This window comes from Eubalaena glacialis, chromosome 4 (assembly GCF_028564815.1).
Source record: "Eubalaena glacialis isolate mEubGla1 chromosome 4, mEubGla1.1.hap2.+ XY, whole genome shotgun sequence".
Taxonomy (NCBI): Eukaryota; Metazoa; Chordata; class Mammalia; order Artiodactyla; family Balaenidae; genus Eubalaena; species Eubalaena glacialis.
In genome coordinates this window covers 48,632,697-48,776,875 of record NC_083719.1, presented here as the reverse complement: position 1 = coordinate 48,776,875, position 144,179 = coordinate 48,632,697, and the positions used below count along the sequence as shown (strand labels likewise).

The window sequence follows — 144,179 nt, the reverse complement described above, 5'->3', positions numbered from 1 at the left end:
AGAGGATATTTTGGACTTTTCATGCCACTGGAAAAACAGGCAATAAAGGGGTTTTCAATGTCGACTGGGGTGATTGATTCTGATTAACAAGACAAAATAGGGTAGTTTATATCATTTTGTGCAAGCAGTATTTCTGGAACCCAGGAGATCCTTTTGGGTACTTCTGTGTATTGCCATGTCCAGTGGTAAAATTCAATGGCAACCACATATAAGAAGGATAACTAAGAAGAGGTATGACAGTCTAGAAATGAAGGTTAGGGTCACCCTGTCAGGTAAAGAACTCTAACCTGCTGACATGCTGGTTCTGAACGCAAAAAGAACATGGCATGGTTGTGGAGGAAGGATGTCATTAACACCATCCACATGCGCACGACCACTTGCAGAAACAATGACAACAGCATCCATTCATTTCTCTTCCTTTCTGCGTATATACACTGACTAGTCTTCCCTTTCCTTTTCTTCTGTTTCCCTTCCATTTTTTTTAGGGTGTGTGCGTAACATAGGGTGGTGATTAGCTTTGTATTTTAGCCTCTGGGGCACAGAATATCAAGATGGGATTGTGACTGAATTGGAGAAGGTGAATATCGCTGAGCTTAGAACTGAGCTTAGAACTCAATCTGGAAACTGAGAAGACTTTACCTTGACCCCCTTTTGAGGAGAGAGTAAGCACATTTTTCAGTTGTACAAGGAATAATTGTATGATATTAAGCAAAAGCATTTTGTTCTTGCGATTACAGTTGTTTAGACTATTAGTATGGAAGAAAGTTTATAGGCTGTTGGACAGCCAGATGGTAGACACAGTAGACATGTTTTATGTTGTGGGTCCCCATTTACATTTTGAGCATCCTTTCAGTGTTTGTGAAATCTTGCATGTTCCCCAGGTAGACGTCAGACACTTGCTTTCTCCGTGTCCTTTACAGATAGAGATGAGTTTCCAAGAATGGGACCTAGTTTCCACTAATCAGGTATGGCACATGAGATTTCAGTTTGAAAGAGAATGTCATGAAGAAGACAGTGCCATGAAGAGTGCATTCTGGTGAGGGAGACAGAGACCAATCCACTTTTGGAGGCAGCAGGGCCAGAGGTCCTGGTCATAGCATCCCAGGCCGTGTTGGCAGGGGGAGCCATAGTGCCCTCCCCTGGAGAAGTCTGGCAGTGCAGGCTGGCCACTGTTCCTGTAAACCCTCTTAGCTTGATTCTGCGTCCTCCTAGAGATTCCTAGAGACACCACAAATTCTTTACTAAGCTTCCTTTCCTACTTCTACTAGCTACAGTTGTTTGCAACTAAAGACCTACACTGATATCCAGAGAAGCTTTTTCTGCCTGTCACTGTCAATCCTAAAGAGCACAAAGAAGGGAATATTCCTTTAATGCAGATGTCGGCATATCCCAGTTGTCCTTGGCTCAAAACTCTGAATACCCATCAGGTAAAGGGAAGTGGTTCAACTTAAACATTCCTTCACACAAAGGGACATTAGCGCAGCTTCAGTTTGCCTAGAAAACTTAAGAGTGGCCCATAAAGGGAAAGCCCATCTGTTTGGGGACATGAAATCTGTTTGTAGTCCACAGGATATCACACACCCAAAGCAGGAACTCTAACTGCAAAGCCTAGTTCTATAGACAAATTGTATTTACCCTTATGGCAGCCTAGTGAGATGCATCACTGTGTCCAGGGGGTCATGCATTGGATTAGTCGGTTGCTGTTATAGATTAACAGGTTTGCAACGTAGTTTTACTAAATCTACATTCCCTCCTGATGTTGAAGAAAATTCTGAAACAGATTATTCCAAAAGCACACCAAATGGATTTTCATTTCAAAATTCAAGGCAAGCCATTTCAAGGGCCATCAAGATTTCTAGGCAAGAAGAATATTTAATAAGCCAGAATTCTAAGCATGCTTAAGTTGGTACCTATTGAGCATTCATAAGAATTATGATTTATTATAAACAGTGTTAAAAATAAGGACTGGATAGGTATTAGTGAAGTTGTCCAGTCCATCAACACTCGTGTCACCCTGGGTTACAGAACTAAAAACGATGAGAATTATCAAAAGGATGGTTTGCTCCTTGACTATTCACACGTACAAACTATCTTTCCTTTAGAGCCCATTTTAATACGAGTGCCCAACATCCCCCGGCTTTGCTGATACCATATGGTGTTGATGTAGGTTTATTTAGGTTCTGTGTTATCTGGGGAACTGAAAATTGACTGTGGAGTTAGACAAGCTCTTATCTCCCGTTGGCTTCTTTGCATGCTTATACTGCACTTTAAATAAATCACTCAACCTCTGAGCCTCCATTTTCCCATTTAGAGAATGGGATCAGTGATGTCTGCTTTGCAGGCTCTTGGGAAGCTGGGGGAATGGCAAGGCTCTGTTGTTTCCTGGGAGGGTAGGAGCTATTGGATGCAAATGCACTAGTGGTATTCATGAGAAGGTAGCAACAGCCTGCAAAAGAAAGATATTGGCTTTCCTTAGACTCAATATTCAGAAAGCTCAAAAGCAGGTGCCTCCTTTTTTCACATTTCCCTCTGGAGAATTTCCTGTTATTTCCCTGGTATTAATTGATGGTGGGCACCCACATTCTGAATTCTCAAAAGGAGGAAGTGCTTCCTACTCTTGACATTGCTTACTTTCCATTTTGTATGTGTTTATTTCTGCAAGGGAGTAAAAAAGAGGGAACCTACCTTTTTTGTTAATTATGTGGGTAACTATGTGCATTCATGGAATGATCAGGCTAAGCTCTACTGGCTTGCTTTCTCCACAGAGCTTTCCTTGTAGAAAACGTTTTGGTTCAAGAAATGAGGGGCTCATTCCCAAATGAGGTTCTTCATCCTGACCAAGTTGCCTAGGAGTCATGATGCCATCCGTATTAGATAAGGTGAAAGCTAAATTTCTGTAACAAAGAGACCCAACCATACAGTGACCTACTGAGAATATTCTTTCACAGGTAACAGTCTTGATGGGAGCAGGTCAAGATGGCAGGTGGCTCTTCTCCAGTCAGAGACCCTAAGTGCAATTCTACTTAACTCATATAGTGAGACATAACTTAGATTCCATGTGGGATGTGGGGCATTTTCACATGTTGCTGTGTTTGGCTAGGGCCTCCCACTTAAGAGCACCTGCATCATGACACAGTCTTGTAACATCCAGTGCTCATAGAAATAGCACTAAACCACTTCTTGTTCCATTTTCTAACTCGTATTAACTGCAACCATGAGATAATGTTGCAAAAATGCTCAACAGTGATGGGTCTACACCAGCAGGAAGGTTTTAATACTTCTCCTTGAGACTTCTGTCTGTTTTGGTGGGAGCAGAAACCATTCGCATGTTATTCCAGTGATGTTTGGCTATCCTTATAGAATGAGAACCTCAGGCCCACCTCTGCCCACCGTTGTCTCCTGTCCTCTGGCCAAACTCTCTGGGGACCTGAAGATGAACACATGATCCTTGTCATGAAAAGCTCTGGCTCTGGTGGGGGACCCAGACAAGCGAAGGGTGAACAAAGCACACAGTGATAAGTACCGGGGCAGGCAGAGAGATGTCAGCACATAGAGGTGGGCATTTTCTTAGTCAGGAAAGAACGGTTTCCCAAGGGGAAGGGGGGGGGGTTTCGTCTAACTACAGGTTAAACAGGTTAAGACCAGAGGAAGGGAAAAAGGGGACCAGGCAGAGAGTGACATTCACAAAGCAGTGAAAGAAAGAACAGCAAATGCTAACTCAGAATGACTGAAATGAACAAGACCTGGAGGACAGCTGGTGAGAACTGAAGCTAGAGAAATGAATAAGGGCCAGTTCCTAAGGAGCACTGGTTTGCCACCTAAAGAGTCTGGACCCGATCCTGACAGCAATGGGAAACCATCAAAGAATTTTTAAAGGGTTATTATGAACCTATTTGTGTTTTTAAAAGATGACTTACCACTCAGAGGAAGGGGTGTTCCTAAATGTGTGGTCTCAGATGCTCTAGCATCAGATTCACCTGGGGTGCCAATTAAAACTGCAGAATCTGTGCCCCACCTTACATGTACTGAATCAGAATCCCAGGGGAGTAAACCCACAAGCCTACACTCATTCCGAAGACATTCTCCAAGTGATTCTTAGGCCTACTAGATACTTAAATGTCAGTTGTGGCATTCTGTAGGGCCAAGGGCCAGATAAAGGGGCTTCCAGTCCTAGAGACACGAAAGGAGTCTAATATGGTGGCAGATTTGGATGAGGAGGGTGCGGAAACTCTAAGCCCCAGTGTGGGGGATTAGGGATCTCTGACTTTTTGAGAGAACTTTGGTCCTGAGAAACAAACTGCTGTGATTCCTTCCCCACAGAAACAAACACAGAGAAGTCTGGTAGAAGAAGATAAGAAATAGCTATCCCTCCTTTGGGTGGACAACAGATACTCAAGGAGCCTGTTTGCAGGATGTAGATGTGTTGGGGACAGACTCTGTAAAAATAGATTATACTCCAGGCCAAGAAAGTTTGCAACTTGGAAACACTGATTGGTGGGTTCCAGCAATAGTGCTGTACTTCTAGAATTTTTTATTTGTTTGTCTTTTAACTAAGTAAACTCAGTATTCTTCCTATGGCTTAGAAAGTTGACACTGACAGGGACAGAGACATTTTGATTGGTGCATCTGCAGTCTGCCTGCACCAAAGAAAGGTCAAAATGCTCCTCTGTGCTGGCCAGGCTTGGAATCAGTAAGCAGCGCCTGCAGGATTGGAAGGCATCACGCGTTAAGACTAGTGAAGCCTGGAAGAGACATGAGCGTTATTCTCTCCTGCTGCAGAAATCACCATCACCTGCATTTTTGCTGGGGTGACTGATTTTGCTTTTATGTGTTTTCCCCTTGGGTGGGTTGTTTGAGCATCCATGCTGTCATTTTCCTTGGCTGGGAACCCAAAGCCAGTGGGGGACAGACCCAAGAATAGAACCTAACCTTCTCACCCTCAGCCTACTGCTCCAAAACCTCCAAAACTGCCCAGCTGCCTCGTACCACGAGTGACCTTTTTCTAAAAAAGAGGCCGGAGACAACAGGAAGGCTTTCCATAATATAGTTCTGCCATGTATATAATATTCACCACATTCAGAATCTCGTTTGAACTGAGAAATTCTATTGGGTCCTATATTAGGGCAACATTAGCTGTGGAAACAAACAGACCCCAAAAGTGCAGGCGTTTGACACAAAGCAAGTTTCTCTCTCTCTCATGTAACAGTTCAGTGAAGGTGTTCTGGGGTGGCAGTGGATGGGGGTGGGGGAAGGCCTCTGTTTCATGCAGTCATTTAACGTTTCAGGTTGACAGAGCCCTGGCTGCCTTCAACCTTTGGCTTCCAAGGTCACTCTGGGCATTGCCCAGCCAGCAGAAAGGGAAACATGGAGGATGGAATATGGAAGTTTTGAAGTCCAGGCCTGGAAGTCATACACATCCCTTCTGCTACACTCCACTGGAATGAAATCAGTTCCATGGCCACACCCAACTAAAGGGAGGTTGGAAAACACAAGAGAAACAAGTTATGATGAGCAAATAAGAAGTGCCTAGTAATCTGTGGGTCAAGATGGGAGAGCTTCCAGGAATAGTGGTGGAAAAAGCCAGGGAACTCTAGCAAGGCCCCTCTTCATTCATTACCTGCCATTTCTAATTCATTCATTCACTATCCATTCCACAAGCATCTCTTAAGCTCTTACTGTGTATGGGATACTGTACTAAATGCTTTGAAGGGATTTTAGGCATACAGGACTTTGTTCTCTCAAGGAGTTCACAGAATAATGGAAAAGACAGACAAAAACAATGAGGTAAGAGCTATAATAGAGAAGTATACAAAGAATTATACAAACATGCGGGGGAAAGTTCACCTAGGTGGGCCTTCAGGGATGATTAGAGAGCTTTTCAGAACAAAAAGACAGGAAAGGGCAATTTCAGATAGGGAACAGGATTGGCAAAGGCATAGAGTTATGAAAGAGCAAGGAATATTCAGAGAATGGGATTTGGTATACAGAATAGGTAAAGTTTAGGATGAGGAGAGAGAGATGTAGGGAAGGCAAAGATGGAGCAAGGTTGGCACTGCATCACAAAATGCCTTGGAAGCCTGAAAAATATTTTCAGTTTTTACCCCTAAGCCAATGATTCTCCTTTTCTCTAATTATACACTGTTTCCCCCTCACTCTTCTCAGACACCTCGTTCAAATTTTTGTTTCATGTATATGTAGTATCTTGTCTCTGAGCATTCTGAATTCCACTATAGGTATGACTTGACTCAGGACTCAAATTACGTCATCAGGACTCAGTTTCTCTCCATCTCTAGGCTATGCCCCCTGTAGTATTTGCAGAAATACTAAGTCTGTATGTCAGGCTTTGCATGGTAGCAAGATGGCAATAGCAGACCCACCTCCTGTATTCTTTCAGGTTCACATTCAACAGGAAGTTCTGGCAAGTCTTCTCTTGGTGTGTCATTGGCATAGAGGGGCTCGTATGCCCATTCCTGAACTATTTTCTTTGGTTTGTAGTTTTTTACTTTTTTGTGTGTGTGTGTTTTTGGTTTTACTGTTCTTGTTGGGGAGGTGAGCATTGTAACCTCTTGGCCCTCCATCTTGCTGATGCCTTGAATCAATATTTTAGCCCAGGGAATGTAATCCTCTGTTTAGCCCAGGTCTTGAACTCATGCTTCCCTACTGGGCTTGGAGTTGTGAGAAGATGGTTACCAAAAAGGAAACCTAGGTTCAGTTACCAAATGATGGGTGAATGGACACTCAGGCAAGGAAAAAATCCTTACCCAGAATTGCAATGGACAGACTCTGCAGACAAACTGGCTGACTGCCAGCCTCCAAAATATGCCTTGGGGTTTTCTAACATGTCTACCTTTTCATAAACCACTTTCTTTTTATCCTTCCAGTTCTCTCAGCTGGTCCAAATACTCTCTGTCTTTAAAAATTAAGGGAAAAATCTCCAATTCCCTTCCTTTACTGAGCCCAAAGTATTCTCTACTTCCTACAAAAAATATGGCACTTCTTACTTACACAACTCTTTAGAAAGCAAATGCTCTCCACTTCCTACTGCTTGCTAACTTCTAATGACTACAGTTTTTGTCCAGCTTGATTCTAAACTCCTTTAGCGAAATAACTTTATACATTTTTATCTTCCCTGATACTTAATTTATATTTCACTTGGTTTACATATTTATATCCCACCTTGTTCTAAAATGAATTTAAGGTAGCTTACAAAAATGCAACGTACAACAGGTGGAATAAAACTTAAAATAAGTTGGTGAGCTCCTTTGGGGAATCCAGTTACTATATAAATTTGACTTCTCTGAGGCAGCCATGATGTGAGGAAGCCCAAAACTAATCATATGGAAAGTGAGCTGCCAACCATCCCCTAGCTGTTCTACCCATCCTAGTTAGGCACCAGACACATAAGTGAAGAAGCCATTTCAGATACTGCAGCCCAGGCAGAAGCCACATGGAGCAGGAATCTAGCCAATGGCTAGAACTTAGGACCCAGATATATGACCACAGCCAAGCTGTCCCAGACATATCCAGCCATTTGAGCCACTCCTGGTGAGGCCCCAAACACTGTGGAGCAGACACAAGTCCCCCAATATGCCCTGATCGAATACTTGACCCACAAAATCTCATTCAAGGCACTATGCTAGGCTTGGAGGGGGATGCAAATACGATAAACCTTTCTTGTAACCCTCATGGAGTACAGAAATCAGAAATCTGAAGGAATAGAAAGAGTAAGATTTACATCTAATGGTTCCAGTTCTAGATAAGATGGAGTAATCACACTCCACTCTGTCTCTCTCAGTTATAAAAGCAGGGCAAAATGCACTGAGGACTCTGGAAAGTAAATATTAGCAAGCATGTTGGGAAAGAATGCTAGAATTTGAAGCACCATTTTCCCCTCTTATATTTCATGAATTTATGCATGTATAATGCAGAACCTGTATGCTGAAAACTATAAAATTCTGATGCAAGAAAGCAAAGAAACCTAAATAATTAGAAAGATATACCATTTTCATGGTTTCGAAGACTCACAATAGCGAAGGTGTCAATTGTCCCCAAATGGATCCACAGATTTTATGCAATTCCAACGAAAGTCCCAACAGTAGTTTTGTAGATAAAGACAAGCAAATTCTAAAATTTTTATAAAAGGTCAGTGGAGCTAGAGGGACTTCCCTGGTGGCGCAGTGGTTAAGAATCTACCTGCCAATGCAGGGGACATGGGTTCGATCTCTGGTCCAGGAAGATCCCACATGCCACAGAGCAACTAAGCCCATGTGCCACAACTACTGAGCCCACATGTCACAACTACTGAAGGCTGCGTGCCTAGAGCCTGTGCTCTGCAACAAGAGAAGCCACCGCAATGAGAAGACTGTGCACTGCAACAAAGAGTAGCTCCCCTCACCGCAGCTAGAGAAAGCCTGCACGCAGAAACGAAGACCCAACACAGCCAAAAATAAAATTAATTAATTAAAAAAAAAAAAGTCAGTGGAGTTAGAAAAACCAAAATCATTTTGAAAAAGAAGAATTAAGAGAGATTTAATGAATTAAAATCAATCATAATGGTTGATTTTTAAAACCTCCCATATAAAGTTACAGTAATTGAGACAGTATGAAATTCATTAACAAATAGACACATAAGTCAATGAAACAGAATAGAGAATCCAGTAGTAAATCCACATAAATATGATCAGTTGACGTTTGACAAGTACAAAGACAATTCAGTGGAGGATAATCATTTCAACAAATGGTATTGGAATTATTAGGCAACCACATTAAAAAAATTAAAACAACCTCTAACTAAACACTATATCCTCATACCTTAATTCAAGAATTAACTCAAAATGGATCATAGATCTAAATGTAAAATATTTTTAAAATATGAATTTTAGAAGAAAATATTAGAAGAAATATACCATGACCTGCAGTTAAGCAAAATGTTTTCAACATCTCACCAAAAGCATAATCCATAACACTAAACATTAATAAATTGAGATTCATCAAAATTAAAAACTTCTCTGCAAAAGACACTGTTAAGAAAATGAAAAGACAAGCTGCAGACTGGATGAAAATATTTGCAAATGACATACCTGACACAGAACTTGTATCCAGAATACATAAATAAGTCCCCAAATTCAGCAATAAGAAAACAAACAGGGGACTTCCCTTGTGGCGCAGTGGTTAAGAATCCGCCTGCCAATGCAGGGGACACTAGTTTGAGCCCTAGTCCCAGAAGATCCCACATGCCACAGAGCAACTAAGTCCGTGCGCCACAACAACTGAGTCTGCACTCTAGAGCCCACGAGCCATAACTACTGAGCCCGTGTGCCACAACTACTGAAGCTCATATGCCTACAGCCCATGCTCTGCAACAAGAGAAGCCACCACAATGAGAAGCTTTGAGTACCCCCGGTGAGTGGGGGTACTCTGCAAAGAAGAGTACCCCCGCTCACTGCAACTAGAGAAAGTACGCATGCAGCAACAAAGACCCAATGCAGCCAAAAATAAATAAATTAATTAAAAAACAAACAAACACCACAATTAAAAAGTGGGCAAAGACTTGAGCAGATACTTCACTTTTGAGGGAAATGCAAATTAAAGTCATGCAATATCACTACATGTCTATGAAAATGGCTAAATAAAAATACAATACCAAGCGCTGATGAGGATAAGAAACAAATGGATCTCTCATATATTCCTGGCAGGAATCTAAAATCGTACAGCCACTCTGGAAAAGTTTGGCGGGTTATTATAAAACTAAGCATACATTTATCAGATGGGCCAGCAATCCCATTCCAAATGTACTTCAACAGTTGAGTGAATAAACAAACAAGATACATATTTACATAGGAATATTACTCAGTAATAAAAAGGAACAAACATAAATGAATCTCAAAAACATGTCAAGTGAGAAGAATCAATCTCTAAGGGTTATATACTGTATGATTCCATTTATATGATATTCTCAAGAAGACAAAACCGTAGTGATGAAGAACAGATCAGTTGTTGCCATCAGTTCAGGTGGGGAAGGGTTGTGACTACAAAAAGAAAGCACAGGGAATTTGTTGGGATGATAGAACTGCTGTGTATCCTGATTGTGATGGTGGTGGTTACAAAAAGCTCCATATACATTAAAATTCATGGAACTATACACCAAAAAAATAGACGAATTTATGTTAATTTTTAAAATAATATTTCTAAAGAGTGGGATGGAAAAAATTATACCTAGACAATTGTCTATAAAAGAAAAATGGAAAAAACCCAGAGTACATGAAGGAAGAGGACATCTGAGAATTTTACTAGAGAAACAAACCTTGCCTTTGAGTTTTGACATTTCCAGATTGTGACTGTGATGGGGCCCAGCCCCCTGGTTCAAGCAGTTCTGTTTGCTGAGGTCCTCCTCCAGCCATGAACCATTATATGCTGGCAGCAGCTGTAGGAATGAAGGGCATTTGTATGCTGACAGCTGGATGTAGTTAACTATTCCAACTTGCCATCCATGTGAGTGAGCCACCTTGGGAGTGGCTCCTCAAGCCCCAGTCGAGTTCTCAGATGATTGCAAACTTCAGCAGATATCTCAGTACAACCTCATGAGAAACCCCAAGCCAAAACCACCCAGCTAATCTTCTCCCCAATTTCTGGCCCATAGAAACCATGAGACATATAAGTAATTATTGCTCTTTTAAACCACTGAGTTTTAGGATGATCTTCTATATGGCATTAGGTAACAATAAAATATGTGAGCCAACCTGCAGAAAAAAACCCACAAGACCTGTTCAGAAGATAGTTCTCTCCAGAGGCCAAGAAGGTAGGGGTTCTAGCAGGCTGGGCATAAGGTAGAAAAGACCTGAACAAAGGAAATGGAAGAAAGAATTGAGAGGAAGGGACAGAGAGAGAATTCCCCAGTCACCCAGGGTTCTAGGCCTGAACATTCAGTTATTCCTGCTAACGTTAACAATTCTGCTAATGCTATTAGCAGAAATATCTTAGGGAAAACAGAGTGAGCTGTTTCCTTCATACCTCAGTTTTCATGATTTGTGACAAATATTGGCTAGTCATTCACCACACCCATTTTCCTTTCTTCCCAGACACAATGCTAGACCACATTTCTCAGCTTCCTGTACTATCTGGGGTGGCTATGTGATGGCATATGGAACATAAACAGCAGTGATGCACAGCACTGCCAGGCCTAGACCATGAAACCTCCTGCATGATCCTTCATTCTTTCTCTTACCATAGGCTGACTCCATGCAGAGGATGGGAGGCCCTAGAGGATGGAAGATCAATTAGGTGAAAGGATTGTGGGTCCTCAAGTTACCTCATAGAAGGCCACCTGCCAAATATCTGCATTCAACAATTATGTGAGCAAGAAATAAATTTCCATTGTGTGAAAAAATAAATAAGTCATCAGGATAATGTAAAGTGAGTGTAGGGAAAAATAGGATGGAGTAAAGAATGAGCCCAGTACACACACACACACACGTGCACACATGTCTCAAGGTCCTGGGTGGATGCTTGTTAGAAATGCATCACAACCTTATGATCTAGGCTGTCTAGTAGCCAAATCAAAAAGAGAAACAGGATCAGTGACATGATTCACAGAGACCACGAGAATTAAAAAAAAAAAAAAAGTGAAGGAAAAAGAATCACTCAGAAGTGTGACTACTTCCAATAATGAAATTAAATAGAATTTGTCCCAGTGAGTCCTCATAAAAAGACACTGCATGATGTAATAAACAATGTCCTCAATAACATCCAAGCAGCCAGTAGAACCACAAGTTTTATAACTCTGTTTCTTATAATGTCCTTCAATGAAGGATAATAGAAGGGATAAAATGCCATGGTCAAATCCAGTAAAATCTATTCCATGGGGAAAGCACAAAATTTAGTGGTTGAGTTAGTTCTCTGCTAGGTCTGGTTGTACCTAATAGTGAATGTGAGAGCATCTAGAGGTATTAATAAATGTGGAGCTCTTAGACAGTCCCTCCTCAGCCAGTAGTAGATATTTAATAAATATATTTTTTACTAACTGATTCTCTGGCAGTTATGTATATAGCTTTGAGGGTGGAAAAGGGAAAGTAGGAGAAGGAGGCCCAAATATCCTGGTGCTACTGCCCTATGAGCCCCGCATTACCTACCAAATCTTATCTGGCTGCTTGTGGTGGCCAGGATGTTTCACCGTCTCATGTATTTTGCTGTATTTTCTCCCAGTGTATTTTTCTGGAGTGGTATAATTAAGAACACTGACTAGAGAATAAGAAAGGAAGAATAATAAAGTATAAGAACAACTGTAAAAAGTCATTATGATATGCTTTCAAAGCTAATAATTACCACTCTTGCTTAAAGTGTAAATCACTATTAGTATTCAATTTGAACTACAACTGGGTGCTTGTTATTTAACACAGAATGCTTTTGAGAAAGACCTAACATCTGCCCACAATTGGATTCCTTTCCAAGCATTCCTGGGAGGAGGAGGAAAGGGATGTCAGGAGGGTAATTTAATGCTTATAGTTAAAACCTTGAAAAGGACCCATTGTAAGGGAAGCTGAAGGGGATGAATTAATAAACACGGAAAATAACTTCTGGTTGGCCTTGTAAAGCAAACCCGGAGAGTTGTCTTTAAAGTGAGACGCTTCAAGGTTGGCCTTTTGTAAAATAAAAAGGTCATATACCACACTGGGAAATCAAGACTCTTGAAGAACAGGCATAATTTGAGAGTAGTTGGCTTGAGGAAGTGAGGATGGAAGGAATATGGAAACAGAGGAGAGCTCTGGGCCCAGAGACCTAGGAGACTGATTTAGTAACTGTGGTCAGTGCATATTTCTGGTCATTTTAGTGAACATTAAAGGAAACTAGAGGAAAACTGATCTTTGGTGGGTGGTGGAGGTTTCTACAACAGGGGAAAATGGTACTGTGACAGTAGTTTAGTAAGTCTTTGGATAAGGGGTGTGGCAGAGGGAAGATATTTGGAATTAAATGCATTTAAAATATGAGTTGCACACCATGTGTAGTGATAGTCATTTAGATTCCCCTAGAGTGAGGCAAACTAGCTGTGAATCTGACAACAAGATGGATAAATTATTATCCTGACAACTCAAAATCTGGCAAGAGCTGGAGAACTATTCCAGCGGTAATGACAGAAACAGGTCAGGCTCGGAATGAGCCAGAGCTAAGTAACAAATATTTCTAGTATTTTATGCAAAACACTGTTCAACCATTTTTCTTGCAGTTCAGTGAAGCTTAGAAACAATAAAAACAGTATTTACATGACTTTGGAGGAATTCAGGAAAGCCGTGAGGATGCCTGAAATCTGGAGAATCAATGGGTGAAGATGGATTTATGTTAGTATTATTTTAAGTGCTGCTGTAACCTCAGACCTCAGGTTCTGCCTTCAGAGTGACATAAACCTAATAACCTTTCCCAGCCTTGGAAACATTTCTTCTCCTCCAATCTCCAAGGTGATTTCTTCTGCTTCAATCTCCTAAGCTACTCTGATCCACTCCTAAGACAATACTATAGATACAGCAGACACACTTGGTTGCCTACTCAACAGTCATTTCACCCTTTTTCCTTGTAAACAAAACCACAAATTTCTTAAGCAAGTCATCCTCTTCTACCCGACCATGTGTTCACTGGACAAGTCATGGCACTCCCTTTCCTCTTTTCAGGCCTTGCTTGGGAATAAACATGTGACATCATTCTACACACCAAGATGTGAGGAGGAATCTATTGGTGGGGGGTGGATTTTAGGAAAGGTTTCCTAGCTTTGCAAAGGAGATTCATGGGGGAAAATAGTCATTCTTCTGCTCAATGTTGTCATGGGTGTGTTTGCTTGGAACTGGGATAGCAATCAAGCAACCGTAAAGGGTACTAGTCAAGGAAAAGTCAACTGAGTAATGACAGCAGCATAGAAAGATGAAAAGAATTAACATCCTTGACGTCATTAGGACCACCAAATAAGCCAAACTGGAGCTCCCCATCTTAGGACTTATAAACATTCTCATTGTTTAAGAAATTTTGACTTGAGTATTCTAGTTTTATATTACTTGCAGCTGAAAGTATGATAACTGGTAAAATGAATATGTGTGTATTTATACTCCTTATTAGATATCATAGTAAACATCTTTGCTATTATTACCCACAATGCCTGCTATATACCAGATGTCAATGAATGCTGGTTCCCTAAAGAGGTAAATGCGTGGATAGATAGATAGATATGCCACATCCTAAAACTAGGTGCATTCCCCAGCTTGCTGAATTGCATAACTATCCATCCAGGTGCATAAGCCAAAAACCTATTCTAGGTACCTCCCTATTCCCCTCTCTCTATAGCAGCCAATCCATTGCCAAGGTCTGTTCATTTTGCCTTCTAGATTCTTCTCAAACTACTATTTCAAACTACTATCATGTCTTAATTGGCCTAGTGCAGTAGACTCCTAATAACTAGCTTCCTGAAATTTCTCAAATCTGTTCTCCACACTGCAGCCAAAGGGAATCTTTTCAAAATGCTAAATCCCCCACCTCTCCCACCTCCATCTTTAATTAAAGGATAAAGAACAAAATTCTAAAATTCATAAGATGCCCACAAGGCCTGTGTGGCCTTGTGCCATCTACTCTTTTTTTTCAGAGCATGAATTTTTCTTTTCTTTTCTTTTTTTTTTGAGTTATTTATTTATTTTTGGCTGCGTTGGGTCTTCATTGTTGCGCGCACGGGCTTTTCTCTAGTTGCAGCAAGCAGGGGCTACTCTTCACTGCGGTGTGTGGGCTTCTCATTGTGGTGGCTTCTTTTGTTGTGGAGCACGGGCTCTAGGAGCATGGGCTTCAGTAGTTGTGGCACATGGGCTCAGTAGTTGTGGCGCATGGGCTTAGTTGCTCCGCGGCATGTGGGATCTTCCTGGATCAGGGCTCGAATCTGTGTCCCCTGCATTGGCAGGTGGATTCTTAACCATGGTGCCACCAGGGAAGTCCCTGTGCCATCTATTCTTTTAGGCTACCTCTTGCCCTTGACACTCTAGCCAGACAGGCCTTCCATTGATTCCTTGGCATGCCTTGCTTTGCACAGGCTGTTCTATCTTGTCTGGCAGGCTCTCTCCACTGGCACCCCTAACAATCACAAGCCCTGTGTGTTCCATCCACCATTTTTCAGTCAGCCTTGTTTTTCCCAGGGAAGCCTTCTCTCTAGTTCCTGAATAGGTGTCTCTCATTATTGTACACTGCGCCAACAACATATAACTCTCAGTCATAGCCAAGATGACCATCTGAACTGGGACACTTCTGAGAGTGAATGGGGGCACTATTAATAATTACACTGGGACAATAGGTATGAATAGAGATTCTTCTGGGCTAGCAGAACATCTGGTCACCCTGTTCTTTGTACTTACTCTTCGCTTATTAGTATTTTTATTTAAAGTCTGCCTCCCCCAGGTCTCTACATGGGGAGTAACCATGTCCTTCTTTTTTGCTCATTATCACATTCTCCACACCTAGCACAGTGCCAGATTCAATAACAGACATTCAATAAATATTTGTTAGAGGAACGTTGGAAAGAATGAATATGATAACTCAGTTTTCATTGTCCTTTTCTACTATTTTTTATTATTCTCCCTAGACCAGTGTTGAGATAATGTTATGTTATATTCTTGCTTCTTATTTTTAAATATCTGATCATTTTGCACAGCACTGATTTATTGCTGACCTATTCATTTAGTCAACAAGTATCTACTGAACATCTAATATGTGCTGAGCATGAACTACACATTAGGGATACAACAGCAAACAAGACACAGTTTCTGCCTTCAAGGACTTCACAGTCCCACGAGGGTGATACTTGAAATCCACTAGGACTCTAGGTCAGTTTTTACCAAATTAATGTCTAGCCAATCTGGGCCTTGTTATGAAAGAGGTAGTTTGAATTTTTTCATTTCCTTCTCAGTTACATCACTTTTTCCACTTTAGTTCCAAGGCCAGTGCCCTCATAATTTCCATTACTTACTAAAACTTAGCTCCAGGACATATTAAGCTACCTAGGGATAACTTCAGATTCTGGCAATATGTTAAAAATCATATTCATACATATCAACTGGCAAGAAATAAGTGGAAATCTCAAGGTACCTGAAATTAGGAGCTATAAGCTTAGGATATGATTCTGAAGTTTCCCCATGGGTGGTTATCAAATTCAGTAATAGCTAGTAGTTTGGGTTTTAACACACAATCAGGCCAGGATATGAGGCTGTGGGTCCTGTGAGACACTGAATGAAAACTAACCCTTTTCATGAAGCTGGGATGCTCAAAGGTATGTAGCCTCCATAATGAGGGGCCTAGGAAAAAAGATCCATTCACCTTAACAGGGAGTTGATGAAGTTTGCTGTTCTGGGTTAAGGAAAAGGAAAAAAATTATTCCCAGAAAAATAAAAATCCTAGGCCTCTGCCTTATGCTGTATTGAAGTTAGAATGTACACTTCTGTCATGATTTGGAAACTGTCAGGATTAGAAATTTACATAAAAATTAGTCCTGGGACAGCGATATCCCTGGAGTACTTGGCAGAAGTGAACAGGAAATCTCTGGAGTGACACTTCCACAGCTTAGGCCACACAGGATTTTCATAGGAAAGTTTCAATGAAGATGAGTTTATAATTCAAGATGTAGATATAAAAACAGAAGGATAGGTACCCAGTAACCTACGATAACAGAAGTATTATCTGAAAAAGATAATGTCTTGAATAGAATCTCCTGGAAACAGATTCTGAGGTGGAGATTTGCACGCAGGAGGTTTTTCTGGAGAACACTCTGAGGAACACCTTTGAAAGACTGAAGAATGGATTGTGCAGAAGGAGATACAACGATACAGTTGCAACAGAAGCCTCAGCTATCCCAAAGGATCTCTGGAGTTGGGATGGCCCTTAAGAATATCCCAAATTGAAACAATAAGACTGGGCCTTTATATCTCAATGGCAACCAATCATTGGCTGCAAGCTGCCCCTGAAAGTGGTTATGAACTTGGGAAAGATAGCTCCCTTTGGCCAAAGGCAAATCCCAGAGAAACCCAGAAGTGAGCCATCAGCAACCAATGCACCCAGCAACAAAGAAATAAAGGTCTCGGTCTTGAAGTCAGGGATAGGAGGGGGGGACTCTGAGCAGCACAAATCAGCATCCACTACAGTCCACCCTTGGGATGTTCAGATCCATTTACATTTTGTATTAAGTTTGTCCCATCTGGGGAAAGCATCTTCAGGTTTCTGATTGGTGTCATTTCCTGAGGAACCTTCTTTTTTTTTTTTCCCCCCCTCTTTGGCCATGCTATGCAGCATGTGGGATCTTAGTTCCCCAACCAGGGATTGCACCTGCACCCGCTGCATTGGAAGCCCAGAGTCTTAACCACTGGACCGTCAGGGAAGTCCCTTCTAAGGAATCTTATATAGGGAAAGCTAGTGGAAACACTTAGCAATCCTGGCTGCTGCAACTAGTTTTAAGAGCACAGTTTTCATCATCTCCTTTCTTCACTACCCATTCTAGATTCTCCTCACCCTTGGCTACTACCTCTCATAATCTTAGCAATTTAACCGGTAGAAACTCTGAGGGTCTAAGCTTCTGATCACCATGGCCTTCTGAGGTCATGTCTATACATTGTGTACTTATCCATTGACCATCCACATTGGGCAGCAGAACATCAAGAGATGCCCCAATTGTTCACTGAGTGTGAAACATATTCTTCCCTTTTTTCTTATGTAACAGCTGCTGTACCTCCTCCTGCTGATCAATGTAAATTAACCCTGTATGGAGGGTGTGTACTTCCTTTGCCTACTGTCCTCTTGACATGAGAAACCTAAGTGACTCAATGACAGCCATAGTATAAAATAAAATAGGACTCTTACTATATCCCCTGGTGAAAGCAGTCACCCTCTGGGAATCAGGACTTCTGCCACAGAGCCTAAAGTTTTAAGGACAGGAAAAACAAATCCAAAAGTGGGTAATTGTGAATTATAGTAACATAAAGAGACAGAAAGTAGGAAAGAGTAGTTAAGAAACATGGTAGGTAGAATGTGAAGGTTCAATACATATATAATATGAATAAATATAATATGAACCCTTCATATAAGAATATAGGTTGGGAAACAAGCAAAGTAAAAGTATGGCTGGTTGAAAGCAGAAAATAACATGGTGAAAAATAAAAACGAATGTGTATAATTACAATAAATATAAATGGATTAAACTCAACAATTAAAAGGCAGAGATGCTCAGATTGGATTTTAAAATCAGTTGCATTAAAGAGACACCTAAACATACTAGCACAGAAAGACAGAAAGTTAAGCGATGAGAAAAGATTTATTAGACAAATTCTTATCAAGAGTAAGCCACTGTGGCTATATTGTATCAAAAAATTAGTCTTTAAGGCAAAACACATTTTTTATGGATAAAGAGTGTCATTATTTTAAAAATTACCAGGAAGATGTATGGTTCTGAATCTTTATGCACTTAAAAGCATAGACTCAAACTATATAAAGAAATTCAGGGTTTGGTGGTAGCCTACCTAAAATGCTACACCTCCTGGGAGTTTTGCATTTTCACAAGGCTTAGTATCTCAAGAAAAAAGAGGTCAAATTTAAGAAAGTGTTACTGGATTAATTTAATCTTAACTATTAAGAAGCAAGGTTAATTTATAAATACACTCTGGAAAGTTTTTAAACAGATCCTTTTTATCTTAAGTTTATTTGCCAAGTACAGCTGTGTTTATGAAGTTGAATTTTTACTTATTGATTCTAGGAAGTAAATTGAGTAAATGAATTGTGGAATTGAGCTAAACTTTCATAAAGAAATATAAAACCTGAGCCAATTGTCAAAGATTCATTCATCAAGGTAGACTTTCCAGGTGAGTTTCTTATGAAACAGACAGTTTTTGACAAGTCTGGACTGGCTGACAGCTCTGAAACAGAGACAAATTCTGGAAATAGATAGGAATTATTACTATTTTTTTAAGAGTTAAGGTATCTTCTATTTTATTTTATTTATTTTTTAAATTGAAGTATAGTTGATTTACAAATGTGTTAGTTTCAGGTGTACAGGAAAGTGATTCAGAGATATATATATAATATATATTATTAAAATAACATATTATATATTATATATAATATATATTAATATAATAATATATATTAATATAATAATATATATTATATATATAAATACATATATAAGTGTATATATATGTGTGTGTATACATATATTCTTTTTCAGATTCTTTTCCATTATAGTTTATTGTAAGATTAAATATAGTTCCCTGTGCTATACATAGGTCCTTGTTGGTTATCTCCTTTATATATAGTAGTGTGTATCTGTTAATCTCAAACTCCTAATTTATCTCTCCCTCCCCTGCTTCCCCCTTTGGTAACCATAAGTTTGTTTTCTATGTCTGTGAATCTACTTCCATTTTGTAAATAAGTTCATTTGTATCATTTTTTTAGATTCCACATATAAGTGATGTCATATGATGTCTTTGTCTGTCTGACTTACTTCACTTAGTATGATAATCTCTAGGTCAATCCATCTGTCCTTTCTCAGATGAAAGTAAAAAGGAATAAATTAGTCAGGGGTTAAATCAGGCATGATTTTGTAACTGGTAATACTGAGATAGGATGAGGAGGTGGAGAGAGGAGGGAAGGAAGTAGGAGGGGAGAGAGAGAACACAAGCATGAAGGCTTTTGCATGGGGAGTAGATCTTGGGAAGGGAGATGATAGATATGTCCTTGATGGCCTCACTAAAGCGGAGATCTGGCTGCTAAATTTGACCTTGCTCCCAAGTAATTGATGAAATGTAACATTAATATCAGAATAATGGTAATGAGCTATAGATGCAGAATCTCTGCCTGTGGAGATTGTAGACAAAATAGACTTTAAGGCAAAAAGCATTATTCAGGCTAAAAAGACTCATTACATAACTTTCTGTTAGGAAAGGTGGGGTTATTTGATTGTGGTGAGCTCAGTTCTTCCACGTCTGAAGAGAAGAAAAATTCAGTGGTAAAAAAAAGTGTCTGAAGCTAAATTTGGTGGTAATGTCTGAGCCTCAAGTCTCCTTGCTCTTGTCATCCTAAAGAGTCGAATCTCACTAGTAACTCAAAATCAGGTTCAATGTCAAGTTCATTATTAGGCTCTGTCTTAGTTATACTTTTGGTGCTCTTTCTCTGACACTTGAAAATGCCAAATATTGTCCTAGTTGTAGTGTTAGAATAAATTAACTTCTTCATTTCTGCTTTCTTTGTAGTCTTTCTTGAGAATGTTCCTTTGAAGAAATTGTGTTTTTATCTGCAGTGATCTGACTAGACATTTTGCAGTTAAGGCATCTCATTTCTGATCCATAGTTTGTTTTGTTCAATGGGATTTCAGTCATGCATCTTTGAAAAGCTCTGTCTCTGGAATTTTGGTTTACCCTTGTGAATGTTCTCACTGACTTTGGAAGCAATTCCTTATTGTTGTTGGGCTTTTTTTCTGTTTGGCAGCAGCCTTTCTACTGGTGTTTACCTTTTATTGATTTATGGTTAATAGGTGACCAGCCCCTTTTTTTCTGTCACTTACAGGCTGACCTCCGTAGCTGAGGTTTTTCTAAAACTGGCACACAAGGTATAAGCACAGATAACCTTGTAAATTCAGAGGCTGCTTCCCTTGAGTTAAAAATCTACAACTTCAGGGTGCTGGAACTTGACACTAATGAAAATTTAAACATACAGCTTAGTGCTCGATGCCTCACACTAAAAGCCTGCCACAAATCTGGGATTTTGAAGCTGGATTTGTGACATCTCTCTTTTTAGACCAGTGGCCTTCAAATTCTGGTGCGCATCAGAATGATGCAGCTGGTAATAAGAAATACAGACTTCCAGGCCCTACCCCATGACATTGATTCACCATTGATTCAGTAGATCCAGGGGCAGGACCCTGGGATCTCCATTTTAACAAGCTCTGTGGGTGATTCTAACGCAGATCATACTTTAACCTCCATAAAATAGCTGAGAAAGAGAAAAGTACCGCCCCCCTCTGACTTCCAGCTGGACCTTGGTTGTGCTAGAGACTGTCCTGGCACTGACACTAGGCCCTGGTGTTCTCCTGGTCAACAAAAACAATTTCAGAGAACTTAAACATCAGACAAGGCCACTGTGTGACCATGATAGATCAAGACAAAAGCAAGACCACTCTGCAATCATATCTGAACACAGACGAAAACAAGAACAATGTATGAACCACAAAATACCAAAGATTCCCCCCAAGAACAATGTCCAAACCACAAAATACCAAAGATCCCCCCCTCTCCCAGCTAATACGAGTGATTGATGCTACTTTTCCAGTTACAGCTTATCTTCAGTTTATTCTGGCCTCCTTATCAATATTTCTTGGTGATTGTGGTATCTCCGCTACCAAGTTAGTATTAGTATTCTTATTGTTTATTTATTGAGATACACAATTATAGAATTACCCCTTCTTCCTCACAGTCCTTTCTAACATTCTCTTGCTGAAACACACCCCCACCACAGTTCCCCACACTGTGATTTTTCCTTTGCTACAACAAGTACTAAACCCAACTTGTTCAACTACAAGTGTGTTCCTGGTGGGCTTTGGCTGGAGGATATTGACAAGGCTCACCAGCTGGACTGATGCTTTCCATTCTTTCTCTGTGGCCAAGGTGTGCTGGCCACTCATGGCTACTAAGCCACTGAGGCATTTATACTCCTGGGCATGTGTGCTCCCTGCTGAGGAGATGTATGGGTAAATACTGTGTCAGTGATGATCCACACAGGACAGTGCATGCGATGAGGGTAACTGAGGAGAGTTCAGTGAATTTGCAGAGGCACTGCCAATAAAGGATAATGAAGCACCAGGGATAGCACCAGCTAGGAGCTGGTACTGTCCCTAAAGCCTGAAGGAGCAAGAGCAAGGAGAGGTTACCAGAGACTGAGAGAGCCACAGAGGAGGCCCAGCAGGAGTGGTTGCCTTTGGAAGAGGAAGGCAGCCACTGCTGACCAACTGGAAAACAGGGCAGGAACTGGGGAGACAGATCCCCTGACTTCACTCCTCTCCCTCACTTTGGTCTGCCCAGTGTCTCTGTAGAAGACAAATAAAGCCAGAGGCAAGAAAGCTCAAGATGCAGTCCATGTGGTCAGCCTCTAGAGATCAGAGCAGGGCAGAACTGGAGGGGCAAAGGCAAAAGAAGCAGCACATTTATAAAAGTCTATTCTGTTTATTTACAAACCTATTCTTATCACTCCTGCTATAGATATGTGATGTTATCAAATGTTATATAAACGAACAACACCTAACTACAGAAGCAAAGATTCTATTATTGATCCTATGAAACTAAGTTGAATGCTTTTTAACTGAAGAATAGTTGATTTACAATATTATATTAGTTTCAGGTATACAACATAGTGATTCAATATTTTTATAGATTATACTCCATTTAAAGTTGTTACAAAATAATGGCTACATTTCCCTGTGCTGTACAATATATTCTTGTTGCATATCTATTTTATACACAGTAGTTTGTCTCTCTTAATTCCAGACCCCTATCTTGCCCCTCTCCCTTCCCTCTCCCCACTGCTAACTAGTTTGTTGTCTATATCTATGAGTCTGTTTCTGTTTTGTTATCAATATTCATTTGTTTTATTTTTTAGATTCCACATATAAGTGATAACATATAGTATTTTTCTTTCTCTGTGACTTATTTCACTAAGCATAATATCCTCTAGGCCCATCCATGTTGTTGCAAATGGCAGAATTTCATCCTTTTTAATGGATGAGTAATATTGTATGTATATACCACATCTTTATTCATTCATCTGTTGATGGACACTTAAGTTGCTTCCATATTGTCCATTGTAAGTAAAGCTGCTATGAACACTGGGGTGCTGTGTGTTTTCGAATTAGTGCTTTTGTTTTCTTTGGATATATATGTAGCAGTAGAATAGCTGGATCATATGATAGTTCTATTTTTAGTTTTCTGAGGAACCTCTATAGTGTTTTCTATAGTGGCTGCACCAATTTTAATCCCACAGTGTACTAGGGTTCCCTTTTCTTCGCATCCTTGCCAACATTTGTTATTTGTTGACTTTTTGATGATAACCATTTGACAGGTGTGAGGTGCTATCTTGTTGTGGTTTTGATTTGCATTTCTTTGATGATTAGTGATGTCAAGCACTTTTTCATGTGCCTGTTGACCATCTGTATATCTTATTTGGAAAATGTCTATTCAGGTCTTCCGCCCACTTTTTAATCGGATTGTTTGCTTTTTTGATATTGAGTTATATGAGCTGTTGATATAGTTTGGATATTAACCTGTTATTGGTCATATCATTTGCAATTATTTTCTCCCATTCAGTAGGCTGTCTTTTCATTTTGTCAACGGTTTCCTTTGCTCTGCAAAAGCTTTTAAGTTTAATTAGGTCCTATTTATTTATCTTTGCTTTTGTTTCTTCTGCCTTAGGAGACAGATCCAAAAAAAATATTGTTACAATTTATGTCAGAGTGTTCTGCCTAATGTTGTCTTCTTGAAGTTTTATGATTTTACATCTTACATTTAGGTCTTTAATACATTTTGAGTTCATTTTTGTATATGGTGTGAGGGAATGTTCTAATCTCATTCTTTTACATGTAGCTGTCCAGTTTTCCCAGCACCACTTAATGAAGAGACTGTCTTTTCTCCATTGTATATTCTTGTCTCCTTTATCGTAGATTAATTGACCATAAGTGCGTGAGTTTATATCTGGGCCCTCTATTCTGTTGCACTGATCTATGTGTCTGTTTTTGTGCCAGTACCATACTGTTTTGATTACTGCAGCTAAGCTGAATGCTTTGAAAAGACTGAATAACAATAATAGCAAGAAGACACAAATGTCTGTGCTTACTATGTACCAAGTACTATTCTAAGTGCTTCATGTGTATTAGTCCCCAATTGCTGTTATAACAAATTGTCATAAATTTAGTGGCTTAAAAGAACATAAATGTATTCCCTTATTGTTCTGGATGTCAACATTCCAAGATGAGTCTTATGGGACTAAAATCAAGGTATCTGCAGGGCTACATTCTTTCTGGAGGCTCTAGGAGAGAATCCATTGCTTGTCTCTTCCAGCTTCTAGAGGCTGCCCACATTCCTTGGCTGCATCCCCCTCCCAGAAATCACATCACTCCAACCTCTGCTTCCATCATCACATCTCCTCCTTTGACTCTGACTCTCCTGCTTCCCTCTTCCACTTATGAGGATCCCTCTTTCCCTCATAAGGATCTACCTGAAAAATTCCTTATAATCTCCCATCTCAAAATATTAACTTAATCATATCTGCCAAGTCTCTTTTGCCTGGTAAGTTAACATACTCACAAGTTCCAGGAAGTAGGATATGTATTTCCTACAAACAAAGACATTCTCCTATATAACCACAATATAACCATCAAAATCAGAAAACTCACATTGGTACATTACTACCATCTAATCCTCAGACCCCATTCAAGTTTTGGCAGTTGTCTGGATGACATCCTTTATAGTAAAAGAATCCACTTCTGAATCATAGATTGCAAGTAACTGTCATGTGTCTTCAGTTTCCTTCAGTCTGGAATAGGTCCTTGATCTCTTCTTGACTTTCACGACCTTTTTGAAGATTACAGGTCAGTTATTTTGTAGAATGTTCCCCCATATGAATTTATCCAATATTTCCTCATTTTTTATTCAGGAATATAATACAAGTGATGAAGTGATACTGTGTTCCTTTCAATGCATTTTATCAGATATTGTACATTTTTATTTAAACCACTACTGATGATATTCACTTGGATTACCTGATTAAGGTGGAATCTAAAAGACCTTCCACTGTAAAGCTACTCTTTTTTTCCTTCATTGTTTATAAGTATTTTGTGAGGATGATGTGACTATGTAACTTTGAAACTATGTAAATACCCTGTTCACTTGTGGTTACCAAAGGGGAGGGGACGGGGGAGGGATGAATTGGGAGTTTGGGATTAGCAGATGCAAACTATTATATATAGAATGGATAAACAACAAGGTCCTACTGTATAGCACAGGGAACTATATTCAATATCCTGTGATAAACCATAATGGAAAAGAATATGAAAGAGAATATATATGTAAAAACCTTGTTCCTCATCCAACTTTCAATTCATTCATTCTTTCTTTACATTCATAAGGACTCATAATATCCTATTTTATTCATGGATTATAATCTATTAATATAATTACTTTAAATTGCCATCAATTTTTCCATTAGCATCACCCTCAAACTAGCTTGATAGAGCCCCATAATTCATTGAGTGCTTCCTTGTTTTAGGCACAAGATATCTGGGGCTTAGCTTGTACTTTCCTGCCCCAACACTGTAATCAGCCATTTTTCCAAGGAGTCCTGAATCCTTTCAGTGGAGAATCGTATTAGATCTGGGAACTAGGTATATTCATCACTATTGGTTCTTACAGTTGACAGAGCTAAGGAGTATATATTACATTTATAGTTATTTCTGTATCTGTTTATATTGAAAACCATGAGCCACACTGAAGTCTCCAATTCCAAACCAACATCGCAAGGTTCACTGCAGTTTTCTCCCTTTCCATGTTGAGTTGCAGGAGGGGTGGAGGTTATTATTTTGCCTTCCATATACAGTAACTCATTTAATTCTTACAACAACCTCATGATTTAGGGAAAAAATTGCCAACCAGATGCCTCTTCATACCAAACATTATAGTGTGTATTTCATATGGTTCAGGAAAAAAAGTTCTTTGCACTCACAACTTCACTGTAAGTTTGTGATTGTTTCAAAAAAAATTTTTTTAAGTTTACACTAAAAAAACCCCTCTGTGGATCAATAGACTATGAGATACAATAGTGTGCATAGTATTCCTGGTAATCTGAGTGAGATAAAGGCATTAATACATTTTCCAAATTGGGGGAGAGGAGAAGAAAAAGAGAAAAAGAAAGATGGGATTTTAATCTCAGAAGGTGCCTTATCTTTAACAACCTGGTTTGGTGGCTCAGAGTTGCAATCTTCAGCGTGTCACTTCATTCATCCTTTCCATATGGCCATCTGACAGCCATCCAAGCCTGAGGTCCACTCAAGAGCTGGAGGATCCTGACTAGCTAATCAGCCATCTTGGCTGGGACACAGCCCATCAATGTGGCAGAATGTATTAGCCTAAAACTAACCATTGGGTGAATTTCTTAATGCTTATTCAGCTTCCTCAATGAGAGAAAAACAGAATAAAATGCCACAACTCACTGAGATCTCTGGTCCAAGTTCCTTACTTTATAGACAGAGAAACCTAAACACAAAGTAGTTACGGATTCAGGCAAGGTTTCACAGCTACTGAGTGTCAGGACTCAGTTACACGCAGGCTGCCACATACATGGTCCATGGCATGCATCATTGACTTTGTTGCAAATAGCAATAGGCTTTATCAAGTGGCAGTAGAACACTTTATCCCAGGTGGTTAGGGCTAGGAGTTTTTGGTTAATTACTAAAGTCAATCAAAATGGGAAAAGTCACAAAAAGTGATATGTAAATACCTTAAACATTTTGTCTGATGGAGAGTTTTCCTGTGTGACTCAATCTCCTGATTAGAGTTCCACAGTGTCTTTCTTGCGTAAATCTGTCATGATTCATCATCTCTGATTTCCATTTTGTGTTTCTTTAAAGCGGAGTTAGAACTTAAAGATATTTTTCAAATAATTTGAGTGCAGAAACATTTTAATTTTTAGATTTTAATATTTTTTTCCTCTCACTCCTTTAGAGTTGTCTCATCCACATATAATTCAATAGCAATTTTATTAGATGTGTGAGTTGGGCAAATTACTTAACCTCTTTGTGCCTCAGTTGCCTTACTTGCAAAGTAAGACTATCCAGGCTCATACTGTCTTTTCTCTTCTGTAGCCCTGGAATCAACTATTTTTCCAAGGAGTCCTGGCTCCGTTTAGTGAAGAACGGTATTAGAAACAAGATCTTGGCACTAGGTGTACTCCTCACTATTGGATAGTTGCTTTCCCTGGTCCTCACAGTGGACACAGCCAAGGAACATATGTTACATATATATTTATTTCTGTATCTATTTATGTATATTGAAAACCATCAGTCACACCGATATCTCCTATTCCAAACCAACACCACAAAATTTTTTTCTAGTTTTTTTCCTTTCCATATTTATAACTCCCTTCTCCAACCATGAATAATCTGGCTCTCATTATCCTTAATGTATTTACTTATTTGATCAATAGCCCTGTATGTAACCAATATACTATTTCTACTAACATTCTCTCCTGTGTGGGGTCCGTCACTCCATGCTCAGTCACCTCTCTGGATAGATAACCTGTAACTCTAAGTGGACCCTGATACCCCCATGCCGGGCTACCTCACACAGGGATGCCCACTTTATTGTGCTTAGACTCTGACTCACTGTGCTACATTGTCCCACCCTCCATGGATGCCCTCCTCATTCCATCTGGGCTCTAACTCCCCACACTGGGCCAATTCCCTGTATGGCCACACTTATTAACTTGCTCAAGGTCTTATACCCTATGTTAAGCTACCTTTCTACTCTATACCAGCTGCAGTCCCCTCAGGCTCTGACACCCACTCTGGGCCACTATGGCTTCCCCTTTTTTTGAGTAGATGCCAACCTTGCTCTGCACCACCTAAAAACTTTAGAACTTAATTGTTCAGGAAGAAAAGGGGAAGAGGCAGAGCGTTATTTTTAACATCTCTGACACAATGAAGACTGTCAACAGGGTAAAGAAAGATGGGACTGTTTGTATTCAACAAGGCAGTTTGGTGCTTCACATCTTGACCTATAAAAAATTATTTCTAGATTTATTTATTCCCAAAAGTGTGTTATTATTTTTAAAAAAAAACACACTGATTACTTCTTCACTGGGAACAACAGCAGCATTCACAACATTCAAATATTCAATTGTTATTACCAAGATCTCTTATTGATAATACTGTCTTTTATTTCTTTTAAACTTCATCCCCTACTTAGCACAGAGGCCTTACCTGCCCCATCTCATGGTATTTAGCTCTTTATGTATTTCTGACAGATTCTTGAAGGCCCAGCACGCACTGGTATGATATAATCAGTGTGGGCTTAAAAGTCAGATAGACTGCATTCAAATCACTCTAATTTATCTATCCTTTAATTTTTTATAAGAATTGAAGGTTATATATATGCGTGTGTATGTGGGTGTGTGTATATATACACACACACACACACACACATCTGCCACATAGTAAAGCATTTTTTAAATGTCCATTCTTATCATATCTACCTCCTTGGCAAAGCCTCATGTTTGTGTCTATCTCTTTGTTCATTCTTTCTCCTTTGACACCTGAGACTATGAGAAGAACTTCAGGCATGTAAAAACTGATCAATAACAACAGTTTTGCAAACCAGAAAACTGATCAAATTTCCCATTGTAAACATATCACCTGTTTTTCTCAGAAGTTTCTGATCCACTGAGCATTCCTGGGACTTCCCTGAAAGAATTTAGATCTTGACAGTTTCAGGACTGTCCTAAGGTCTTTAACATTATCCCAATGGTATAATATTATCACTACAGCCAATACAATATCATAGGAAAGAGAAGGTGGAAGCATCATTTCTGTAAATCTACCTCTTTCTGTGCTCAGTTTCCCAAGAATACATCCTGCCACCTACTCGTGAGAAAGTCCTTCTGAGTCCTAGCTTGCTTACCTCACTCTCTTTCAACTACTCATTGTTGAGCTGTGAGGATTCCCTGTTCCCTCCATGTTTCAAGGACCATTTTAAGAGAAGCAGAACTGGAAAATCTGTAAAAAATCTATTAGTCCAGTCTGGCCCAGTTGGTTGGAAAAAAATCTATATTTGTTGCCATATAAAAATATTCTGTGCTACCCTGCATTATGTCCTTGTCTCTGAACCACACTTCTGTTGAAACTACTTTTTCCTCAGTTATTTTATTGTAATTTTATAGTGTAAAATCCTTCTTCTGATTACACTGAAGCCTTGTGAAGAGTGAAGTATAGTGTCTCTCTCCTGTGATGAGATGGAAATTGTTATCCTTGCCCCCATGACACCAGAGTAAAATGGGAAACTGCACTTGTGTAACCATCAGAGTACAGACCATATAAGAGAGGTACAGAGTTGTTTCCTTTTTAAAGGGTTTAATTAAAATCATTACTTAAAAATAAGCACTGCGACAACATCATGATTGCGCTATTTTCAAACTGTGGAACACCTATGAGAATTCAGGGTTCCATCAGAAAAGTGCCCCTTCTTGGTTCATATATGTACATTTGTGGGCTTCAAAAATTTAAAGAAATCTTTTAATCGTCTGGCAATGGCTGTGCTGATTATTTTATAGTTGTCTAAAAAATGAGAGGCATATCAAAATAATTTAATATTTTGTAATATTTTAGAGGGCCATTATAAGACATTCTCTTTTACTCAGTAAGGATTAAATAACCAAGTCTATGTTTTTTATTGCTGATTTCTATGATTAAAGCAAGAACATATAAGCTAAGCTGATTGCAATATAAAGAATTATTCTCTTGGGTCCTACTTGTATTCATTCTCTTTCTACATTTTAAAAACCCATTCATCAATTACTCTGCAGTAGTACCAGGACTTAGCATGCGCATATTATCTTCTCATATTCCTTTGCAGTCTTCCAAAATCACGCGTGTGCATGTGGGTAAGTATATACCCACCCACACTCACAAACACATACACACACATGCAAGCACTTATAATGGAATCCAAACATATTTACCCATAATTACACTCTAGGCACTTCATCGAACACAGATATTTTTGCATTCATTTGTGGAACCTGAAAAGAATCCATGCTAATGTTTGGAGTCTTAAAGCAAATTGTAATCTTATAAACAGGGAGGTGAACCTCAGAGGCAGTAGTCTTTTGATATGCAGCATAAGTGAAATGCTGCATAATATAAAATGATGGCGCTATTAATCCTACGGCACTGGTGGTACCCAGCCCCCCCCCCCCTGCTACTGATACCAACACCATTGTCTCTGGCTTTAAACTTCATCAGTATGCAAACGGAGTGTCACTATGATGGGTGGTAACTTGGTTGGATGCACTTTCTACATTTCTGGCAAATGAGTATAATTATTTTCAGAGCTGCGGGCAACTCATGCATGTTTTATCCTCCATCTGGACCGGCACGGTACACAATAGTGATAAAAGATGATTTTCCCCCTTGGATGTTCACAGGCCATCATCGACACAGTCCTGATGAAATGGCCATGTATCCCCTAGCAGTTCTATATCTGCCACAGCTTGACAACAAAATTATTTCCCCATAGTACTAAAACACTTCAAATATTCAGGCCCTCTGTGCATATATTTGTGTTTTGAAGCATTCAGCGTTAACATAATGTGGTAATTTATAAACTGACAAATTAACTATGCAGAAATCACAGAGAAGCCTTATGAGGTCTGCAAAGCAGCAGAAAAGAAAGCAGAAGCTTTTTGCACTCTGTAATAATAATAATCCTATCAACTGTCGCAGATTGCCCGGCCTCCCATTGTTAGAGCCGTGCACTCTAAAGCTTGCATACTGTAGGTGATTCAGCCCAAGACGCCTGGCCCCAAACCATGCCGACCAGGAGGCTTGGCTCAGGCTTAACGTGCCATCCCTTTCTGGGTCTGAGGCTAATGGGGAAAAGGGCACCAATAAAAAAACGCAAGTTGCCCATATTGATCACTGGGAGCCAGAAATGGATGTGTGGGATGGAACTTGGAGAGGATAAGATTCGCCTTCAAGACAGGAAGTGAATTTAGAACTGGCAAAATCAATAACAGCAAAACTGAGATTATGCATGTGAAAGGACAATCAGCCTTCTTTGTTTCATGGTTATAAAATCATTTTAATGATTAAAATCCATCATCTTGCTAGCCCGCTTTAGCAAACTCTGGCAATCCTTACAGGCACACTATTGATCCTTAGACAGACGAGCTGAACGGAGGCAGCATTCATCAAAGGACGCAAAAGAGCGCATTTTCACTTTTATTGTATTAGCTTAATTCTCTTTCAGATGAATTAGAGACTAATTTTGCTAGAGCAAGGGGAGAGTCTGGGTATCTTCTGCTGCCCCCATCTGTTTAATGTGTAGATTCTTAGAAGGCAGGATTAATTTTTTTAGAGGCAAGAAAGTATTTACAAATTCTTTGTAAAAATACAGAACATTCCTTCATGGTATGCCACACCAGTCTCTCCTCCCTCCTTCCCCACTGTACCCTAATCTCCACTCCACCTCCCCCAGTCACTCCTCCCACACACACAGGCACACTTGCTCTCTTACAGATTCACACATGCATGCTAAACACACACACACACACACACACATCATCCTTTAAATGGTATGTACCATGCTATGAGGCCTACCAAACATCAGACACACTTTATCAGCAGTTGTGCCAGGGTCTCCATGGCAACAGTATAATAGATTTGCCCTTATTCAATCCCAGAGGCCACATTGAAGCGCAATGCAAAATTTGCTAGGGCCTGAATTCCTTTCAAGCCATGGCTCATGTGTCAGGAAACAAGTCAATGCACAGACAGCACTGCACATAAAGATGGAAAGGAACCTTTTCTCTCCACTGCTGTTTGCTCACAGTGACATTCAGAAGCCCAGGCTCTTCTAGATCTCATTTCTGTCTCATTTTCCAGTTATTAATTCACTTCTTTGGGTGGAGAGGCGAGTGGGGGAGGGGGACGCCATGCTTTGCAATAATGAGCCGCCAATGAAAGTGCAAAGCAAGCTGCATAAAAACGAAGCATGCATCTCAGCCTCCAAGGTTATATAGGATTCAATATGGCTGAAGCCCACCACAGCTGCAGACTAAATTCCGGGGCTTGAAGCACCCCAGTGCTGGGCACGAAGAGCAACCCAGCCAGCTTCCTCAACGCATGCTGGAGTGGTATTCTGTGATACTCAAGCAACCTTCCCAGGGGTAGGAGAGGCAGAAAAATGGACACGTGCCCTTGTCCTAAAGCCAATCTCAGAAGACAGGAGGAATTCCCGGGAGCTCACACCTGAAGTACACTGTGGCTAAAACAAGCACAGCTTAAAAGTTAAACAATCATTTGTTTCAGGTTTATTTTAATCGTTAGCTTTGGGACTTACAAGATGATTACTTTGTGGGTTAATTATTTTCTGCGCTGCGGCTTTCCAAACCTAATTGCTCAACTTCGTTATTGTACATAGTGATCCATAGCTGTTTCCTAAAATTACCTGTCCAAGTATTTTCCCCTTTGATTATCACTGAGAATTTGCTATTTTTCTCCCGGAGTTGGAACTCTGCATAAATGACTTGGTTGGGAGATGCTTGTGTGATTTTGAAGATTGAACTAGAGATATTGCAGGCAAGTGATAGAACTCAATTGGCAATACTATTGGGATGTGAACGAAGCCTCTTAAGGGGCTTTGCCTGGGTGAAGCCTGATTAATTTCAGGGCAGTGATTCTCATACTTTAACATGCATAAAAAGCAGCGGGAGTATTGTTAAAACACAATTTCTTAAACCCCATCCCCAGAGACTCTGACTCAGTAGATTAGGGCCAGGGCCCAAGACTTTACAGTTCGAACATGCTCACAGGTGATGCCTATGCTGCGGGTCCAAGAACCACTGCTTTAGGCCAATTTCCATGAACAAAAGTTCCTCAACCTCTGACTTAAAGTTTATTTTGACTGTTTACCATAGCTTCAATTTCAGTGTTATTCTTGAAGGGCATTACTTTTCATCCTAATATAATTACCCCCTTCTCCAGTGGATCAGATCCACGATTTCACCCAGCACCTGGGACACAGAGTGGATGGAAGCCATGGAGAAAAGTGTCAGAAGATCAGGATATATCCCCAGAACTAGTGCTATGCCTGCCATATATTAGGACTTTATCAATATTTTTTTGAATGAAAACCTGAGTGAGTAAATACGATAGAATTTCAAAGCTTCTATACTTCAGGAAAGCAGTCTTAAATCAAGAATATAGGTGTTCTGTGTTTTATTTATATTGAAATATATTCAAATGTCATACATTTGGTTTATAAAAGTGGCATATAAATTTTTGTGGGGGGAGAGAGATTAAATAGCACTTTAAATTCTTCTAGGAAGTTGGAACCATAGGATGAATTACTGTAGAAAGCAAAATCCTTTTATGATTAAAAACATTACTCTCTAATTTAACTATTTTTACAAGTTTGCGATTTCTTCAAGTGAAAAACACTGCATTTTCATTTTAACAATCACCAGCTTTGCTTTTTACTGAACAAAATAAAAGTGTGCATTTCTGCCTTATGTTTTAAACTTGAAATCATCATCTACTTCTTTTCATTTTCTGCTCCTTCTGGTTTGACCCTAAAATCTGAGTCATTTTTACAAATAATCAGTTTTAACAAAAAGTTGAGCCAATATCACATAATACTGACTTAACATGATTCTGCTCACTTTGACCCAAGTTTGATTACCTGTGCTAGGTGAGCTACGCACTAGAAAGTGGCCACTGCAGGTGGTGGGATAGGGGAGGAAGAGGGGAAGTAAACTGTGAATTACAGTGACCTGCTTTGTGAATTACTTAATATACAATGAATTCACGATAAGGTAACAGCCGTGTTTTTCATCATCGCACTCTGGAGTATGTCTTCGGTTCTAAGGCTTTTCTTTCTACAACAAGGCCAAAGGCACCAAAGTGAGCAGCCCCTTAGGCAGGGACCCCACTGGGCCTTCTCCGCCCTTCCAGCAGGGAAGGCACAGCAGAGATAGGAGAAGAACTGACTTCTCTTTCCCACCTTGCCTTTACCACGTGCTACTGTAAACTGCTTTGCCCTCCCAGGAAGGGCAGCCTGTCACGCTGCTTGAGTAGATGTCCCCTCCCACACTCAACACCCTGTCACAGGCTACCCAAAGGGGAGAATGAATTTGGAGTGCTATCAACAACTTTCAATTCACTAAATATTTATTGAGCACCTGCTGTGTGCCTGGGTCTGCACTGCACTCTTGACAGCAGCACCAGTGTGAATGAGACACTCACTTTTATTACGAGGTGGTTACAACCAGGGAAGCCTGTTTTTCATCACTTTATAATAACTTTCTCCTCCATAATGCTTTGCAAACTGGAGTTTGCCCCAGTGTGTCTGGAACCACAGATTAGACTGGTTGTTACTTCCTAACGTTTCCATTTTTCTTGATTTTATGACACAGATTTTTCTAATTCATGCTTTAAGCTTTGGAAATATGGATGGATGCCTCTCACGCTCAAAGTATGCATTAGATGGGTGGGTGTCCTTTTTTTCTGAGATAGACTGAGCTACATCTTAGAACTGAGGAAATAGAGGAATTTAAAATGTTATTTTTAACTTTAAATATTTCCACTACTGCACAATATATCGATTTAAGCTACTTTTAAAAAGAATAAACAAATACAAGACTTCAAAGAAGTCTCTCCTTTGTGGAGGAGTTTCAGGCTCTACCTCCAGAGTCTCTGAACTTGGCCTTTCTGCCATTAGGGGATTCCAGGGGAAACTGAGAAACCCTGGTTTAGATGATACAGCATTTGTAAATGCCAGAGTGAAAATAGGAAAACGTCTGAAGGATGAACATGATGCTGAGCTTTCCAATCAGGCTCTGGACCTGAAAACAATGAGACACACACGCTTTTCAATGAACTCGTGCATTTTCACTTTATAAACAACTCCCCCCCCCCACGGCCCCGCCCAAGGAAAGCTGGTCTATCCTTTCCTGCCACATTGTTGTGTTTTTCCTCCTTGCCCTTGCCTCAGTTCTTTGTGACCAGCACAAACTTTGGACCCTGCCTCTTCTCACTGTCCTGCCCGGCCACATGTCCAGCCCTGTTCTCAGTGGTAATGACAGCAGTCCATGTCTTTCTTGCCAGGTGGAGCCGACGTTCTGTGGACCATTGTTTTATGGGGCCACACTGCTGTCCCCACTGCTGCCCCTACAGGACACTCATCAACAGCTGAGTGGGAGGCTTCCCATCCTAGCCCATTTAAAAGGAAGGCCTCCAGTGCTTTGTGACCACCTAGAGGGGTGGGATAGGGAGGGTGGGAGGGAGGGAGAAAAAAGAAAAAAATAAAAAATAAAAAAAAAATAAAAGGAAGGCCTGGAAAGACTTCTTGGAGCATCAGTTCAGAGGTCCTACAACCAGCCAGACAATACGCGGTTATTCAAAATCTCCAATTCATTTTCCTCTGCTCCTCCCACACCGTTACCCTTGAGAGAAAACTAATTTGCAGAAAAATAGCCCCTGCCAGCTAACTTCTCCTCCTAAATGTATGATGACCCTGAACTCTTGTTTCTGAGGGTACTTACTCTCATAGTAAATGCACAAGAGTTCTGAAAAGCAGTCTTTAAAAATCTCCCCCTTGATACAGGGATATATGTATATGTATAGCTGATTCACTTTGTTACACAGCAGGAACTAAAGCAATTACACTCCAATAAAGATGTTAAAAAAAAAAAAACTCCCCTTTGGCGCCACCCCTCCCCCACCCAGTCCTAGAGATGCTTTCTTTTCCTTTTATTCTTTGTTTCTCTTTTTAACATGTGTGCTGAAATTGGCACTTTCTGTTTTCAGTCCATTCCCTTCTTAGTCTCAATGCAGGCAGCAATGGAGAGACGTGCCCAATTTTTGCAGTCCCTGCACTTGGCGAACCCATGGGTGACGGATTTAATGTAACAGGCTCTACCTTACGTATCACTGTTTAAGTGAAGCGGCTGTGCCGGCTGGTGACGCATGGTGTCATCCAACGCGCCCCATGCAAGCCGGGGAACACAGCTGCCTCCTCTGTTGTCTGAGTAAATAACAGGGCTAATGGCATTTGGGGCAAATGAGAATCCTATAGACCACATGGGCTTGTGGTTCTCTTTTTTACTCTTCTTTGTCGAGAAGCCTTCTCTCTCTCTCCTCTCTGGAGCTTCACCAGTGTGGCCTGCCTTGATTATCTGGGGGAGGAGGGAAGGTCCTGGAGTTCAGGATTTTGTAACGAAGATTGAACGCCAGGGAGAATGGATGCCAAGGTCAGGTTAAGAATAAAGAAAATTGATTTGGAGGTCAGGGTCACCACGTGAAAAGCCCTGAATGCTGCCAAAATATTTTCATTATCGCTGTTTTTGTTATGGAAAAGACCAGGCCCTGTGTAAGGATGCTAAGAGGTGGAAGCCCAGGCTGGAGAAAGGGAGTCTGAGAGAAAAAAGGGGGGCATTAGAACTCTAGGATTTACTGGCTTTGCATACTTGAGTTCTTTGCCTGGAGTTTGCCTCCCTTGTATAAGCATGTGGCTGGACAAACATTGATAATTAGGCTTTTTCCCACAGAACCGGACAATTCTGAACTCTGTCTCTCTCTCCTGGTGCAGAGAGAAGCTGGATACAAATTCCTCCAGTTCTATTTGCAGGAGTAAGCTATTTCATGCACCACTGTGATTCTACTTTTCGCCCATGTCTACAACATATCTGCAACACAGGGCTGTATATTTTAGCAAAATCCTGTTATTATTGGAGCTCTGACCCGATTTTGTTTCTATATTCTGAAGTAGAAAAGACTTCAGTGGCATGAAATTAGCAACACATTCTGCTAGTGTGTTAATTGTGTGAGAGTTTTTGGCAGGAGAATCTCCTAGCACAACACGGAATTTATTTTTTATTTAAATTTGGTAGTGATTTCATATTTGTTTAAAGAAGAGGCACCATGGCTTAAACCACTTGGGACTTACTGTATGTTCAGGAAAAGAAAAAAAAATCTGCCTAATGCAGTGGTGCAGAAGGAATTATGTAATTGTTTTTTACTTAGCAGGGAAGTTGCTATCATTGATTTCTAATTTGTTATGAGAAATTGGCATGCCCAGGCAGTGGTTTGGGACGTCCTTGGGCCCCAGTGCAGTATCCAAATGCAGTTGTATCTGGTCAGTAGCAGATTAGCTGCTTTGATAAAAACAAACACACATGAAAAACAAAGTCAGAAATCTCCCAGGCCAGAGTGGCTGTTTTTCTCCAATAGATACCCTTTCTGAATCCCCCCAAGACCCATGGGGACATTGTAGGAAATGGCTGTCCCCATAAACATGTGGTTGGGGGGAGCAATGCCCAGAAAGAGGAAGGAGAAACAGACAAGCCAAGACGACAGACCCCCGCCCTGATCTCAGGGGCAGGAGGCAGCTCTGAAAAAGGAAAAAGATAAAATAACATTTACTGAACACTTATCAATACAATCTACCAGCTACTGTACTGGCTGGCATATGCCATCTCCTTTCCCTGGCCATACACTAGAGTGGTGATTCTCTGCTCACCCTGAAATCAGAAGCACTCTGCTCCCTTTCCCCCTTTCCTCCCGGCCTCTTGCCCATCTCCTTTCCCTGCACTTCTCTCCTTGCCCACTGCCCACCACCAAGTTCTCTGAGAGGCTCTGAGCTGCCCTGGCTGGTTGTCAGCTCCTCCCTGTCCTTCACTGTGTGGCTCAGGCCAGGGCAGTCCAAAGCAGGACAAACAAGGGCTCTTTTCCCTGGTACCACTGCTTCTGTGACATGTATTTCTCCATAATAATAAGCAATGAATTTGACTCAGGGTGTATAGCAGAAAGACACAGAACAGAGAACTCCAATCCCAGCTCTCCCTCTTGGTGCCCTTAGGAAGGTGATTTACTCGCTAGGCCTGGGTTTCTGCATCCATGAGAGATGGCCACACTTTGGGCCAGGATTACACAAAGTGATGGATGTAGAGCACTGAGCCCCTAGGTTCTGGCTAGCAGCTATGTCTTTAATTGGTAAAAATGAAAATAAAATCACTGTGACCCCAAATCACACTCAGAGTCCATGGCAGAGTTCTGATTTCCAGACCAGGGTTTAGTTCCATCATACCATCCCGTCATTTTCTTGACATTTAGGTCAATGACAAATCTTGTTTCAAATAAACACATCTTGTGATAAATAGCTTCAAATCACACAGCTTGAATTTCAGTACAATAATTTTTTTCCCAAATTTCACTGTAAAGAAAACTTAAACTACTATAAATTTAAAACCAGATCACTTGCCACCAATAGAAATACTATAAACACCAAGCATTGTGATGGAATTCCAGCTCACTATGGTTGCCTACCAGGGCTCTGAAACTGAGGCCTATTTGCTCTCTGTTACGGAAAGGAAGCAGGAACTGGGGGAGGGGGGGGCATGGATTAGGTAGTGTTAGAGAGGTGTTAAAGGAAAACTGACTCCAAACTGTGGCTTTCTCTAGACTTATTCAGAATATGGAAAGGCAGTTAAAAAAAAAGAAATAACTTCCTCACAAAAATTATCTCGTGTTCCTGCTGCCTTCAACCCATGGGAGAAATACATTACAGAGGTTGTGAAGGAAGTCAGAAATGGAGGCTCCGCCCCATCCACTGTCCTCGCCTCTCCAGTTTGAGCAAGGAGCCACCCCATTTTCCTCTTGGATGAACCATCTCTACTTCTCCTTCTTCTCCATGGTTATTGATCCTTTTATCCCCTTTGCTCCCTGATTCCAGGCCCTGCCTCTACATTACTGGTTCTCGAGTCATAGCGTTCCCTGTTGGATGGTGAGGGGAGGCTTTGGATCTCAGAGATCGAGGAGGAGAGTTGATAGCGGTGGTGGTGATGGGTAAAGCCCACTGTTCTTAACCAGGTCTGCTATTCCTGCTCAATTATCCAGGCTTTTTTAGTCCTTTACTTCTTCCTAGTTTGCATTGTGCGGTGGGAATGCAGCTAAGCCTAAATGTTAATCCTGACCCCCTGACAAAGCCCTTTGTCCCTTCCTCCCTTCACCCTCCTTCCTGTCTCCCTGCTCCTCCATAACAAGCAGGGTGTTCCAGTCTTACCCTTGATAGCCTTTACTCTGTCCTGCCTTCCTAAGGCATTCACAAATTGCAGTACTATTTTGGCATTCAATACGTAGGCTAGAGAGGTTATTTAATTGCCCAACATTTTTATCCTGTTCACCACGCTACCTTGGTGAATTCTGGAAATTTAATCATCCAAAGCCAAACAGAATGTGGCTATGGATACCAGCCTCCTCGTTACCTGAATCTTCTCAATTAGTTCCTCCCAGTCCATGGCCCTTGTGTTTGTTTATGCTGCAAAGCCCTGATTATCTAAAATTCCTTTATCCAGAAACTCTGTTATCTGAAGTGAGGTTGAGTTACTGGGTATGTTTTATTTACTTTGAAAACTGTCTAGCTCACCTGAAGCCCTGCTTGCCCGATTTAATTCAACGCTTGCCTAGATTCTTCAGATCATCAGGGCCTTGGGGATCCCTACTCCATTTTCTTATTGTTTAACTTCTGCAGCAGAACTCCAGTTTGTCTTACTTTCTATGGTGGAAACACATGCCATGTTATGTGAATCCTACAGTTTTTCCACTATCTTTATTCCTGCCTACTTTTAAAAACCCACGTTAAAAAAATAAAGAATCGGACTTTTTAAGCTCCTTTGGTATTCTGAAGCAACACTGCCAAAGGGAAATGATGCTGCCTTGCATTTAGGGACCTGTTTCTTGGCTTGGTTCTATAGTCGACTGTGTAACTTAAAACAAACGCCCTAAGACCTCACATATTTTCATTTCTCAATCAGCCTATTGCGGATAATGGTGTCCAGGCTTCCTTGTTATCTGATGTTCTGTAGATAATAGAGAGTATAGCTGTAGAAAAATTTAGAGGGGGAATATCTTTTTTATAATTAATCTAGAGAGAGAGTTATTCAGAATTAATTAATAATTAATCTAGAGAGAGAGTCCTTAATAATTATTTTTGTAAGAGCTCACATTTGGCAAAGACTAAGATTAAGAAAGCATCGGACTGAGGTTTTCTGTGGACCATACAGAAATGCTGATTCCCATAAAATGAGCACCCTCACTGTCCGTGAACACTTTCCATGATAGAAAGAAAGATCACTACTTCTTTTAGAAGTTTTCATTATTGAACATTTAGTTAGATATTTCTTTCTTGAATAAGGCAAAAAATATCCCATTGGGGAATATTACTCAGTCATAAAAAAGAACAAAATAATGCCATTTGCAGCAACATGGATGGACCTAGAGCTTGTCATACTGAGTGAAGTAAGACAGACAGAGAAAGGCAAATATCATATGATAACACTTATACATGGAATCTAAAAAAAATGATACAAATGAACATATTTACAAAACAGAAATAGAGTCACTGATGTAGAAAACAATCTTATGGTTACCAGGGGGGAAAGGGAGGGGGAGGGATAAATTAGGAGATTGGGATTGATATATGCACACTACTATATATAAAATAGATAACTAATAAGGACCTACTGTATAATACAGGGAACTCTACTCAGTACTCTGTAATGACCTACATGGGAACAGAATCTAAAAAGAGAGTGGATATATGTATATGTATAACTAACTGATTCACTTTGCTATACAGCAGAAATTAACACAACATTGTAAATCAACTATACTCCAATAGAAATTTTAAAAAAATAACCCACTGAGAAATTTTCACCTGCTTGTCCTTCTGCAATTCAATATACCAACCATTTACCAAGCACCTACTATATGCAAAATCCTGTGTCAATCATCTAGGATTACAGAGATAAATTCAGCTTGGTTACTACACTCAAGATCTTTGCAAATGCTCTACAAATAAGGGTGAAATGCAGTGTTGGATATTTTAAAGACAGAGATACTCTGCTACAGGCTAAGATGGAGTTACAGAGACCAGACTTACCCTCCTGCTTGGAACAACCAAAATAATGAACAATATCCGTGCAACAACAACTTTTAAGACACTGGATATCAGGCAACAAAAGAAAGTGATTCCCAAGAGATGGGAAACAATTATCCCTATAAAATAAGCTCTACAAAAGCTTACTGCCTGGAGAGAGTTTTCAGGCCCCTGTGCAGGGAAAGGGAATCCAGGCATAGGAGTCCAGTGGACTCCCTGAGAGAAGTAGACTTGCTAGAGACCAAGACAACCAGAGTTTGCAAGACAGACTATTCAAGAGGAGAGAGGTGCACAGAGTAAGAACACAAGACATCTACAGAGCATCCTCCTTGAATATTCCACAGGGTACTGATCAAGGAATGCATGTGAGGAAGCTGCCCACTGAGGAAGGTACCATCCCCCCAAAATTAAAGGGAACAGGACCATGAATAGTGCCTGTTTCCACCAGCCAGACTGAAAAGCCTTATAATTCATGGGGGCACTGGGTAGAATACTCAGAAGGCTCTTTTCTCAGTAATGAAAAATAATTCACCCTAGACTAACACAGTTCTGGTTCCACCTAACAAATCTTAAAAACAAGACCCAAAAGGAGCAAACTGTTTACAAGTAATTTAACTGCATCCCAGAACAAAACTTAAGAATATTTATAGCAATACAAAAATAGCCAGTACCTAACAAAGGAAAATTCACAATGTACGGCAGCCAGTAAAAAATGACCAGTTATACAAGGAGGCAGGAAAATAATGACCAATGATGAGGAGAAATAACAACCAATCAAAACCAATCCAGAACTGACACAGATGTTAGAATTAACAGACCAGGACATTCAAACAAGTATTAAAACTGTATTACAAGGGGTCAACTAGTGAAGTACAAACATGGAAGATATTTAAAAGACCCAAATTGAACTCTAGTGATGAAAACTACAATTTCTGAGATAAAAATTACACTGAACGGATTTAACCACAAATTAGATACGGCAGAGAAAAAAACCTTTAGGGAATTTCAAGAAATAGCAGTAGACACTATGGCCAGTTAAACACACAGAGGAAAAAAAATTTAAAAATTGGAGACTCACTGATCTTTGGAACAACTTAAAGCAGTCCAATATTCATGTAATTGAGGTCTACAAAGAAAGTAAATAGGATAGGAAAAAACAAAAAACTGAAGCCCAAGTATGGGAAACATAAAGAAAACTAAAATAAGGAACATCGTAAACAACTTGTTCAAACTAATGATAAAGAGAAAAGCTAAAAAGCAGTCAGAGGAAAAAGACACATTGTGTACAGAGGAAGGCCAACAAAAAAAGGATGACAGCAGTTTCTCATCAAAAACAATGCAACTGAGATGAGAGTGAGCAATATCTTTAAAGATGAAAACCTGTCAACCTAGAATTCTATACCTAGTGAAAATACCTTTCAGAAATGAAGACAAAATAAAGACTTTTTAGACACACAAAAGAGAAAGAATTTGTCACTGGCAGATTCATGTTACATAAATGCTAAAGGAAGTTCTTCAGGCAGAAGGAAAAATGATACCAAATGGAAATCTAGATCTCCACAAAGGAATGAAGAACGCTGGAAATGGTTCTAACATAGGTAAGTATATAAGATTTTTTAAACTTGGTTAAATCTCTCTAAAAGATAATTGACAATTTAAACAACAAAAATAAAGTAAAGTAAGGTTATAATATATATAAAGGAAATGTATGACAAAAATAGCACCAAGCCTTGAGGGGAGAAATGGATGTGTTCCATTATTAGGTTCCTAAACTCTGTGTGAAGTATGGTGTAACAGAACAGTGAGTTTTAGCAAAGACAATAAAAGAGGTCAAAGGGAATCATAAAAAGTACTCAGCCTAGGGACTTCCCTGGTGGTGCAGTGGTTAAGAATCCGCCTGCCAATGTAGGGGACATGGGTTCACTCCCTGGTCTGGGTAGATCCCTCATGCCGCGGAGCAACTAAGCCCGTGTGCCACAAGTACTGAGCCTGTACTCTAGAGCCCGCGAGCCACAGCTACTGAGCCCACGCGCCACAACTACCAAAGCCCATGCGCTCTAGGGCCCACGTGCTGCAACTACTGAGCCCGCGTGCCACAACTACTAAAGCCCGTGTGCCTAGAGCCCGTGCTCCACAGCAAGAGAAGCCACCGCAATGAGAAGCCCATGTGCAACAACGAAAACCTAATGCAGCCAAAAATAAATAATTAATTAATTTAAAAAAAATTCAGCCTAAAAGAGGGCAAAAATAGAGGAAATAGGGAACAAGTAACTGATGGGGAAAAAATAGATTTTATCATCCACTCTGGACACAAAGAAAAAACTACATTGCCCTTTCCAAAGTAAACAGCCTCCCCTTATGTGGAAACGCTGCCAAGGCCTCATCTGAGGCAGGTACTTCACGAGATGTTTGTCCTCCTCAGGATCTGACCTTGCCCTCCTGTCATTATCAATAACTGGAGTCAGGTCTCAGCACAGCCTGATTCAGGAAGTACAATGCCTGCTTCTTGTATACCAAAAGACTTGCAAGACCTGGCAAATAGGTGCTTGCAGAAACCAGCAAAACACACATGGAAGTGCATCTTGAGAGGGTTGGACAAGGGAGACCTGCATATAAAGATGGATGGGAAGAATTTATTGATATGGGAGCATTCTTCCTTGACTTAGGATTTAACATCCTGGCAAAAACACCAGGATCTAGTCATAACACGTTGCTGGCCTGACTCTTTGAAGCTTGGATACAATAGATCCAGTAATAGATCACAGTAAATAAGGTATAGTTGTTAGAATGACCTTGGCAGACTATCCAGGAAGGGTCAAGGGGGGATAGAAATGTTAAAATGGATTTATTAGCGAGATCAGAGAATTCTCCACTTGTCTATATTCCCCAGGAGGTCCTAGAAGACATTCCATTGACTAAAGCAATAAGAAACACACTGATGAAGAAAACACTGGCATCTTTTGAGAAACTCCAATGCTAACTGTTTCCTATAAACTGGGGTTGATAGGAGGAGATGCTGCCATGGGTCTAGGCTCCTTAGCATCGATCAGGATGATAGGTTTCTGGAGTGTCAGAGGCCAGGTGGCAATATAAGTAAAAGTAGAAGGATCTGTGATTACTACATGGGCAACAAGACTGGAAGATGCTTTGGCCCTCAGGCATTTATGGCAGTGGCTAAAAGGCCAGAGTGTTCCCAGTGATGAGACAAATGAACAGCCAACTAGAGTGGTGTTTAACCTGTACAAGTGGATTTTAAAAATTGAGAGCACAAACACACCTCAAAGTAGATCAGATAGGTCCATAGACCCATCTTGTAGTTATCTTGTAGTCATCTCCCCATTCCCCAAGTGCATAATTTGGATTGATATTCAAAGTAGCTGGCAGAATCCTCACCTTGGTCCCTGACCTATGCAGTAAGAGCCATTAGGATAGGAAGGGACAAGTGGGCACTATCCGTCTATCTGAAAACTATCCAGCCCCAGCTCCACCAGCCGAGAGAGTAAACCCAAGTCAACATTGCATCCTAAAGAGAACTGGTGTCACCATCAAAGACAAAGTATATGGGGATGATGTTCTCTATCATATCCCTGTATAATTCATCTATATGGCCCTTGAAAAAGTTAACTGACAGATCATGGCGGATGATAGTGGACTACCACAAAACTAACAGAGTGGTAACCCCAATCATCTCAGTTGCTGAGTTAGATATGATATCTCTACTAAAACAGATCAACACAGCCTCTGGCACTCCATATGTTGCTACTGATCTGGTGACTATGTACTTTTCAACCCCTTGTCAATAAACAGGATCAAAAGCAGGTATCATTTAAGTGGGAAGGACATCAGTGCACATTCATAGTCTTGCTTAAAGCTACATGAAGTCTCTTGTGCAATGTCACAAAATAGACTGCAGGGATCTTAATTGCCTTTGCTATTCCATAGGCATGCTGGAACACTGTATTGATGACATTACGCAAATTTAACCTGGTAAACAGAAACAGCAAGTTGTGTGTCAGAAATGAAACTCCATGAAGATTCCACAACCTGCCCCATCAGTGATATTTTTAGGAGTCCAACGATCTGGGGATGCTACAACTCTTTGAGGTAAAGCACAAGATGTTAGATCTTGTATCTTCTTCCAGTTTTCTATTGCTGCATAAAAAACCACCCCAAAACTTAGAGATATAAAACCACCACCATGTTATTGTGCTCACAGATTCGTGGGTCAGGAATTTGAGCAGGACACACCAAGAAAGTCTTGTCTCTACTTCTTGATTTCTGCCAGCTTTTCTAAATTGGGGCTCCATGATAGAATTAAGCCCCAATGCCCAAAGGCATCCATTTGTATGTAATGAACTAATTTCTCTCCTGTGTATCTAGAATGGTGCCACACTTGGGAGAACTGAGAAAATAGTCACTCAAACCGTTTTCTCTCTTCTGTGGCTCAGATGAGGAAACTCAGTTGGAAGAGCAGCCTGAAGCCTTAGGGGGGAAACTCAAATGGCAGGAAGTGACTCAAACTGGACTGGAATCTTATAGAGTCACCTTCGCCTATTTCTGGTGCGTGGGCTGGGTGACTTGAAGGCTAGGCTCATTGAGGACTGTCAACTGGAACACCAACAGATGGCCTCATTATTTAGCTTGGACTTCTTCATAATGTGGCAGCTTCAGGGTAATTTAAGAGTAAGTGTCTCAATACAAGGGAGAAGTTACATGGCCTGTTATGACTCAGCCTCAGAAGTCAAGGAGATAAGAAAGTGTGGAGAAAGCCATGTAGAGAGACCAACTGTACTGGGCACATAACACCCAGATCTCTGTGTCACACACAGGCGCATCAGAGCACCTCCCCTGCAAGGGCAGCACTAAACCACTGGGTGGACAGGACATCCTGAGGATGCCAGCCAGGCTCTCTCCCTAGCTACTCCAGGACTTGCATGACAGAGGAGACATGGGGCAGGGACAGAGGGTCAGCATGGCCCCAACAGCATGAGTGCCATCTCACCAAGACCAGTCTAGCAACTGCTGTATTGAATGTCTTCCTGTCACAGAGAGACTGACATGGGAACCTCTATCTGCACAGGCATCCCTGAAGGAGACCAGCCAGTCACTTGCTGGCAGGTTTCTTTCCACTAGACATCCTTCTATCCTCTAAGCAGTGACTTAGTACCAGAAAGAGATATGGGTTTGCCTTCCTTGACGCAGTGCCTCTGCCAGTACCACCATGGACTTAACCATCCCTACATATGTGCACACTTGGATGTCTGAGGAGTTAACACCCCAGGGACAATCCTTGACTGACTGATGCCGGGGGCCAGGAAATGATTTTTCTCTTTCATTCCTTGAGAGGATGGTCCTCAAAGGTCCAAGCAGGATGGAGCCCCATCTGACCACACTAGGGAACAGCTTGATAAAGCACCTTATACTGGCTTTCCTTCCATCTTGTTTGACATCTCTCAATCTCCTGTTCCTGGTGCCTGTGCTTCCCAAATAAAACACATCCCTCACCCTCCTTCCTCAAGTTCTGCTTTCTAAGAGAATCCAGGCTAAGACAGTCTCTGAGACCTATTCACAAAACATGCTTTTCCTGTGAAGTGAGAGGTCCCTGTATTGTAATTCAAGCAGTCTCTACTCACATGCGCACCAGGGTGTTTTTTGGTTTGTTTGTTTGTTAGCTTACTTGCTTGCTTATTTTTAGGTTAAAAAAAAGGAGTTTGGAGAACACACAAAAAAATCAGGTTCCTGCTTAGCTATTGTAGATTCTGTTCACAAATGCGATGTCCATCACACTGGTCTTCAGGTAGGCTGTGCAGGGGGTGCCCTGCACAGGGGCGTGGCTGAGGAGTGGGTGGGGCTTCATTCACAGAAGCAGAGTCCTGGCACAAGTTGCCTCTGCTCAGAGGAAAGGGTGCCTGTTCCTAATTCCAAAAAGGGTCTGTCGACTCACTAAGCCATGTGTCTGAGAAGCCCTTCCACACAAGGAGGGCACATTTTCTAATCACCAGAAAATCATCCCATGGACCAGCAAAAAGCAGCATCCACCCTACTCCCACCTCTGCTACTCAGCTCTTGATGACCCCACATTTGGTTCAAAGCTAAGCACATTTTCTTAATTAATTAAAAAACTCAGAACACAGTTCAGCACATATTTTAAAGTTCTCAGGTCCAGAACTCTTGAGAAAAAATATTTTTGTAGTTGGAATGAAATTTAGAAATTATCTAAGGCTAGGCCAACCCCTCCATTTCACAGATGAGGAAAGTGAGTCCAGAACTACTTCTACATCGCCTCCTCCTCTCACCAGGCTGGATGCCAGGCTCCAGCCAGGGTGCTGCCAGGCAGCATCAGTGACCTAGTTCAGTCTCAAGTAAAGAACTGCTGTCATTGACTAAGTAACCCCTTTCCTGAAAGCAATGTTATGAAGATAAGTGAGAAAATGAAGCACCAATCAACACTGTGCAAACTTAAATATACACTTTTCTCTTATGCATGATGTTTTTTGGAGGAACTGCAGTTTTTTATGAATACTAGGTAATCTCCTTTGACTTCGGGTCTAGGCAGCTGTAAAATTGAGGACATGTTATTTTATTCATATTATTTCAATGTACCTTGAACAACAGGCTAAAAAAAAAAGAAGAAGAAGAGAAGAAAAAGAGGTTTGCTGAATGGCCATTTGATTGTTGTGTCTTTAACAAGCCATGGACATTACATTGGGGCCTTTTAACTCACTGGTGGCACAGCTTTCAGCATGTTCTGTTGTAGGTTGTAACTGATCATATTTCACTGTAAAATGAAAGATAAGACTGACAAAAACATTCCGGTTATAAAGCCACTAAGAGGAAGCTAAGAGAGATGCAGGTAAGCTACTTTCCAAGACATGAAATAGAGAGCAGGAGAGATTGTGCTGTGGTCCAGGCTTAAAAAATTCATGAATTCCAGTGTGAGCTCTGTCAGTTACCTAAACATTTTGTGCTGGCTTTTCATTACCTCGGCCAGGTGACTGCCCCTGACCTGTCTCAGGTTAATAGATAAACTAATGATGGCAATGTGCCTGACATCCTCCATGTTCTCCTTTGGCCCAGAGCAGGCAGCTGAGCTGGAGCACACATTTGCCACGGCTCTCCATGTTGCAGGTATTGGAAACTGAGGACTCACCTGGCTGACCTGAGCCCCCAAATTCCCACAATTCTGCTCTCCATTCTGTGTGATCTCAAGGAATATGAGACTGAGAAGCAGCTATTCACCTGCCCCGATCTGCCAGCTGCCTGCTGCTGGGGGGTTACACACTTGTAGGAAGTGACCCTGGAGGAAGTGAGATTTGAAGGATGGACAGGATTTCTGCAGATCCTCACCTGCACAATGGGGAGAATCTTCCATAATGTGAGGGACTTGTTCTGCATCTTAGTCAAGAAGAGAATGGACCAACTGCAAATCCAAGAAGGTGATCCCACCCCCTTTGCTTCAAAGTAGGAGGGAGGGAAAGATTGGGCCCTTTGGTATAATACTGACCCCTACTTCCTGGTTAGAGTCCTAACTCTGTGACTTGAGGCAGCTACCTTAACATCTCTGTGCCTCAGTTTCCTTATGTGGCAATTGGGGAAAATAACCGCTAACAGTTATTGGCTGCTTACTAAGCACCAAACCCAGTTCAGAACACTTTACTCATATTTATTCATTTACTCCTCATAATGACCCCATGAGGTACACACTGTTATTGTCCCAATTTTACAGGTGGGAAAACCGAGTCACACAGCTGGGAAGTGGGAGAGGCAGCATTCAAACCCCAGTGGGCTGGCCCCACTATCCATGCTCTTAGCCACTCAGTAGAGTGGTAAACAGTGTTACGTCCTTCGCAGGGTTGTCGAGACACTTAATGAGTTAGTCACGTGAAGTGCTTAGAGCATGCGGTGCCAGCCACCTGGTGAGCTCTCAGGAGATGTGAGCTGTCACTATTACTCTTGCTCTGCTCTCATCGGGGGTTGGTGACAAGGACCCTGAAGTGGAAGAGGGCATGGGAGCAGAGATGGGCCAGCAGGAAACAGCAAGGTGGGGATGACTTGGGTCTTCCTTTCCCTGGAAGTCCCCCTTTCCCCCAGGCAGCAGGGATGATACTACTGGGATCCAAGAATGCACAATTTTATCTCTGTACAACATTCCACAAAGAATTTCTGTGCTCACGTGGGCCAGGTGATCTGTGATCCTGTCTCCGTGCTTTTGAGGCTCTGAGCACAGGCAGAAAAATCAAATCACTCACCTCACATTGCTTCAACAGGCACTTCCTTTCTGTTTCAGTTTCCTAAGAGACACCCCTTTTCTCCAGGGGTCTGACACCAGGGGCTCTGCTCTCTGTGTTTGCTGCACATCCCGCATCGTCAGACCCATTTCCTGCCCTCGCTGCCCTCTCCTGTGCCCCAGGAGGCTAACCTCTATGGACTGTTTAGCCAGACTCCCTCACCAGCGGGCTTCCGGTTGGGCTTGGCCAATGAGAGGCACCAGTAGAAAAGAAAAAGGAAGGAGAAAGGGATCAGAATAGTTCTTCCCTGCTTCACCAGTGCCTGACAAGGGCTATGACCTTCACTGCTACAGCTTCCATCAAGGGTCCCCTCCTCCACAGTCCCCACCCTGGGCTCTGGTAACTATTTTCTCCTCTTGTCCCTTTGCCCTAAGGGTGCTCATGGCTTCCCACTGTTCCTAGTGTCTGGATGCCTTGTCACCCTTACTTGCTTCCCTTACCCCATGTCACACCACTGTGGCTTAATTCACGCTCTGCACTTCCACCAGCTGGTTGAACCCAGGTCCCTGCCAGGACCTTGGCTGATATACCTATGTGCATGGGGACCATTTTACCCATGAAGCCCAGAGGTAGAGCTGTACCTATTCCATTAATTATTATGATATAAGTTAATCTGGTTGTAAATGCTGACTAGTACCCTGTTAATGTTGATTAACATTAAAATTGGAAGTGACAGATGAGCATGAGAAAGAAAACAAGTATTACCCATATTCTCAGCACCAAAGATAAGCACTATTTTACCACGAACAATTTTTCTAATCACAAAGGGATCATCTTGCATTGTTTATTGGCTTAAATATATTCTGAATAATTTTCTTCCTCAGTAAGTATACTTCAACACTAATGAATCTACTTCTAATACCTCTAAGTCAAAATTCCTAATGGCTGCATAGTATTCCACCTATGCCACTTCCATAGTTTAATCAGTCCTCTACTAACAAACATTCAAGTCGGTTCCAATTTTCCTTGTTATAAACACTGCTGCAATAAACATTTTGTACAATAAAAAATATTACTTGAAAATACAACACAATAAACTCAGGCTTCTTAAAGCCAAAGCCGCCCCTATGCTGCAGCAGCATGGTCACTCCCTCTCAAGAGACAATAATATCTGCCTTCCGTGCCTCCCACTGACGTTGTGAGGTTCAACTGAGAAAATGTATATGCAAGTTCTTTATAAACTGTAAAGTGTATGGAGTGGTTTTAATAGTACAATCTTCTTCTTTCACAACAATCCTGCAAGGGAAGCATGGTGGATATATCCTCAAGGTACACTGTACTGACAAGTTTGGCAGACATAAAGAACTGAAGGCTTTCTTTTAGGCTTTTATATGTTTATTTCTCTTCAGCACAACACAACAAAGCATTGTGTGTAAGGAAAGCAGCCTTCCTGTACTAGAGTAAACTACCAGCTGGCAGTATATTCAATCAGCACATTAACTCATTGTATCCCTTCCAGAGCACCATTTCCAACAATTGAAGGAATCTGAGTTGTCTGAAAGGTCCCCAGGGCCCTGAAGTCCCTCACTGCCAATACTGGTAAGTCCAACTCCTACAGCTGATTAGTCATAATGACTACTTTCTGGTCTTTTCCTGATAGTCTCTTCTAAAAAGCACTTTGGATAACTCTGCTTGATTTTAAAAACTGAGCAATAGTTTAGTTTTTATGGGAATTTTTATGTCAAATATAGAAACTACACTGACATCTCACATTAAAACCACCCCATTGCTCAGAAGAAGGCACTCTGTTTTGGACACATTCTTGATTTACCTTCTGGATGTTCTCTGCTCTTGCTAAGGCAATACTATTAAAATGTCAAACACAGTTTCCTGGAGCAAGAGTCTTACATAGTTTTTAATTCTTAATGAAAGGTGTTGAACAAGTTTTTAAAGTCTGACTTGAGTCATGCTTAATGTTATTTGTTAACCAGCGTGAAAAGAAAAGGTTTCTGTACATTAAAGTGGTTATGTTCTACCAAGGTGAATGATGTTCGAGGGCATGTTATTCTATATGATTGCTTGTTTTCTACTGTGGTTTGATTTTTTCCAACAAAAATTCAATAAAGGGGACATAACCCTACTTTATAATGTCAAAAGGGTTTTTGTCTTAAATCCTCATGAATTAAAAAAATGCACAAAGCCTTCTCTCTCACTCTTTTCTCAACTACTTGGTCATTTTTATCTCTTCTGAGAGGGACAGAAAGGAGGTGCAGGGAACAGTGTTTATGTGCCAGATGTAACTAGCCTCAACAGTATGAGAGGCCCACAGCTTGTTTTCTGTGTGAGTTGAGGAAGCACCTGCCACCTAGTCAGACAACCTGATCCAGGGGTCTTGGCAAGGAAAGGTCTGCGTGCCTCGCACAGAGATACTGAAATTGCTTTTGTTTCCTTCCTGCCTAATTTTATCTCTGTACATATTCCACTGTTTCCATGGGTTTATTCATTTCCATCACTACTACTGACCCCATTTTTTTTTACACTTGTGTATTCAACCAAAGAAAATGAATAAGAAAAACAATTATGATAGTGAAAAAAAAAATGATTCAAAACTGCCATATGGGGCTTCCCTGGTGGCGCAGTGGTTGGGAATCTGCCTGCCAGTGCAGGGGACATGGGTTCGAGCCCTGGTCCAGGAGGTTCCCACATGCCGCAGAGCAGCTGGACCCGTGCGCACCAACTACTGAGCCTGTGCTCTGGAGCCTGCAAGCCACAACTACTGAGCCCATGAGCCACAACTACTGAAGCCCACGCACCTAGAGTCCATGCTCTGCAACAAGAGAAGCCAAGGCAATGAGAAGCCCGTGCACCGCAATGAAGACACAGCTCAGCCAAAAATAAAAACAAATAAATAAATTTATAGAAAAGGAAACACTGGGTCCATCCCCCACCCCCTTCCCTCACTTTAAAAAAAGAAAAAAAAAAAACTGCCATATGTGAGATCCATGGGCGTCCCTGATTAATTTTCATTTTCATTCTTTAGTTCTGAGCTTGGTCTGATTCAGTAAATGTGTGAATAAGTATGGTCATGGACTTGATTTCCTTGCAGCTTTAGAAAAAATGAACTAGCCCAAGTCTCTTTCTTACCAGAATAGTCTCCTGAAAGGCAAGAACTGTGATTCCATGTGCAAGTGGTCCCAATACCACAGTGGCAGACCTTGGTCACAGAGCAATCCCAAAGTGGGAATTCTGATAGATTTTAGAGAGCAGCCAGCTAACATTGAAAGCATCATGCTGTAGACAAAATTGGCCATTCCTTTGTTTGTATCTCCCTTGTCTTTTGTTGGATCCATAGACTCCTACCCATTTTGGATGCTCAAAATACTGACTCTGAAAAAAATAATCAATTAGCAAATAGCAAAGGGTTAGAACACTCAAGGAGTCTAATTAAAAAAAAAAAAAAGCATCAGCATGATAATTGTACCAAAAGTACTTGTGGAAATCTAAAAGTGGGGAGATCACTGTATGTTGGGAACAACTGGGAGAGACCCCATGCAGGAGCAGAGAGGTGAGCTGAGCTTTGGATATGCAGGTTGATTGGATGGGACTGAGCGAGATGGGCAGGAAGAGGAAAGACGCGCCATTTGTGGGGTACAGGTTGACAGAGGTGAGAAGGTAAGTTTGAACACGTGTGTTAAGGAAATGGTGAGTCTGACTAGAAAGAGTTTTCATGAAGAGGTAATGGCACCTGGGGGTGGCATGTCATTAGGAACCAGTTAGTTCACTGGAAGGCTACGAGATTTGGACTTGATCCTACAGGCAACAGGAAGTCACTGAACATTTTTAGGCAGAAGAGTGGCAGGGGAAATATACCTTTAAAGACGATTAATGTGGCACTGATAACTAAAATGAATGTCAGGAGACTCCTGTGCTGTCCAGCTGTGAGGCCACAAGGTAGGAGAAGATGGTGGCCTTGGCAGTGGAGAGGGTAGAAATGAATGACCAACACTGGCAAAGAAGACTTGACAGAACTCTGGGAGCTGCCCAGCATCCTCTCAGGAAATACTTCATGGATAAAGTTTTTTTTTCTCTTTCTGTAAAAATCCCCCTATTCTATTCCTTTATTTTTCCCTTGACAGTCGGATCAATGATGCTGTGCTAAGATGTCAGAGGCAGACGATGACTTAAAATAGGAGGAAGAGAACACACAATTGACCAGCGACAAGAAATATTAAGCAGCGAGCACACTATAAGAAATAACTTCTCATAAAATTCCTTCAACATTCTGGTAAAATACAGTTTTCAATAGTAAAAAACCAAAAGAATTGGATAGGGTTCGGGGGAGTTACACAAGAAGCCATTTACTCCAAATTTTTCTTCAAGTTGTGGCATTTGGGTTGTGGTTGACTGCTATGACACTAAGAGAAAGCAAGTCAGCCTGGATTAAATATAATTTTTCCGCTTTCCAAATTACCTCAGTGGCTCAGGGTCATTGCCCTTCACACATCTGGACTCCAGGAATGAGTCATTTAAAGAGACACCCCCAAACAGAAGTTTCTGTTCTCTTCCGTTGTGCTAATGTGTATTCTGTACTTGGACCGCCTGTTAAACAAACCAGGGAAGAAAACAGGAGTATCTAAAGCAGCCATGCAAAGTTCCACAGGCATAGTGTCTGAAGAAAACTAAACCCGGCCAAAATGACCTCAGCCATCTGCCAAGGAGAAGAACCTTGCTTCTAAGAATGTTCTGCGGCCTTCCATGTCTCCTTCCATGACAAGCATCAGTGGTGTGACAATTAGGCGTGGTGGGTGGGCATTTCTGTGGGCTGGCAGCCTATTTTAACTTCCAACTGTGGGAGTGAGCTTTAACTCTGTGCTAAAATTAGGGGAATCCAGCAACTCCTGTGGTTATTTCAATCAGTTCCCACTTATTGGGTAGTAGCAGCACAGTTAAGTAATAACATGGTAACCTTGCCAAGACATAAATGAAATGCTGAGTGTTGCCCAGTTGGATCTGAAATCGCTTCAATGATCTAAGTGGAGAACCAAAGCAACAAAATTGCTGCTGGCACCTCTGGGGGTGGGGGGAGCTGGGGACATGGCTAGAATCCCCAGAGCAACTCTTCTGATGCTTGGGGAAATTTTAAGGGAGAGGAACTGATTGGCCTGGTAGTCCAAATCTCCCTGAAGAAATGCCAGGAGTCTCAATGGTCAGGAAGCCTTGGTTTGATCTCCGCTCTCGAAGACCACACACTGGCTCTGCCAGAGCAACTCACCACCAGAGCCAGGGCATCCAACCAGACCTTGGCACTGGTGCTTGGGTTCACACCATAGTAATGAATGTCATAATGATCTAGATAAGCAGCTTCTTATGGCTGCACTATGCACAACATGGTCTTGGCTGTCTCTACGTTGAGAGGAGAATTTCCTCTAGCTGAAAGAGAAAGAGGCCATGATGCCAACTTCCAGTTCACACCAGGTGGCCAAGGTAAGGAGAAGATGAAAAGAAGGAGGAGGGCAGAACCAGAAGCCTTGAAGAAAGGTTCTATCAAGGATGCTTAGAGCACCAAGGGGCTGATAACTCCCTAAACCATCCTCACTGCGTTGGGGTTAGAGTTGGCAGGGAGGGTGCGGAGGGAGACCTGAGGTGGTGAAGGTCATTGATAAGCACAGAGTGACCCAGACAAACCCTAAGTTTGTGGATTACGCAGGGCTTTTCATTTCACCTCCCCTGCCCTGTGTTGGTCATTTCCTTCTGGATGGTTAGGCTGATCTGAGTTCAAGTCCAGCCCACCCTCAAAGGGCAGGAGTTACACAAGGGCAGGAGTGGCATGAGGCAGGACCACTGGCAGCCATTGCAGAAGTCTGCCTACCACACACACCATTACCATTTAGCCCATCTGAGAACCAGAATGAGCAACGGGAAAGAAGGAAAAGGAAATCAGCCTATCGAGCTGATGTCTTACTGTGGTTGTCAACTCCAGATGCACTCCAGAATTATCTGGAGAGCTTCTTAAAAATACTGACACCTGGTCTTACCCCCAGATAGTCTAAGTTAATTAGTCACAGGCAGGGCTTAGGCTTCAGAATTTTTAAATCTCTCCATATGATTCCAATGAGCAACAGGAATGGCAAACACTGCTTTAGCCTTTCCTGCAAAGGTTAGGTAAGGGAGAGGATTGAAGCTTGGACTAACAGAAAGCGTGAGCATAAGCTCTGGGAGTTTCCAGGTGGAGTGGCCCATTAAATGGGACCAGACCAGTGTCCCTCGTCCCCTGAGGGTCGACTCACCTCCACACCACCCGGACAAGGAGTGGTGCCTTGGCCTCTGGAAACCATTTCTCCCTGCCAAACACACATGAGGCCAGGCAACTCAGAATGGGACACAGCTGACTGCTTGAAGTTCACCTTATGTTGAGTTGATTTCAATGATCTCTTCTATTCTTATTCCTTTCCTTTGAGTTTTAGTAGAAAGGCACAAAGAAAATTCCACACAATGTAAAAAAAAAAAAAAAAAAAAAATCTGAGCACCAGCTGTATTTATAGGATTGGTCCTGTTATACTTTCAAACAATGAAGAAGCCTGCTCAGGTCAGAGTGGCAGGTCTCAGCGGTTCTGAAGCTCATCTGTCCTTTCTTGGCTCCTAGAAATCCACCTGTCCCACGTCCCATGACCTGTACATCATGGCATCTTTTATATTCTAACAGTACCAAGGGGTTACAAGCTTAATGTGTTACTTTGCCTTTTGTTTTAACAATTGCCTTCACTGCCTTATCCTGAAATTGGGGCTGTACTGAAAAGTTAGCAGCTTTTGTTTCATTAATTAATTAATTAATGTTTTCATTCAACAGATCTTTATTAAGTCTATTCCATGCCAGGCAGTGCTGGGTTCCAGGAGAGATAATGGTGGGACAAAGGCAGCCACTGTTCCCCCTTCATGGGAGCCTTCCCTAAGTAATCATATAAACACACGTCAAATCACAACTGTGATCCTCCTGGGGCCACACCTGGTGTGAAGGTTGGGGAAGGGAGGCTTGAGCTAAGATGGGAGAGTGAGGAAGTGTTAACTGGGGAAGGCTAGGGAGCTGGGAGAATGGTCCAGGCAGAGGAGGAAGCACAGGCAAAGGAGTTGGGGAGGGAACACGCATAGGAGGAATTGAGACAAGAGCTGTGCGTGACTGAGGCCCAGGACAAGGGGGAGCGGGTCAGGGAGGGGGTGGAGGCCATATGAAAATGTGCTATCATTATCCTAAGAAAAATAGAAGGCCATCAAAATGTGTTTACCCATCCAGGGTAAATGTAAAGATGTCAGAAAGAGCCTCCAAATTTGGTACCCTCCTACCCCTAATCCATACCATTACTTTGTACTTGGGTTTTAAAACCTGGAAAACTCCTCTTTGAAACTGTAAAACCCTTTTAAAATATCCAAAGGCCTCTATCATTTATTCATTCTACAACTACTCCCAGGCACCCACTGTGTGCCAGGCAGCTGCCCATATAGAGCTTACACCTATGGGAGACAGATCAGGAACAAGAGAGGAGTTGCCTGGGTCCCCCCGGAACTCCTGATCCTCCTGTGCTTCCCTGCCCCCAGTCGTCCTCAAACTGGCATTGGCGTGAGCCAAGTGAGACAACAGTGAACAAAACAAAGTTCCTACTCTTACCAGGCTGGCAGCCTAGTAACCAGAGGCAGGTAACACATAACAAATAAATATGTACATACAAAAACCAGGCAGTTGCAAATGCTATGAAAAATAAATCAGGTAAGGGGGCTACCAAATGATGAAGGGCTTGCTATTTTAGATTCAAGAGTCAAAGAAGGTTTCTGATTACGTGACCCTTGTGCAGGGAGTATGCTGGGAAGCTACTTAGAGGAATAGCATCCCACAGAGATGGTAAAGCATGTGCAAAGACCCTGAGGTAGAAGCATGCTTTGCGTGTTCCAGAAACACAGGGAGGTGAGGGTAGCTGCAGAGGGGTGAGCAGAGGTGGGGCAGCACGACGAGACTGTCCCTGGGTAGCAGAGGATTGTGATGTCAGAGACAGAGGCAGGAGCCAGACCACACAGCATCTTACGGGTCACAGTAAGCAGTTTGGATTCTGTGTTGCAGTGGGAAGTCAGCATGTGTAATATGCTGACTTTTTTTTTTTTTTTTACAAGGTGGCTACATGTCGAGAGAAAATAAATCAGGTTAAGGGGTTAGAGAGAGACAGGAAGAGCACGGAGGCTGTTTAAAACAAGCGGTCAGAGACATTCTCTCTGAGGAAGTGACTTTAGGGCTGAATCTTAAACTACCTGAGGCAGCAATCATGCAGATATCTGGGAGAAGCTAGTTCCAGGCAGAGAAAACAACACTGAAGTGGGAATAAGCTTGACATATTCTAGAAAGAGCAAGGATGTCAGAATGGCTGGTCTACATTATGGGAGGAAGAATGGGAGGAGACTAGGTGGGGGAAGCAGGCAAGAGCCAGTTCAAAAGGCCCTTGGAGGCCAGAGTAGTCCTTTTATTCTAAATCACTGGAAAGACTTTGGAGGCTTTTAAGTAGAGAAATGACATATTTATTTTAGTAGGATTACTGATTGCTGTATTGAGAACAGACAATAGCAGGGACGAAGTGGAAGCAGGGAGATGGGACGGGAGGCAGCTGCCTAGGATGGTGATGGTCTGCACTGCAATGGCAGCAGTGATTAGGTCCCAGATCTATTACGAAAGAACTGGCAGTTCTCGCAGATGAATTGGATACAGAGGTGGAAAAAAAGTGGAAATCAAGGATGGATTTTGCTTTTTTTGTTTGTTGGTTTGTTGAGGGAATCTGATCAAAACCCAGGGGATTTTGATGGTTGCTCTTGACCAAGAAGAGTGCGGTGCAAAGCCACAGCTTCAGGCAGGGATAGGCCTGGCAAAGAGCTACAGCCCGGCCATGGTGGAGACTTGGAGGGAAGAGAATAATGCCATGAGACTGGGGCCAGGGCATCAAGGAGAGAATGGGGAGGCCTGGGCCCCCTAGGAGAATGGCCGTGGAGAGATCCTGTGGGGGAAGATTTTAGTTTTGTTCCTACATTGTTTTTTAATCATTATACAGTAAAATTGACGTAGGGGAGACAGGGCAGGTGGGTATGTGCAGGTCTATGAATTTTAGCACTTGTATAGCTACATATAACCACCACCACAATCCGGATACAGAACAATTCCATTGCCCAGAAAACTCCCTGGTGATATCCCTTAGCTCTGTTCTCCATTACTATAGCTTTGTTCTTTTGAAACTGTTATATAAATTAAATTATATAGTATATAACCTTTTGAGGCTTGATTCTTTCACTCAGCATGCCTTTCAGATGCCTTTGAGATTCATTAAAATTGTTGCTTTTTATTGCTGAATAAGTATGCCATTGTATGGATGCACCACAGTTTGTTTATCCATTTACCTATTGAAGGGCATTTGTATTATTTCCAGATACGGGCAATTATAAAAGGAGCTGTTCCAGACATTCCTGTAGAGGTTTTTGTGAGAACGTAAGTTTTCATTTCTCCAGGGTAAATACCCAGGTGTGGGACTGCTGGGTTGTATAGTAAGGGTGTGTTTAACTTTATAAGAAGCTACCAAACTGTTCTCCAGAGTGGTCATTCCATTCTGCATTCCTACCTGCAATGTATTAGAGTTTTTCATTTACTCTGGCTCTTTGTGTTGTGAACATTTTTCTTTTATTTCACGCATTCTAATAGATTTTTAGTGGTATACGATTGTGGTTTTACTTTGCATTTCTGTAGTGACTAACGATGCTGAGCATCTATTTATGTGCTTATCTGCCATCCTTATGTTCTCTTTGGTGAAGTATTCTTTTGCCCACTTTTTAATGGGTTGCTTGTTTTCCTCCTATTGACTTTGGAGAGATCTTCGTACACTCTGGATACAAGTCCTTGTTCAGACATGTAATTTGTAAATATATTTTCCTAATGTGTGTATTGATTTTTATTCTCTTAATAGTGTCTTTTTCTTCCCTGATAGTGTCTTTCACAGAGCAAAAGTTTTTAATTTTGGTGAAGTCCATCTATCATTTTTTTTCTTTTGTAAATCTTACTTTTGGTCATGTTTAAAAACTCTTTGTACAGATGTCACAAAGAAAGAAAACTACAGACCAATATCACTGATGAACATAGATGCAAAAATCCTCAACAAAATACTAGCAAACAAAATCCAACAGCACATTAAAAGGATCATACACCATGATCAAGTGGGGTTTATCCCAGGAATGCAAGGATTCTTCAATATATGCAAATCAATCAATGTGATAAACCATACTAACAAATTGAAGGAGAAAAACCATATAATCATCTCAATATATGAAGGAAAAGCTTTCAACAAAATTCAACACCCATTTATTATAAAATCCCTCCAGAAAGTAGGCATAGAGGGAAATTACCTCAACATAATAAAGTCCATATATGACAAACCCACAGCAAACATCGTTCTCAATGGTGAAAAACTGAAACCATTTCCTCTATGATCAGGAACAAGACAAGGTTGTCCACTCTCACCACTATTATTCAACATAGTTTTGGAAGTGTTAGCCACAGCAATCAGAGAAGAAAAAGAAATAAAAGGAATCCAAATCGGAAAAGAAGAAGTAAAGCTGTCACTGTTTGCAGATGGCATGATACTATACGTAGAGAATCCTAAAGACACTACCAGAAAACTACTAGAGCTAATCAATGAATTTGGTAAAGTAGCAGGATACAAAATTAATGCACAGAAATTTCTTGCATTCCTATACACTAATGATGAAAAATCTGAAAGAGAAATTAAGGAAACACTCCCATTTACCATTGCAACAAAAAGAATAAAATACCTAGGAATAAACCTACCTAAGGAGACAAAAGACCTGTATGCAGAAAACTGTAAGACACTGATGAAAGAAATTAAAGATGATACAAACAAATGGAGAGACATACCATTTTCTTGGATTGGAAGAATCAACATTGTAAAAATGACTATACTACCCAAGGCAATCTACAGATTCAATGCAATCCCTATCAAACTACCAATGGCATTTTTCACAGAACTAGAACAAAATATTTCACAATTTGTATGGAAACACAAAAGACCCCGTATAGCCAAAGCAATCTTGAGAAAGAAAAACAGAGCTGGAGGAATCAGGCTCCCTGACTTCAGACTATACTACAAAGCTACAGTAATCAAGACAGTATGGTACTGGCATGGCACAAAAACAGAAATATAGATCAATGGAACACGATAGAAAGCCCAGAGATAAACCCACACACATATGGTCACCTTATCTTTGATAAAGGAGGCAAGAATATACAATGGAGAAAAGACAGCCTCTTCAATAAGTGGTGCTGGGAAAACTGGACAGCTACATGTAAAAGAATGAAATCAGAACACTCCCTAACACCATACACAAAAATAAACTCAAAATGGATTAAAGACCTAAATGTAAGACCAGACACTATAAAACTCTTAGAGGAAAACATAGGCAGAACACTCTATGACATAAATCACAGCAAGATCCTTTTTGACCCACCTCCTAGAGAAATGGAAATAAAAACAAAAATAAACAAATGGGACCTAATGAAACTTAAAAGCTTTTGCACAGCAAAGGAAAACATAAACGAGATGAAAAGACAACCCTCAGAATGGGAGAATATATTTGCAAATGAAGCAACTGACAAAGGATTAATCTCCACAATTTACAAGCAGCTCATGCAGCTCAATATCAAAAAAACAAACAACCCAATCCAAAAATGGGCAGAAGACCTAAATAGACATTTCTCCAAAGAAGATATACAGATTGCCAACAAACACATGAAAGGATGCTCAACATCACTAATCAGTAGAGACATGAAAATCAAAACTACAGTGAGGTATCACCTCACACCAGTCAGAATGGCCATCATCAAACAAAAAGTCTACAAACAGTAAATGCTGGAGAGGGTGTGGAGAAACGGGAACCCTCTTGCACTGCTGGTGGGAATGTAAATTGATACAGCCACTATGGAGAACAGTATGGAGGTTCCTTAAAAAACTAAAAATAGAATTACCATACGACCCAGCAGTCCCACTACTGGGCATATACCCTGAGAAAACCATAATTCAAGAAGAGTCATGTACCACAATGTTCACTGCAGCTCTATTTACAAGAGCCAGGACATGGAAGCAACCTAAGTGTCCATCAACAGATGAATGGATAAAGAAGATGTGGCACATATATACAATGAAATATTACTCAGCCATAAACAGAAACAAAATTGAGTTATTTGTAGTGAGGTGGATGGACCTAGAGTCTGTCATACAGACTGAAGTAAGTCAGAAAGAGAAAAACAAATACCGTATGCTAACATATACATATGGAATCTAAAAAAAAAAAAAAAAAAAAGGTTCTGAAGAACCTAGGGGCAGGACAGGAATAAAGACACAGACATAGAGAATGGACTTGAGGACATGGAGAGGGGGAAGGGTAAGCTGGGACGAAGTGAGAGAGTGTCATGGACATATATACACTACCAAATGTAAAATATTTAGTGGGAAGCAGCTGCATAGCACAGGGATATCAGCTTGGTGCTCTGTGACCACCTAGAGGGGTGGGATAGGGAGGGTGGGAGGGAGACGCAAGAGGGAGGAGATATGGGGATATAGGTATATGTATAGCTGATTCACTTTGTTATAAAGCAGAAGCTAACACACCATTGTAAAGCAATTATACCCTAATAAAGATGTTAAAAAAAAAAAAAACTCTTTGTATAACAACAGATCATGCAGATTTTCTCCAATTTATTTTCTAAAAGTTTTATAATCTTAGATATTACATTTAAATCTATGATCCATTTTGAGTTAATTTTTGTATGAGGTATGAGGTTTAGGTCAGGATTTGTTTTTTTGCATATGGATTTTCAATTGTTTTAATACCATTTGTTGAGAAGTATCCCTTCTCCATTGAATTGTTTTCGCACCTTTGTCAAAAATCAGTTGGCCCTGTATTCTGGGGGTCTATTTCTGGGCTCAATTCTGTTTCATTGATCTATGTGCCTGTCCCTTTGCCAATATGTACCATACTGTCTAGATTACTCTAGCTTTATAAGTTTTATTATTGGGTAGTATGATTCTTCCAACCTCATTCTTCTGTTTCAAAATTGTCTTAAATATTCTAATTCCTTTGCCTTTCCATATATATTTTAGAATCAGCTTGTCTATACCTACGAAAAAAGCCTGCTAGAATTTTGATTGTAGTTGTGTTAAATCTATTGATCTATTTAAGATTAATTGGCCTCTTTACAACATTGAGTTTTTCAACTTATAAATAGGATGTCTCTCCATCTTTAAGTCTTTGTGGATTTCTTTCCTCACCATTTTGTAGTTTTAGGCAAACAGATCCTGTACATGTTTCATTATATTTATAGCTAAAATCTCACTTTTCAGAGCTATTGTAAATTGTGGGTTTTGTTTTAAATTTTTGGTTTCTAATTGTGCATTACTAGTATATAAAAATACAATTAATTTTTGTGTGTTTGCCTTGTATCTTGCAACTTTGTTAAACTCACCTATTGGTTCTAGGAGTTTTTTTGTAAATTCCTTGGAATTTTCTTCATAGAAAAATGTCACCTGTGAATAAGGACAGTTTTACTTCTTCTTTTCCAAGCGTATGCCTCATTTCTTTCTTTTGCCTTACTGCACTTGGTAGAAATCCCAGTATAACATTGAATAGGAGTGGTGAGAGTGGACACTATTGCCTTGTTCCCAATTTTAGGAGTAAATCATATAATCTTTCACCATTAAGTATGATGTTAGCTACAAGTTTTTTATAGATGCCACTTATTAGTTTGAGGAAGTCCCCTTTAATTTCTAGTTTGTTGAGTGTTTTTATCATGAATGGACATTGAATTCTGTCACATGCTTTTTCTGCAGCAAATGAAAAGAACATGTGATTTTGTTTCTTTAGACTGTTAATATGGTGGATTACACATGATCACGGTAAAATATTCTTTTTATATATTGCTGGATTTGACTTGCTAATACTTTAAAAGTTTTTTGTGTCTCTGTTTATGAGGAATATTAATCTATAGCTTTCTTTTTTTGTGTTATCTTTGTGAGGTGTACATTAAAGCAGTGTTTAGAGGGACATTTATAGCATTAAGGGCTTACTTAAAATATTTAATAATGCTAGAAAAGAAGAGAGGATTCAAATCAATAATCTAAGTTTCCACCTTAAAAAACTAGGGAGACAATACCAAAATGAACCCAAAGCGAGCAGAGAAAATGGAAGTAATAAAAATAAGAGCAGAAATCAATGAAATAATAGGATCTATCTGGTATCTGGTTAATGCTGGCCTCATAAGATGAGTTGGGAAGTGTTCCATCTTCTGTTTCTGGAAGAAATTGTGTAGTATTGGTCTAATTTCTTCTTTAAATGTTTGAGAGAATTAACTAGTGAAATCATCTGAGCCTGGAGATTTTTCAGGAGATTTAAACTATAAATCCAGTTTCTTTAATAGTTATAGAACTATTCGGGTTGTCTACTTCACCTTGGTGAGTTTTTGTAGCTTGGGCTTTTCAAGCAAAATGATACAGTTTTCCTACGTTATTGAATATATGTGCATAGAGTTGTTTGTAGTATTCCCTGATGATTTTTTTTTTATTATCTGTGAGATCTATACCAACATCTTCTCTTTCATTCTTGGTATTGGTAATTTGAACCCCCCTCCCAATATTTCTCTCTTTCCCTTTCTCTCTCTCCTTTTCTCTCTCTCTCCAACTTGCTAGAAGTCTGTAAATTTTAATGATATTTGCAAAGAACCAAATCTTGGCTTCTTTTATTTTCTCTATTGTTTTTCTGTCTTCAATTTCATTGATTTCTGCTCTTTATTGCTTTCTTTGCTCCCGTTGCTGCCATTAAGGGATTGCTTGGGGACTGGGGTGTAAGGGAACAGAGAAAAGAAAAACTAAATGATGAATTTTTACACTCTTTCTGAGAGTTAGGAGTCTCTTTTCTCACTCCTTGGACCAGCTTCTCCTGGAGCTCTCCAAGTCTGCTTCTTGGAGCTCTCCAGGTCTGCTCCCTAGAGCCCACTTCTAAGTTTTCAGGCTGTGTTGAGTTCAGGATGGGGGATATTGGAGGGAAGAAAAAATGATAAACTCACCACCAGTTCAGTGGTACTCCAATTTCTGATCTTCATCCCTAATTCACTTGCTTCTTTTTATGTTTCAGAGCCCTCATCCATGTTGTCTTGTTTTCATACTTGTGGTCATTCAGTACAACCAGGTGGAGTATGTTCCTTCTATACGATCCACAACTGCAACTTTTCCCCCACATTCTTTGAGCCTGTTCAGAAAAGGGCTTGGGACCCGATATATTGGGCCATTTTATCTTCTACCACCACCACTGCTCCATCGCCATGAGCTTATCTTCCACAACCACTGCTTCTACCACCACCTCATCTCCATGAGTTCCATAGGGATCGTCTGCAGCTGGGGTCGAGGCAACTGTGATGACTGGCACATGGAGGACTGCATAGAGCCCAGACAACTAAGAAGAATTTCTTCCCTCAGAGATCAATTCCTACTACATAAGAATTAGTAGTTTGTTCCAAAGGGGATACTTAGTGAATTCAGTCTTGGGGCATGACGTTCCAATGTGGTACAGGTTGTCCTGGAGGCCTATGGTTAGTCTCAAGAAGTTTTCTTCCAGGCCAGACTGATAGTACATGAGATGACTTGATTTTTCTTATAAACTTACTGAAAGGAAAAGCAGGCTTTCGTATTCTTCAGGCTCATGCACACTCTCTACAGTCTTTTCTGATGCTAGGTGGATTTGGTCCAGGTTTCCAGAGCTCTGCTGAGAATGGAGAGTCAACCTGAGCTGGGTATCCACATCATCCTCATAGAGGACCAATTCTCCTAGTGCAACGAGAGAGGAATGTTCCAGGGGCAATACCCTTGCAGCTTGATGGAGAAGCCTGACACTAATGAGGAACCCAACCCATCCTTTACCTACAGACATGCCTGAACCAAAGGAGCCTAGCAATTCAAGGGCCTGTGTTTTTAATATATTTTAAAATTAAAGTCACCAAGGAAATGAGGTGGGTGGGTGGCTCAAACTGAACGGTCATTGTGCACCAGGCTGGTTGTCTCACCATTTGTTACACAATAAAAGAGGATCAGATAAACACAGGCATAACCTCTGCCTCCAATGATAATGTAAATCATTCCTTGCATCTTTTGTCTTTCATTCAGACAAAAGTCGTAGAAATGAACAATTCATGCCTAAACATAGGAGACCTTGAAAGCTAGTGTATGTCAAATGTTTATTCTAGGTCATCATTAAGGGGTTGAGTGGATTTGATTTTAAACACAGGCTATTCTGTCAGTGGGGAGTAGGAGAGACAAAGTGTTTTGCAGTGTGGAGACAGCTCTTTTAAAGACACATTGCAACTTTTCTGGCATGCACAGTAAGTTATCTAGATAATTCTTTTCATAGGACATGAAATGTTGTCTCCTGAGCAGTGCAGAGCATAATGTGTTACAGAAACAATGCTTTTTCTCACCACTTTGTGCAAATGCCATTTTTCATTACCTATGGAGTGGGAGCTTACTAGAGATCGAAATGAGAGCAGGGTTGCCCTTCCCGCAGCTGGTCAGGCACTTCCTGACATGCACTCAGCAAGGACTGCCTTGGGAGCCCTGGGAGGTCTCCCCAAGCCGCTTCCCCAACCATGAAGTTTGGAGCACCAAGCCCTCACCGGAGGTCACATCTTTTCAGGTTATCCATTTCCACTGCCCCCATTCCCTGCTGAGGGTTTTGTGGGTGGTAGTTGTTGTTTTTCCCACCCAGTCCAACCAAAGGCAGCTAAAGAAAAAGTGCCAAGGCAAACAGAACGAGAGCCTTGGGGACCCAAGTACAGTAATGAGTACAGAGCGTAGAGTGTGGTAATCATTCTTTTGATTTGTGCTCAGATATGTTTTCTATTTGCTTCAGCACAGAATGCACATTTTCCCCCTGGATTGCAAATAATCTGAACCAGGGTAAAACCATTACAAAGTGGCCTTCAAACATCATGTCTGCACTGAAATTGAATGACTGATCTGACATTTAAATACAGAAACTGGGAATTCGAGTGAATTGCAATGATACAGTTTTTTAAAACATGCTCAAAGTTGTTCAAATAATTTTTGCTTTCTTGGCTCTCTCTCGCGCTCTCTCTCTCTCTCTCTCTCAAAGAATTCTGAATTCTTCCTTTTAATTTTGTTCCCATTTTTTCCAATTTTAATGTTGTTCAATGATTTGGTTGTACCCACAAAGCCAAAAATAAAAAGTTATTTTCCCATGATTTCTAACAAATAAAACAAGGAAAGAAAATGAGATGGAATTCTCAACATCCCCTGTGTCTGGTGATCTGTACCGTTTTTCCAGGGCCAATTTCTTGAGCTAACCAATGCCTTCTTATGTTGTCATTAATGTCTACTGACTAGCCTCTTTGAAGTTGAAGACAAGCAAAGAAATAAGTACTGTACACATAGAATGACTGCTTCAGCTGAGTGTCCTCCACCCCTACCCGGGAGAGGGGGAAGGAAAAGCTGAGATGGAAAATAGATGTAGGGGCTGACACTGTGCTGGATGAGACTCTTGTCTGGCGGAGCCCCCTAGCAGGGCTCGAAGTCCCAGGTTAATGTCAAGCGCTGGGTTTTCTTTTAGTTACTCAAGGATCAAAGGAAAATTATTCAATAAAAAGGAACTTAAAGGGGACTTCTAGGCCAATACAAACTTTAATCAAAAACACTTGTTCAAACGCAGCTTCCTTGACCTTCCTTTTCATATTGTCTTTTCAGTTCTTATACACATTTGTGATTAAAATAAGGATTTTCTCCATCACATTTCAGCATCCCCTTTACTCTCAAATGACCAGAATTTCACAAGGGTGACACGACAGTTTGTTGCTAAGGAACTGAAGATATATGCTACAATTCAGCATTCTGATAAAGAAGAGTAAACACTTTTCAACAGATTGGATATTAATGTAAATAAGCAGGGTGCAGGCTAGGTATTACAAACGAAAAGCAGGAAAGAAAGAGAAAGCGCAACACATTCTTGTTAGAAATGTGGATGATTAGCCACCTCCTCTAGAAAAGCTACTCTCTAATAACCCTCAATTGCCTCTTACTTGTAAGAATACCACTCATACATTTGAACTTTTCACTTCAGCTTGTTTCGCTCCCCTCTGTTCAGATCCTTGTTCCTTCACATTGGTGTGTCAGAGATTTATCACACTGTGACCTTAATCACATTCTCCTTTAAAAAGAGTCAAGCACAAACTTCCCAGAGTCTCTAATATTCTAGGTGTTCATCAGGGAGACTGGAACATAAAATTCCTCCCACTTGGAGTACACCCACACCAATGTTTCTCGAAAATCTATTTATCTTAGTCACGACCTATGAACATGAATAGAAAGTGGCTAATATTTCCCTGCATCTTGTGAGCCTGAGAGCTGGGAAAAGTTAGAATTTATAGAGTTGCAATTTCTAGGGAGAAGTGCAATAACTTCTCAGCTTTTTTTAAAAAAACTGGTTTCTTTAAGAAGCAGAATGTTTTAAATGTGCCCTTTCTTTTTCTTTTGCAGCATTAAAAAAGATCTCTGCCTCTCAATTTGGCTCGCCTGCTACCATGTAGCTGATTTTGTGATTGTTAGATTAAGAAAAATAGGGAAATCTAACAGCAGATGATTCCACAAATGAATGGTGCACATACAATAATAGATAAGTACATACCATGAATTAAACAGGAAATGGATATAAGCAGAAAAGGAAAGAGCAATCCTTTGAAAATTGAAGATAAGAGCTTACTTAGTTATATAGAAAACTACAGGAAGGTGTGACCTGAATTTGACTGAAGAGAAGTAAACTTCAGTGGCCAAATCCTTGGGTACTAAGCCAACACTTTGCTTGAATTTTATCTGTATCTACTGTAGTGGGGGACAATTCGGAGTAATGTATGTTTACCCTGCCTAATTGAAGAGGTTGGACCCTAATGAGTTTTCTGAACACAGCAAAGAAGAACGCTGCATGTGAAAGGGAAACCAAAGGGTATATGGAAATGAAAAAAAAAAAAAAAAAAAAAAAAAAAAGTCCTGGGAACATGGGAAAGTTCATTTGGTGGGTTGGGAGAAGTCCAAACAAAATAGGTATTAGAAAGGTGATGTGTTTAAAAGATACTCACTCACCCTGGATAGAAGAGGACTATAGAGTTTGACCTCCCATAAATGATACAGGCATGTGTGGACAAGCAAACAAACTTGGAGCGTGTTACTTGCTTCTGCCCATTATTTATGCTACATGGGATTTCTGTCTGCGCACCTTGGAGTTTCTTCCAAACACCCCAAAAGACTAAAGTCTATACACAATCTGAGAATTAAAAGTAAGAGTACCTCTAAATCTAAATACTTAATCAGGAATGTGTAATTGAAGACAAACCTTTGATTAGTACCAATATAAATTCCGTTTAAGGTGATTAGGGCTATTTAGTCTCAAAAAATATGTTAAATTCCTTCTGTCTAGGACTCTGTCAAGGGGCAGAAGGATCAAAAAAAGGAACAAGGAATAGGCTCTGTCTTTGGGGAGTTAGGACATGACAGTAAAAGTATACTGAAGAAGCACACAGGACTGAACAAGCAAAGGATTCTAAGAGCGTCTTTGGCCAAATGTGCTACAGAAGAGATGAATAATCAGAGAAGGGCTCTCAGAAGAGAGATGCTGGTCCTGATAACTGAAGGATAACAGAGGCAAAGGAGAAGGAAGAGGGTGTCCTTGGGTAGAGAATGACATAAGAGAAGGCAAGGAGGCTGGAGTAGCCTTCAGATGACTCGAAATATTCTGGTTATCCACTGGTTTGTAACAAACCACCCCAAAACTTAGTAGTTTAAAACAAACATTTTATTTTGCTCACACTTTTTGTGCCTCAGTCATGCAGGAAGGGCTCAGCTGGGTGGTTTGTCTCTGATCTACATGGTGCCAGCGGGGCTGGAGGGTCCATTTCCAAGATGGCTTTTCACTCATAAGTTTTGCTCTTGGAGTCCTTGGCCTGCCTGTCTCTCTCTCCCTCCCTCTCTTCCATCTCCCTTGCCTAGACTTGGGCTCCTCACAGCATGGCAGCCTCAGGGGAGTAGGACTTCTTACATGACAGCTAAGGTTCCAAGGATTCCCAGGGGCACAGCCAGAAGTTGCAGGGCTTCTTATGACCTAACCTTGGAAAACCCAGGCATCACTTCCACCACATGCTATGGCCAAGCAAGTCACAAAGGCCAGCCTATATTCAAGAGAATGGGAATTAGACTCCCATCTCTCAATGGGAAAAATCACAATGAATGTGTAGCCAACTTTAATCCACCCCAGAGAGCAGGGAATAAAGCAGAATGGTTTACATAAACGTGCAATGCCTGAGAGCAGGAACAATCATTAGAGCAAGAGGCAGAGAGGAGTGTGGAGGGCTTTGAAGGTGGGGTGAAGAGACTGAACATGTAAAGAATAACACTTCTGCTCCCGGCATAGCCTCTCTTGTGGAACTGCATTCAGCTAGACAAAAGAGAGTGCTCTGATGTTCTAGTGCTCCCAGATATTGGACTAGGTAAGTGAAGGAGACTGAAATTCCCATCTGAATCTCTCTAACAGGATACTTTCTGGTCAGGGCGTATTTGGCTGTAAAGAAGAGAAACTCATTCAAGCCAGTTTAAGAAAAACAATCACCTTTCCCGAAGCACAACAGGCAAGCATAAGAGCATCCCAGGACAAGAGGTAAGGGAGCTGGGTCACAGGAAGATTGACAGATCTGACACTGTAACCCCCGGAGTCAGGGTTACCTGCTCTGTCCTGAGAGGGGCCTGACATCTCTCATCTCTGTGCTAGCTTTGATCTCTTGCTTGTCGTCACAGAGGAGCTTTCTCTGCTGATTCATCAGCGTACACATAACTGAAAATGGCTGCCTCAGGCCTGCATGGTGTTTGATTTCTACATGGCCTATATGCCTTTGATTCCAAGCACCCAACATTATCCGATTACAGATTGTATGTCTCTTATCTTGAATTCTGGAGAGGAGGTCTCTGGCTGGATTAGACCAGTCAGTAGACTGGTTCCCTTTGAGTCAAATATCTACTCTTAGTATAATCAAATAAAGCAGGAGAATAGGTTTAGATATTTAACAAAAAGTAACATAAACACATAGTCATCTAGTCTGCCCTCCCACCCACCCATCAGCGAGAGGGCACAGGTGGGGAGCAATTCAAGAGAAAAGGTGTAGGATGGCTGAGTGACAAGAAAGAGGATCATGTGGAAAACATGCCAGCCTAGAGCTGGGAACTGGAATGAAGACAGAATAGCCTGGTCCCCAAGCCATTCCTCATTCATATCCCAAACGCTTCCCTGATGGAATACCATTTCCCATTTCCTGTTGAACTTGACTTGGCAGCCTCAATGTATGAAGCAGTAAAGTAATGGACAGTAATGGATAGTATCAAAGATGGTCCTTTCTTATCTGGCTCTCACAGAGGATTTTAATGCTTATAATAGTATTGAGGGTGTTAGCCCTCTCTTCTTATATCATTCTTCAGCATACATATCTATACCCAAGTCATAAGGAAAGACTGATGGCATAAGTGTAAGCTCTTTAATTTTGTCAATGAAAATTATTAATTAAAAAAGTGAGTAAGGAAACAAATCCCAGTTGGAGAAAAGTATTAATGGCACTTCATACCATCAAAGAAAAATGCAAATCAGGGTTTTCCTTTTCCCTAATTAGCAGACATAAATCAGGATGAATTTTAAATTGATGACAGCTCTTTCAACACTGCAGAAAGGTATTGACCTTCCTGTGGTAAAGGTAAGTATGAAGTATATTAAAATCACCATTTTCTCAGTAATCAAGTTTACCTCTACAACAACTTTGGACTATGACACTCCTTCAGAAATGCTGTCTGCTCAAAATTCTCCAAACAGCAGCACTGAATGGAATTCTGCTGGGGTAGGAGAATCGTGGCTGGGCGGTCAAAATCAATTTGTTCCTGTGATTGACACGAGGCCTGCGTGTCAGCCAAGCTCTCTCATACCATGTGTGCTCTGATTATGATCAATAGGTATTTGCAATATGCCCAGGAAATGTGCTGTTTGATTACTTTTACACGGGAGAAAAGACAAAAACATCTCAACCCAGAGCCTCCTAATGTGGATACAGAAGCTGGTTCATGAATTATTAGAATATAGAGTTTGCACTGATAAACTTTTGAACTTTCATTGAACTTGTAGATTTAGAATAGGCAGTTTTTCCAAGAGGAAAATTCACCAGACAACCAACAATTTTTCTTTCACATATTTAAGCGAGATGTTCGATCTGGTAAGGAAATAATAGTAATTTATGTCTTTGATAATTGAGAAGGATTATAGTTCTATACACAGAAAAAGCAACCATCACCCGGGCCCTGTGAGTCACAAAGCCATTAAAGAAGAAGCTTCCAGCTTAAAAGCAGATGAAACCTCCGGATTTGGAGCGTGATGTTCTCCAAGAGGGAGGTGAGTGAGGGGAAAGAAATCCCCATCTATTTGTAAAATTAGGGCCCCCTCTCTGCCTGCCTTCCAAACAACCATAATGACACTTTTCAGATTCAGGTTGATCTCCCACACTAAAAGAAACACACACACACACATACAGAACCATTTCTCGTTGGGCACAGAGCTCCCTGCATATACCATTCTGCACACATAACAGACCCATGCTGACCCTTAGTGGGAGGCAACCCTCCAAATATAAGCACTGAAGCTGCCTCCTTCAATCTACAGAGACCCATCACTCTCCAGAAATCATTGTCCTGTAATCTGTAGGAACAGCCTGGAGCACATTAGAGGTTAAGAGGGAAGATTGCTGACCAGCTGGAAACATGTGTTTGGTGCATTCAACTCACTAAAAGGAATTATTTTACTAATAAAATAGTGTCAGCTGAGATCAGGTTCCTGAGAGATGGGAATTACTAATTTTGCTGCTATGACACTGAACAGCTTGTATTAAAAATACACACTGGCTCGTGGCTCTTTGGCTTGGTTGGTACAATGCACCAAGGACTTCAACTAAATTCTGGCCACCCAACAGTTCGGTTGCCCTTTTTAATGATAAATCCTATCACCTTCCTGCCCAGATTTCTTCACTATAATGCTTTTGCTTCCCTGGTATTCAATTTGCGTCAATCCTACCACTACTTCTAGCATTTACCTTGCTAGATGCTGAAAAATGAGACGGGTACAATCTTATCACAAGTTGCTAATAGCCAGTGTTTATAGCATCACAGGTGCTAAAATGCAAGGCTAGGAAACAGCCAACAAGAATGAGGAACACAGTCTCAAAGAGACGTCTAGGGATGAAGCCAGCAGCTCCATTTGAGGGGTCCAAAGTGACTATTTCAGTTGTAAGGAACAGAGACTTATGCAAGTTTTCTCAAGTCATGGAGGTTAGATATTATTTTAAGACAAGACCTGGCATGAGAAAGTCATCAGGACCTTGGGCAGGTCTAGGGACCCACTATTCTCTCCATCTCTTTTTCTCTTATAGCATCTTTACCACACCTGCAGGTCTCTCCATCCTCCTGTCTCTACTAACTTGGCTTATTCAAAGTTTCTGTTTCCTCACACTGTGGTTTGCACATGACTACCCATGACCTTCACTCTATCTCCTGGTGCTTAGTTTTAGCAATCACTGCAAACTGCCTTATTTGAATTTCTAAAAAGGAGAGAGAGAAAATTTAGTTGTGCCCTACTCACATTTCATGTGGCCACACTCGTTACTGGCCAGCCACTAGATGGAATACTCTAGTGCTGATTACCCAACCATGAACCAATTCTCTGTGGCCAAAAGGACCAGGTCATGGAGTATAAACAAAGCTGTCCCTTCAGCAGGGGTAGTTCAATTTATAAAGGGCTTGACAGGCATTCTGAAGGTTAATCTGCCTGGTCCATGGGATAACTGGGAAAGGTTCCATGGAGGAAGTTACATTTGAGATGATCATCATAAAAAAGGATCCCATGTGTGCTTAGGCAAAGATGGAGTAAATGTGGAGGTAAGTCCACAGGCAAAAGTTAAAAAAGGAAAGTAGGGAGTATATTTGTGAGTATTCTGGCTTGGCTAGAGCAGTGCTTCTCAAACTTTCTGTGCATAGGAATCACCTGCAGATCTGGATAAAATGCAGATTTCTATTTAATAAGCCTGAGGAGGGTCTAAGATGCTGCATCTCTAACACGTTTCCAGGTGATGTCCAGGTGCTGGGACACACTTTGAACAGTAGGGCTAGAACAAAGAATATGTCACAAGCCTTGAATGCCAAGCTAAGAAACTGGCTACTCTGCTTCAGCAAGTAAAAAGAAGCTCTGGAGGATGTGGGACAGAAGAATGATATAATCAGCATGGTGTTAAAGGACAATTGATTTGGCAATGCTTCGTGGGATGACTCAGAACTGGAAGATCAGCTATTTAACAACTGTAAAGACCAGGAAAGAGGTAATAAGGACTAAATGAGGATGGCTGCTGAGGAAGGGGCAAGAAAGGAATATATAAGATATATAACCAACTGGGCACGTCCTTCCCACTGTCCTTATCCAGCCTTGCCTTAGTTGACAAGAGAAGTCACTTCCTCAGGCATCATCTGGTGACATCTTTCTATGTCCTTCCAAGGGTGTCTGCTTTTCATTTCAAATCACATCTAAAGATACATCCTCTCTTTTACCTCTAACCCTTAATTTCATTCTCTCTGCCTAACTGCATTTTCTATTGTGTGCAACTTGCTGCATGATTTAACTATATTATAACCATGTAACTATGTTATTTAGCTATTATTTCACTGTGTACCAGTAACCAAATTCAGTAACTGCATTTGTTCTGCTGAGGAGTTTTGGAGGAAGCATATCTGAAGGGCACTAGGCAATGAAGTAAAGTCTATTACCGCCTTATCACCATCAGCAAAATGATCTGTTTGTTTGCAGTTCACTGAAGTACATAGCCAAAGAAATTGAAAGAGAGCCTAGGGAGGGCCTGAGTGAAGTCCAGATATGGAGATGGATGGATACTCTAACCATTATGCTTTTGTTCAAGATCCCCCAAAAAACAGCTATATGACAATATCCAGTAGAGAAGTTTCCAAATCATGTATTGACAGGGAAGAAGAGATAGGGAGACAAACCCTATATTAGAATTCAGAACCTCTATTATTACCCAGCTTACCCAGTCCCTACTATACATTTAAAACCAAGCAAAAGATTGATGTTAAATACAAATCCCAATTGAAATTTTCTTAAGGCTAAAGGCTTTAGAATATCCTGAGATTATGGATATAAAGGAAGAAATCTGTGCTTACGTACTGGATTATTGTTCATGCCATTTTGAGGTTGAACTCTGAATGCTGAACTTTGGCTTTCTAGTTGAACATTTGAGGTCCCTGTGCATTAAATAATTTACACACCTAGCAGGACTCTAAATTCAATCCTTTTCCTCTTAATGGGATGGGATTTTGTACACGCATGTAGACATTAAGGCTCAAAAACCAAACAGTTGTTGCTGCTCAAAAAATAAAATAAAACAACAATTTGTCCTGTGTTTAAAAAAAGAAAGAAAGAAAGAAAAAGAATTGTCTGGCCCAAGAGACTAGAGTTATTTTGATCGCACGAGAACATAATCAGAGTCAGGAACACAATGGAGGAGATATTCCCAAAGGAAATCAAGATTAAGATGCACACTTCGGCCTCCTACAAGCGCCAACCTCCCAAGCCCACAGGTCATTTTGTTTGACAATGTCACATCGATTCATGTTTCACAATGTGCTCTTAACTTCAGAATCTTAATGTACTGGTTGGAATCAGCTGTATCTTTGGAGAAGAGCCTGATCTTGACCATGTCCTCCTTTGGAGAGACTTCCTAGTTGGTTGGAGGCATCAGCAAGATGCCTTGTCATTCTGATAAATGGAAACGAGGAAGAAAGAAATAATAAATTTATGTGTGCATTGCATGTGTATATATAGACATTGTGTGCATTGCATGTGTATACATACACATTGCATGTGTATACATACACATTGCATGTGTATACATATGTGTATACATATATATGTATACATATATACATGTCTATCTATATATACAAATACATATATACATGAATTGAACAGATATTATATATATATATATATATATATATATATAAAACTGAACATGTGGCATGTCCTATTCTTACAGGACACTGAAAAACCATGCTTTGAAGAAAACAGGGATTCTGGGGAAATAAATCCATGTTCCATGCTGACTGTAGTAATCATTTCACTATGTGTATACATATGAAATCATCATGTTGTATACCTTAACTATATACAATTTTTATTTTAAAAAATAAAGTAAAATGTACAAAAAAATAAATGAGGAAATGGGACCTCCTGTATTCAGTAGAGGAAATGTTAATGGGTCAAACTGTGTCCCCATTATTTGAAGTAAAATGGGGTTCAGGCCATTAGGAAGCTGCAGGGAAGAGAAAGGAATGGCTTCTGAAGAGTGGTGTGAACCTGTGAGCCTGTGTAGGTCACTGGACTGGGGAAGGAAGCAGATATTGCAGCCCCTCCTTTCCTCAGCTGCACTCTGTATTGGGGGTCAGGACTGTGGGCACATTTCCAAGAGTCCTGGTGGTGGCAGGGGCAGGGAGGGTAGAGCAGGGAGCCAGCCTGCCATGCTGGCCGTCGGCGCTGTCTCAGGCGCTTCCTCCTGAGACAATCCAGAAGGAAATACCCTGATGCCACCAATCCTGCTTCCCTCTGTGCCAACTCCTTTCCCAGTCCCACTTCACTAGAAGTAAGAGCCACCATCATCATAAGGAACATCCCTTCCCTGAGAGGTCATGGTCTATGTCACACAGCTATCAAGAGGCTGCAAGAGAAAGAAATCCAGCCTCTTCCCTTGCAGATCACCACGGCCTCTTCTGTTCTGGCCTTGTGAGCAGAGCTTCACTTGATGCTTGTGACTGCTAGGCGGGCCCCGCCTCCCGGGCTGCAGGATGGACACTGGGTTCCAAGGCTGGGCCTCGGCCGGCGCTTTCACACCAAAGTTGCATCCAGCCACTGTCTGCATTGTCACCCTCCAGGGCCTACTCCTCAGTTCCAACATCACTCACAGCTACCCACTGTCCCCAAAAGGTTTGGGGGCCCAAGTATAAATGCAAATTAGAGTATTTTTAATGTCATGAGAATGATAATGCAAACTTGAGGACAAGAGTCACATTTAATCTGCAAATTGAGAAAAATCCTTGAAAGTCACTATAAAAGAATAATGATGATACAAATGCATGTACTTAAGTGGGGTGGCGTTTAGGGGTGGCATCACAGAGAGCTGTGGGTGTTTTGAGCCACTCTTACCTGACAGATGTTAGTAAGCTAATATAAAGAAGACTTGGAGAGAAGACTCGATGCACCCACCAGGACAGCGATGACAGAGAGCCCAAGCAGAGAAGATACCTGCTAAGTGGAGGAGAGGTGGCACACCACAAGAATGGCTGCATTGGAAATGCTTGACTACAGAGCCAGCACAGACCAGAACCTGGCTGTCAAACAGGGGAGGTCCTTACCCCTCCAGAGACCAGAGGAAGGTGGCATGGACAAACCTAGCTGGGTCACTGGAGAGGATGCTGTGCACTGGCTTGTTCAACCTCCATTCCAAGCTTCTCCAGGGTACCATCCTATACTGCATAACTGGAAAACAACTAAGTTTTCCATCCTCCTCTGCAGGTAGGGATTCAGATGGGAGTAGGTTCTGCCAATTGGATGTACTGGTGCAAGACCTCAATTGAGAGCCCAGGTGGGCAGGGCATGAGGTTTTTACTTGGCTGGCCCAGATCATGCAGAGGTGGTGGGCTCTGCAGAGGACAGGTGGGGCCACAGCCTTCCTCAGTCATATCTCACAATAATTCTTTGAGCTGGAATTGTTTCTGGGAACTCTTGACTAGAACCTGCCTGTCCAGTCCTTCACAGTGTTTGTAGGCCACTTAAAGCCTGATTAGTAATCCCTCCTGTTTCAACAAGCTAGTGATTTCTGTCATGTGAATCAGCACGGACAGTGGTGGACCTAGCATATGTGACACCCAAAGTGGATCATTTTTTTAACACCCTCTTCTATGTGACAAAATTATTTTCAATGATAATCATGTCATAATCTGTAATTGTTATTATTCTCATTATTTGTTTGTTACTTTTAAAACAATCGTTTAAAAAGAATAGATTTTAATTTTAAAGATACAATTCAAATTCAGTCAAACACTTCATGTATGAACTAAAATTTGCACTTACTAAATTTTAAACACTAAAATGTCAAGTGGTCATGTAGAAGAAAATTGAGTTAACTCAGGTTTTGTTTCTTGGCTTTGTATTCATCGTGGTATCATCGTTTATCTGTTGTTTAAATGCAGGAGTACCTACCTCCATGGGGGCTGGAGACACAAACTGTGCCTGAAGCCAGCTCGAACCATCCGGAACTGTTCTTGCTGGAAGTTCTCCTAATTAACTTTCATGTGGGATATAATATTTATTAAAGGATAAGTAATAAAATATGCTAATTTGAAGCATATATATGTATATATATGTATATGTATATATACATGAATGCATATAATTGAAATTCAACAGTCACCACAGCAATTGTTTAGAATGTGGACCAACAAAAGATTTGGGGGAAAAAAGTATTTTATCACTGACATTGTTTAGAATTGCCGGCACGGGGATAATAAAAAGCAGACTGACTTACAGTCGATTTTATTATTGGTTTTAAATTCTCAGCAGACACTGCAGCCCTGAACTATGTGCACCAGCCAGGAGGACCACTCCCGCTGCCCACGCTGAGCTCAAGGTGAGCAGAGGATGAGCCTGAAAGAGACTGATCCCAAGCTTGAGGGTTCCAGGAGAGGCAGGGGGCATGAGGGCAAGTGGTGAAGGGTGAGTCTGAGACACAGGACCTTCACCACACATTCTGGGGGACTTAGCCCCCTGCAGAGACCCTCATGACTCCCTGAGTTCTCAAAAGTCACTGAAGCATAAAGATCCCCTCACAGATTGCCTTTGGTGAAGAGAAGCCGAGAGCCCCATGCTCTGCTGAAACCCTGGTTCCGGGTTCTCAGTAGTGAAGTGTCACCCACCTGTGCGTGTAAGGGAAGTGTGTGTTTCAACACAATTGAAAATCCCATGTCATGAGCCCTTGAGGGCTCACACAAACAGTAGAATCTATAGATGTTAACTCTACCAATGCTAAAATTCCACTTCTATCTAAACCCTGAAACTCCTTGATTTGCTATTCACATGAGCTTTACACCAATGTGTTTGGGGGCTCAGGAAGAGCAAAGACAGGACCAGGGCACTGTTCTTAATGAAAGCACCTTCTCTCTCTTCCCCTCCAAGTGGTACCCACCCTAAAAGACATCAAAAGTGCTCTGAAGGCAGAGACCCAGCTTCTGTCCAGTGACCCTCACAGTCCCCAGGGGTACAAATCTGATAAAAGCTTAATTTCCCAGTTCCAGGGACAGTCAAGCTTGTCTTTCCTCCTCCAGATGAGGGACCTTGAACATAAAAGTACAGACTCACAGAGGAAAAATGAAAACACAAGCTGATTTTAATGCTGGCTCCTAAGAACCCATGGGAATCAAGGGGAGACCATCTCCCCAAGCAAAGAGGATAGCAGTTACTCACCACCCCAGGAGGGCACTGTGCACCAACAGAAAAGATGCAGGTGGGCATTGCCTTGTACTCAAGGACCCTCAGAAGGTTGTGACCTTTCTCTTTCAGGCAGCAGCGGGCCAGATGTCCATCTGCAGGTCCTGAAGATGCAGCCACAGCAGTAGGGGCTGCATGCCAGCCTTCTTGCCTGGCACTGCCCAGGAGAGTGCCACTATACCTCATTCCTTAGGACCAGTGGGTATTGTCCTACCAAGGCAGGAGAGACAGTGTCCAGCCACATGGCTCATGCCCAGGTGTTTGGGAGGAGGGCTGCCCTGGCTCATGCATTTCAAACACAGCATTGCACCTAAGCTCAGATTCCTGTATTACTGTCAAGAGGTGTCAGCCAGCCTTATATCTAAGGACTACAGACCTTAATTACTCCAGGGAACAGTCTGGTGGCCAAACAAAGAAAGGCTTGTTACAAAGGCCCCTTTGTTGAAAGGGCCTCTGCCTGGATTGCTCCAGGCACCCCTTATACCAGCCACCAGCCACCAGCCCAGTGCTGGGAAGCAGAACAAGTCAAGTCATCCTCTAACCCACAGGGGTTTCAGAAGACCTATAGTAAAGTCTGGCTGGCTTAGGTTTCCTGGCTGTGTGATCCGGGATAAATCACAGATCCTTTCCAAGCCCCAGTTTCCTTACCTATAAAATAGAGCTAATCCATGTGAATTTCACCTACATTTCTTGAATGCTGAGTACACCAGGGCTGGTGGTGGTACCTAACACCCTGGGTCATATGCCAGCCCTGCTGAGCAGTGTTTGTCTCCTCCACTGGCAGACAAAATTGAATGGTGCTGTTAACTATGCCCCTACCTCTCCATCCCCTTACATATCATAAACACATATAATAAGTAAAAGAATGTGTTTGTAGTGAATACTTTTCCTTTTTCCTATCCAGGATCCACTACTCTCCTTGTCTGCAGGGGTGAGGCAGAAACCTACCTCCCCCTAGGACAGTAGAGGAAGGATAGCTATTCCCTCCCCTTACTCCCTAGAAACAGAGACAGGCAGAGATCCACACAGCTGGCCAAATCTCAGCCAGCCCTGAACCTGGAATCTCAAAGGAGGGTGTGAGACAACGGTTCAAGGAGCATGAAGATTCCTCCTGACGCTGGTAGAGCTGGGGGAGGCACTGAGGCCTCGTCCAGGAGAAAGGGATGCCACAAGGTTAATGAACACTGTTCCCGGGGGTGGACCTGGCCTCTACTTTTGCTGCCCCAATCCCACATTCCTGCTGCTTTTCTGAGCTTGGTTCTCCAGCTTCCTGCCAATTCTGTAAACTACTGGATGGATAACCTTCCAATACGTTCCTTTTCCCTTTAAGTTAACCAGATTTGGGCTATGTTGTTTGTAACAAGGAGTCCTACCTGATACTGTGAAAGATATAGCCAAGGAGGAAAGTAACCAAAATACAGGAAAAAAAAATTTTTTAATCCACCTGCACAAATATATTTATCACAGCATTATTTAAACCTGGGAAGATGGGAAAGAGAGCTCATACCTGGCAGAAGTGAAACGGTTAAATAAACTCTGATCCATTCACTTGGAAAAGTAAGTAGTCTTCAGAACAGTGAGTATGAAGACGACACAGTGACAAGGGAAGTGCTCATGAGATAGACTGACAAGTGAAAACTGCATAAGAAATTGTATGTGCAAGATACTTGACCCTCTTCCCCAAGAATATAAGCTTCCCCAGGGGCTAGGATTTTTATCAGTCCTGTTCAGGGACTTATCTCCAGGTGCCTGTTAATAGTAGACACTCAACTAATACTTATGGAAGGAATGAATGAACGAATGGCTAAACAAACTATTTGCACAGGGGAGGGGTGGGGAAAAATATCTTTATGTGATATTAGTGACTATTGTAGGTTAGTCAGATTTTTTTTAAGCTGTTTTCTTTTCCCTAATTCCAGCATTTCTTTCATGTGGTTTTATTATTTTCCTGGGAAGAAATTTTTTTTTCTTAGTCCAAACCATTGGTAGGTGACCCAACTTCCTCTAATATTTAAGTCCCCTCTCGAGGCTTAAGTTGCCACCAAGCAGGGTGATAAGGGCAAAGGCACATCTGCTTCCCTTGCCAAATGGAACTGCTGGGCTGAAGCAATCTATCCATCCACCAGGAGCTGACCCTGGAGCCGGAGAGTGAATACCACCTTCCCGCAGCAGCAGTGAGCGCTCCGGACCTCACGGCCCAAGCCCAGCCCTGGAGCGTGAGTCTGCTGGGGCAGGTGCCCAGGTCCAGTCCAAGGCCACTGCCCTCCTCCATTCCCCTCTGGCTGCAATCGCTCTGCTTTCTTGTCGGGCTTTGTCCCCGCACACCTCAGCATCTAAACAACGGCAGATTCAACAGCCAGAGGGAGCTCAAAGGGGTCCATCACCCCATTCGATTGGCGTTCAGCTGAGGCCGCCTCCAGCTTAGCAAGTGGGCTCCCATCCCACCTTGGCCTGACTAAGCAGGGAGGTGGAGGAGTCAGCACTCTGCGGAGGTCGGGAGGTCGGCTTCCAGCAGCCCTGAACTCACAGCCAGAAGGAAAGAGCATATTGATCGGTCAGGTGGGCTGTGAGGAAAGAGCACTGCACAGAGCTGGCTGTGGACACCTGCTGAGACCACCACCTTAGGACCACCACTGGCCTGCATTCACTGTGACAGTCGTATTCCCTCTTTCCCTCTCTCTGTGTCTTTCTGTCTCTGTCACACATGCACACACATGTTCTTCATAATAAAATAAATAAAGCCATGCAAAGAAAAATGCTGGACATAAAGAATAAGAAGACACACATGAAAGTACACACCCTGCACAGGCTCACATTCATCTCCTTCATGCCTTCTTCCGAAATCCTTTCCCCTCTTATATCAAGACGTTACATGCTGGTTTAATCCAACCTGCACGAGCCCCAGGCTCCATGGCATACTCTGAAGGAATTTTCTCCCTTGTGAAAGTGTGCTGCAGTGTTTCACAAGTTGTCCACAGGGCAGTACCAGCTGGGTGGCAGCCCTACTCAAAGCTCTGAATCCCATTCTGCAGGGTCTCTCTCCTGAGGCACCAGAAGCAGCTGGACAGTGCCCTCTCCTCAGAGTTCTGGGTCCCAGCTCTCTGTGATCCCTCCCCCAAGCTGCTGAGGTACCAAGCCAGCGAGGCAGCACTCTTCCACCAGAGGTATGTGTTCCAGCTCCAGTACAGGATCCCTCCTCCAAGCTTCTAGTGCTAATAAGCCCAGCCTCTTGCCTCTGTTTTCCCAGCCCTTGGGGTGGTAGCTGCTTCCTGCAGTTATCTCTGAGATACCTCAGGGTTCCTTTTTGCCCTTTCAGTCTGCTAATACCAGTTTAATTAATTCCCTTTATTAAATTCTCTCTGTTAAAACAACTATGGTGATCAACTTCTTACCTAAATAATGTTTATATAATCAAAAGACTTTCTGGCGTGTATTAACAGTTTTGGTTTCTTTGGTTAGTTTTACTGTATTTAATTTAAATTAAAGTTCATTGAATTTTTTCCAATTATGCCTTAATTTTATAATCATTTTTTAAAAACCTATGGCGGTTTCTGTTTTTCTGGTTGGACTCCAATACAGGAAGAAAGCTATTAGAAAAATATGTGTCAGGTTGAACCAGCTAGTGAAGACAGCTTTCTGGGTAGTTTGATGGAGGATCTATCGTCTCCTTACCTGGGAGAAGCTGAAGAGAAGAACTTTCCATCCATCATGTTCATATGATAATCCCTAAGGAACTGTGTTCAAGACCTAATTGGAAGTTACCACCAACTTTCCAAGTTATCTACCATTTCTTATATTCTGAGGGGTTTATGTACAGATGAACAGTGGAGGAAAATATGTCTTTTAAAAAGCCAGGGATTCCAGATCTCCTGAAGAAAGAGGGTCTTGGCAAGGGAAAGAAGACCCAACTGGAGAAGAGAATACTGCAAAATGAATATACAGAAGGAGTTGAGCAATCTAACTGTTCATAAAGGCCAAAGGGAGGCCCACCACACTCTAAGTTGGGAGGGGGAGGACTATTAAAATCACAGGTGGTTGCAATAACCACACATCTATTCAGTGCTGAATTTCCAGTCTTTATCTCCTTACTTTGGGAGCCATTAGTCTCGGGTGAAAAGTTGTACTCGCAGCTAATTGCACCTGCAATTACCTACTTCCGGGTGCAATTAGCCACTTGAACCTAATTCTGAGTGTGCAAGTGTTTAATTTCGTATGTGAGGGGGTAATTCCAGATACAGTTAGTTGTGCCCTCAATCTTTGCACCTGCAACTAATTATGACTAATAAAACGAGTCTTCATGCAAGTCAGGTTGAAGGCCCATATGGTGGACCCTGTTTGGGGAACCAAGAATTGGATAAGTTGCGCTGATAAGACACAAGTTTACTAAAGGGAGCAAAGGGACAAATTATTAGACCTTGTCATTCTTTGGATCTACGGTCACATTATCCATGTCCTCCTTCTACAGCATGTTCCTCCTGGACCACAGAATATGAAGTCAGCCAGTAAGAAGCCTGGCTTCGCAAGGATAACAGAGCAACTCATGCTGACATTGAGGAATGTCCATAAGGCATAGGTCAAAATTGCATTCCAGCCAATTCTCCATTATTTGGGTCAACTCTGATGAGGTTGTTCAAAACACTTAGGTAAGAGACATTAACTGAAGCCCTACTATGTGCTGAGTCATACGGCGAATCCAGAGATTAATAGGCATGGCTCCTGCCTTTGATTTCATGTCAGTTCCACAAACATTTATTGAGTACCTACTATCTGCTTAGCATGTCAAAGTGCTCATGAGCTTACTGGGAAAATGCATTCATTCTGTCTTTCTACAAATATCAATTTATCGAGCCTTCTTGGAATCCACATTCAAGTGGGGAAAACAGATGTTAAATAACTATTTACACAATTAATGTCTTCGTTACAGGGGCTGTGAGAGTGTACAATTAGGGCCTGCCCTGGGCTGAGAGTTCAAGTTAAGCCTCTCCAAAGAATAGATGCTTGAGCTGAGATTTAAAAGATGACTAGGAGTTACATAGGCAAGGGGCTAGGGAGACAGGGCTCCACGTGAAGGGAATGAAACTGCAAAGGCTCTGAGGCAGGAAGGAACATGACAACATTAAGAAATGGAAAGATAGAGTGGCTAGAGAAGAGTAAAGATGTGGGGCTGTGAGGTTTATGTGATGAGAGGAGGTTCTTCAAAGTACCCAAAACTGTGCCAGTGAAAGAACTGATAATGGTTCTTCCCAGAAAGGAGGACATCCTGTGGCCTCTCAATATTAGCCTAGAGGGAACCTTGTTGTGAGATATATGTTTTGTCCCTCTTCCTCTAATCTCACCAATACCAACCTGGACCATGGAAGAGCCAGAAGGGAAATGAGGTAGAGGAAGGATAATATTGCAAATCAACCCCTCCCTCCCAACTGCACGTCCCTGAGCTTAAGCTTATGTAGGTAACTTGGATTTGGAGATGAGCCTGAAGTATTACATTAGACCGGACTGGACTTTTAATACTTGAAAATAAATCTCATTTTCAAAATTGAGGCTGTTCTAATTGTTGGAAGTGATCCAGGAAGCTATGGGGTCTGCATGAGATGTCTCTAAAGGATGGGTTAATAGGGACCCACCTGAGAAGATCTGAAGGCTGAATGGAAGAGACATCCAGCCTCTTTGTAACTGCACTCCATTGAGATTTGAGAAGGCAGGGAAGGTTCCATAAAGATAAGAAGGACTGGTAGGCTTTAGTAGAGAGGAGGGTGCAGGCATTTCAGGAGAATGATGAGAACACAGGGGATGGAGCCTGCTCTCTGTTGGATGGGAAGTCTTAAGAAGTTGGTCCTGGCTAGAATGGATGGTCTGAGGTACGAGCTGTAGAGCTGGATTAACATGGGGTAAAGTCATATGGAAGGAAGCCTTGAAGGTGGGCCAATAGGAGTAAGGGGTCTCTAGCATCAAACCTGGCTTCTCCTCCACACTCTTAACAAGCACTAAAATGACTTAGTCTAGACTGGGGGGGTTCATATAGGCGACCTCCCTTCCAGGGTTGAAATGAATTTTTCCCCCTTTCTTCTCTGTGTATTGCCCAGTGGGATGGTAAGAAGTTACATTGTGAGGACATTCCCTCCCCATCCCCACCCACTGGCCAGCACTCCTGGCCAAGAAGGAACATGTGCCATGCAGGTCTTCAAGGACACAGGGAGAAGGGGAGAGTCCCCTCTTTTCCTCCTTTCTCTCTATGGCCGATACTGGCTTGATGTTCCCCAGTTCAGCTACTCCTCCCTCAGCACACAGGAAGACTGTGTTTCCAGCCTCCTTTCCAGTTAGAATAGAGTCATGGACCTGGATTCTAGGCAGGCGGCCATTGCAGACCTGGCCCCTAAAACATTCAATTCAGCCTTTCACTCATTCTCCCCTCCCAACTCATGAGACTGAAAAGAAACGACTTCAAGACGGTGGAGACATGTGATGGCAAGAATCTGCTTCCCTGCTCAGAGAGGAGCCATCAGACCCTCATCAGACATGACACAGGCAGGTTATGCTTAGTTAAGCCACTGAGATGTGGGGTTGTTCATTAGTGTAGCAGAGCCTGGTCTACCTTGACATGGCTGCCCATGCCTAACCCCAGGGTCCCCTACCCTCTTGTTTCCCTCCCTTCTGAACACTTCCCACAACCACCTTGGCCTCATTCATTTTCGTGCAGCAAAGTATTGACAGCTCTAAAGGTGGGGGAAGAAGATCCACGAAGAAAACACTCAGGCCTTTCTCTTCATGGAGCACGGTATTGCACTGCCACACCACAGCCTTGGCTGGCCCCTCTTCCTGGAATGCTCCTCCTCCAGATGTTCACTCAGGTGGCTTCTCCTCAGCTGAAATGACCCTTTCTCAGAGAGGCTAGGGGCACCTGCCCAACTTACCATCACAATACTCTGCTTTACTGCCTCAGGGCACTTATCAATCCATGAAATTATCTTATTTGTTTATTGTCTTTCTCCTAGGATGTCATCTCCATGAGAACAAGGTCTAGGTTTCGTATGTTGTTTCTTTAGTGCCAATAACTAGATGTGGAGTGAATGAATGAATGGGAGGAGATAAAGATTCTCATTCCAGGTTACCTAGTCTCACTTCCTTTACAAATGAGGAAATTGCGCGCTTTTCCCTAAAAAGAGGAAACAGAGAAGCAGCTAATGCTACTCTACAATGCTAGCTGTTTCTGGAGTGCTGAACTTGGATGTGATTTATTCAAATGAAAACTCTGGGGGAATTGTTTTAGAGGGATCCATAAAACAAATGTCATTTTCACCTGGAGAATTCACCCAACCTTCTAACCAATTTCAAATATAGTTATTTAATGCAGATTTGACAAATTTGAAATCTCTTACACAAAGCCATTTATCATCTAATGTGTGCCTGCCCTGCACCACAGTTTAAGTTATAGCTTTTTAATGGGGTAAAACATTTCTATAAAATCATCAAAATACCTTAAACCAAAACTGCCTATAAGAAATTGATGAGTTTCAAGCATCGATTCAACCCCTGAAAATGTCAACCTTGCCATTGGCACCGTGGGCACTTCTATTAAAAGCAGCTAAGGAGGTATAATGAATATCTAATGAACCATTTTGTATGTCTATGTGGTTTCTTGAATTGGAAATTAATCAATGAGCCTTACAAAATGCATATTTTAGTGGTATATTCATAAACAATAATCTTGTTTTTCTATCATGACTCGAGTGTCATTCTTTTTTATAACACAACTGAAGTTTTAATAATTTATTTTATGTATACATAACCCAGAGCTTAAAGGGAGAGGGCAACCTAGTGCGTGTTAGATTTTTAAAACATCCTTGTGTATGGAAACTATGTGGATCATAAAGGTAAAACCAAAGCACTCAGGATCTAGTAGAAGACACGGGACATGTGAATAATAACTAGTAAACAACGCAGAAACTTCCAGGAATACAATACCAGGAGGTAGCCTAGACTGAGTGCCGTGGGCTGAGTAAAGGAAAACAGATGGCGTGAATCCTGCTTTGCAGGCACTGTAGCTGAGCCCCTGCCAGCCCTCCTGGCCAGCTCAGCCAGGGACAGCAGTCTCATGGGGCCGAAATAAGCTCCCCCAGCAAGAGTGTGGTGTGTTCCCCTGAAGACCTCCCCAACAGCCCTGCCAAAGGGTTCAGCTGGGCTGTCCCACCAGCTTCCTCAGCTGGAAATGGGTGAGTTGCTTTCCCTCCCTTTGGCATGGGCTCAAACCCTATGATCCAAAGCTGCCTCTCTATCTCAGCAACGTCCCTTCCAGAGGCCAAATATAACCATCCCTTTCCCGGCTCACAAAACTTCCAGTCAGACGGCTGTGCACAGTGACAGCCGGCCAAAGAGCGTCTCCCCAGCCCAGCCCACAGCCAAAAATAACAGCCACTTTGTGAGTATGGGCTGGAAATTTTTTTCCCCTTTGTTGGGACTTTGTTTGGAGGTATTTTTGTTTTGGTTTTGAATTTGTTTTGTTTTGTCTTTGTCGTGGAAGTAAACGTAGTAACTGAAGAAGTTGCTACATCAACATCCTACACTAGACTCATGGGTTTAAATCCAGTTGTGGTGGGTCATGGCCAGAAAGATATTCATCTCTTAAATCTCCCCAGTCACCTATATAAAAGGAGAGTCTAGCAAGCACATCTCCGCCCCACTCTGTCTGGCAGTGCCTCCGGCACAACCATGATCATGCTGGGACCCACCACTCGGATGCCTTTTCTCCTCAGTCTAGCTGGAGTGGCTGGAGTGACCGTAAGAGGCTCATCTATCTGCCGGGCTGGGTGGGGTCGTTTCCATATTTATACCCATGGTGCACCTGGGCAGCAGTCGGGCCTTGGGCCCCAGAGCTGTCAGTTCAGTGCCCTCTGCAAATACTAAAATGACTTCACTTATTAATTTATTTCTTCAAAAGTACACAGTGTTCACCGACCGCAAAGCCCACTCTTGATCTGCTTCCTGACACACAAGGCTCAAGTCAACCAGGCCAATGGCCACATCTTGTTATATCTTACCTAGCAGGCGACACTAAATGGAACAGTGCTAAAGAGATCCAGGCTGGGAAAGACGATTGTCTACTCCATGCCCTATTTCCAAATGCAATGTATAATGAGCAATTGTGCAAAACTATAACCTTCAATTGTTGGATCATCTCTGTACTTTTGTTTTTCAAAGGCAGAATGTTTTCTGCATGTTGCTACCTGAAGAAAAAAAATACTCCCTTAATTTCTACATGTGCGTGCATATCACACTGATACATCTCATTTCTTGTCATAGTGCCTGCTCTCCCAGGACCAACAAATAATTTATGCATGTAATGCATTTATCAGCTCTCGTGTGTGTGTGTGTGTGTGTGTGTGTGTGTATATGTGTACATATATATACCCTATGTGCCAGTGTCAAGGATATCTTCTATATTAACAGAAAGCAAGCAACCTCTTGGGTGTTTCTCCACCATGAAATTAACTTTGCGTCTTATGCATCAAGTGAGTGAAAAGTGATAACAGGTCCCTGTTCTTTACACAGAACTAAGTACTCATTTATACCAGAAAAGGAGTTGTACTAAGCATTTTATGTTGCATAGTTTCTGAAATTGCTCCCCTCCCTTATTCTTTTCTAAGGAAGGTCTCTATTATTCCAGGGCCATGTAGACAGTAGAGGGAAAATGGCTCCTAAGTTTCAACTTGCTCTATTCAGGTTGCCTTTTCCTTGCTTCCCCCTAAGAATATTTATCATGCTTGTCATCAAGAACAGCTTCTGAGCACCCAGCAGTGCCAAGCGTGGTACCATGTGCGTGTGTTTGGCAGTCCTCACCTCCACCGCTGTCCACAGGCTACAATTTGGATTTAACCATGGTCATCATTCACACCCTCGTGGCAGCAGCATCTTGGGGTGCTACCAGCAAGATGACAAGCAGCAAGAATGAGGACCAGGGCAGCAGTTGCTATGGGGCAATGTCGGGTGGCTGCACCTGGCTAATGTTGCCTTTCTGCTCCAGCCACTTCTCTCCACCCACCTTTCTCATTTGGAAGGCATGTGTGTTTCATTCATGCCATGAAACAATTGCCAGAATGATACAATCTTAGAGGAAGGGATTTCGAAAACATCTAGTTCGACCTGCTCATTTTAAAGATAAGGAAATGGAAGCCCTGAGGGGTTAAGTTCCTTGGCCAAGCTCATGCAGGTGGCTATTGGCACAGTAATGGCTGGCATCAAGTAACTGAACCCACTTTCTCATGGTCTTTCCACCATACCCATGGCTTTTCAACATTTGTTAGCACAATCCACAGTATGGAATAAATTTTATATCACGACCCACAATATCTACACATATATACAACTAACACAAAAGTCTCACAAAACAATACCTATCTTTACTATATGAGATATACTTTGGTATTTTCTATTATATATTCATTTTAAAAGAGTCTGGAGATTGCTTGGCAGCATGTATACTAAAATTGGAACAATACAGGGAAGATTAACATGGCCCCTACACAAGGATAACATGCAAATTTTCCCCATATTTTTTTCACATTTACCAAATGTTCCTTTTCTTTCCAGGGATAACATTTATAGGTACACAGTCAAAATAATTTGCATTTTTTCCTAATTAGATACATCTACTGAATGTCTAGGAAGGTGGGGTTGAATTAGATACAGAGAGCGGTCCCTTCCAGCTTGAATCTGTCACGTGCCTGATCAGGAGCAAGCTTATTGCCTGATCTGTCCTTAATTCTGAAAGGCAGAATGATCTAGCAGAGAGAACACTGGGTCTAGTCCTGGATCCACTACCTTCCAAGTGTGTGACTTGGGGTGAATATTCTCTGGGTTCTGCTATCTCAACTGCAAGATCAAGCTGTTGTTAATTGACAGAGTTCTGAGACGTGAACAAAATAATGCAAATGAATGCAATAAAAGCTCTATTCACAAGACTTGTCCTGGAACAGCAATGGTCTTAAATTCTCACATTTCAGAGAAATATGGTGTCTCAAAATATTTCTGGATTCTCATCAAAACACCTGCATAATTTATTATGAATAAATTTGGTGTAATAAAGACAAACTAAACCCTGGAACTGACTCACTTTCAAATGCCTTTGCAGGTGTTAGAGAGGAGGGGTTGACCCTAAATCCTGAAGATGTTCAGCCTCAGAAAAGCAGAAGTCATTGAGGTCAAAGATGACTCTATGCTCTTGAAAGGAAAAGGTGATCAGTCGCAAATTGAAAAACACCATCAAGAAAGGTTACTATCAATGAGTATGAAGAGGAAGAATTGAATGACGTGTTGTAAAACGTTCAGATGCAATAGCCAAGCTGAAGGCTGGTGGGACAAGTGAAAAGAAAGAGTTCTAGGTGTACTCAATGCTGCCTCAATTGCTTTTGAAGAAGGCATCTTTCTAGGAGGTGGTTAGGCTTGCGTTCGGTGTATTCCAGCTTTGGACTCACCAAATCCAATAAAAATTTTAAAAACCGATATACAAATTATTTTTGAAAATATTCAAAATGCCTGCAATGACCTTGCCAAGCGTGATAGTTAGAAGGATCCTTGACAGCTGAGAACATCAGACAAAGCCGTTCAGAAGCTGGTTGTGATTCTCTGCTTGGAGACATGGCTAGGGTAGAAAAAGGTATCACCGGCACTACTAGGGTACTAAGGGCTGCTTCATGGCTGCTACTGCTGTGTGAAACAGAGCAGAAGTTGTAACAAAGATCCTGAAGAGGAGGAGGACCTTGGCGTGGGCAGAGTGAGTGGAGGTGGTGTGGAGGTGGCATGTTCTCATTCCTGAAATAGTGCATTATCACTCTTAATGAACTGTTACAGGAAGCTCAGAGCTGTGTTTCTCACCAATAACCTCAGAAAAATCACTTGAAAAAAAAGACCAAAGAAAAGGTTATGGGTTTCAGTTAGGGGTTTCAGTTGATGAAGTGCATGATGGTTTATGGCTGTCACTGTGCACGCCCACAGATAACATGTTTCGTGTTTTTGAATAAAAAGACATTTGTATGTTCTTTTTTTTTAAAAAAAAAATGCCAGCTATGCTTACAAAATTTATTCCACAACCCACCAAATAGAGCATTTGAAATCAGCATACCCGCAGTGGGGAAGGGTGAGCCTTGAGCGTGGGTGGTGCTCCCTCTTTCCCCACAGGCTCACCTCCAGCCTTGTCTCATCTTCTCCTCCAACACCTACTCCTATTGCACCCCTCATTCCAGAGTGTTTCCAGTGCCCTCTGGAACCCCTGCTCCCCGGTGAGAAACTCCCCCTTGACTTTAGCCTGGGGGTGAGGAGCATTCCTTTCTCTTCCTGTTTCCTTTGGAGCCTGGCTCTCTCACCCATGCACTGCCCATCCCACTCCACTCCTCCCAGACTCCCAGGGACTGGAGACGGAGAATCTGTGTCCTCCTTACCCCCCAGAGACACCATTACTCTTCTGCCTTCATGTAAACCCCTCCTTCTCTCCTCATGTCACCTGTTTACCCACTACTTTCCCAAACCTCCCACTGGCATCTTGGTGGCTCACCACCTTCTTTTCTATCCTAGAGCTTACCATTAACTCAGGCACTTTAAAATCCATGTGGACAACACATCCAGTGTGCTGCCCCCCTTCATTCCCTCCCTCCCCTGGTTACAAATTTGACTTTGGAATCACCTGGCATTGTCCCACCTAAGGTATCCTCCATCTTCCATCCCCCATTCTGTCCATTTTTCCCCATTCTCTCAGCTCCCTTGTGGTTTGGCTTCCTTCCCCTTCCAGCCTAGACTCAAGGGTCCAGTGCTTCAACCACTCTTTTGACAATACTCTAAACCAGTGGTCACGAATTTATTTCATAATGCACAACCAACGGTGAAACAAGGAAAATAATCAGGCACATATCTCTGACATTCACTCATTCATTCATTCATTCATAAATTACATACATTTTACTATTAAATCAACATTGTCTTCAATTTTAAAACATACCACAAAAATATAAGGGCATAAACAGCCAATATAGTAAGAGCTTCAGTATTCTCTGCCCATTCCTAGTGGATCATCTCACATAGCCCCTGGAGGAAAGCACACCCCAGTCTGAGAACCACAGGCCTAATCCCCATGCCCTCCACTCTCTCTTCCCTCTGTTGCAGCCACCCTGAGAAACCAGCCCTGAACCCATCTAGCCACGGGCGTCCCGTTCTCTGCCAGGTGGCTGCATGACGCTGCGGCACCGGCTGGGTCCCAGGGAGCCTCTGTGGACTTACGCTTCTGCTCAAGGCAATGTCACTGAAAGCCTCAAGAGGTAAAGTCAAGCGTATTGGCAAGAAAACTTCCTTTCTCTCGGTACCACCAGCACCGAGGACAGTGCCTGGCACCTGCCCGTGATCCCCAGTGTTTGTTGCACTGCACTGTGCACACAGGTGGCATTTCCATCACTCCGGCTGCATGGCTGTAAAGGCATGAAGAGCACACAGAGAAAGCCCAACAGGTCATGGGTTCCAGCTGGGCACAGGCTTGGTTCTGAAGCTGTATGAGGGTCACTAGCCCCCAGAGCACCAGTCTGCCCACCATGACCCATCAATAGACCAGGCCTTCAGAAGCCAGACACACCACAGCTGAGCGAGCTCTAATTAGGCCACGTGTGACTGAAGCAGTTTGACTAAAGCCGATCTCACACCTTGACTGTTCCAGGGGGTTGCTATGGAGGCAGGAAATAGGGCCTTTCCAGACAATCTCTTTACCCACATGCTTGGAGCAGCCTGGGCTCAGGGCACCTCCATTTCCTTCAGACGCCCCCTCACAGAAGGATTCCTAGGCTATCACAGGGAAGAGGTGGGCAAGAAAGGGACAAATCTTAAAGGAGCAATACCAGTGGGGACCGAAGCACTGCTGTCAGAATAAGCACTTAGGAGAGGTGATGTTGAGAGCCAAGGAGATGTGCTGGTGGGCAAACTTTCCTCTTTGGCCAGGAAGGAATCTTTTGCACTCTCTGCCCCTCCCCCACCCCCTGCTCACCACCTGGAGATGCATCCCCAGGTAAGCAGTGTCTGTAGAAGGACACATGACAGCTACAGCACTTTCTCAGGAAGGTAAAGATGACTCAGAAAAAATTCCCTCACCTCCTGTCAGTTCTTTTATCTTCTCTTTCTCCCCTTCCCAGTACAGCATTTCATAACCAGTGGTCCATGGACATCACCCCTGCATCAGAGTCATTATAGGCCTATTTAAAATGCAGATTCCTGGGCCTCAGACAGATTAAATCAGAAACTTTGAAACTGGAGTCAGGAAATCTGCATTTAAACATTGTTTTGCCTGTTAAAGTTCGAGAACTGCTGAAAAAGTTACTTCTCCTCTGTTCTTCCCAACTACACCTTGTTAATCCACAGCCGCTCTCCACCTCACCACCATTCCCTTCTGCCCCTCCACTCCTCAGGCATTCGTAGTGAAGCCAACTGGGACTCAGACGGAAGGACCTGGGCAGGAATGAGACCCCCTGTGCTGACCATGAGCGCCTCCCTTACTGTGCTTTATTTTCATCTACGACATCTCCTCACATGGTTGCTAGAGGCCCCACTTAAATTAACCTGGCCTACTTGTCCCAAATGAATACTGGGCAAGCTGGGGACTTAATACACTGAACTAAAATAAAGTCACCAGGAGGAAACCAAGTAAATCAGGGAGCTGAAATTTGGCCTAATGTTGATCAATTTTTGGCCCAAACCACCATCTACTAATAGGTCTCTGGTAATAGGCTTGCAAAGATGGAAATGTTAATCAATGCTAAACAAGAGTTACAAATAATAAAGACATGTGCCATCTACTCACCTCCAGGGGATGGGGTGTGAACTTGAGATGACCATGACCATGAAGCGCTTGAAACCCAGAGAAAATTCTCTGAACCATTCTTTCACTCACAGAATTTCCGTGGCACCAGTCCCCATGCAGCTCTGACAAGTGAGCTATTTTCGTATGTGAACAAGTAGAGTTATTGTTATCTGTGCTCTGAATCAAGGATAAAAAGGAAAGGTGAGAGCGAGAGAGAGGGTGTGAGAGAGAAGACATGGAGGTGAGACGCAGAAATACAGAAGCGCAGGAAGGATGTCAGAAACCAAAAGAAAAGGAGCCAGGTGTTCTTCCCAGAGAGGAAGTAGCCAGCTAGGCAGTTTGAGACTCCAAAGCACCAGGGGACTCCTCAGCAACCACAGGAACAGTCCTCCTTCTGGGCTCACAGGATTCTAGAGCAGCTGAGGGTGATATATGCAAAGGGCTTTGTAAATGGCGAAGTGCTACCCATTCAGGGTGCTAGCTCCCTTTGTGTGACCAAGGAGCTACTGCCCCTTTCCAACACCCCTGCCCAAAGACTTGGGACACCACAGCCCAAAAGGAAGCTTAACCAGCTAACATTTTTCCATTAGTAGATGCTGGTCTTACTATTCTGGCACCAGATTACCTAGGGACGGTAATGGGGGTGCTATTTTAGCAAGAAACTGAAAAATGAGAAGAAAATATGCCCTCAGAACATGCTGAATACCTATTGTAACACGCCACCCCACCAAGAGTCCATGTTCTACCTATGTTTTAATGTATTTATTTCTTTTGAGACCAGCAGGGCTTGAGCCACAGCTTCCTGCATTCTGCCTCGTCAGCATGAAAAGATTTGCTGCCGTAGGCCCCTTCAGCTCCCTCTGGGGCTCTCCTCCTCGGAGGCTGACTAAGATGAGAAGCTTACCCCACAAGGTAATGAAGAGAGAGTTTTCAGTTCTGACTCACCCGTTGGGCTTCCTGAGTCCGCTAATGAGGCAGCTTTGCTATGTGGTGTGCTTGCCACCCAGACCTGACCACTAGAGGGAGCCAGAGAGCAACAAGGGCCCAACACTTCCCCGGAAAGAGCCGAATCCCCGGCACACCTACTCCCTCCTCCAGCCCAGAAACTGTGAGGCTTCATAGCATTTGTGGATCTACTGAAACAAACATGTCACCTTTATTGTACAGTTCCTTGGTAAACTCTTATTTTCCTCTTTCTCAAGTTTGGGTGGAAAACAAAACAATTAATTTAAAAAGCAGCACATGAGAACCTAAACATTATTTATGTCTCTAATTATCTCATTCTAGTGGGTATTTCAGTCCCTGTCTGGTCAGGACATTAATTATCTTCATAACTACAGCAAAAGTTAAATAACAAGCACCCAAGGCTACGGCACTACTGTAATGTGCAAGCTTAAATGAACTTATAAATTTTATTAATGGATGCTTTATACAACTCCATATATTATAAATCAAACAAGAAACCTATTTCTATCTTTTAAGGGTACGGTGAAAAAGCTTTAACATTATTGAGGGTAATTTTTATTAAGTTTAAAACTCCCTTTTTTTTTTTTTTCAGTAATGAGACTGTTATGAGGATAGTTTAATCTAGTTTGTCATGAGGCACCCCAGCTTGTTAAATAAGTTAATAAATGACTGTGCATTAATCAAAGTGACAAAGCTATGAGGAGCTGGGGATGGGAGACAATTCTGGTGATAGTATTAATTAGTATTTAATTAGAAACTCAGGGCCCATAAATAAAAAAAAATCATGGTAGAGACATTTATGCAAATTGCTTGGAGCCTGCAGTGGAGTTAGCTTTGCTTTAAAGAAACATGATTTTTTTTCCTAGCATGCTGTACACAGCAGCACTGTGGCCACATCACATGGCTTAAACGAGCTCTTCTTTTGTTTCCAATTTGTTCCAATTACAGGCCTGTAAATTCAAATCATTCTTTTGACTGTGTTGATTGAAATGCAGAGTTTCCACAATTTCTACTGGGAGCTCTTTTTTTTTTTTTTAATAAAAAGAGAGAAATGTTTTAGAGAAATAAGGAGTTTCAGATTTTTTTTCTGCTGTTTTAATTAAGATGTGTGCCACTATTTTCTAAGAACAATTGTGGATTCCATTTGATACACAAACAATGCCTCCTTTTTAACCCTGGTGAGCTGTAGCTGGGTTTTGTTATGTGATATTATATTGGAGACTGCATGGACTCAACTGCCTTCATTTTTATTATAATCATGGCACTTCTCCCTTTTCTCTCAATCACATGCTTTGATAGTGGGCGATTTTTGATGGTCCCAAAAGATAATAACCATTTGGTTCTGAACGTCACTGCTTTCCTAAGGTACACATCCTCTTTTTCAGACTTTATTATTTGTTGCATTTATTCAAGAAAGGTTATCCACAGTAAAAATGCTTTTTCTATTCAACAGTCTATTTCTGTCATGGTTCATTTATGTGTGAGCATGACAGACTGAAACCCGTATTATCCACAGCTGACAAGTGTCAGGCCGACAGTTCAATCAGCCCTTCCTTAAGATGATGCCCAGGGCCCTGTGTTTGAAGTAGGACAATAAAGCAGGCAACACAATCAGGGTCAAACTGATCCAATCCCTGTATATAAAGGGGATTCTGCCTAATAACACAGTGCGATTTTTTTCCCCTCTCCAAACACATTAGTCCTTAAACAGTGACTTGGCCCTTAAGAAAATCTGTGACTGACATGAAAATGCTGAAGTTTTAACGTGGTTGGTTTATCCATAAACTCATGGGGCTGCTGCTTTGTGCAGACTGGTTTCGTCAAAGTCAGAAAAATAATGTATTCAGTGTCTGATCATTTTTAGGGAGTTATTTGAATGGGATTTTAAGTCAGACATGCTGGTGTTGACAAAGGGATCATTTTCTTGTCCTTTTGTTTTACATTTGCATCCGCTGATAAAATTAAATCTCCGAAATGCATACAAAAGTGAGCTCCCTTCAGCAACACTCCACCAGAGTTTCTTGGAAGGAAGCAGGGTTTCTTGGTGTTTCTTGATATTAGGTCTCTCTAGAATACAGACCAGAATCAAACATATCTTCAAAATTAGTGCTCCCTCAGCTTGGGCAACACTTCAACTCAAACATGTATGAAAGCATTTCACTGCAAATCCTACCAACCAACAGCAGAACCAAAGTTGATCAAATGCTAATAGTCTGCAGTGGGCTCCTCGGAGGGACCAGGAGACTGTTACCTTTGCTCTCCTTCAGACTTCAAACCACCGCCGATGATGGCAGGCATGGAAGTACTGCTCACGTATTTGATAGGTGCCTTTCATAAGGAGGAAGCCAAAGACCCTCTGAAAGCTTCATGAAACTTTCGTCCCAGAAGGTACCACAGAGAACATTAAATGCAACCTCCAGGCTTTATGGATGAGGGAGGCTCAGAGACATTTGTGACTGCCAGGGTCAAGGAGCTTGCAAAAGGCAATGGAAGGGCAAAACTAACAACAATAACAGAATCCTCTGCACTTTGCTTCTCTTTATCTGTCATTACTGGGCAGACCCAAGTTAGTGCAGGAGGGTCTGCTGAAAAGCAGAATTCCAAAATCAGAGAGTGAGTAATGGTGTCTGGGGCTACCAAACAAGACCTCATATCGATTCCCTTCTTGGACAGTTCTGGAAGTTCTAAGTAATATATTCCTTGTGTGCTTGTTATTCTCCATTTACACCATCCTGTCCCAGTCCATCCATGTAGCTACATTTGCTGCCCCGCTCTGGCCCTGCAGACCACATCACCTAGGCTCTCCTGGTGGCTAGAGACCAGGGGGAGGCGCTGCCAACAATCAATCAAAGGGTGGGAGGAGAGAGGCCAGAGTGTGCCTTCCTTCCTCACTCCCTGCTTGATTTCCCATCTCTGAAGAAACTGACCCCTCCAGCACCCCTGCTTCCACCAAGCCCCTCCTCCAGGGCTCCAGCTGTCAAGGGTCCACACCTGTTGGTTTTCTTCTCTTTGCCCTTTAGTCCTAGGGGCTAAGAGCTTGCCACTGTGGCTAATCTCTTGGTATCTCCGCGTCCCCTGTTTGTTCACCTAACCCTGCCCATACTTCTGAACACAGTCCTTTAAAGTCTGTGTTCTTTGGAACACATTCTTTGGTTCCATTGGAACCATCTCAGGCGAATTCTGCTTTCTGCCGGGACCCTGACTGATAGGTTGGATTCCTTAGCTTCCACCTGGCCTTCCTACTTCTAGTCCAGTAGTTCTGAACATATTTTGTAATCTCATAGAGAACCTAATGAAAGGTAAGAGCGCTCTCCCCAGAAAAAATTCACTTACACACATATGCTCAACATTTTGTGTGCAGCTGTAAAGTATTCCCAGACTCCTTAAAGGCTATCTACAAATCTTCTAGGCAGTCCATAGGAACTCCAATCCATTCTCTCCACCTCTGATAAGTGAACCTTCCTAAAACACCCATTTCTTCCATTTGATCATGTTCTCCTCAAAAACCTCTAGTGGTATCCTACTAACCACCATAAAGCATGAAGCCCAGAATCCTCAGCAAAGCGTTCCAGGCTCAAGCTGACAAGCTAGTAGTGTGCTTGAGCCATTTCTTACCAGCTCACAAGAGACAGAGACAGTTATATTTTCAAAGCCAGTTGTTAAACACAGCATTATTCAAAATTAGATTACATAAGCTTACAATTAAATGTCTTTATTAAAAGTAAAGGTAATAAAAATAAATTCTCAAAAATGTGTTGCTTTCTAATTATTTTACTACTATCTATGCTCTTGAAGTTGTCTATCGCATCTGAATGGTGGAAACAGTACATAATGATGTACCGTTTTGCAACTCTTCCCAATTCCGTGATGGCTTATGGAATATTTACACCACAGAAATTAGCAAACACTTCAAATCAGAGCTTGATTTACTACGTTGATTGTCTAGATCAGGGGTTGGCAAACTGTAACACACAGGCCAAATCTGGCCTACACTCTGTTTTTGTATGATCCACATGTTTTTACATTTTTAAAGGATTGTTTTTTTTTTTTTTACAATCTTTAATGAAATAATGTATTTGGGCAATGGTAGTTAAAACACTTAGATGAGAAGCTGATAGGGAATTTTACAACTAATGGATCAGACTTATAATACCTAAACTCACCTGTCAATTTCAACATCACTAGAAGTGGAAAAACCAGATGTTAGTGTCACCTGATGTGATACAATTTGGAAGTACACAACACCATCTATGACATTCTTGTCCCCAAATAAACTTGCATCAAATAGAACCTCTAGATACATCTGCCAATTTACAGGAAATATATGGAATAAAGAAATATGTTAAACAACACCTCAAGGGTACAATTGGCTGGGTCCATAATATAAAACATTTTATAGAAAAATTACTTTATTTCTTTAGCCCATAAATAGCAGGTAAAAAATAAGATGGATAATTGTTAAATGTTTTAAAAAAATTTTATAAGACATAGTCCACCAAATGAAATAGAGCGTCCTTATTTTGATTCTAATTTGGAAAAGAAAACAACTGTTAAAAGTAACCTTTTCACAGCAGAAACTAACACAACACTGTAAATCAACTACACTTCAACAAAAAAATAAAACTTTTTAAAAATAACTTTTTTAAGAAAATTGAGAAAAATTCAATATAGAATTAGTATTGGGTAATAGTAATAAATAATTACTAATTTTATTAAGCATGATAATGGTATTTCATAACCATTAGAAATACATACAGAAGTATTTGTAGAAGAAATGATAGCCTGTTTTTTTTTTTGTTTTTTTTTTAAAGGGTCACAAGGATACATTTATTAAGGATAGAGAACACCAAGAACAGCATTAGCCACTGCTTTTTAGAAATTGACTTGAAAAACTAATATAATAGGCAAAACATGTATTTGGTTATGTCTCTCAAGAGGTACAAAAGTATATGCCATGAAAGGTACCCTCTCCCACTCATCCCTTAATTTCCCTGTTCCCTTATCCAGAAGTGACCACTGTTACTAGTTTCTTGTGTATTCATCTAGATATCATATGAATATCTAGATCCAAACATTTATACTTTTTTCAATAAATGCTAGCATACCACATAAACTGTTTTCATCTTGCTTATTTCATTTAAAATTTGTCCTTCAGATTGTTATATAACATATATAGAGAGAGCTGACTTTGTCTTATCTTTTTTTTTTTTTTTTTAATGTCTGAAACATTTATATTAACATATTTCCATACAAATAACCCAATGAAAGTTTAGTATTAGTGAGAGAGTGGTAGTCGATAATTACCTTAAACGTGAATGGATTAAATGCTCCAGCCAAAAGACACAGGCTTGCTGAATGGATACAAAAACAAGACCCATATATATGCTGTCTACAAGAGACCCACTTTAGACCTAGGGACACATACAGACTGAAAGTGAGGGGATGGAAAAAGATATTCCATGCAAATGGAAATCAAAAGAAAGCTGGAGTAGCTATACTCATATCAGATAAAATAGACTTTAAAATAAAGAATGTTACAAGAGACAAGGAAGGACACTACATAATGATCAAGGGATCAATCCAAGAAGAAGATATAACAATTATAAATATATATGCACCCAACATAGGAGCACCTCATTACATAAGGCAATTGCTAACAGCTATAAAAGAGGAAATTGATAGTAACACAATAATAGTGGGGGACTTTAACACCTCACTTACACCAATGGACAGATCATCCAAAATGAAAATAAATAAGGAAACAGAAGCTTTAAATGACACAATAGACCAGATAGATTTAATTGATATTTATAGGACATTCCATCCAAAAACAGCAGATTACACGTTCTTCTCAAGTGCGCACGGAACATTCTCCAGGATAGATCACATCTTGGGTCACAAATCAAGCCTCAGTAAATTTAAGAAAATTGAAATCATATCAAGCATCTTTTCTGACCACAACGCTATGAGATTAGAAATGAATTACAGGGGAAAAAGCATAAAAAACACAAACACATGGAGGCTAAACAATACGTTACTAAATAACCAAGAGATTACTGAAGAAATCAAAGAGGAAATCAAAAAATACCTAGAGACAAATGACAATGAAAACACGACAACCCAAAACCTATGGGATGCTGCAAAAGCAGTTCTAAGAGGGAAGTTTATAGCTATACAAGCCTACCTCAAGAAACAAGAAAAATCTCAAGTAAACAATCTAATCTTACACCTAAAGAAACTAGAGAAAGAAGAACAAACAAAACCCAAAGTTAGTAGAAGGAAAGAAATCATAAAGATCAGAGTAGAAATAAATGAAATAGAAACAAAGAAAACAATAGCAAAGATCAATAAAACTAAAAGCTGGTTCTTTGAGAAGATAAACAAAATTGATAAGCCATTAGCCAGACTCATCAAGAAAAAGAGGGAGAGGACTCAAATCAATAAAATCAGAAATGAAAAAGGAGAAGTTACAACAGACACCGCAGAAATACAAAGCATCCTAAGAGACTACTACAAGCAACTTTATGCCAATAAAATGGACAACCTGGAAGAAATGGACAAATTCTTAGAAAGGTAACCTTCCAAGACTGAACCAGGAAGAAGCAGAAAATATGAACAGACCAATCACAAGTAATGAAATTGAAACTGTGATTAAAAATCTTCCAACAAACAAAAGTCCAGGACCAGATGGCTTCACAGGTGAATTCTATCAAACATTTAGAGAAGAGCTAACACCTATCCTTCTCAAACTCTTCCAAAAAATTGCAGAGGAAGGAACACTCCCAAACTCATTCTATGAGGCCACCATCACCCTGATACCAAAACCAGACAAAGACACTACAAAAAAAGAAAATTACAGACCAATATCACTGATGAATATAGATGCAAAAATCCTCAACAAAATACTAGCAAACAGAATCCAACAACACATTAAAAGGATCATACACCACGATCAAGTGGGATTTATCCCAGGGATGCAAGGATTCTTCAATATACGCAAATCAATCAATGTGATACACCATATTAACAAATTGAAGAATAAAAACCACATGATCATCTCAATAGATGCAGAAAAAGCTTTTGACAAAATTCAACACGCATTTATGATAAAAACTCTCCAGAAAGTAGGCATAGAGGGAACCTACCTCAACATAATAAAGGCCATATATGACAAACCCACAGCAAACATCATTCTCAACGGTGAAAAACTGAAAGCATTTCCTCTAAGATCAGGAACGAGATAGCCTGTTTTTTTTATAGATTTTTATTGGAGTATAATTTTTTCACAATACTGTGTTAGTTTCTGTTGTACAACAAAGTAAATCAGCCATGTGCATACATACATCCCCATATGCCTTCCCTCTTGAACCTCCCTTCCACCCTCCCTATCCCACCCCTCTAGGTCGTCGCAAAGCACCAAGCTGATCTCCCTGTGCTACACAGCAGCTTCCCACTAGCTAACTATTTTACATTTGGTAGAGTATATATGTCCATGCCACTCTCTCACTTCGTCCCAGCATACCCTTCCCCCTCCCCGTGTCCTCAAGTCCATTCTCTATGTCTGTGTCTTTATTCCTGTCCTGCCCCTAGGTTCTTCAGAACCTTTTTTTTAGATTCCATATATATGTGTTAGCATACAGTATTTGTTTTTCTCTTTCAGACTTAATTCACTCTGTATGACAGTCTCTAGGTCCATCCACCTCACTACAAATAACTCAATTTCATTTCTTTTTATGGCTGAGTAATATTCCATTGTATATATGTGCCAAATCTTCTTTATCCATTCATCTGTTGATGGACACTTAGGTTGCTTCCATGTCCTGGCTATTGTAAATAGAGCAGCAATGAACACTGTGGTACGTGACTCTTTTTGAACTATGGTTTTCTCAGGGTATATGCCCAGTAGTGGGATTGCTGGGTCATATGGTAGTTCTATTTTTAGTTTTTTAAGGAACCTCCATACTGTTTTCCATAGTGGTTGTATCAATTTACATTCCCACCAATAGTGCATGAGGGTCCCTAAAAGATTGCTTGTTAAAAACTAATTAATTCATTTAAAAAAGAAGAGGAGAAGGAAGAGACTGTTTGTGGTCTGCAAAGTGTAAAATATTTACTATCTGGCTCTTGACTGGAAACCTTTGCCAACCCCTGGTCTGGACCTAAGAAAGTGATGGATAAGATGTTAATAATGCAAATTAAACTTAAAAGTGTATCCTGCCTATAATCATTACACTGTGAATGGCACAGAAAATTGAGGAAATGTTCTTCCAGGATTTGAAAGCTACGACCCATCAGCCAAGAAGTCTTTCACATCACACAAGTGAAGTTCCAACATACATCTTCATTGTTTCACGTTCATCTTATTTGTTAATATAAACAAAATATCAACATACATTCATGTTGGAACTATACTCGTGAGCCAGTGGCTGAATTGGATGGTAACCAAGCATTCATTTGCAGTCTGATTTTTTAAAATCACAACTGAATCACAGCCATAGGTTAACTACAGACACAAGAGTTCAGAAAAAAAAAAAAATGAAAAACAAGAAAAAGAAACAACAAGAACAAAAAAACCAGGAAAGCATTATCTGAGAATCAATGGACTAAAGATCATTCTGTAATAAAGAGCATTGTATGTTTTAATATCATTTGTAAGTTGTAGGCTATACATCATTTACATCAGTAAAATTTATAATAAATTTATGTACATATATATACATGAGTATTTTTTTTCTAGAAAGCCAGTTATTAAACTTTTACCAGCACACCCCTGACCCCACCCCCAGAGTCTGACTTATCTGGTCTGGACAATGGCCTTGGCACTGGGATTTTTAAAACTACCCCTAAGTTACTCCAATGCATAGCCGATATTGAGAACAACTGGCTTAGGGGAACTGGCAGGATCCCTTAAGGTTCTGTTCTCTTTGATCAGAAAGTCCACTTGAATCTGACCAAGGAGGCACTGGGAGTGAGCATGAGGGCGCTGTTCTGGGGTGAGCAGGGTGGGAGGTGCCTCCAGGAACTGGACACACAGCACTGGGCTGACTTTTTTCCCAATTTCTCAGAACAAAATGGTCCTGGAGCAGCATACTCACAGTCTCCGAGACATGCCACCGTTACTTCCTCTCCCAAAGTTATTCTCACTATAATTCTACCAAAGGGCCCCTTTCCTCTCCTGTCTCCACCTTAATCTTACCATCCCGCACATGCCAGCTTAGATATCCTCTCTCCTCTCAGAACTTCCCCAGGCGTGACAGACTTGCTCATTTCCCACTCCAGTATCCACTCACTCCTTACTAACAAAACCCTGACTTATTAAGGACAGCGCTGTGTCCAGTTAAATAGTGTTTCCAGGCCTCCCTTGTAGCCAAAGTGGCCAGTGTGACACAGTTTAGCTAATGAGACCTAAACTGAAGCCTGACAAGCGTTGGGGGCAGAGTTTGTGCTTTCTCGATAGAACTGCTGGACTCAGCTGGGTCAGACCCCTCCCCTTGTCTTCTCCAGCAGTCATTTTCAGAGTGTGAGGCAACCAGCCATCTGCAAAGGATGGAAGAGGAGAAAAACAACTGAGCCGCAGCACCAGTCCCTGACTGCTTGCCTTTGGAAGTCTTGTTCTGTGAGAAAAATAATTCCCTAATTGTTCAAGCCCCTCCTAGTTGGATATTCTGGGGTTGCAACCAGACCAAATGCCAGTCCAGCAATCCCACAGTGAGTGCTCCTCCTATACTCTGTACAACTACAGATTTGTTCTGCACCACCCATAACAGCAATCTCCAATGTGTAAATGGGTCAGGTCCCAGATATTTAACTATAAATCAGTTGTTTGAAATTTGGATGCACTTTCCCTGTAAGACTGGGCTATCCTAGAAAATCCAGAACAAACGTTTGTAGTAGTATGCCAGCTCCTGGAATAATCAAGGTGATTAGAAACAAGATTCAGGCAGAGTTAGGCTCATATAGCTTCATAAAGAAGCTAGGTCTCCAACAGTAATTTGTAAATAGGAAGGAAATAGAGAGGAATGATTCCCAAAGATTTGGCTTTTGCCCAGAACTTATTTTTGAGGCAGAAGGATCACGTGTAGGTACAGCATGAACTCACGTTCATGCTGTTTTGGGTGCATGTGCTTGGATCAGAATGTAAAGGGCATAGAGCATGGAAAGGCCACATCTTAGAAGTGCAAGAGAAAAGAGCCGGTGACAGCTGTACACGGAGCTTAACAGACCACATTAGCAATAACTATTACATACACGGTTGCATTCTATTTTTGTATCACATTAACGGATATAATATTGGTAATTGTTCTTAATAGAATCACAGAAATGAGAGATGGAAATGCTATATGGTATGATGGAATGCTGTTCTTTTACCATTGATCATTGTAATAAGCCTGCTCAGTCATTACTTACAAACCATGCTACAACTTTGCCAATGAGGCAGACCAAAATGAAGCGATAAACAAAATTGGTTTCCTTGCTAAATGCGACACCTAAGTTTTAAGATATTTTGCTGAAGTTTTAAACTGATTGTCAATTAGTCAATGAGCTATGGCAGGCAGTGTATTTCTGGGTAATTAGTGTGTGTCTTAGGGGGGTTATTTGGCATGAGGCTGAGGGCAAAGTAATTTGTATCTCCCAGGAAGTGCAATAATTGCCTCAAGCTGAACTGCTTGGAAAGTGTATTAATTCTATTAGGACACATTTATGTTATTTTATATGGCATCCTGTATATTCGTGAAGTGTACTCATAAACCATGAATTATTCATTTTGGGGGCATTATCACATGAGGGTGGCCTCACTGATAACCAGGAAAAGAGGTTGGGTTGTTTGTGCAGTTGGACAACTCATGCTTTGTTGGAAAGGATGCATGTTGTGTTTTGAAATTCATCTTGTTAGGAGACCACTGGATCCTAGGAGGTTGAGAGGTCTCTTGAGACAGGTAAGGTCAAAGGTAAGGCAATTTACTTAAACTGGCTTTTCAGGACACCAGCAGGCCTTCTGTTTAGAGCTGGCTATGCTGCCTGTGGCGAAGCCTTGTGAGAGCTGAGAACTACAGCAATGACAGGCTTCATCTTGGTACTTTTGGACACTTCCTTTCCCAAACCTGCTCAGGACATTCAGGGCACACAAAGGCAATCATTCATTCAACAAATACTTATGGATGAATGCTCGGACAATGTACTAGTTATCTATTGTTGTGTAATAAATTACCGCAAAACTTAGCAGCTTAAAGCAACACACATTTATTAGCTCACAGTTTCAGTGGGTCAGAAATCATGTTCGGCTTAGCTGGGTCCCCTGCTTCATCATCTCTCACAAGCCTGCAGTCAAAGTGTCAGCCCAGAGTCTACAGTCTCCCCTAAACGCCCATCTGGGGAAGGATCTGCTTCTGAGTCCGTTCCAAGCCCTCAGTTTCTTGAGGGCTGTGGACTGAAGGCCTAACTTCCCCCATGGATATTGACCAGAAGCCGCCCCCAGTTCTTTGCCATGTGGGTCTCTCCAGTATGGAAACCGGCTTCATCAAAGTGTGCAAGCCAAGAAGGCAAGGCAAAGGTCACAACCTATTGTAACTTAATTGCGGAAGTGACATCTCGTCACCTTTGCCATACTCTGTTGCTTCAAATCAAATCAGATCAGGAAGATGGCAGGGAGATGGAGAGAAGTAGGAGCATGTGAGACATGTTTTAGAGCAGGGGTCCCCAACCCCCAGGCCATGGACCAGTACCGTTGCGCGGCCTGTTAGGAACCAGGCTGCACAGCAGGAGGTGAGTGGCGGGCGAGTGAGCAAAGCTTCATCTGCCGCCCCCCGTCGCTCCTTGTCTTCCACGAAACCAGTCCCTGGTGCCAAAAAGGTTGGGGACCCCAGTTTTAGAGTTTAAAATCGACCTCTTCGGTGAGCGTATGTTTACCTCAAGTTAACAGTTTTCTTCACCCCTGCTCTTCTTTGTCCATTTTTAAGGGAAATACAAAGAAAGTTGAAGAAAGACTCTTGTAACCATCATGGGGAGAGAAAGAGGAGGACCAGATGACACAGTGGAGGGTGAAAAGAGAGGGGTAGTGTGAGAACGGGAAGGGAGGAAGCACAGGGAGGGTGTGGCCCCGGGCCTGCGCCTCCACATGTATTAACTTGGGCACACTGCTTCACTTTTCCACGCTTCTGTTTCCTCTTATGTAAAAATATCTGCCTTTTGGGATTATTTGAGAGGATTAAATAACAACCTGGCACATACCTGATACCTCACCTGCATGGCTCTTTTGCTCACTTCATCCGATCTCTACTCAGTTGTCACTACCTCCCTGAGAGCCAGAGTTCAAATAGTTCCACCCCACCTCCATCCTTACCCAGCTGTAGTTGGCCTCACAGCACTTACTGACACCTGTTTTACTTTGTTCGCCCTGCATTCTCAGGGCCCAGAGGAGTTCTCAGCATGCAGTGGATCCTCAATAATACTTGTGAAGGGCTGCAGAGTGTAGTCACTGACCAAAGGTGTAGCTGCACAGGCTGTGTCCTGTGTTTCCAGCTGCATCACAAACAGTGTGGGGATATCGGCTTAGGACATAAAGAGAGTAACAGCAACTAAAATACTTGCATAGTACTTCACAATGTACAAAGGCCTTACTTGACCACCATGTCTTAATCCTTCTAGCCAGTAGCTGAGGTAGGTAATGTCCCTGTTTACAGGTGAGGCAACTGAAGGTGAAGGGACTTAATAAACTTCTCCGAAGTCCAGAAACAACAGACATTAGAAAGCAAGCTAGGGCTCTGCCTTCTTATGAATTTACTTCCCAAAGGGGCAAAAGTCTAAGTGCTCCTTTCAGTTTGCCAGCAGATGTGCTGATCTGTGCTTGCTGGAATCCTGCATCGAGTTCTCTGGAGTTGCTGTCCCTCTGTCTGCACATCTCCTCTTCCCGCTCTCAGAGGCAGCTGACAGATGGACGCTGTGTCAGATACCCAAACTGCACCCAGTGGAATTGCAGAAAGTCAAGCAGCCAGTTATATGGCTGCCAGTAAACTTCGCCACATTCCAGAATTCCTTCTTTCTTTCAGAAGAACTCGATTCTGCCTCACTGTATTTCCTAGTTTAGCGTAATCCTACCAGTAAATAAAATCCCTTCACTTTGACCCCCATGCATTCAACAAACAAGTACTGAGTGTCTGCTTGGTGCTAAGCATTGTGCTAGGAAATGGGACTAGTTAACTTCCAGAAGGAAAAGCAGACTTTAAGTATAAATCACTGTGTGGCTAATATTATGGTTGGAACTATAGAGGAGAAGTTCAAGGTGATGTGAGAACATGAAAGGAAGGACCACCTGGGACCTGGTCTTGAGGGGTCCAGGAAGTCTTCCCTGAAGAAGGGTCACTTAAACTGGAGAAGAAAGCAGAACATTCTAGGCACAGAGAAGAGTATATAAGAGGTGCTGAGAACTGAAAGAGCTTCTAGAAACCACAAAAGCAAAATCACAAACAAATGAACAAACAGAGAAGTAAGCCTGAAGAGGCCTGGTGCTGGATGAAGCTGAAGAAGTAGCTGGCAGCCAGGAGGAGCTGAGCTTACCTCATCTACTTCTTGCTCTTCCCCAGGATGAGCAAGAACAAGGTCGCGAATTTGCTCTCAGTTGACCGAGACATCATTGGTGCTCATTTGTGCCTAGAAAGATGTATCATTATGTCTCAAGCTGCATCGTGAAAATGTCTTAAAGCCTGTAGCTTCTGTCTTCTTTGTGATACAGAACACAAAGCATTTGTTTCCACTCAGCGTTCAAGGATTTGCAAATTCGACTTAGTGGATGCAATCTGGCTGTGGCTCCTTCCCGGGGAAATGAGCCTCCTGCTCCAGCAGTGGGCTCTGACGCAATGTGCTTCTGGGAGCCTCCACCCACAGCTGCTCTTCTATCTCAGTATCCCTAGGTCAGTGGTTCTCAGCGGGGGTGTCAGGGAAGCTTGAGGGAACATTTTTGGGTTGTGTCAATAATCAGGAAACACCATTTATTGTCTGGGCCAGAGATGTAGGTAGACATTCTGCAGTGTATGAGACAATGGTCACAACAAAGAACTGTCCTGTCTCCCACATGACTTTGAGGTCCCACCAGATACGGATGCGGGTGAAAAACCTATGTATAGGTTTCTGAGATTAGAGCTCAATTATGTTTTACATACAAACACAAAATATTTTTTGCACAGTATTAATATACACTGAATTATCCAATAATAAAACTACAGTTGGAAATTGGAGGAAGATTTATTTTGTTTTTCCCCAAACTTCCCAGGGTTAGTTACCATTTCCAAAAAATATATCATGTATTTGAATCACCAATAGGACACTCCTGTATAAATTGGCCTTTGAAACTGTCACATTCTTGATGATTACATATACATGTTTCCCCCTTGCTATCCAAAAGTAGAGCATTCCTATGAAACTTTTCCTAAGCCAAAATGGCACAAAGCAAAGAAGCAATTACCTAAGGACACATCTTGCTAACAGATGCACAAAATAAATGGAGATAGAGCACAGATGCTCACAGACACAGTTCAAAGCTATGGTGGCTTAATGTTGAGACACCTAATGTAGTTCCTGGGGAAGGAGCTTGGTAGTACCCCTCTGCCTGCTGGGGGTGTGCACTACCTCTATAACAAACACTAATATTTTTGCTTTCATAAAAATGAAAATCCTCTTTGCATTTCTTTCAGTTGGCGAAAACAGGTAAGAATGTAGATCTTTTGTAAAAGTGAAGTGGCGTAAAGCAAACTTTCCAAAAGCAGGGGATACGTATATATGTCTTATTTCAAAATGCCACTCTAGGGCTTCCCTGGTGGCGCAGTTGTTAAGAATCCACCTGCCAAGGCAGGGGACATGGGTTTGAGCCCTGGTCCGGGAAGATCCCACATGCCGCGAAGCAACTAAGTCCGTGTGCCACAACTACTGAGCTTGCGTGCCACAACTACTGAAGCCCGCGCGCCTAGAGCCTGTGCTCTGCAACAAGAGAAGCCACCGCGATGAGAAGCCCGTGCACTGCAATGAAGAGAAGCCCCCACTCACCGCAACTAGAGAAAGCCCGTGCACAGCAACAAAGATCCAACGCAGCCAACAATAAAAAAAAAAAAAAAAAAAAAAAAAAAAAAAAATGCCACTCTAAAACAAAGTGTCTTTAATATCCAGTTAAATGTTGGTTTACTTCTCTTAAATCCAAATGCATTTGTTATGAGTAAAGCATCCAAGCACTTCCTTATGAATCTTAGTCTCTACCCAAAACGTGGTACACAGACCATCAGCAGCTGCATCCTTTTTAGAAGGAAGGCTCTCAGGCCCCGCCCCAGAGCTCCTGACTCTCGGTCTGTATTTTAATAAGACTTTCAGGTGATTCAGATGCACATAAAAGTTTGAGAAGCTCTGTTCTAGGTTAGGTAGATCTGAGCATAGAAAAGGTATTCTTTTATTATAAAAGACTTTTATTTCTCTTCTTCATTACATTAGGACATTGCATTAATCTCTTAATTATATGTAAAAGGTGGGCATGTTATCAATGAATTTCACCTCAAGAAAGTAAAATAGGAGTTATAAAATATTTTTTAATGAAAGAGGATGTTGTATCTGATAGGGTTGAGAATGCTGCTCCAAGATCCCTGGAATTCAATAATAGGGTGTGATGAACTTTGGAGCATATAAATGAGAGTAGGGCATCGGAGTCAAATTTCTCTGAACTTGGCCATTTATAAACTCTAACGACTCCTAAATCTATATCTCCAGCTAGTGTCTCACCCTCAGAGCACACTCGATAAATCCCTGCTTTCTAAATATACATCCACCAGATCACAGAGTAAGTGCCCTGCTGTCTTCTACAGGGTCAAGCTGCTCTCGCTTACTTATTCTACAAATGTTTTTTGATCTCCTTGTGTGTGCCAAGCAATGTCACAGGGCTGTGAGTAATAGAAAGACAAAGCCCGCTTTTGTGGAGCTGACAACAGTCTAGTAGGAGAGCTAAGAAGCCCGCAAATAACTGTACAAAGAGTCAGAACGTGATAAGTGCACCGAGAGAGGTACGGATAATGTGACAGAGATGACCTCTGCATAGAAATAATATTGAAAGGTCACCGAAAGCCGTCTTGGCCCTCTACACTGCCGAGAAGCCCGTGGTTTCACTCAGGAACTCTCTGGTTCCCCAACACAGCTATTTAAACCTTCTTTACTCTCCTCACATCTGGGCTGCTATACCTGCCTCCCCCCCCCCATCAGCTGATCCCGCTTCCTTCTTCTCAAAGTAAAATAAATCACTGAGTAGAACCCCTTCTAATTCCCATCATTTTCTCCCTGCACCCTTCCTGGTCTAGTCTCTTCCTCTCCTCCACTTACCATGGCAGGGCTGCCCCTACTCCTGGGTAAGCCTACTCTGCCTCCCATCCCTACTTTCCACCACCTCCTCAGACATCTCTCTATGACATGGATCATTCTCTCCCTCTCCTGTACGGTCAACATCACCCTCTCTACTGGATCCTTCTTATTAACCTTTAGACACCCTTCAGGGTCTCCCAGTATTATTTCTTAACCATCTCTCAAGCTACTGGCCTCTCCTCTCCTTCACAACCAAACTTCTTTCAAAACAAAATGTCCCTGCACTCTCTATCTCCACCTCTTCAACTTCTACTCATTCTTCAACCCACTGCAACCAGCTTCTGAGCTCAGCACCCACAGAAGCTGCTCTTACCTATATAATCACCAACTACTTGCTTGTTACCAACACCGACAAATTCTTCTCTGTCCTCATCTCATTTGAACTTTCAGCAGTATTTGACACTGCCGATCAGCCCCTTGAAAGAGCTTCTTCCCTTGGGTTCCATGACACGCCACCCTGCTCATCTTCCCCTACCTCTCAGACCTCTCCTTCTCAGCCTTCTCTATGGATTCTCCTCTCTTAAAGCTGGTGTACTTTGGGGTCCAGTCCAAGGCCCTCCTCACTCTCAATAAACACTTTCTCTAGATTTGACCATTTATATTCTTTAATGACTCTTAAATCTATAACTGCAGCCCAGTTCTCCCTCTTGGACAGACTTCCAGACAACTCCGTTTGGATGTCTCAAACTCAGAATATCCAAAACTAATTCGCTCTTTCCTGCCCCACCTGTTTTTCATTCCTTGACCTCTGTATCATCAAATGACACTACCATGTACCATTTCCTCCGGTTATACACTGAGGCATCATCCTTGGCTCTTCTCACACACCCACACCAAATCAATCACCCCAAATCCATGCTTTACCCTACAGCCAGAGTCATCTGACATGTGAACATGATGACTTCACCACTCTGTTTAAAGCACCCTCATGGCTTCCTCATTGCCCTCAGGACAAATCCCAGCCACAGTGAACTTCTTCCAGTGTTTCACTTCCTTCTTATTCATCCTCCAACCTCAGACAGTTTGACCTTTCTAAACTATAACAACTCAAGTTACCCTCACCTCCATAGCTGTTAGAAGTGCAGATGGATCTCCCATTATCAACAGGACCAAACCAAACATCTTCATGTGTTGGGTTCTGTTAGGGAAAACATGGAGCACTCAGAATGGCGAGAGTATTGTTCAGAATGACTGGAGCACAAAGTGTCCTTCAGGGAGGGGCAAGAGATGAGCTGGAGAAATGCATTGAACCAGATCACAAAGAGCCTTGAGTGCCAAAACAGAAAGTTTAAACTCATCCCAAGAGCAACGGGAAACACGTCTTTGCAAAGGTTTACGCAGGTGAGGATTTTGTCTAGCAGCCACACACCACCTCGACTCAGTGGGGGCAGGCAGGTCACTGTGAGTACAGACCTTTCTTGAGACAGTCCAGCCTGCAGCATGACCTACCTCAAGCTTAGACCATGTACACCTCCACTTTCTGCTTCAGGACTTCTCCAGGACAAAAACTGTCCCAAACATGTGTAAAAATGCACACTCACCCTCTAGTTCTCAACAGCTTGAGAGTAAGAGAGGAGGAGGAGGCAGGGCTGAGCCAAACGTTCAAGCCTGAGTGACTGAGAAGATGAAGGTGCCGTTGACAGAAACAGAGAGGGCCTCAGCAAGAGACAGAGGCAGCTTGACCTCAGAAAGGCAGTGAGCAGAGGGCAGAGGAGGACTTCCTTTTCCCTCCTTCCCTCAAGTCAGATGGAGGGAAAAGAAGCTACTGAGGAAGTGCGACCTGCAGGATAGAAAACTGGGGAGGACACAAGAGCGCTCTGCTCAAATCTAAATGTCTGCCAGGAAGTAGACTTTAGAAGAGGGAGGAGAAAAGGATTACCAGCAAGGAGCAGGACGCCTCAAGGAGGAAGACTGTGGCTCAGTCCATGAGAGTACTTTCTAACCCCTGCATTGATTGCGAGGGAGTGAGCATCCTCTCCCAGGATGGCTCAAACTGGATGTCCACGAGGTTGGAGATCAGATTCCTAATTCCAGAGGGAGGCCAAACTAAGTAAGATTAGATCCAGCTGCGAGGGCTCCAACCTCCATTTCCCTCATTCCTGCCACTCCAGATCTTCACATTGGTGATGCAGCCTCATCATGAGTTTTGCCTCAGGAGGAACTCTGAGTAAGACTAGGGAAGACGTGATGCTTGTCCCAGGTGCCCTGCCCCCTGGGACCTTTTCCCTCCCACTTGCTCCCTCCCCACCAGGAGCCCAGCACCGGCTTCCACCTCACCCCGCATGTGGCCTGCCCTCCCAGCACTGTCACACCCCCAGGATCTCTAACTCCTTCAAAACCCAGGACCTCTGCCCTTGTATGCTCTGCTCTCCAGGGCTTGAAACTCTGAGAAACTGGTCCAGCTGGGCTTTGGACCTCAAAAGAACTGACTCTGTGTACATTAAAACAGGCCAAAGTGCCACGTGGGCCTTTTAGTGCCCCCTCAACTGCACCATGCTCATGTCCACCCATTTTCCAGGACCTCCCTCAGCTTGAAATCTTCCTGAATCTTTCTAGACAAGGGTTCCAAGAAAGAGCCTCTACCTTCGGGGTTAGACAATTTTCCCAGCAATAAGTCACTTGTCCTTCTCTGGACAAGAAGCAGGGGGGGTGCTTTGACTCAAAACATTTGTTCAGGAGAGCAATACACACACATTCACAAATAAATTTGTCTTAAACATCATATTGGCAAATTCATGATCCAGTCTTCTGGGGGAAAAGTTTATTTGAACGAGTTTTAAGCAAAGGAAAATTATTTCGGGTCCTTCATTCAATAAGTGTTTTTTTTGAACACCTGCAGTGAACTCGGCACTAAAGGGGACAAAAAAGAAATGTCAAATGTATCTCTTGCCCTTAGAATTGCATTGGGAAGAGACACTCCACATAGGAAGCCGAGTGATAATACAGGCAGCAGGATAAAGTGGGAGCCATATGGCTGGGCAAACTCAGTGGCCCTTAAATCCTGGTGTGCCTAAAAATCCTCGGAGGGTGGAGATGTTAAAAATGCAGATTCCTTGGCTCTACCCAGGAGATTAGAGTCACTAAGTCTCTACTGAGTTCCAGAAATCTGTGTTTTAACTAAGCTTTTAAATAATTCTGATGCAGATGGTCCAAGGGCCAACTTTGATGAGCACGGGCCCAGCTAGCAGTTCTCTGTAGAAGACCAGAAAGAAAAGGAAGCCCACTGGGCAGGCCCAGGAAATGAGCTGTTTTTGTATTTAGACCTTAAGAAGCTGATGTGGAATCCTCTTCATTCCTCCTCTGCACAGTTGAGTGTTTTGAAAGAGAGCCAATACCTTGCCATTATCTGGAGAATATGCAAATGGCACTAGGAATAAAAAAGGACACATACAGCTGAGTCTAGAGTTGATGAAACCAGTTTATCTGAATCTGATTCCAGGGCAGTTTGATGCTGAAAGGTGGTGTTATAACTCACTGAAGCGTTCACATCTATTGTTTTTCTTTTCCTGGGTGGCTTTGCCAAAGACCTTATAGATATAATTATTTTCAGATTATTGTTATTACACACATTCTTCTTGAAGAAAAAACTACTTTGTTTTTATCTCCATAGAGCGAGGACGAAGTTTCAGTTGTTTTCTTACCTGTATATGTAAAACAATCAGAACACTGCCCTACTGGGCTTATTCTCCAGTCTCGTGGGTGTGGTAGAAAGCAAGCGGAATCACTGGGAGACTTGCTGAGGCCCAGAGGGAGAGAGGGGGCTGTGGGGAAGCTCTCCATCCTCCTTGGGCTTTTGCCTGAGGAGGCCACGCACTCCTCAACTTTTGTGGACTCACCTGGCACTATCCACAGACTGGGGGCTTCCATTACAGAGGAGGGAAATATAATAAATAAATGAACAAACACATAAATTGGAAAATAATGGTAGTGATAAGTGCTATGAGAGGTTTGTTTTTGTTTTTGTTTTTTTTTAAAGCCAAATGAGGCAGGAGAGAGAGGAAGACTGGGAGGAGGTGACGGATAGCAGCGGTAGGGAGATCTGGGGCAAGAGCCTTGCAGGTGCCCTTTGGAGGGAATGAATTTAGCACATTCAAGGAACAGAAAGAAGGTAAACATGGCTACAGCCAAAATGAGATCAGCGCATAAAAGTAATACCAAGAATTAAGAGAAGACTCAGAGGTTTAGTCTCAGATGGGAAGAAAAAGAAACTAAAGCCGTGGGCTGACTTAATGCTTTCCTCATGACCAACGGACAGGGTGGCACCTAGTTCCCTGTAGACGCTCCAGAAACTGGGCTTAAACTGCACCATGAGCAAATAAGATCTGATATGAACGAAAGGAGCTTCTGCAATTTAGCCGGAATGAGTGATTGATGAATAACGCTATCCAGAAACTGACAGACTGTCAAGCCCGCCTGCTACCCCTGGGTTATTTCAGCCTGGAATTTCTGGCCCAGTGAGAGCAGTCATTGCTTTCTCCCTCGATGGATTTCTCCATAGACAGTTCAGAACAGGAGAAAGAGAGAGATCAGCAAGCTTTCTGAAAGCCATGAAACAAGGGGGTTTTGTGTGCTGTGCCTGCATCAGGCTCCGTCTATATCTCCACAGCAGCTCCAGTTGTGTGTATTTATCAAGCTGGTTGAGGCTCATTGGTTGATGGCACTTTAACAAGTGGATTGCAAACTAAATTCAAAGAATTTTTGATGGCAAGTGATATTTTATTCGATATGTATGCTTGTTCTGCTTACTCAGGATCTGGTCTTAAAAATGGACCTTTCCTTGAGGTAGAGTCAAAGGAAGACACATGCCTGATTTGCTTTGCCCTGACACCTGGGCTTATCTAGGGACAGTTATTCTATATGGGCTTCTCAGAGTGGAATTCGCTTTTACCCTACCCAAGAAAAGTACAGAAAGTCCTCCGCCTGGGAGCGATACCTAAAAGCCCTCTGTGGGGCAGAGGAGGGGGGTGGGAATTATTAGACAAGGCCAGACTCAAAGACCACCCTCTGTTTTGTGGCAAAAGGGACACAGTATGGCCCCTTGCTTAGCCTGACTGCACTTCCTAACGTCCATCATAAAGAATGAGTGTATCTCAGTTTTTCAGAGTGAACAATCTGCTCAAAACATTTCCGAGTCTCTACTCCTGAGCTTTGTCCTTAAGCCATAAGACGCAGGTGCCCTAGATACAGATGCTCCAAGGTACCCCTGCACATGGATGTCTAGGGGTTTCCTCTGGGCCACACCTTCTCACCTCCATCCTCACACTGTACTCATTAGCCCCCTGTGGTCCCAGATGCTCTTGATTATTCACCTGACTCACCCTTCTCTTGCCTAGTACAACCTTGGTAACTTGACTCTGGTTCTGGGCTCCTTGCCCTGGGTACCAATGGCTATGTTCCTGGGTATTACTGCTGGGATTTGCTCTGGCCTCTGAAATATGCCACTTCAGCCATCCCAACTCCCCAGGCCCTGCCAGCCTGCTCTGTCCAGAGAGAAGTTGAGACATTAAGCCCATTCATTGTCTGTCCATGAATTCTACACTCTGGTCACATACTGTACAAATAACGCTTCCCCCATGTCCCCAAAAAGTTCGTTATACAAGTTCAACCCCCATGTGCTAGCAGTTCAGAACGTTGTGACCAGGTATGTTTACCTCACCGCCCCTGCCCCTCGGCTTTCACTGACCAAGCCCTGATGGCCTGGAAGCCCAGGGCGAGGCCTCAGAGATGGCAGCGTGCAGAATCCTCTCCTCACAGTACCTACCTGGCTTTAAGGGCAAAGGGGTCCCAACTAATGGTCTGCTCTCCTCTCACAACCCTCCCTCTCACAGTGTTGGGGTCTGGTCTCTGGTTTCTTTCTCACCCCATTCTCTAGACACATTATCCATGACTGCATTAGGGATTCCTGGGGCAGCTGCACTATGGTTTGATAGAGGGATGATGAAAGGTCGCTTTCCACCTTATTATCTTGAGAAAGCATGAACCTACCAAGTTTAGGGGGCCTGAACATGCAGTTATTCTAAACAGACAGCGTCTCTGCCCTAACCCAGTTTTCTTACAGAATCATCGGAGCCTGCACCCTCCACTTCACTGAGGCACACAGCTAAGGTTCCCAGGATTATTTTCTTGAGCTGAGGCTGCAGTGTTCCTGATTTGACCCTTGCATATTATTTGATTGTTTATCTTGACATACAGGTTTGTCCCAGAGGGGAATGCTTAAAAAGTGGCGTGGCACACCCGAATATAGAGAGAAATGCAGCTTTAACTTATGTCCGCCTCTCTCCTGCCAGACTCCTCCCAATTATTGTGCAGGCTTCTTTGCCCTGAGGGCAGTTTGCAGCTCCAGGGGACTGGAATTGGCTTAAAAAAAATTCCTTCCTCTCTGCGCCCCATGTGAGGGGCATTGTGTGCTCTCTAAATAATAAAACTGGCTTTGTGTGACCTAACTGGACAGGCCCTTTGAGAGATTTTTCAGTTGCAGAGGGAACAGTCAGCTGCACCCTAGGAAACCAAGTAGTTTCCAGGCCAAGGAGAAAGTCCATGACAGCAAGATGTTTTTCCCTTAAATTGTACTGTGAGCTAATTCCTCTCTCCCACTAGCGTTTAAGGTAATTAGATAAAAGTATAGCAGAAGAATCCAAATTTATATTTTGGATCTGACAAATAATAGTATTTAATTAATCAGATGTTCCCCACCCACCGATTGCTAACAAAACAACAATCAACAAATCATTTTAGAGCCCTTATTGTATGCAAGGCATTGTCATTGATGAAGGTAATTATTTATTACATTTATTGATTTCCTACTTAGTACCGAGCACTAGCCAGAAGCTAAGGGGTTAGAAAGAGGTGGAAGTCATAGTGCTTGGCCTCCAGCTTACAACTACCCACTTAGAAGAGAACACTGACCAGAACTGACCACCTCCACTGTGCCAGGCACGAGCTGGGAATTTACACACATAAATTACCTCATTCAATCATCTCAATAACCCTGTGAGGAAGACGATAGTATCTCCATTTTACAGATGTGGAAACTGACACCCAAAGAGTATACGTGTGGTAGGCAGAAAAATGCCTCCCCCTACTCCAAAGACGCCCACGCCCAAATCCCTGTGAATATGTTACCTCAAATGGCAAAAAGGGTTTTACAGAAGTGATTAAGCTAAGGATCTTGAGATGGGGAGATGATCCTGACTATCTGGGTGGGCCCAACTCAGTCTCCTTAAAGGGTACTTTTAAGAGATAGGTAGGAAGGTCAAAGTCAGAGCAACAGAGACAGATGTGACAAAGGAAAAAGAAGTTGGACCGATGTGAGGCCATGAGCCAAGGAATGCAGGCAGCCTCTAGAAGCTAGAAAAGGCAAGGAAATGGATTCTCCCCTGGAGCCTCCTAAAGACAGCACCCTTGCTGACCCATTTGAGACTTCCGACCTCCAGAACTGTAAAGTAATAAATGTGTATTGTTTTAAGCCCCTAAATTTGTGGTAATTTGTTGCAGCAGCAATAGAAAACTAATACAGTATGCTTATTCACACCTGCCCCAACTGCATTTCACAGTGGACTTGAGTTGGGCAGAGAAGGTTACTCCAGAGGGGTAGAGCCAGGCAGGCTGCCAAGTTGAGGGACTGGCCCCTGGAGTTCTGCAAAGCAGGAGCCCCAGAGCAGGATTCAAACCAAGTCAATGTGCCCTTAAAGTCTATGTCCTTTCTTTTTTGCTGATCTGCTCCCTAAAGATAAAACATGAGGGCAAAGTGAGTAAAACACAAGAAGAAATATTCCATGATAACATGATATGTTTAATGAATGAGTAAGAGTTCAGGAAATGAGTGAGTTCTGAGCAACAGTTATTGGTGCATGCTGCAGTGATCAGAGAAGACTAAGTTGGGGAGGTACAGCTTCACCCTACAGCATGGGTAGATTGGGGTAGCACTAGAGGCAAACAGAAGGTCTTGCAGATGGGGGAATGGCCTGATATAAGAAATGCCACTAGGAACAGAAAAATAAACCAATCTTCCCACCCCTTATTCCCCCTCCTATTCTTGCCCTATCCTCTGCCTCTGGATTCCATTAAATCTGCCAGCCAAAGTCTTGACAAAGGCCTTAGACAACATCCAGTAATGCTGTCTCCCAGATGTCAGGTCTTGACCCAAAAAGGTATATTTGTCTTTCTTGCCCACAGTTACCCCACAGATCAAATCTTCCAGTCTAGTGCTCCCCAGCAATAAGGAACAGTGTTTTCAGTTCTTCAGAGTCAACAGCCACACTCTTTGTGAGAGTGGTCAGTTTGATTCAGCATGTCCAAATGAGGAAAATTTGCATGAGAATTCCAGACTTTGACCTAGGTGGGGCAATTTGGTTAAATATAGAGACAGTGTGTTCATAAATACACTTTTAAGCCACTTTTAATTTATAATCAAGTAATTGTAAAAGAGGCACCATATAACACAAATGACCTTGGGGCAGAAGACCCAACCTCTAGTCCTGAATTCTATTGTCATCTACAACATGACATTGAGCAAACTCTGTTACATCTTCTGTGAAATGAGAATGTGGTCTTAAAATTCTCTTAATCACTTAAGATGGTTTGGCCATAAGCAAAAGAAATTCTGATGTGAACTGGTTTAAACATTAAGGAAATATATTACCCTGCAAAACAGAGAGCTGAGTGGCAAGGCAGTTTAGAGCTTGTATTAGTCAAGGTTCTCCAGAGAAACAACCAATAGGAGATACATACATGTGTGTGTATATATATGTATATTATTATATTATATTATATTAGGTTGCATGATTATAGAGGCTGAGAAGTCCCATGATCTGTTTTGTGCAAGCTGGAAGCTTAGAAAAGCCAATGGTATAATTCCAGTTCAAACCAGAGGCCTGAGAATCCGGGGAGCCAATGATGTAAAACCCAGTCTGAGTCTGAAGGCCCAAGAACCAGGAGCACAAATGCCTGAGGGCAGGAGGAGATGGGCTGTCCCAGCTCAATCAAGATAGCAAATTCACCCTTCTTCCATATTTTTGTTCTATTCAGGCCCTTAATGGATTGGATGATACCCGCCCCCATTGGTGAGGGTGAGCTTTACTTAGTCTACTAATTCAAATACTAATCTCTTCTGGAAACACCCTCATAGGCACATCCAGAAATAATGTTTTACCACCTGAGCATCCCTTAGCCCATTCAAGTTGATACAAAACATTAACCATCACAGAGGTTGATTGATTCAGTGTCAATCAGGATATGGGTTCTTTCTGTCTTTCTCTCTATTTTGCCAACCTGAATATCAGCTTAATCCTTATGCTGGTAGTAAGATGACTGCCATAATTCTAGGTATCGCAGTCAGACACATATCCAGTATCCAGAGGAAAAGGAGTGAGAAAATCCCCCAGAAGACGTTCCTCACATAGCATTGGTCATCACTGAGTGCCCATTTCTGAACCAGCCACTAAAAAGGAGTCCCCTTGAGAGGGATTGTTTCTGCCTCTTCTGAGGGTACAGGAGAAAGAGAACAACTGAACAAAATCATGATTCTGTATGGAAGGAAGATGGTAAAATTGCTGCTGGATGGGAAATTTATAGTGCTCTTTATTCTCTCAAAGGTCTCTTCCAGCTCTAAAAATCCATAAATTAAAAAGCCATTAGTTACCTGACCTGGTTTAAAGCCAGACTGCCAACCTATGTGCCTACTCAGAACCAAGTGTTGTGTTATGCACCAGGGATACAGCACCAAGCAGGAGTCGTGGAACTTCCATGGAGCATCCAGTCTCGGGGATCCTGACCACACCACAACCAAGAGAGTCAATCCTATTGCTTCATCCCTTCTAACAACTGCTCTCCTGCAGTGGTTCTGGATGAGGCCGAGTAGTTTGGGTTGTGTAGATGAATGAGAGAAAATGGTTGCTATTAATTTATACAAGTTACATGAAAGTTGGCCAACCAACCTCCCTGTTTTCTATCCTCAGACAATCCAAAATTATCTGGTGGTGTTACACAGTGTGGGGTGGGATGGTTGATTAGGGGTGTTACATTTTCCTAATAGAAAATTCAAATTGGCTATTAGAGTTATTGACCTAACATTGACCGTGGGCAGACTGTGTCTGTTTAAACTCATTTCCAGGTCACTTAATTGAGGAATAGCATTTTCCCCTAGTGCAGACCAGGCCTCTAGAGTTATTTCCCACACCTACAATGACTCTTGTAAGGAAAAGAGAAAATAGATGGAGAGATGTTTAGTGAGAAATTGTACACTTCTTGTTAGTCTTTTTTTTTGAGGGGCTCAGTGTGTTTGCTCAATTCCAATTACCTGTGTCTTTCTTCTCTGGCTGGATTAGTAACTATTCTATTCAACCAAAGCATAGAACAGTGTCACTAAAATGATTGTTCTTCTCCCAGCAGGATACTTAAGGTTTTGACTGAGTAATCAAACTCTGAAAGAAATTTCACCAAGATATTTATTATACCAAGTAACGGGAATAGGAAGTTTGTTTTGTTATATAATATACTGTAACTAGCTAGAAGAAATAGATGGCAAAAGAACCTTCCATAAACATGAAAGTTACACATGTGTGGTAATAAATGTATGTCTTCCACGTCCCAACAGTTTTACCAGACAACTTGAGAAGAGGAAGCATATAAAGTCATAAGTATATTAGAATGAATGAAAGAATTAAGCGTTTTTCAAACTCTAATTTTTCTACCAAATTATTGCTGGTGGTTGTTGAACTATGGGAAAGGCATTCTGTTCTTGTTATAAGGCTTGAATTTACCATATAAAAGTGGACCTGAACAGCACATTGAGGTGAATTCCATAAGATCTGCAATAATAATTAATTCTCTTTCTCTCCATCAAATCTCTAAGCAGACTTACTCAAAGATGTTACACTGTTCATTTCCATTTTCCATCCTTGGTGGAGCGGCTAATAAGCAGTGAAATGGCCCAAACAAGAGAGAAGAACCAGGAGAAAAACAAAGACCCAGAATCATCTAGAAGCTGAATAATTAGCACTTGAAAAGCGGTGGCCCTAACAGTAACCAAAAGAGAGAATAGGTGGGATTTGTCAATTTTCCTTCAGACTCTCATTTCAGGTCTTGGGTTTACCCTACCTCACAGGCTATCTCAGTGAAGAAAAAAAGCACATTAATTTGGGGACAATTTCTTATTTGATATCTTTAAGAGCACATATAACATTGTTTTTTTAAAACACCTTTTACTTTCCTGCTTGAGATTTTTCCTTGTGTGGAAGGCATCTTCAAGGCCTATTGCTTTTTGGACTTCCCTGGTGGCACAGTGGTTAAGAATCCACCTGCCAATGTCGTAGGGGACACAGGTTCAAGCCCTGGTCCAGGAAGATCCCACATGCCACGGAGCAACTAAGCCCATGCGCCACAACTACTGAGCCTGCGTGACACAACTACTGAAGCTCGTGTGCCTAGAGTCCATGCTCTGCAACAAGAGAAGCCACCGCAATGAGAAGCCCGAGCACCGCAATGAAGAGTAGCCCCCACTTGCCGCAACTAGAGAAAGCCCGCGTGCAGCAACAAAGACCCAACACAGCCAAAAATAAATAAATAAATTTATTTTAAAAAGGTCTATTGCTTTTCATTCTCCCAGGATCTATGCTCTGAACTCTTGATGTATTAGTCACAGTTCCAAGGGGGGGACAGGTCAAATAACTTTACAATAGAAACCCAAACCTAGGGACTTCCTGGTGGCGCAGTGGTTAAGAATCCACCTGCCAATGCAGGGGACACGGGTTCGAGCCCTGGTCCAGGAAGATCCCACATGCCGCGGAGCAACTAAGCCCGTGCGCCACAACTACTGAGCCTGCACTCTAGAGCCCGCGAGCCACAACTACTAAAGCCCACACGCCTAGAGCCCGTGCTCCACAACAAGAGAAGCCCTGGCTCACCACAACTAGAGAAAGCCAGTGAGCAGCAACAAAGACCCAACACAGCCAAAAATAAATAAATAAATAAATTTTTTAAAAGAAACCCAAACCTAAACAGATAGCTCCTTTATACCAAGAAAATGCAAAGACTTGTAGGTCTCCTGTGGTAATGGGATTTGGCCTGAACACTAAGGGATCTCAGAGTCAGCGAGCTGGAGTGCAGGCCTGGGAGCCAGGCATCAACGGCTCTCTGCTCCATTTCAACTCCAAGCCAATTGACTGCATGCTCTTCCAGCCAAGCGTTTATTCCAGGATGTGCTGAAAAGGCGCATGCCTGAGAAAACCATAGGCAGGCTGATCACATTCTCCAAGAGTGGCCTTTGAACTATCAGTTTACCTGAGAACTGGATAAAGATGCGGATTCCTGGACTCCATCCCTGACACTCTGAATCAGCCCTGGAATCTACTTTTTCAATCGGCTGATCAGGTCTTTCTTATGCTCACTGAAATATGAGGACCACTTCTAGACTCTTGGTACTCAAAGGTGGCCTTGAGACCAGAAACCTCAGCATCATCTGAGAGACTGTTAGAAATGCAGAATCTCAGGCCCCATCTTAGACCTCCTAAATCAGAATCTGCATTTTAACAAGATCCCCAGATAATTCCTTAAAGTTTGAAAAACATCTTGCTAGGTTAGTTTTGTCTTATAACTTAATTCTCACCAGCTGGGAAGAGAGAGAATACAGCAATGCAAAAAGGGGCTTCTTCTCAATCCTAAGCTACATACTAGAATCACTAAGGAGCTTTTTAACAGTTACTGACATCTCAGCCCTACTACAGGCCAATTTAATCCAGCCTTCTGGGTGTGGGACCTGGGCATCTATATTTTTTAGAGCTCCACAGCTAATTCCAATATGCAGCCAGAATTGAGAACCAATGTTCCACTGAAGCAAAATTCAGAATCCAAGCTTGAAGCCCTGCATACAGAGCATCAAGCTGAGTCTCACTCCCATAAAAAGCAGTCAGGCATTTGCCTAGTAACAAGGGATTCCTAAGATATTTGCCTTTTTCTAAGAGGCAGCTTTGGCCTTTTGAATGGTTACGCATTGTCCATGCCTCATAAAAATATGCTGGGCCTCCACTGCCCAGTAGCTGAAGAGCAGCGTCCCGTTCCTTTGTTATTCGAGGCCGGGCTCCAGGCATCCTCACGATGGGAAATGGCTCCTTCTGAGGCAACATTTCTCTTTGCTTTCTCTGCCCCTGGGATTTGTGATTCTGGACAAGGCATATGCCTTCTCACCATGTCATTTTCCTCATTTGCAGAGGCAAACACAGTGTCCATTGATTCCTTTGGTTAAGCTGACTGGTGCCCTGGCTCATGTCCAGTGACTATTTCTCTTTGCAGCAATCCTCAGCTGGGGGTGAGCCAGGAAGGAGATGGCTGCCCATTTAGAGCCCCAAGCCCCTGTGCTCTGTATCCTGTAAGCTCTCCAAATGCCGGCTTGTTCAGCTGATTCTCTTCAACCCAGACAGGTTCATCAGAAAGCTTTGGAACAGATTTGAGAACAGAAACGCTACCAGACTCTTTTGAAATGTCTGAGTTTAGTTGAAGTCCAGACTCCAGTAGATCCAGGCTAGAGGAATATAAGCCCCGACCCCCCAGCCTCTTTTTTTTCCCACGGGAAAACCTCCTAATTGGTCTGGATAAATTCTCTTGAACTCAAACTGTAACTATAGCACATGGACTCATTACCTTTATTTCTATAATTATTGATAGTTTGTATTTCTTTTTAATATCTCCATATCACATGCAGTTGCATTCATTTTCCCCCTACCTATTAACTAATAATATTGAGTACTTGCTATGTGCCAAACATATTATCACGTTATCCTCACATCCATCTTCAGAGGTAGGTGCTATTGGTATACCAGTTGTACAGATATAAAATTGAGGTTTAAATAAGTCACGTAGCTTGCTCCAGTTTCCACAGGGTAAAAGAGGCAGAAACTGGAATTCATCTATATCTATGTGATTCCAATCAGATACTGCTCCAAAATAGATCTGTTTTAGGAAGTTTCTCAATCCTTCACCTCGAGTTTCTGTGCTTCCTTGAGGCAGGATCTCTGCCACCAGATCTTCCCTTCTGGCTCTGTTTGTTTAGGAATTGGCTACAGTATGTGCCAGAGTCAAAAAGATTTGGAACCAACAACGAGGGTAGGTGGAGTGGGCAGGGAGAAAACTTAGATTCCTGTTTTGTACCATATAGCAAAATAAATTCCATATGAATCAAAAATTTAAATGAAATAATAGAAGTACTAGAGGAATATATATATAGGCAAGGAGTTAGAAAATTTTGAGGTAGGAAGGACTTTATAGAATGGTCACCAAAGGCAGAAACCATAAATTAAAATATTAAGAATTTCAACTACACAAAAACGTTAAATGTAAATTTAAATGTAAAAAACAATGGACAATGCAAAATACATGAGGAAGAATTAATAGACTGAATACATAATACATTCTTACAAACCAGTAAGTAAAAGATGAATACTCCAATTAAAAAAAAGTCAAAGATAAAAGAATGAAAAGAAGACTAATATTCATGATTGATGGTGATGAATTCTGGCAACAAACTTTTGCATTTTCTGCAGGTGGGAGTATGAATTGACATAACCTTTCTAAAGGTCAATTCAACAAAATGTACTTAAACTTTTTTAAAATGCAGAGCAGTTAACCCAACTGTTTTGAGAAATAGGTCTTAGGGTAATAATTAAGGACATGCATAGTGACCCAGCAGGGGAATGACCCTGGAATGGTGTGGACAGAAGGAAAAACGTGACAACACCCTAAAAGCCCAGGAAAGGAACAGCTGAAGACATCATACTACATCCCTGCTATGAAAGTACTATTTAGTCATTAAGAAGAAAGTCTATTTATTGAACTATATTCATTGGAAGGATGCTTACATGGAAAGATATTCACAATACATTGTTTAGAAAAGAAAAAGCCAACTGTTCCACAGAATAACTGTTTGGGGATATATAAGAAAAGTCTGTCTCTAGGTAATGACAGTGTGTTGGTTTGATTTTTATTTTCTTCATTTTGCGTGTTTGCATTTTTCATTAATTCTACAAAAAACATGCACCGCTTTTGTAATGAGAAAGAAAAATACAATATAAGTTGTAAAAGAGGAATCACAGAACTCCAAGCCTAGTCTCTGGGTCACTAAGAATAGGAGGGTTGGACTAGGTCATAAATTGACCCACATCTTCTTCAGAGGGAGATGGGACCTGCTGGCAACGTCTGGCCCTCAGCCCCCTGCAGGTCCCACGGAGGCCTGTCCTTCCCTGAGATCAAACCAGTAGTCAGCCCCCAACTCTTCCCACCCTTCCTTAGACAGATCCGGGGCCCCAGTACAGGTTCTTGCCCAGGAAACTGGAGGCATGGACAGAGGCTGACTCTGCCCGAGGAAGGTCCATGGGGCAGCAAAGATGTGGCACTCACTCCAGGCTTGGCCCCTGTTTTGGACACGTGGGTTTGTTTTCTGGAGAGAGATTTCTCTCCTAGCCTAAAAACACCCTTTTGACTCTCCTGCCCTTGGTTAAGACTCACTAGTGACAGAAGGTGGCTGCGCTCTCTCTGCAAGTGCTGACAGCCCCACCTGCGCTTTGGCTGCAGTCTCCCTCCACCGTCCCGGGCCAACCCCGAGCACCCCTCAAACTGCCCCTAGGAGGCAGAAATGCCAGCTAACAGCCAGAGTGGCAGCGCGGTGGCCAGCGCCACCCCCGCGAGGCCGCGGGCCTGGACACGGCCCCGCGCACTGCTGGGAACCCATCTGCATCCAGTTACTGGTTCCCAGAGCGGGGGAACAGGAAGAACACTGAGCCGGAATCGGGAGGCGCACCCCGCCCGGCCAGTCGGCTCGCAGGGATCCTGCAGCGGCCCGGCCCCCACTGCGCCTGGAGGCACCAGGTCACGGGCCCGCTTCACTCTCCCTGCGGGAACCCCAAGAGCCCCCACCCTGCCCAGACATCGGTCCAGGGTCTTCGGGCGATGTTGTCCCTGGATGTGAGTTCCCGTCCTTCCTGGAGTCCCGGACTTCCCCGATCGGAAAAGTCGCGCTCTGCCGAGGCCCTGGGCTGCCCAGGCTCTGCCTCCTCAGTGGCCAGCGTCAGGGGAGAGAGCGAGGAGCCTTCGGCTCCCGCCCGGGCACCTACATCATCCTCCCACTCCCCCTCCCCGGCCCGGAGCGCCGACAGCAAGGGGGTTTTCATGCACGCCCCCCGCCCTTGGCCAACATAGGGGTCTTGGATCCCGTGGCCTCCTCCGGGTGGGGCTCCTACGCCGGAGCCCGCAAAGCTCACACATTGCGGGGGGGAGGGGGGCGCGGCGGGTGAGCTGCAGGGCTGAGGTCCGCTGCCCCGCAGCGAAGGACTGGAGGTCTCTTACGGGCACAGCGCCACCCCCAGCCTCGCTTGACCGCTGCGGGGAAAGCGGGGAGCCGGAAGGGGCTCCCGGGCCTGAACCGCGGCGCGCTCATGATACATGGCACTGCTGGGCAGGCGAAGAAACTGACTTGACTCAGGTGTGCGGGGCGGGGTGGGGGTGGGGGGTAAAAGAGGTGAAGGCCCCGCAGCTGGACCGCCTCAGAGCTGCAGAGCTCAGGAAAGGCCATAAGTAATTTACTAAAAGAGCAAATTTTAAGAGGGGAAATTTGAGACAGCAATAGCAACAGCATCTGGGGGAACCGCAGTGGGGGGGGGTTGTGAATCAGACTTTTGCACAGGGACTCAGATTTTGCAATAGGCGCTTAATTAAAAATAAAATATATTGACGCGGTAGGCAAGTCGCGTTCCTGGGAAGGTAAAAATACAGTTGACTCCCCCCACACCCCAGATGCTCCACCTGCCTGCTGTAATTACAGGGCTTCAGAGAGGAGGGGAAAAAAACACGAACAGAGAGAAATCCGCTTGCATATTTTTCTTCTATTGTGGTGGACTCATTTGAATTATAATGTGTTGCAGGCCAGAGTAGGAAATTTTGTGCCTTGAATAATGAATCCCCCTGGAGCCCACGGTACCTGTACCTCTCTTTAGTGTCCTCTGAGAATAACGTGTTCGACATTCAAGTGACAACAGTGGAAAGGATTTCAAAGCCCTGGAGCCCCAGAGCGCTGTACACCCTGACGGCTCTTCTGCCTGCCCTGTCTTTGGCTTCCAAATACAGCAGGTTCTTTCTTTACTTTAAATATGTTCATCTTTTACACGGGTCTTGGCTGTCCACAGAAATACAGTCCAGATGAGTAGCCTCTTCTAAATCTGAGCTAGCCCTGCCGGTACAAAGGTTCCAAGGTGCTAAGGCCCCAGGATACTACCTAGATTTTTTTAAATGGAAAAACTGGGGACCAGAGAGGTGCAATGTCTTGTCCCAAGCCAAAACAGGCTTTTCTGATGTTGATATTATTTGACTGGCTCAAGCTGGCTTTCCATAAGAAAAAAATAGTAAACATTCAGTACTTTAATAAGACAGACACGGTTTAGGTTGCAAGCAGTATCCAAACCTTTGGGACACTCCATGGTTCTGAATAACTATTTTATAGAGGTTTGAAGTTAAAGGGCAAATGCAGGGAAAAAATACAAAAATCTCAGTAAGATGAGAGAATAAAAGCTTTACAAAATGATAGAAGCAAATGCCTAAACTTTCAGTTTTGCTTTGTTTTTGTTTTTAGTTGAGCATTCTTTCTGGTTTGAAATAGATTGAGAAGCCTTTTTAAAAAGTTATTTTTGACCAAATAATAATAAGTATCTCCATATGATAACATGGAACCAATTTTTTAAAAGTTCTTAACTGATATGGAAGGATTTCCAACATACATTACTGAGTAGAAAGCAAATATACTACTATTTGAATGGGATGAAAAGATCAAAGGAAAGTGTATATGCATTATTTGTTTGTAGAGCAATAGACTATCTCTGGACGGATATTGCTTTCTGGGATGGGATGGGAGGACAGGGAGAGGGGACTGTGGCCTCTTTATCTAAATCCTCTGTCAGTTTGTTTTTAAACAATGGAAATGGATTGCTTGTTTAAAAAATAAATAAAATTTGATAAATATTAAAGTCGTTCAAGCTGTAATACAGCCTGGTCAAGACATGGTGATGGAGGGAGGGATAGCATGGGTAATTGTTAATCCTGATTTTTTAAAGGTAATTTTATTCATTACTTCCTCATGTTTTCATTGAGTTTCTTAATAACTTGCCAAAGAAAGCTGATATGGAGTTTTCTTCTCTGCCTGCTGCTTCTCTCTAACCAAGGCACAGACAGGCAGGGAAATAACCTGAAAATGGGATATAGGAAGGAAGAGAATAAAGAAGCAAAGACCAGGTTTAATCAGCAAGTTAACAAAGGACAGCTGACTACACTCGCTTACTTTCTGAGATAGGACATTTCCTTTGTGTCCTGAGAACTATTTCAGGACTTTGTAAGTCCCCACTTATTAACATTCTAAGAGCTTTGAGCTGAAAAGCAGAGAACCCCAAAGCCCGGAAAAGGCAAAAACTCTGCCAGACCTTTGGGTCTGGCTGAACCATCTTGAAATAGCTCTTTAGAGTCTGCTGTACCACTTCCAGCAGCTGCAAAGAGCAGAGAAGCTCAGAGGGTCATCCCCATGGTCTGAGATGTTCCCCCAAAGAGCTCTCAGTCCTACTTGTAGATGTTTGATCCTGCAGTCCAGCTGATTCCCAGGATGCAGAGAGTGAGCCCAGTTGCACCCCAACATGCGACCATCCTCCCCAAAGACAAAAGTGGAAACTTCCTCTGTGATAGGTTCTTCCTATTCAAACAAAACAAGCAAACCTAAACAAACACGCACAAAAACCCTTCTTTTTTTCTACCTGCTCTCTGATTCCCTTTCACAGAGCCCAAATCTTCCTTTCTCCACTTAGAGCAGGGTTTCTCAACCTTGGCACTATTGACATTTTGCACCAGATAATTCTTTGTTATCAGAGGGCTGCACTGTGCATTGTAAGATGTTTAGCAGCAATCCTGCCCTCTGTATGCTGTCTAGCACCATTCCCCAGGTTAGGGTATATGTATATATACATATTTGTTAGGAGTCAGAGATAAGGTAGAAGGCAGGTGACATTAAGATGTTGTGCTAGATACTTTCCATTTACCTCTCCAAATCCACTCTCCACCCTTTTCCACCCTGCTCTGTGCCTCAGAGTGTTGACTCTTACAGAAGGCACTGATAACTTCATCAACATGCTGTCTCTCTGGCTTTTGCTTGGGTTTGGCCATTGGGAGGAACTGGCCAGTGGGGGTGTGGGAAGAGTGTGAGATTGATTAGATTGATTACTCTGAATCCCCCTTGGCTAGATCATGGTTGGTTGACTGCTTCCCTCTTCCACAGGCCAAAGCTCTGTCAGGAGGCTGTCTCAAAGAGCTACAGCTCTCTCTGGCATGCAGTAACTGCTCGCTCCCCTCAGCCTTCAGGCCTAAAAGTGGTAACAGTTTCCTGCTGTTGCTAGCTCCAGGGTAATGCACCATCCCTCAATGGTTTCCCTAAACCTTGCCCACATTTTTATAAGTCATCCCTTTATTAAAATCTCCTCAAATTAGTTTGAGTATGCCATCTGTTTCCTGCTGGACCCTGACTGATACAGATGATATGGGAAAGCATTTGATGGTGGGGTTATTGGTCTGAGACAGGATTTAGAAATTCCTGGATTCTTTGACCAAACACCCAAGAGGTTCAAGTGCCTTGAACCAAAGTGATCGTGGTACCCTTTCTTTATATATTTCTCCCCCAATAACCAAACCCGGGCCTGAGATCTCCCATTTGCAGCATGAGAAAGCATTTGCCCTCATACCAAGAGTAGAAGTTGTCCAGGTCACATGTGGCCTTCTCAAAACAGACATGATTGAGGACTAAAAAACAGCATGAGAGAGAAGAGATAGCAAGATCTTCCCCCAAGAGAGCAAGCTCTGCCCCTTTTATCACTTAAGCCACACAAAAGGAAGAGGAAAACATTGACATGTTAACCCCTTTGTAAGTGCATTATCTGGAAAATGAGAGCAAATGAGTGTCTTCCAATTTAACATGAGACTTTCTTCATAGACATTGAATGTCTCCATCTTAATTCTAATGTATCCAGGAGAAGTAAAATATGTAGGCCATGTGGGAGAAGGGGCATCCTCTTCACTGGCCCCTGGGCTGTCTGGGTTGGACAGAGGAAGGTTGTCCCGGGCCTCAGCTGCCAGGAGGTGGGAAGGAACAGAGCTCCTGTATGGCTCTGACCCACGAGCACCCAATGATAAGGAGGGCAGGTGCGGCAAGGATGAGCCCAGGGAGCCAGCTCTGCATCTGGCAGTGGTGCCTCTGGGCCAGGCCAGGACAACAACCTCGATTGTCCCTCCCAACAGTAGCCCTGCTGATCCCAGAGAAAAGAAAGCCATGGGGCCATTTGGATCAGGCCTCCACAGGAAGAATGCTGCCCTTTCTCTGCAGCTCTGGGTCCCAGAGTCATGGAATCAACAGCTCAGAAGCTGGCAGCCCCCTCGGAGGCCTGGGCAGCCTCCCCCATGATCACATGGCCCAAGACACTCTGTTCTTTGTGACAGCAGCTTGGCTGGGTGGGCTGAGGACCTCTGCAGAAAAAGATGCTGCAGGTGCCCCCTGAAATCCCTGGAAATTGATGAAAGAACCTCTCTCCTCCGGTCTGTGCCCCCAGCCTGCCCAGCTCACCTGGTCTCCAAGCGCCCGCACAACCGGATGCTTGACTTACAGCAGAAACAGCTCCTTGGCCAGTGCCAGAAACAGCATCAGACTCAGAGAGCACAAGGGCAGCATACACACCTTCAGGGCTTTTGCCTCACACGGCTAACGTCAGAGACGTTTTATTAAACGAGATTTGAGGTCACATTGCTTCTTGGATAAAAGGAATTTTGCTTCAAAGAAATTTACTTGCTAAACAATGCTAGGAGAATTGCCAGACTATCACTAGGCATAGCCAGCCACTTTTGAGCTGCCCAGTGTTTCCAGAACTGCCAAGTAAACCACTCACAATAGGTCAAGGCTCCAGAGAGCTAATCACGGAACCTTGTGGACCCTCAGTTTCCCCCTCTGTAAGAACACAGTGGCTGGACTAAATGAACCTCTAAGCTATTTCCAGCTCTACACTCCATTCATACTTGGGAACATCCTGTCTCTTGGCACCTACTAAGGAGAAGTTAGCCAAGAAGGAAAAGGAGGCGGCACAACTCCGGAGCCAGACCGCCTAGGTTCAAATCCCAGCTCCACTACTGCCATCTGTATAACACTAGGAAAGTTATTTCATCTCTCTCCCTCAGCTTCCTTATCTGAAAAGTGGGGATAACTTTAGCACCTGCTTCATGGGGTTGTCATGAGGCTTAAATATAATAACATGTGCAATGCATAGAACACACCTAGTACAGAGTAGGCACACTGTAAGCATTTGCTATTTTCATTGCTCTCTTTACTTTCACAGAATGCCATCTGAGTCTCTTCCTGTCACTAGTTCAGTCTTGCTAAAAGCAATTTGGCAAATGGGCTCTCAGAGGGCAGAGAATGGTATTTCTCTGCGGGAATTGAAAATAATGCCAACTTTATTCCCTCCACAGCTAGCACTCTCGAGCTGGGAAGGAGGCTTGGTGAGGGGGCTGCAGTGCCTTACAAACTTTGGCAGGATGCCATTTCTTCCAGATTGGAGACAAAAGTGAAGCACAGAGAGGGGCCCCGTCCAGAGCCTCCATGCAAGTCACGGAGAAGCTCTAAGTCTTCTGTCTGATCCTGAGCCTGCAGCAGCCTCCTTCGCCCACCACCCACCCCGCAGCTCCTACTTAGAGGGATTCCCGCCAAGTCCCAGGTCTGTGCTCAGGGCACTCCCTACACAGCTGATCAGCTGGGCCATGCCAGTGAGTCATCTTGTACCATTTCCAGAGGCCCAGAAGCCTGCTGTAGGAGCCAAAATGCTGGGCAATGACTGCAGTTGGAAGGAAGCTGAGGAATCCCTGGCCCCTTGGACCAGGAAAACAACCACAGAAAGAAGGGCAAGTCTGGAGTTCCACCATGGTTAACTCCCAGGCAACACAGGGTAGGAATGGACTAAGACCTTGGAATTCCAGCCCATGCAGGGCCCAGGAGGCCCCATTAGCCAGCCAGTGCCTACACAGCCCATTAACAAATAGTCGTCAGATGAGGCACTGGGTATGTCCACTTCACTTCTCAAGATCCCACTTCCTTCCCTAGCCTGCTCTGCCCTTTGTAGAAAGTACCTCTGGCTTCTGGTTGGGTTTGGCTATAGGAGGCAGTACCATGAGAACTGAGGGCAAAACTCAAGTGAGTTCATGGCATTCAGTTCTCTGGTCCCCACTCCCACCCCATCCTGGATTCCTTTACCTAAAGCCATAACTACCCCACTTAAGCATGCCCTCTGTGTCCTGCAGGACCCTGATATAGGCCAAATGTTGGCCCAAGGGCTCATCACCCCATCAGCTTTGTCTTCTTTTTCTTTTTGCATATTTGTACCATAAAAGAATACCTATGACATGTATGCAAGATATGAAGCCACAACCCAACTTAAAAATATGAGTATCAATGCTTTTAAAACTTTGTGTGTTTCACAGCCACAGTTCCATCACCAGACATGCACACATGCACGCACACACACGCACACAGTTCACCATAGGAAAAGACTGGGGAAAACCAATTATGTTATTTTTCCACTTGTCAGCTCAGGGTTCACATCCCAGCTGGCACAATTGAGCCAAGAGACCATGTACTGGAAATGTCATGGAGTGGGACAGCCACACAAAGTTAGATCCTCAATAGGTAGAACCCCAGGGAACACTGGAGTAAGTCCAATAGTCCCTTATGCTTCCTAATGGGGAATGAGGACAGACTGCCACACAGCCAGGACTTTGGGGCAGCCTTCCTTCCTTCCTGCCGTGATAATCATTACTGTATGCAGCCCAGCAATTTGGCGCCTCAGCAGCCAGACTCCTGGTAGGTGCCTGGGCCTGACCATTATGGGGGATATTATCATCATGATTACAGGATGGCTGAGCCGTCCAGCAAAGTGACCGGTAATTTGCAATCTAATGGCCATTCAGTGGTGGGTAATATTATGGACCTTACCCGGCAATTGTAAAACAACCATCCCTCTCTAATGTAGCAGTTGTCCCATCAAAAGCCCAGCCTTTGCTTTTGATTTCTGGCTAATCAGTAGCTGTGCCAGCTTTGGCTTTAGCTGTGGAGAAGCTGAACAAGGGAGCGTGAAATGATACACTTCTCTGAGGGCCCCTGAATGAGAAGTTTAGGCAGCTCTGTCAAGTGGAGGAAAAACAAGTGAAAGACGCATCTGGAAGGCAATTTCATTTCTTAAAAGAGCAACAGAAGCTGGCCCCAAAGGCTTTGCAGAATGTACCAAGTGTTGCCTGGGAATCTGGAAGACCAACACAGGCCCAGTTGGGTGCATACCCACAGCCCATGCCCATGTGAGTGGGTATACACCCACTCACATACACGCACACACAGGAGGATACAGTTCCTTCCACCCCAGGGTGGCTTACTGACAGAATAGGCATTGAGGGTCTCTCCTGCATGCTGTGCACAATTCTGCTTGTGGGCACAACTCAGTTCCATGTGCCTTGATGTTAGCGGGCATTGTTAGGAGAGAATGCCGTCTGATTAGAGGCCCAGGTCAAACTTGGGTCACAGTCCACTGGGACACTTCAATTTTATGCCACTCCTCAGGACTACATAGCACAGCAGGCGGGAACTGCTGGGCACTCATGAGTTCAAATCCATCACTAATGACCAGTGTAATGTTGAGCAGTCAGCTTAGCCAAGAATTTTCTGCACGACAAGTTAATGGCTTGGTTTTATTGAATCTCAGTTTCCTCAGCTATGAAACAGGGATGATATAGTACCTTCCCTATCTCACACAGGATGTTCTGTGAACCAACTGATCTCTTGCCTGTGTAAGTGTTTTGAAAATAAACTAGGACTCACAGAAGCTAGGCAGCACTGAGTACTGGCCTGCTGGGGGAATTAACAGCCCATTCTGCCTCAGCCCTTCCCCCTTATCCTTGCTCTTATGAGCAACCCCCTGGTTAGTGGTGCATTGGAACCTGCATTCCATGGTGGCAGGTGCCTGCAGAGTGGCTCTCCCGCTGTGTATTGCCCATACTGTATAGCACCAACTACCAGGAGAACTCCAGAATGGGAGGAAGGAAGGGAGGAAGGGAGGGAGGAAGGAAGGAAGGGAGGGAGGGAGGGAGGGAGGGAGGGAGGAAGGAAGGAAGGAGGGAAGGAAGGAAGGAAGGAAGGAAGGAAGGAAGGAAGGAAGGAAGGAAGGAAGGAAGGGGAGGCGAAGGGAGAAAGGTAACAGGACTCAGTTGTCTCAACCCATAGCCATGATATTACAGGTGGAGAGTAGTGACTTTCCAACGCACATGGTGGGGTCTTATCTTTCCAATTCCTGCCTTCTTCCCTTGACAGAAAGGACAACTTGCCATGTCCCCCATGACTGCAAGCCATTCCCAACAGAGCAAAGCTCCATGAGCACAGAATCTATACTTTTCTTTCTAGAACCTGCACCAGGTAACTCCCAGAGCAAGGAGGTAGTAGGAGCAGGCAGTTGACCAATTAGTACATAGTGGTGGGACTGGAAATGATGGTACCTTCCAGTTCTGGTTATAAGCAATCCATGTGGTCAGAATATAAAGGAAGGCAGAAAGGGATCATGACCTGTGAGCCCTCACCTAACCCTGAGATTCAGCCTGAGCCTGGTTCTGCCCCTCCTCTGACCTGCCTCACTGCTGCGTATCTCACCCAGGGACATGGGATGATAGTATGTCTACTCCAATGGAATGGGAACATGGGAACCAGAGTCCAGCAGGTAGATGGATCAGGCCAAGAGAGACAATGGGTGAGATGTGATTCCTATTGTCCCTGGCCTCGAGTCTAGATTTGGAGTGCCTACCTGCAATAAATTCAGAGGGGGCTTACAATGGAACTGGAGGGTGAAAAGAGAGGTAATTGATAAATAACTAAATAGAAAGAGATTGAGCCAGCAAGAAAGCAGATAGATTATACTACCAAGAAAGAAAATAGATAACACTAGAAACCATGGTGGACATTGGGTTGCCTCTTCCAAATCCATTCAACTATATGATTAATACAAGCCAATCTACTAATCCCACTGGACATGCAACTGAACTTGAGCCTATGAGACACGGGGGGAAATTTCCTCCCTCTTAAGAGAAAGCCCTAGAAAGGGAAAGTCCTTCTTCTTCCTTCAGATACTATCACATTCACAATGTGATGTCTGGAACAGCTGTAACCACCTTGCTACCAGCAAGATGATGAAGTTAATATTAAAAATGGCAGAAGGGAGAAGCACAAAGAATATGGGTCCTTGATGACATCATTAATCTAAGAAACAGCCAAGCCTGGCATCTATCCAACCTGGATCTTCAAGTTATATAAGATAATACATGTCCTTTATTTGAGCCAGTCTCAGTGGGGTTTTCTTTTAATTGCCTCTTAGACTAGCACCTTAATTGATATAAGTACCCAAGCCAGGGTAAACCGGGACACTAAGGCCAGACTGGACCCACAGTCACACTCAACACTGAACTGACAAGGGCTCTTTCTAACCCCTCCCTGTAAACCTAGGATCAGTCCCAGCATAGCCTGGAGTCAGCTGAGTCTACAGGTGTGGAATTCCCAGCTTCAGCTGCCAGTCAAAGAGCTGAGAGGGCACAGAGCCAGGCAGCCCATTATAAAAACCCACCCAGGGCTTCTGGAACACAAATGTCCAGGCCAGTTGGGCACTTCCCCTTCCCTCTAGGGGCCTCCCCTCAGCCTCCTGGTCAGCCAGGTCCCACAGCTGCCAAGCAAAGATGCTGACTCTTAAGTGGGGAACAGTGCTCCATGAAGCCCCTCTCAAAACGGTATATCCCCTGAACAGCTGGGGCTTTGGGGGCACTTGTCCCCTGTGAAACTCCTCATTCCAGAGCAATGGAAACACACATTGAAAGGTATTATCTCTCAGACCCTTTGCGTGGCGTACTGGGGTGGCAAGAAGGTTGAGTTGCACATGTTTCAGATGGAAATCAGTATTTCTGACTCTTGGTGTAAATGCCTTCTGAGTTTGAATGCTGTTTGTGACTAGTTCTCTTCCAATGGGACAGGCAGGCCAGCGAACATCAGTGTTGATTTAATTACCCTTCAGAGATGCATAGGATGCCCAGAGTAGAAAAGTACATCAGAAAGTACATATCTCAGTCTTATGATGAGGAAAACAGAGGTCTAGAAAGTTGAGAGGCGCCCATGGTACCACACAATCAGCAATTGAGGCAGGGCAAGAATCCAGGTCTTTTCACTCATGGTCCCTGTTTTTTCTTTCCTCAGCTGTGACAAAGGTCTAGGTGGGGGTATCCGGAACAGGTGGCTAATGCTTCCAAATTAATAGTGCTACTTCACAGGGCCCTCTGGGGATAAAGCTGCTTTTACACCTAACAATTTTTTTTATCATAAATCAGGAGCAGCAGTGTTGGAGCAGCACGCTGCTCAGTGGCCACAAAGAACCGAGGCAAGTGCTGGTCACACCTCCTGATCTGAGAAAGAGGAAAGGGGCTGTCTGCCATGCGCATGGAATCCAAGCTGCATGAGTGCTGTGTCAGCAGATGATGTGGGCACAGAGCTAGTGAAGGGCATCCCGGAGGCAAGTGCTGGTCGCACCTCCTGATCTGAGAAAGAGGAAAGGGGCTGTCTGCCATGGACACGGGATCCAAGCTGCATGAGTGCTGTGTCAGCAGATGATGTGGGCACAGAGCTAGTGAAGGGCATCCCGGAGGCAAGTGCTGGTCACACCTCCTGATCTGAGAAAGAGGAAAGGGGCTGTCTGCCATGCACATGGGATCCAAGCTGCATGAGTGCTGTGTCAGCAGATGATGTGGGCACAGAGCTAGTGAAGGGCATCCCGGAGGCAAGTGCTGGTCACACCTCCTGATCTGAGAAAGAGGAAAGGGGCTGTCTGCCATGCGCATGGAATCCAAGCTGCATGAGTGCTGTGTCAGCAGATGATGTGGGCACAGAGCTAGTGAAGGGCATCCCGGTCTGCAGCAGCCACACCTCCCCTAAGAACAGGCTCTGGGCACAGGCAGAGTCCCAGAGTTGACCCCATTCTGTTGTCTGGCTGCCCTGAGGGGACCCTTGGGTCACAGCCATGTTCACATCCATGGGGGGCTGGGCTAGCTCCTCAAAGTCAAGAAAGCTATAGCCCACCTTGCCCCCTAGAGGAGCACAGCCCCCAGTGTAACCTCCTACCTCCTGACCCCTAAGAGTGGGTGAAATTTGGGCATTTGAATTTTTGTCATCCAGCATGGTGTCACAGGACACCATGGGAGAAGGGGGAAGAAAGTCCCACTAAATGGAGAGTTCACCCCTCGGTGCAGCCCCCCATTCTCACCTTCTCCCCAGCCTCCTGAGGAGCTAACACAGAGGGCAGCATGGTTTGTAGACTATTCTGAATCCTGAGATTTTAGAACTGGAGAGGATCTCAAAGAAGACGCTGGTAGTCCCAGTGCAGGACTCAAGGGCAGGATACCTAAGTGTTAGGGACAAAATTAAAAATTCAGGTTTTCAAGCCCAGCCTCCAGGGATTCTTATTCAGAAGGCCCAGAAATCTGCATGTTTCAGAAGTTATCAGGTGATTTCCCAACCACTGTAGTGAGTCAGTCCTCCCTCCACAAGAAGAACCTGTGGTCCAGAGGTCCAGGTCACTCAGCTTGGGAGAGCACAGCATGGGAGAGGTGATGGACCACAGACACAAATCCTTCCAGTGGAGTTGAATATTAGCTCTGCAACCCACTGGCTGGGAGACACTGGCAAGTCTCCTAAACCCTCTGACCCAGAAATTCCACTATTAGAAATTCTCAAGAGGCCACAGGGTCCTGTCAGCATGATTTATAATAGTAAAAGACTGGAACCAATGTAATTTTCCATCAAGAAGAGACTAGTTGTATGAATTACGGCACAACCATGCTATGGAACAGTATGAAGATTCTAAAAGGAAAATAGCGAAACAGCAGCTCTGTATGTGCTACTATAAGAAGTGAAAAAAGCAAGGTGTGATCCAAGGCTAATATCTTTACCTCTGTCCTCTCCTGCCCCCTCAGTAGCCTCTTCCTTCTCCCTCAACCCTCACATCCAACAGAAGGACCTTAGTCTGGTGGATTCCATTTTACAAATGCCTCTAAATCCACGTACTTCCATCCGTGCTGCACCATCTCCCTGTGGATTCCTGCAACATCTGCCCAACCCAGCCTCTGTGATACATCCTTACATGCAGATCTGACCACTCCACTCCCTCCACCCTTAAATCCCTTCAGTGTTCACCATTGCCAACTCCTCAGCAGGGCCCAGAAATTCATTCCTGACCCCTGCTTCCTTCTCCAGCCCCATCTGTTGCAACTTCCTATTCTTCCACCATACATTTTTAAGTCTTAAAATGCATCACATCTTCCCTCTTACCTCCGTATCTGATGCACCCTTCCTCCCTGCTCCCCTACACACACTCCTTATTTAGCTAAGGTGTTGCCTCCTTCACAACTTTTCCTTGACCCCCGCCCCCGCCATGCCAAGTCCAGGCGCTCCCATGATATCCCCTTGCCTCGCCCATCATAGCATGTTTCTTGCCACACTGTCATTGCATGATTCCTTCTCCATACATTTCAGGGCAACTTAAGTCCTGGGTGAGGAGAAACTGAGTCTGTTTCACTCCTAGGTCTTCAGGGCCCAGCACCAACATGATGCAGATGGTTAATAAGTATTTGTCTGATGAATAAATAATAGTACTCACCACAATATATTAAAAATTATCTGAGCTAATCAATGGTAAACTCTTGTGTGGCAGGTGCTAAGGATAGAAAGATGAATTAGACAGTGTCTGAGACATAGGGAAATTTTTTTAATGCCAAGTAAGTACAGGAAGGATCTTTTCCTCCTGTTGTACATTTGACCATCCCAAGTTCTAACCAGTACTGGAGAGACACAGAACATCACACAGTAGTAACTCAAAATCAGTGAAATGGGGTAGAGGAAACATATCATAGACGTCAAAGAACTTCCTTAATAATCAAATTCTCCTTCAGAAATACACAGACCACTTTGAAAGTGGATCCATTTTTTTCAAGCTATGAAGAACATACTCTAAGGAAAATATTATTTGGAGAAGAACACTAAGTAACCTATGTATCATTTATTAGTGTTGAAGATCAGTGTTCTTCTAAACATATTTAGATTCCATGCAAGAATATAAGCATCCTCCTTTTTTTACTTTTTTCTTCTTTTTTTCCAGTTTTATTGAGATACAATTGACATATAACCTTGTATTAGTTTAAGGTGTAAAACATGATGACTTGATACAAGTATACATTACAAAATGATCACCACAGTAAATGTAGTTAACATCCGTCACCTCACATGGTTACAACTTTTTTTGTGATGATTCATCTTTTTCTTTAGTGCACTCATCACAATTTGCAAAAGTATATTTAGTTGAGCATTTATTTGTTGAATATTTGACTCTGCCACTTGCCTTTAAGCTATGGTAAGGGTAAGAATAATGACTGTTTTATAACTCCAGAACCTAGCACAGTATCCTAGCACTTGTTAGGTGTTCAGTAAATATTTGTTGTCTGAATGAATGAATGCATGACTGAATGCAAGAATGAGTGAACACACAGAGAATACAGCATGGGATTTCACTCATCCTTGGAAAAATACTGAGCATGAGATAGGAGAAAGTCATCATGAAATCACTCTGATGAAAGACAAGAAAAATGAAGAGCGGGGATGAGCCAAGGTCACAAACCAATCAGTTTTTTTTAAATGGAGAAACAACCAAAAATATGGAACCAAGAAGAGAGATGCTATAATAAACCACTGACTGATACCTTCAGAGTATTGTTATACCACTGAGCTGTGAATAAAATCCTGCTTACCTAAACAGAGCTGGTGAGTTTATGCATTGTTTGTGTTTTGCTTAGATGACAACACCACGACTGCCCCGTCAGCCTCCAGGTTCAACTGTCCCAATCAACTGCTGGCTGTAATTAGGGAGTGCTGGGGAAAGGGCATTGGAGAGAAATCAGTGTGCATATTTTGTCTTCCATTGTGGCTGGCTCATTTGAATGATAATGTATTGCAGTCTGGGGTGTAACATGGACAGTGTAGAACAATGAGGCAGCTCTGGACTCCCGGTACCTGAGCGGCCGGTTAGTGGCCGGCGACAAAACAGGAATAGCATCTTTGGGCAATAAAAAGATGATCTCAGTGTGGCAGTAGACAGATGCTGGGAAATTCCCCATTGCAGGCGCCATCAGGAGCTTCGATCATTGAGAGCTTCATTTATTTTATTCATAGTCATTTTTCCAGCCGAGAGACTTAAAAGCATCTGGCTGGTGGCATCCTGAGGTGATGAAACACGGTGGGTGGAAGGCCAGAGGAGGTGCAGAATCCCCATCCCCAGTGGATGCTTAACACCCATGAGCCTGCTATTTGTTTTCAAGGAGTCAGAGGAAAATTTGGCTCAACTCAGGGGACAGAGTCAGATGACAGCTGGAAGGCCCTGCCAGTTTGGGGATTTTCAAATATCACTTTATTTTTGTTAACATGCATATCCCTTGTAATATGGCCACATGTGTGTAGACACCTGGTCCTGGAAACCTGAAGCTAGGTACCAGAAGCAACGTGGTAGATGATTAGGTGATAGGTGTAGTTTCTGGATCCAGACTGCCTGGGTTTGAAGCCTGGTCTGCCCCTTACCAGCTCCGGGAGAGTTGTGTGCCTCAATTTCCCCATCTATAAAATGGAAAGATGGTAAAAATAGTATTTACCTCATACAAAAGTTTGCTGTAAGGTTTAATTGTGTAAATCAGTTAAAGCACTTAAAACAGTGCCTCATACATATTCAATGTCTGATAAATATTAGTTATTATCAGTATACCTCTGTGCAAATGCCAGGAGACACTTGACCTCCACGTGACACAGCATGATTTAATAGGATTGGCATAGGCTCTGAATCAGACTGATCTGGGCACCACTCAACTACCTACTAGCTGGGTCACCTTGGAAAAGTTGCTTAACATCCTGAGCCTCAGCATCCTCATATGTAAATAAGAATACCTACTAGTAACTAGTTCACAGTGTTGTTGTGAGGGATTGATTACATAATACATGCACTGAAAAGAGTGCCTGGCACATAGTACACACTCAATAAATGTTGGGTAGTAATAATGCTAGTATTATGCTGCTATCATCATCATCACCACCACAAACCACCATAAGGAGTTTAGCTTTTAGCTAATAGGCAATGGGATGTCATGAAACGTTCATTTATGGAATTATCTGTCCAAACCTGTGTGCTTGAAATCTCACTCTGGTGGCAAATTAGCAAGTGGACTAGCGAGGGTAAGTGCTGGGAGGAAGACCACTTAAGCCTTCTGCAATGATCAAGGCAGAGGACGGTAATTGCAAAGTCATCCTTCGAAATTCCCTAACTAGGACCTACACACTGCTGTTAACTTTATTTCTGTTTGTTTTTGCTGTGCCATCCCTTTCCCTGCGGGGTACTGATGGACAAGGTCTAGTTTACTTGAAAAACAGGGATGAAGTAAGTGAATAAATCTCATCTCTCTCTCTCTCCCCCCCCCCACACACACATAGCTGCCACATAAACATAAATTGTTTAATTTGTCTCAACTTAAATATGCCACCCAACTCTATTAATAATCAATATATCACACCAAGACTTCCTAAAACCTTTCTGGAACAAGACATGTTATTAATACACAGATAAATCATGTGCAGGACTTGGGGTTGGAGGAATAGGGGAGGGAGTGACAAGGGGCAAAGATATTTTGAATCTATACCTAGACACCTATGCTGATACAGGCACCCCGGGTACCAATCCCATAACCCTTCTGGGTCCCAAGTCTCAGAAGCCTCACAGGACACAGTAAGACTGCAGCTGCTCCCCGCCCCCAACTTTGGTGCTCGCCCCCCCACTTTCATTCAGTCGACCGTCATTTCTAAACGCTCTTTCATACAGCAGTTGGGGCCCACCCCACTGGCTCCCTACCCTCCCAGTGACAGGACACACCTTCTCCCTCATCTCGCCAGGCTTGTCAGTTGAGCCCAGATACATGAATGGCAAAGCATGCCGAACTGCAGCCCAGACAGCGCTCATCATCCTGTCACCAGGACAAAGGAAGGAAATTCCATTATGTCACCTTCCACAAGCGAGAGACAGTGACAATTTCCCCATAAACACTCCACTGACACTGTTATGATGTATCTCAAGCACTTCTAATCAGTAGGAAAGTGGAGAGACTGCGGAAGCTCTTCGGTCTCAAAGACGCCATTCAGCTGGAATTGCAGTCTCCAATTGTTGTTATTGAAATGACCTGGCGAAGAGCATCTACCACTCTCTGTATCACATCAAATGTAAACATGTATATATATATATGTATATATGTGTGTGTGTGTGTGTGTGTGTGTGTGTGTACAGCATTTTCTGTCTTTGCAAAGTACATTCACAAAGTTTTGTTACTCTGGGTGAGCACCAGATGTCAGGAATATTTAAATTCAGTTACCACATTTTCACCTGTGTTTACTCATTGCCCTCTCTGTATTTCTTCCTCTCCAAATTATCAAAAGGGACAAGGTTTTTATTTCTCCAATTTTGAACAGGGAAAAGTGCTTTTATTTTTCAAGTTTTGAAGAGAGAGAAGACTTTTCTTTTTATAGCTTCTTACCAACAGCAGCAATGGGATTAAGTTTCTAAAGGTTTGGTCAATACTATCCAACAATAAAAGTGTTTTTAGTTTAAAACTGGCTTGTTCTCTCCCTACGAATTACTTATTAATTATAAAGGTAAAGACCACCTTAACCATGAGATCAAACTTAACATCACCAATAATGGGACAAACTGATATCATGTACTTCCTAATATGATGTACTCAGAAAGACAGAACACCACTTATGTGATATTCCTGCCAAAACAGTCATTACCTGAGTTGAATCATGAGGAAATATCAGACAAACCCAAAATGAGGGAAATCTATAAGACAACTAGGCTCTACTCTTCAGAAATGTCTATGCCATGAAAAAAAGTAGCCAGACTGAGGAACTGTTCTAGATTGAAGGAGACTAAAGAGGACTGTATGATAGATTGCAGTATTGGATCAATGTTAAATTTCAAAAATTTGATGATTGTATTATGGTTTTTGTTTTTTTTTTTTTTTTGACTGTTTTTGTTCTTAGGAGATACATGCTGAAGTATTTGGGGAGTAAAG

At 42.6% G+C, this 144,179-nt stretch overlaps 1 pseudogene; it reads left to right on the top strand.

Moving 5' to 3' along the window:
• The first annotated feature begins 89,186 nt into the window (after window positions 1-89,186).
• Window positions 89,187-89,281, top strand: LOC133091581 (U6 spliceosomal RNA; annotated as a pseudogene).
• The last annotated feature ends 54,898 nt before the right edge of the window (window positions 89,282-144,179 follow it).